This window comes from Camellia sinensis, chromosome 1 (assembly GCF_055761805.1).
Source record: "Camellia sinensis isolate YWXY chromosome 1, ASM5576180v1, whole genome shotgun sequence".
Lineage (NCBI taxonomy): Eukaryota > Viridiplantae > Streptophyta > Magnoliopsida > Ericales > Theaceae > Camellia > Camellia sinensis.
In genome coordinates, this window is record NC_138961.1 from 56,656,094 (window position 1) to 56,800,272 (window position 144,179).

The 144,179-nt window shown below is 38.5% G+C and overlaps 7 protein-coding genes and 2 long non-coding RNA genes across 11 annotated transcripts; 5 read left to right on the top strand and 4 right to left on the bottom strand.

Annotated features, from left to right (window-relative positions):
* Positions 1-33,144: 33,144 nt before the first annotated feature.
* LOC114303445 (uncharacterized) lies at positions 33,145-35,482 on the bottom strand. The gene is made up of 5 exons (XM_082884327.1): positions 35,256-35,482; positions 34,381-34,958; positions 34,063-34,282; positions 33,563-33,788; positions 33,145-33,429 (listed from the first exon to the last, which is right to left on the bottom strand). The coding sequence occupies exons 1-5, from the start codon at positions 35,480-35,482 to the stop codon at positions 33,145-33,147; spliced, it is 1,536 nt and encodes a 511-aa protein (XP_082740453.1).
* Positions 35,483-36,337: 855 nt separating this feature from the next.
* Positions 36,338-54,164, top strand: LOC114266238 (serine/threonine-protein kinase AtPK2/AtPK19). 2 transcript variants are annotated; one of them, XM_028207119.2, is made up of 7 exons: positions 36,338-36,596; positions 48,937-49,894; positions 50,067-50,149; positions 50,229-50,349; positions 50,831-51,004; positions 52,287-52,394; positions 53,686-54,164. In XM_028207119.2, exons 2-7 carry the CDS (start codon positions 49,214-49,216, stop codon positions 53,986-53,988), a joined length of 1,470 nt encoding a protein of 489 aa, XP_028062920.2. In that variant the 5' UTR covers positions 36,338-36,596; positions 48,937-49,213; the 3' UTR covers positions 53,989-54,164. The 2 variants fall into 2 exon arrangements, with proteins under 2 accessions (XP_028062920.2, XP_028062924.2); XM_028207123.2 differs by lacking the exon at positions 50,067-50,149 and having other exon boundaries at positions 50,176-50,349.
* On the top strand, positions 44,268-47,401 carry LOC145795044 (uncharacterized). Its single transcript, XM_082877776.1, has one exon. The coding sequence runs from the start codon at positions 44,701-44,703 to the stop codon at positions 45,934-45,936; it is 1,236 nt and encodes a 411-aa protein (XP_082733902.1). The 5' UTR covers positions 44,268-44,700; the 3' UTR covers positions 45,937-47,401.
* Positions 54,165-54,388: 224 nt separating the features above from the next.
* Positions 54,389-57,445, bottom strand: LOC114266237 (low affinity inorganic phosphate transporter 8-like). Its single transcript, XM_028207118.2, has one exon. The coding sequence runs from the start codon at positions 56,639-56,641 to the stop codon at positions 54,971-54,973; it is 1,671 nt and encodes a 556-aa protein (XP_028062919.1). The 5' UTR covers positions 56,642-57,445; the 3' UTR covers positions 54,389-54,970.
* Positions 57,446-59,469: 2,024 nt separating this feature from the next.
* LOC145795046 (uncharacterized) lies at positions 59,470-60,066 on the top strand. Its single transcript, XR_014335215.1, has 2 exons — positions 59,470-59,805; positions 59,912-60,066. It is a non-coding gene; the product is annotated as an uncharacterized LOC145795046 (long non-coding RNA).
* A 10,420-nt stretch (positions 60,067-70,486) lies between these two features.
* On the top strand, positions 70,487-75,946 carry LOC145795050 (serine/threonine-protein kinase AtPK2/AtPK19-like). Of its 2 annotated transcripts, XM_082877789.1 has the most exons (6): positions 70,487-71,676; positions 71,849-71,931; positions 72,011-72,131; positions 72,613-72,786; positions 74,069-74,176; positions 75,468-75,946. In XM_082877789.1, the coding sequence occupies exons 1-6, from the start codon at positions 70,996-70,998 to the stop codon at positions 75,768-75,770; spliced, it is 1,470 nt and encodes a 489-aa protein (XP_082733915.1). In that variant the 5' UTR covers positions 70,487-70,995; the 3' UTR covers positions 75,771-75,946. The 2 variants fall into 2 exon arrangements, with proteins under 2 accessions (XP_082733915.1, XP_082733920.1); XM_082877794.1 differs by lacking the exon at positions 71,849-71,931 and having other exon boundaries at positions 70,502-71,676; positions 71,958-72,131.
* A 224-nt stretch (positions 75,947-76,170) lies between these two features.
* LOC145795048 (low affinity inorganic phosphate transporter 8-like) lies at positions 76,171-79,227 on the bottom strand. The gene has a single exon (XM_082877784.1). It carries the CDS (start codon positions 78,421-78,423, stop codon positions 76,753-76,755), a length of 1,671 nt encoding a protein of 556 aa, XP_082733910.1. The 5' UTR covers positions 78,424-79,227; the 3' UTR covers positions 76,171-76,752.
* A 2,023-nt stretch (positions 79,228-81,250) lies between these two features.
* LOC145795066 (uncharacterized) lies at positions 81,251-81,847 on the top strand. The gene is made up of 2 exons (XR_014335243.1): positions 81,251-81,586; positions 81,693-81,847. It is a non-coding gene; the product is annotated as an uncharacterized LOC145795066 (long non-coding RNA).
* Positions 81,848-112,741: 30,894 nt separating this feature from the next.
* Positions 112,742-128,190, bottom strand: LOC114266239 (thioredoxin H9-like). The gene is made up of 5 exons (XM_082877802.1): positions 127,942-128,190; positions 115,874-115,938; positions 114,872-115,003; positions 113,844-113,966; positions 112,742-113,105 (listed from the first exon to the last, which is right to left on the bottom strand). The coding sequence occupies exons 2-5, from the start codon at positions 115,892-115,894 to the stop codon at positions 112,956-112,958; spliced, it is 426 nt and encodes a 141-aa protein (XP_082733928.1). The 5' UTR covers positions 115,895-115,938; positions 127,942-128,190; the 3' UTR covers positions 112,742-112,955.
* Positions 128,191-144,179: the final 15,989 nt, after the last annotated feature.

Here is a 144,179-nt window from a genome sequence, read left to right on the forward strand (position 1 = left end):
CGGCAGGTCGTTGATGTTCAGCTTTGACCTGTTGGCAATGAAGACATTTGGATACAAAATCAGCAATTTCTTTCTTCATTCCCGGCCACCAGAAATTCTGTTTCAGATCTTGGTACATTTTCGTATTCCCCGGGTGGATAGACAATTTCGAATTGTGGCCTTCTTGCAGGACTCTTCTTTTCAGTTCAGTATCATTTGGTACACACAGTCTTTCTTGTAATTTCAGTACATTGTTCTCGAATTTGAATCCCGGTCTCGATTTAGATTCTCTTTCCTCGATGATCTTCTTCAAGAAATCATCCAGTTGCTGTTTCTCTTTAATCTCTTCAATCAGTGCTGGTTGAGCAGAAATAGCAGCTAAGGTTCCACCTCGTTCTCTCAAAACAATTTCTATTTCAGATTTTTCAAGGTCACAAAGCAACTCTTTCTGTCCGGTAAGCAAACATGCTAAGTTTCCGATCGATTTCCGGCTCAATGCATCGGCAACGGTATTGGCTTTTCCCGGATGATACAGTATCTGTAGGTCATAATCTTTAATCAGTTCCAGCCATCTCCGCTGTCTCATGTTCAGTTCTTTCTGTGTGAAGAAATACTTTAAGCTCTTGTGGTCGGTGTACACTTCACATGTCACCCCATACAGATAGTGACGCCAGATTTTCAGTGCAAATACTACTGCAGCAAGTTCCAGATCATGGGTTGGGTAGTTCTTTTCATGTGGTCTCAGTTGTCGGGAAGCATAAGCAATAACTTTCCCATTCTGCATTAAAACACACCCCAGACCCTTATGAGAAGCATCACTAAATACAGTATAACCATCCGTACCTGAAGGTAAGGTAAGAACTGGTGCGGTCACTAATCGAGTTTTCAACTCCTGGAAGGCAGATTTCCTTTGGTCAGTCCAGTCAAATGATGTCCCCTTTTGTGTTAACTGTGTCAGTGGTAGGGCAATTTTGGAGAAATCTTTGACAAATCTTCTGTAATATCCAGCCAATCCCAAAAAGCTTCGGACTTCAGTCACATTTGTTGGTCTAGGCCAGTTCACTACAGCTTCAATTTTCTGTGGATCAACAGAAATTCCATCTTTGGTAACAACATGCCCCAAAAACATAACATGGTCAAGCCAAAATTCACATTTAGACAGTTTAGCATACAGTTTCTGTTCTCTTAAGGTTTGCAGGGCAAGTCTCAGATGATGTTCATGTTGTTCTACACTTTTGGAGTAAATCAATATGTCATCGATAAATACAACGATAAAGTCATCAAGGTATGGTTTAAAAATTCTGTTCATAAGGTCCATAAAGGCAGCAGGGGCATTCGTGACTCCAAAAGGCATAACCAAAAATTCGTAGTGTCCATACCTTGTTCTAAAAGCAGTTTTATCAATGTCTTCCGGTTTAACCTTCAACTGATGGTATCCGGATCTGAGATCAATCTTGGAAAATACTTTAGCACCCTGTAACTGATCAAACAGGTCATCAATACGCGGTAATGGGTATTTGTTCTTTACAGTTACCTTATTCAGTTCACGGTAGTCAATGCACAGTCTCAGTGAGCCATCTTTCTTCTTTACAAACAAAACTGGTGCACCCCATGGTGAGGTACTGGGTCTGATGAACTTTTTATCTAACAGTTCTTGCAGTTGCACTTTCAACTCCTTCAGTTCAGTTGGAGCCATTCGGTAAGGAGCTTTCGAAGCTGGCTGTGTTCCCGGAATCACATCAACGGTAAATTCAATTTCCCTGTCAATCAAATCCCCTGGCAGATCATCTGGAAATACATCTGGGAATTCCCTGACTATAGGAATACAATTCACATCAGTTTTATCACTATTATCAGTAGACACAGTCAGTACAGAACACAGATATCCTTTACATCCCTTTCTAATTAGTTTAACAGCCTTCACAGATGAAATCAAATACGGAGGAGGTACTACTCCATTCCCATTAAACACAAATTCAGGCAAACCAGGTGGACGGAAAACAACTTGCTTGGTCACACAGTCAATGGTGGCATGATATTTTTGTAACCAATCCATCCCCAATATTACGTCAAAATGATCAATGTTCAATGGCAGTAAATCAATAAACAGATGCATATCCCCAACAATGATTTCACATGCAGGGTACATATAAGCACATGTCATGGACCCTCCTACGGGTGATGATACGGCTAGCAGATAGTTCATAGGTTCTAAGGGTCTATTCAATTTCCGTGAGAAAGCATGCGATACATAAGAATGTGTAGACCCCGAATCAATCAGTACATATGCATTTTGAGTACAGATAGAGAGAATACCTGACACAACGGTCTCGGTATTCTGCACATCTCCCGGTACTAGTGCGAACACTCGGCCTTGCCTCACAGGCTCTTTCCCGACAGCTTTAGGGTTAGGCTTTGGTGGAGCATTTGATGCTGCGCCGCTGGCTGCAGCTTTGCTATTGCCTTGAGGAGTAGAGGGGCAGTCTTTAACCATGTGGCCCACCTTGCCACACCTGTAACAGGCTCCAGATATTCTATAGCAGACCCCCTTGTTCTTCTTGCCACACTCAGGACAGGGTGGTATGAATCCACTCCCTTGACTGGGGCTAGTTGTTGTCCCCGTATTCTGTTTCTTGTTGGCTGGGTTGTGCTTGCCTTTCTTGAATTTGAAACCCTGCCTTTTTCCATGCCGTTCAGTTGTTGGTGTTTCAGATTGTTTCACCGCTGCAATGTTCGACTCGGCCATCAATGCCCGGTCGAGAACACCCACAAAAGTCGGTAACTTCAAAACATTTATCCGGTCAAGTATTGCCACATTAAGGCCACCTTCAAATTTTCTGGCCTTCTTATACTCAGTATCCACCATATGCGGTGCATAACGGGCAAGTTCAGTAAATTTGGTTTCATATTCTGCAACGGACATTGTGCCCTGCTTCAACTGTTCAAATTCAGTCACTTTCCTATCCCTAACACACTGAGGGAAATACTTTTCAAAGAAGGACTCCTTGAACTGAGCCCATGTCATAACAGTATTTGAGTCACGGATCAACATCCACCACCTTCTAGCCTCTTCTTGTAGGGTGAAGGTAGCTAACAATACTTTATTTGCTTCTGAGCACGGAAACACTTCAAATAGTTTTTCTGTTTCAAGCACCCAAGCTTCAGCCTTTAACGGTTCGAGGCCTCCCTGAAAGGATGGCGGTTTCATCTTGCTGAATTTATGGGTGAGAGCAATAATATCCCCATCATCCACATTCGCATTAGGTTCCGGCCGAACCGGAGGAGGAGGTGGGGGCGGTTGGTTCTGTTGTTGTTCAAGTCTAGCAGTTATCAGTTCCATCATTCTTTCCATTCTTTCCATTCTTGCCTCAGTAGATGAGGACTCAGGTTCATTTGCATTGTCCATTTCACTATAAGCAGTTATAACAGTTTTAAACATAAGCAGTCATTTGTTTACCAGTTTAACACATTAGCAGATCTTCAGTCATAACATAACCACACACTTTTCAAGTTCATGAGATGCCCTAATAACTTTTCTAGGACACCCTATAGCTCATTTGGACACGTGTGTGCGGTATAACTCGTGATAAGTATCGCTCTGATACCACTCTGTCACGACCCAAACCCGGCCCTATGGGTTTAGCACCGTAACCGGCCAGTAATCCGAGATTACCGAAGGCCTGCTTAACAGTAATACAGTAAAACAGAGTACAGGGCCTGGCGGAAGCCAATACAGTAATTAAACAATGTCCAATGAGCTGTGACAGTCTGTATGCAAAAGATTTTCCATGCATTTATACATAAACAGTACAGAACAGTATGTACAATATTGACATTCATTCAATCTAGGGACTCAACCCTAGATAGCAGTACAGAAAACATTCCGTCTGTACAAAACAGTACGGTCTATACAAAGTTTACAGTCACACAGTACAGGGACCTAATCCCTTGGTAACAGTACGGTAAACAGTCAGTCTATACAGAGCAGTTAGACAGTACAGAAGACAGGCGGGGGAAAACAAACAAAACACCCCCATGCCATAGCATGGCAACTCGGAACCTCGCAGTGAGGCACAAAGGCTGGCTTGACAAAACTGGAGTTACCCTGACGCTCCTAGCTCCGTTCTGGTGCCTGTACACCTACATATATATATGAGCAGTGAGCTAAAGCCCAGTGAATAACATAAAGCGTAAAGGGGTTTAGAATGAATGTCCTTACAGTAATGAAAACAGTTCAATTCAATCAGTATTTCAGTTGTTCAGTACAGTAAACAGTCATATGTGGTACATCCATTAGCATAACAGTAACAGTAGGTCTTAAAAGACCGAACAGTAATGATGGCCATCAGTCAGTAAACAGTAGTGGTTCCACGAGGGAACCGACAGAGATCTCTGTAACAGTAACAGTAACAATAAACCGTAGGTACTAAGGATGCCACAGTACAGTTCAGAAATAAAGGACATACATTCATTCAGTAATACCAGTTCAGTAAACAGTTCAGTTCAGTATTCAAAAGATATCAGTTGAACATATCTTTACACAATCGTTACTCACAGAGTTCTGGGCTACAGTATGCTAGAGCGTGTCTCCCCAGTTGCCAACCCTACACAGTTCACAGGTTGAACACACACTAAGCTATACAGTTGGGAAATATAATAACTTAATCCCTAATTCCTCGGTGTGTTCTACATCTATATCCTCAACAAGATGCCTTAAACTAGGCCTAAGAATGCCTAGAATGGGATGAGGATGCACAGATGTACATTTAAAAGCATGTTCAGGATTTTCAGAAAAACAGAGTCCCGCTCGAGCTCAGGTTTCCCCGCTCGAGCGTACAGGCAAACAAAGGTACACGCTCGAGCGCAAACTTTCCCGCTCGAGCGTACTGTAAAAGTACTGGATGGGTGAAATCTCCGCTCGACGCCCGCTCGAGCTTGAGACATAACTCCGCTCGAGCGCCCAATACTCCGCTCGAGCGGACTGCAAAACAGTGCAGAGAGATGCTGGTTGCTCGGATTCCACGCTCGAGCGTAAATTTCCCCGCTCGAGCGGAAGTGCGAAATCTGGAAAACCCAGATTGCACCTCCAAGCTCAAACTCAAGTTCAAAAGCATCAAAACTCGACCTCTTGGGCTAAATTTCCAGAAAACATCTATAAACGTATAGAATAACATGTTTTAAAGCCCAATTTGAGAAATCAAAGCCCAAGGGTGTTTAATTCAAACCCAATTTCAAACCAATTTCAAATCATTTTCCAAGAACAATCTTCAAACATGACATGCATGATCTTAAATCATTTTCAAAGCTTTAATGCTGTTTCAAGAGAGCTCAAGCCTTCAAAAACAAGATGAACTCATGGAGTATGACCAAAAGATGGACATGCATGTGAGGTATGATGAACCACAACCTCAAAACTTCAATATATGTACATGCATGCAACACTTAAGCTTCAATTCACCATTAATGACCCAAATCATGACTTAGCTCTACAATCTAACATGGACCATGCAACAATCAACTCAAAACATGGACAAGAAGACAATGGAGCTACCTTTAGTCTTGTAGTTCAAGAAGGGAGCTCAAATATGCAAATACACTTCAATTCCAAGCAAGATCAAGCAAATCTCTCAAGAACAACTCAACTCTCTCTCACTCTCTAGCTTGGGTCGGTTGAGGCAAGAAGAGGAGAAGAAATGTTTAGTTTGATCACATATGTGGAGTGTAAAAGGCTCAAGTGTGTGTATATGAGATAGTGGCAAAATGGTAAATATGGCAAACTCTTTAATTGGCTTATTTTAATCTAATTTAATCATACCCAATCAATTTTCAGATAATTATACTATAAAATCACCTTAATTCTAAGGATCATAGAACACTAATCGGTTTCGGATTCGGCCGTCGGTAAGGCCTTCAATTAGCAGTTTAAACATATAAACATGAACAGATAATCAGACAATTAAACAGATAGAATGCAATTAACTAACATATACTCAGTCAATTCAGTTTCAATTTCAGTCAGTTATCAGTTCCATTTCGCAGTAATCAATGATTAACGGTAATCATTCAGTCATTAATCAGTAAACAGTATGAGGGTTGTTACAACTTCTTTTCTAAAAATCTGTTTTCCAAAACGATTTGCCGGATTTGGACTCTTTGGTTTAGATTAAGAACCGTGACAATCTGAGAGTCCTGAACTGTAGTGAACCCATTATGAACAGAACGGGACTCATCCTCCCGGGGCGTTCAGGCGCGTCTACATGTAACACTTGTCATTTTATGCCATATTGTATCATTTTCCATGCTTTGGTGGAGTGGCATTTGATGCCTTAGGATCTATCTCTTGCATCGTGCAAGTTTGTATGTGTTTCGGTTGTCTCATTTCCATCATATGGCCACTGATGTGAGTGTGGCTGATGTCCACTCATGTTGGTGTAAGTCCATCGTGCATTGTGTATGCCATTTTTAGTCCATAGCATCGTGTATGCTAGGTCACATGTTAGTCGCATTGTGTATGCCATCTCATTTGCATTGTGTTTAGGGTAGGAGTTAGCCCAAACATGGGAAACGAGGCATGTTTTGAACTCACAGTGACAAAACGTGTCTCAATTCCCGGTCGCCGAGACTCCGGATTATCCATGATGGAGTTTAGGCCTTGTTGTATTCATATGTGTATTCATTTCACATCGAGTCGTGCAATTTGATTCCTCGGCCATCATGCATCGAGATGCGTAATTGGTGGCACGAGGATCGAGGACTACACTCCCTAGAGCTTGTGCAATGACGGGGAGAGTGGTCGTGCACACATGTGTTACAAATACCTTGCTTTCGCTTTCTCTTGCCTTTGTTGCAGAAAAACTAGAAACTGGAGGCAGGAACTGGTCGGCCGACCAGCTTTTCTGGCAAGCCGACCACCCATTTTGGTTTTTCCCACATAAACTGGTCAGTGGGTGATCTCCAAGCAAAATAGCTGGTCGGTAGCCCTCCCACAGCTTCCCAGAGTGGAGTTTCAGCCTCTCGGAGCTTTGTGCAAGTTTCTAGATTCAATTGCAAACAAAGGCGAGTCAAGGCATCGCGATGGAATTTCCCGACGAGGCGACTCGAGCATGCATCTTTCATCATTCGGAATAGAGCTGAGGCGGTCCATGAATTTGCATGCTAGTTTATTTGCTTTCCTAATTAATTTGTTAATTAATTAGGGTTTTGTAATATTTAATCATTCATTCGGACTGTAATTATTTATTCGGACTGTATTATTTATTCGGACCCTTCGAGCGAGGGCAATGTTGTAATAAGTGTGCGTGAGTGTGATGTATGTCTTCCAACCCCACTTCTTTCTCCCTTTTATTTACCAGCTTATGATGGTTAGATTAGGGCATGTTTTAATTAGTATACTTATGCTCGCATGTTACATCCATTCATCTGTCTTGCATGCACCGGGCTCGGCGCATCATACTAACTGCATTTGTATTTCAATTCCAAATTGAATACGTGTTAGTTATAGTATCATCATATGCCATTTTAGAATAGCCGAGCCTGTTTGTAGTTGCATTTTGCATGTGTTGCATTAGGCATTTCTGTATAGTTAGGATCATGCATGGATTTCTAATCAGGTTTTGTTTTGGCTTGGAGTACTCGGTAAGTTTTATGCTTTAGCATCCTTGCATGCGTGTGAGTGACTGCCATGATAGCATGCTTACCATGATGCTAACTGCTTATGTGATATATCTGTCTGAATGCCTGTGGGTGAAGGTTAGATTACCTGAATTGGAATAATGCATCGACTGTGAGTTTTAAAGCCCACTAGATAGTGGCAAAACCATGTTTCCTAAGCCCACCCGAGGGTGGCAAAATCTGCATTTTTAGCCTACTTGCGAGTAGCAAACCGCTTTAAAAAACAAACATAAAATGTTTTGTTCCAATTCGGGCGATCCAGTCTATACTTGTATGTTGTGCGCATCACATAGTAAATCTAGGCTAATAACCGGAATAAGAACGCATAATGTTTTCAAAACTAGATATCATGGTTAGTAGAGGCCGATCTTTGATCAGGCGAGCGGGGGTGCTCACGAAGTGACCTTCTCCAATCGTACCCAAGTTCCCGAGCCGAGGCAACTTTGGTGATGACGGACACGTAGCCTTAGGAAAACGAGTCAGGATTTCCTAAATTCCCCAAAATAAAATATTTAGGTGGCGACTCTGTATCTGGCAAAGCAGCCCATGTTTGGCACTTCTTTCAAAAAAATCTATTTTCAAAAACGATTTGTCGGATTTGGACTCTTTGATGATTCATCGGTCTTGCATTGCACTCTGTGAGATTGGATACAGGACCGTGACATTTGAGTCCTGAACTGTAGTAAGCCCAAATGAACAAAACGGGATTCATCCTCCCGGTGCGTTCAGGGACGTCTACATGCACTGGCGACTCCGCTAGGGAGTTAGAGAACTTGACTCGAGCTCATGATATCTTGTTTTGATTACACTTATGTGTTTCTTTGCATTGCATTTGTATTGGTGCGCCTAGGACACCGTGTTTGCCGTATGCTATTCCTGAATAGGTTACCGGAGGCTCGCTTCGAGAAACGTGCCATAAGGTTGACCGGTTGCAGGCTCTGCCACGACGGGAACACAAACCCCGGTTTTACCAGGGCACCCTTTTTGACCATTCGACCTAGTGCATATTCAGAACCCATAGTGACCATTCCAAGCTAGGATAGGTTATTTACCCGATCATAGGTTGTTTGAAACCGCTGCGTGCATAGTAAAACCCTAGCTCCTGACAAAATAAGACAGGGAAACCCTACCCCAACATAGGGGTGTTTTGGTTCTCGCTTGCTTGCTATGTGCTTTTAGAGTGTGCCTCTACAGGAATGCATGCATCAGCTTGCAAGTCTGGGTATTAGGCCTACGGGCATCAATATTTGGGAATCAGTTTTACCTGAGGGTATCAGTTTACAGGCAGACTTTTAGGCAGAATTTGGTAGAGAGCACGGCCATTCAGCTACGCTCATATCTATTTTGGTAAAAATGGGCTGAGATGCCGCCTGTTTTCTCTTTTGCTAGGTAGTCTTGGAACCGTAGCTTCAGAAGGCTCCAGTATCCCCCGAGATTCATCGGACTTGTGCTGATAGACTTTGTCAGGTTAGAGATTCAGTTCAAGGGAAATCAGTGTTCCTTTGCTAGAGGGAGGGTAAAAAGGCCAGTCAGGCACAGATCATCAGTGCAACAGTCTTCGGATCAGCAGTCATTATCCATCTCACGTATGCGTAGTTGGGTTGAGATATCTGTTTTTACCATAGAGACAGATATACCGATATATCAGATGAATCAGGGTAGTATGTCAGGGGGCAATATGTCAGGGATGGAAGACATGGTGCGTCAGCTCCAGGAGAGCATGAAAACCATGAAGGAGGACGCTGTTCGTCAAGTAGAATTTGCCAAACAGCAGGTCGTTGTCATGGCCCAACAGGCAGAGCTAATTACCTGGCTACAACAGCAAACTGGAGCATCTGCTTCGCACCAAGCTCCTCCCCCACAGGAGTTCCAGCACCCGAAGAGGCACCAAATGTCTAGGAAGGTACAGACATTCCGACGGGGCCGGCTCCGCCCCCAATCCTACCCCAATTATCCAAAACACCCACCAACCTGCCGGATTCTCCTTTTGAGTTCGAGGTGGACCCCACAGCATTAAAGGTGAGCAAGCTTGAAAAGTTGTTCAAGAAATCTCAAGGCGTCAAGTCCATCCCGGACATTGAGGATGGGTATACCGATGCGGCTGTGACGCTGCCAAACCACTTTAAAATGCCACATATTGACCGCTTTGACGGGTTCGAGGATCCCATGGTGCACTTACGGCTGTTTTCAGACATATTAAGGCCGATGGGCTTCACCAGACTACAGAAGCTTTCTTTATTCGGTCGGACCCTGTCGGGTGTGGCAGCTATCTGGTACACAAAATTAGAAGACGATGTTAAGAGGAATTGGGATGAGATGGCCGAGGCTTTTAACGCTCAATACTCCTATAATACACAGATCGAGGTCACAACCCGTGATTTCAAGACGACTAGGCAGGAGCCTAAGGAGAGTTTTTTTGACTTCGTAACTCGGTGGAGGGCCAAGGCCTCAATGATGACCACTAGGCCCACTGACAAAGATTAGATTCAGATGATTGTGCGCAATCTCCTGCCCAAGCTCATGCAGAAAATGATTGTTCTCCCCTTCCCCACCTTTTCAGATTTACATGAGATTGGGGTACAAATTGAGGATGCTATGAAGCAGGGCCTCGTTGACAAGGAGAAGGAGCAGCCCAGGAGGACGTTTTCCCGCAGTTCAAATGCGACCACCAATGGTGATGCAACTGCAAGATCTTCTGAAGTGGGCATGGTTACCACCACCGCATCAAAAACAGCTACCCCGTTCACCGGTGCATCCGGAAATAGCTCGCAAAAAACCAAATATCCACCTCGAGTCAAGAGGGTTTTTACCCCACTTTATATGCCTTTGTCAAAGGCTCTAGAGGCCTTACTCCGGAAGAGATATCTGAAACCATTGGAACAACGGCCTCTATTCGATCCTATCCCTCCAAAGCATGACCACACTAAATACTGTGCATACCATCAACAAACAGGTCATAACACTGACAGTTGCTTTCGTCTTCGCCATGATGTACAAGATCTGTTTGACAACAAGGTCATTGTCGCACCAGCTCAGTCAAGTCTATCGGCACTTGATCAGTGAACTTGTGGGGGATAATGTGATGTGATCAAGGGGTGAACCACCTGCGGGCGGTGCTCAGTTTACTCTAGATGCGGCGTATGGCACGCACTGTTTTGAGCATTTATGAATGCTAGTTTTTGTAGCTTCTGACTTGGGTGTTGAGTCGGTCCTGTGGTTTTGCTTTGAGTCTGCTCTTTGTTTTGAGTCAGTCTTTTTGATTAAGGATCTGTCTTGTTGTATCGAGTTAGTCCTGTTTTGTTAGAGTCAGGTGATTTCGGGGGTGTTACCTCGGACATCACTTGTTTGTTTTGTGTTTGTCTTTTTGGTTTGTTTTGAGTCTGTTTCTGCCTTGGGGTCAGTAATGCCAACAGATTTTGAATGAAACAACAGTGATTTTCACACTCTTGTGTTTGCTTCTGCCTCGCGCCAGTTGTGCCAGAAAGTTTGAATGAAGCGGCAGTACTTTTCACCTGCTCTTTTGTGCCTTGAAATTGTTACATTGACCTAAGTTTTTCAAAACTTTTTGAACATTGTGATGAAAACAAAGAGGAAAGAATTCCTCGGGATTTGCAAAATTTTTTTGATCTATTGAGAGAAAGAGAGGCATGCTAAGCCCTTAATGATTGAGATCATGTTTGTTAATGAGAGTACTGAGAAGGACCCTGGCTTGATCCAGATTGGTTCTACACTGTCTTCAGCGCGAGCAATTTGTCGCTTTCTTAAAAAAAAAATTCAAAAAATATTTTGCGCGATCCTGCGAAGACCTGTGTGGAATCGCTCTTGAGATTGTGCAGCTTAGGATCGCTCTCAGTCTCGAGACTCAACCCCTTTGCTTTCAAACCTTGAACTTGGATTCAGAATGTTCAACGGTCAATTAAAAATGAGGCATGTGTGGCCAGATTTGAAGCACCCCTTAAACTAGGGGCACAAAATTTCAGATGCGCTCGAAGAGTCAAAGATGAGTCTTTTCTGCAAACCAGGGAAGACTGGCAAGAATGCCAAATCCCAGAAGGGAGAAAGGAGAAAGTATTGCTGAAGGACAACCGAGTTCCTATCCACAACACTAGAGGCAAATTCACCCTCCATTGGATGGACTTCTACATCATCAGCAAACAACAGCTATTCTCCTGGATTCAGATGACTTCAAGACCTCAAACCATTCAACATGGACAAAGCTTCACTTTTACCCTTGAGAGGCTCGCTGGGTCGAAAACCCGGAAGGGCGACCCAGATAAAAGTTAGAGCAAGAAAAAGAAAAAAAGAACAAAGAAAAAGAAAAGAAAAGAAAAGAAGAAAAAAAATGAAGAAAATGAAAAGAAAAGAAAAGAACAAAAAGAATTGAAAAGAAGAAAAACAGAGCTCGCAAGGTTGAAAACCCGGAAGGGCGACCTTGGCAAAAGTTAGAGCGTAAAAGGAGAGGTTAATACCCGAGTGTACCTTAACCCCGGAACTACGCAAGGCTTGATTCCCATGTTTGGGACACGTAGGCAATTTCAGTCTGAAGTCCAGCCGTAAAACACTTCAAATTTGGCTGTGTCCATGTGATGGTTCTGGTCATCTTTGTCTTCTCTGTATCCGAGAATTTGGTTGTAATTGTCATTGTGAGGACTGGTTGCCACATGCTGTGGCGCTATTCAGACTAGCGGCAACTTTCCGTTGCCGTCCAGTGTGTTGTGGTACTATTCAAACAAGGGGCAACTTTTCGTTGCCGTTCAGAGTGCTGCGGTGCTATTCAACAAGGGGCAACTTTCCGTTGCCATGTAGTGTCCTTCAGACAATGGGCAATTTTCCATTTGTTTTGGATCTGAGGTTGTGCATCTCAAGAGTAGGTTCTGTGCTCGTTGAGCAGTGGCCGTCTGCAAAAACAATTTTTGAGAATTTTTTACTAAGGTTGACTTTTTTTCTCAAAAAGTAATCCATTTTCCAAAACTGGACCGTTTCTTGGACCCAAAAAGGAAAATTTTCAGTGCTCATAACCTAACTGGCATGATTTCAAATCAGAAAATCGAACAAGTATGTTAATCTAACTCTCATATCGGTCAAAATTGTTTTAGTAGAAAACTAAAACAAAAAAATTGGTCAAAATGATGAACTGGGGGCACAGTTGAGTCAGGCTTCCTGTCTTTTCCCCGTTGCCAATGCATTTTCCAGAAAGGGCACCATACTTGCCAAGAAGGGCACTCTCCCTGCCAGAAAAGGGCACAGCTGAAACTGTCAACAAAGGAGCTGAAAGCTCTCTCATCCTCCAAGCAATGAGGTATCAAGCCAAGTGCGAAGCACGAACTGGAATGGATCAAGATATCACACTCCCTCATCTGGACAGATCTAACCACGTCCAAACTCCCCGACAGAGCATCGACAGCCGATGTCAGCTGCAGATTCGCTACACGCTTAGTTGCAGCGCAACCCCTCTGTGGGAGGAATTCACTAGCTGCGCGCAGAAAAAGAAGAATCTAGCTGAGTGCTAGGGGCAAGAGCCCACAACTTTTTGTTTATCCATCAACCACCCTGGGGAGGGATGAAAAATGAGAGATTAAAGAATAGAGAGATATGCGTTGAGAGGAAAAGCGAGGAAAGGGTTTTAAGAAAAAAATTGAGCTTGAACGCCGAGTGATGTGAGAATCACAAATGAGAAAAGGTGGGAAACAATACCTAGAAAAACAGGCTCCCTGTGCACATCTGAGCGTCGTGTCTTTTTGTTTTATCTTGATTCTTGTTTTGAGTCATTTCGAGTGTTACTCGATGTGTTTAGGTTGTTTACCTTTTGTTTTCCGTTGTTGAGTCGTAATGCACTGTGTTCAGTCGTAGGCTCAATACCCCGGTCAAGAACTCATCTCTCAATTTCAAAAATAAAATCGTTTTGTGCTCCGAGTGCCGTGCTGTTCTCCACATCTGTGCAAAACAAGATTCGTTCTTTCGTAAAACTGTAGGGTTCAACCCAGGTCATGTCAGAACAGTAAAACCAAGACCTATTTGAAGCTATATGGGTTCCAGACTACAAAGCAAAAGAAAAGAGGAAAAATGTCGGGTATCTGAGTTTGTTTCAATTTCAGTAAGTTCCGAGACTACATTTCGTGTGTACCTCTTCAGGTCTTGCCAATGCTCCGAAGTATGAGTGTGCCTCTACCTCAAGCTCAAGATCAAGTCTGCTTCAAGCTAGAATGGCGATCAGAAGTGCTCTCCCTGAGTACCATTCCCTGCCAGAGGCATCATGGCCATGTTTGCAATGAGTTCCTAGGAGACCAACTGCGACGGTGGAAACTAGAGTTCGAATGGCTGATGCCTAGAACGTAAAGGTTCGGGATTTCCAGGACTAAAGTTTGGTTTAAATACCTAGAGGTGTATCCCCGGCTTGAAATCTGTATGGAAGCCCCATAGGTTGAGATAGCGTGTATGCACCTCAATTCTGGATACTGAACCAACCGAGTCTGTTACCCCGTTGGAGAATAGGGAAAGTTGTGAATATGATCAGGAAGAAAGGCAGCGTCCAAAGTGTTCTACGTGAAGAACCCTTGTCAATATTTCAGAGCCTTTGTACTGTAATTTGAAGGTAAGTGTTCGAAGAGCACAAGGGAAGATCCCCATCGGAGAAGAGCAGTTCACCGCCACTCACCTCATGAGGTGCTTTCTAAAGCGCTGCTTTGTCCATTTATTGCTTTCCTTAAGCATCATGCATTGTATTGCATTATACTTATCAAGTTTCTTTCTCATTCGTGCACGATATTGTATGTACGGTTCATTCAAAGAAGTTCTGTTTAAAATCATTCACTTAGTGTATCAATCACATTTCATTTATTTAGTGTATCAATCACACTCTCTTCACTTATTGTATCAATCACACATTCTCATTTTGTGTATCTATCACACACATTCTCATTTTCTGTATCTATCACACATATTCTCATTTTCTGTATCTATCACGCACATTCTCGTTTTGTGTATCAATCACACTTCATTCATTTAGTATATCAATCATACTCTGTTCACATAGTGCATCTATCACACTTTGTGTTCACATTTAGTATATCTATCATACTCTGTTCACTTAGTGCATCTATCACACTTCGTGTTTACTTTTAGTATATCTATCATACTCTGTTCACTTAGTGCATCTATCACACTTCGTGTTCACTTTTAGTATATCTATCATACTCTGTTCACATAGTGCATCTATCACACTTTGTGTTCACTTTTAGTATATCTATCATACCTGTTCACTTAGTGCCATCTATCACACTTTGTGTTCACCTTTAGTGTATCTATCATACTCTGTTTACATAGTGCATTTGTCACACTTTGTGTTCACCTTCAGTATATCTATCATACTTGTTCACTTAGTGCATCTATCACACTTTGTGTTCACTTTTAGTGTATCCATCACAACTGTTCACTTAGTGCATCTATCACACTTTGTGTTCATTTTTAGTGTATCCATCACACTTGTTCACTTAGTGCATCTATCACACTTTGTGTTCACCTTTAGGGTATCTATCATACTCTGTTCACTTAGTGTCATCTATCACACTTTGTGTTCACCTTCAGTATATCTATCATACTTTGTTCACATAGTGCATCTATCACACTTTGTGATCACCTTTAGTGTATCCATCACACCTGTTCACATAGTGCATCTATCACACTTTGTGTTCACCTTTAGTGTATCTATCATACTTTGTTCACATAATGCATTTATCACACTTTGTGTTCATCTTTTGCGTATCTATCATACTCTGTTCACTAAGTGCATCTATCACACTTTGTGTTTACCTTTTGTGTATCCATCACACTTTGTTCACTAAGTGCATCTATTACACTTTGTGTTCACCCTTTGTGTATCTATCACACACTCACATTGTGTATCCATCACACGTTTACTTTGTGTATCTATCACACTTCGTTTGTTTCGTGTATCCATCACACGTTCACTTTAGTGTATCTATTGCACATACTTACTCACTCTGTGTATCTATCACACTTCGTTCACCTTTATGTATCTATCGCACATGTTCGTGAGAATTGCATAATTTTCTTACATCCTTTTTGCATGTAATGTAGTTTGGTTTGAATTCGTCTGCTTAAACTGTTGTGTGTTCGCTTCATTACAGTTTGCTGCTTTGCATGATCATGAGTTACGTTCGGCTTGGTGCATATCATTCTGCATGTTGCCCCTGCCTGCGGGCGCATCTTTGTTTATCTCGCCTGTTTGTCTAAGTCTTCGACCTTGTCAAAAATGGGTCGTCTTTGGGCTTTGACATTCACTCCCGTCAATTACGACTTTCGAGTTCTATCAAAAAGGGGCAACTATAGACACCCCATTTTTGACCGACTTTAAGACTCAGATGTCACCGATTGAGCGCTCGGTGATGATGCATATTGTGCTCGTTCTGAGGTTTCAGAATCTCGGCTGCGAGCCTTGCCTCCGGACTTCGGGGCTCTTTTGTGCTTTGCCTCGGTTTGCGAACTAAGTCTTGTTTTCTCTATTTTCTCTTTCCGAAGGGAGGGAGAGGTCTCGTAGACCATCTCTCAGTGGCTGTAAGCTATGTTTCGTGGCCATAGGCCATTTTTCCCGTTTGGAGACCAGTTTTCGATTTTCAAAGCCGTCGGCCGTGTGCCTCAGTTCGGGACCGCTTAACTACCTCCGTTTGCTCCGATTTTTGGCACACACCTTGTTTCCTCTCTTTTGAGGGACACTGTGGCCCGAGAGACCACTTTCGTGGTCGCACACCACTTCCGGTACCTAATAGCCAGTTTTCGAGGCCCCAGGCTGCGCGTTTTGGCCCCCGAACCCTCGTTTTGCATCGGTTAGGGTTCATTTTTGGTATGGATCTTATTTTCATTGTTAGGAAGGTGGTAGGATGGTGGGAGACCAGCAATTCTTTTGAAAATTATTTTCTCTCTCCGCCAGCCGGTTTTCTTGACAGAAAGCTGGTTTTTCTCACTTTTGGACCTTAATTTCTGGTCTTCCATACCACCATTATATTGTACTCATCTGGGAGGCCACCAATATGGGTAGGCCGACCAACTTTTCTTCCTGACCCTTTTGAACCTTGTTAGAAAGTTGGTTTTTCTCACTCTTGGGCCACATTTTCTGGTCTCCCACCATACAGCTGTATTCTACTTATTTGGGAGACCACCTTTCTGGTATGGCCGACCAGCATTTTTTCTTGACCTTTTTGAACCTTGGTCAGCCGGCCAAGGAAAGTGGTCGGCCGACTACTTTAATTGGTCGGCCTACCTTCTGCTTTTTGGCCTTCCTGAGTTGCACATAGCTGTGCCAGCTGTGTAGCATTTGACCCACTGTCCGAGATTTTGACCCTCTTTTTGGTCTTCTTAAGGGGGTTTTGACCCTCTTGCTTAGCTTCTTAGAGAAGCTTGACTCTTTTGTCAAGCTTCTTGAGGAAGCTTGACCCTTTTGGTCTAGCTTCCTTAAGAAGCTTGACCCTTTTGGTTAAGCTTCTTTGAGAAGCTTTGACCCCCTCTTGATGCTTCTCCAAGAAGCCTTATCTTTCTCCCTCTATAAAACCAACACTCTCCCTCCATTTTCAAGGGTTAGAAAAACCAGCCAAGGCATACACACTCCACCCTCCATATCTCTCTCATCCAAGCTCAAATGGCCCATTGTTCTTGGCCATTACACCACACCTCATAGCCTACCACCTCCACCATCCATTCAATCATCTTGGAGCTATTTTTCAAAGGTTGAAGACTCACCTTCTTGGTCCAGAACTTGCTGCATTGCTCTGCTACAAGGGTAAGTCCTCATTTCCCCCATTTTTTTGCATTATTTTGCTTCATAACTTAGCCCTATTTGAAAGCATTTATGGGTTTTGTTATAAACTGAAAAGTGTCTTATTTTGAGCTCCTCTTGAAGTTTGATTAAGGACACTTTTTTGTTTGAGGTCATATACCTCCTTGTATGCTCTATCCCTCTTTGTAGGCTTATTTTGCTTCATATCTTAGCCTTACTTATGAGCATTTTTTAGATTTGTCATAAACTAAAAAAAGTCTTGTTTTGAGCCCCTCTTCAAGTTTTTTCAAGATCATTTTTCTGTTCGGGGTCACCTTCCTCCTTGCATGCTTCATTTTCTCATGTTTAAGGCTATGCATTAGAGCATTTGTGTTGGCCTTGGTTTGGCTTTTTAGCTACTGAAATCTAGTGGCTTAGATGTGTTTTTGAGCCCTAAAATCAAAGAGGGGTGACCCTCTCACCCCTTGTTCTCTTTACTAGCTTTGTTGGCCTTTCAAAGGGGCTCCTACTTGCATGTTGTGAAGTCACATTTCAGGCCCTATTTGGTAAGTTTTAAGGTCTGCCTTGACTCTGTCCAGAGCCCATTTTGCCATATTTTGTGTCTTTGATGCATGTGTAGAACAATCCCATTCAAGGCCTTTCAAAGGGGCCTTTATTTTCATGTTTCCTAGGCCCATTTCAGGCTCCTTTTAATGAGTTTTAGGACCCCTAGAACCTCTGTCTAGAGTTGGTTTTGCCATTGTGTGTGTCCATCATGCATGTGTAGAACAACCCCCTTATTGGCCTTCCAAAGGAGCCCATCATTCTTATATGCATTGACTGAGTTTCAGTGGTTATTTGGGCATATTTTGGCATGGCATACTTCTGTTTTTGGCTGGTTTGGTGAGCCTTGATATGCTCCATATAGTTGTAGTGTAACTCATGGTTCACTAGCTTTCTTTGCATGCTTTGTTGACCCTTGATTTTAACACTTTTTGGCATGCCTTAAACTGATATTGTGCTTATTTTGGACTGCCCTAGCTCTGTTTTTGGGTCTTGTGGTTGAATGATATTTGTTTTGCATGTTTGTAGTTTAATAACCATGCTTAATTTTGAGTTTTGAGGCTCATTACATGCATACACTGAGGTGTGTTCATGTTTTGGGTCCATTATATATCATATTTCAGAGCTTGTACCAATGCCATATTGCCATGTTTTGTACTCTTTAAATGTGTTTGAGAGTCGGACTTGTATGCCTTGTTTTCGGACCATTGAATGAGCTCTATTTCGCTGCATTCCGAGCCATCATTTTAGGCCATTTCCCCACTGTTTCAGACCTGCCTAGGGTCTGTTTGGGGTTAGTTTTGCCTTTGGTGCATTGCTTTGGGTACCTTTAGTATAACGCACTTCACTAGTTTCGGTACCCGGGCCCCCTCTAGCTTGCATTGTGTGCCATATTTGTATGTTTTGGAACCATATTTTATGCCATTTCAGAGATGTAACGTGTCATTTTATGCCATATTGCATCATTTTCCATGCTTTGGTAGAGTGGCATTTGATGCCTTAGGATCGATCCATTGCATCGTGCATGTTTGTATGTGTTTCGGTTGTCTCATTTCCATCATATGGCCACTGATGTGAGTGTGGCCGAGGTCCACTCATGTTGGTGTAAGTCTATCGTGCATTGTGTATGCCATTTTTAGTCCATAGCATCGTGTATTCTAGGTTACATGTTAGTCGCATTGTGTATGCCATCTCATTTGCATTGTGTTTGGGGTAGGAGTTAGCCCAAACACGGGAAACGAGGCACGTTTCGTACTCAAAGTGACGAAACGTGTCTCAATTCCTGGTCGCCAACACTCCGGATTATCCATGATGGAGTTTAGGCCTTGTTGCGTTCATATGTGCATTCATTTCACATCGAGTCGTGCAAGTCGATTCCTCGGCCATCATGCATTGAGATGCGTGATTGGTGATACGAGGATCGAGGACTACACTCCCTAGAGCTTGTGCAATGACGAGGAGAGTGGTAACACACATGTGTTGCAAATACCTTGCTTTCGTTTTCTCTTTCTCTTGCCTTTACTGTAGAAAAACCAGAAACTGGAGGCAGGAACTGGTCGACCGACCAGCTTTTCTGGCAGGCCGACCACCCCTTTTGGTTTTTCCCACATAAACTGGTCGGTAGGTGGTCTCCAAGCAAAATAGCTGGTCGGTGGCCCTCCCACAGCTTCCCAGAGTGGAGTTTCAACCTCTCGGAGCTTTGTGCAAGTTTCTGGATTCAATTACAAACAAAGGCGAGTCAAGGCATCACGATGGAATTTCCTGGCGAGGCGACTTGAGCATGCATCTTTCTTCATTCGGAACAGAGCTGAGGCGGTCCATGAATTTGCATGCTAGTTTATTTGCTTTCATAGTTAATTTGTTAATTAATTAGGGTTTTGTAATATTTAATCATTCATTCGGACTGTAATTATTTATTCGGACTGTATTATTTATTCGGACCCTCCGAGCGAGGGCAATGTTGTAATAAGTGTGCGTGAGTGTGATGTATGTCTTCCAACCCCACTTCTTTCTCCCTTTTATTTATCAGCTTATGATGGTTAGATTAGGGCATGTTTCAATTAGCATACTTATGCTCGCATGTTTGCATCCATTCATCTGCCATGCATGCACCGGGCTCGGCGCATCATACTAACTGCATTTGTATTTCAATTCCAAATTGAATACATGTTAGCTGTAGCATCATCATATGCCATTTTAGAATAGCCGAGCCTGTCTGTAGTTGCATTTTGCATGTGTTGCATTAGGCATTTCTGTATAGTTAGGATCATGCATGGATTTCTAATTAGCTTCTGTTTTTGCTTGGAGTACTCGGTAAGTTTTATGCTTTAGCATCCTTGCATGCGTGTGAGTGACTGCCATGATAGCATGCTTACCATGATGCTAACTGCTTATGTGATATATCTGTCTGAATGCCTGTGGGTGAAGGTTGGATTACCTGAATTGGAATAATGCATCGACTGTGAGTTTTAAAGCCCACTAGATAGTGGCAAAACTATGTTTCCTAAGCCCACCCGAGGGTGGCAAAATCTGTATTTTTAGCCTACTTGCGAGTAGCAAACCGCATTAAAAAACAAACATAAAATGTTTTGTTCCAATTCGGGCGATCCAGTCTATACTTGTATACTGTACGCATCACATAGTAAATCTAGGCTAATAACCGGAATAAGAACGCATAATGTTTTCAAAACTAGATATCATGGTTAGTAGAGGCCGATCTTTGATCGAGCGAGCAGGGGTGCTCACGAAGTGACCTTCTCCAATCATACCTAAGTTCCCGAACCGAGGCAACTTTGGTGATGACAGACACGTGGCTTTAGGCAAATGAGTCAGGGTTTTCTAAATTTCCTAAAATAAAATATTTAGGTGGCGACTCTATATCTGGAAAAGCAGTCCATGTTTGACACTTCTTTCAAAAAAATCTATTTTCAAAAACGATTTGTCGGATTTGGACTCTTTGATGATTCATCGGTCTTGCATTGCACTTTGCGAGATTGGATACAGGACCGTGACATTTTAGTCATGAACTGTTGTAAGCCCAAATGAACAAAACGGGATTCATCCTCCCGGGGCGTTCAGGGACGTCTACATGCACTCAGTACCGCTCTGCTTCTTCCAGGCGATCTGGAGTGAAACGCCCAGTACAGTGAGTATAAGAACTACACTCGAATGCTTCAGCACTCCATTCAGGTAAATGTCTTCTATTTGGTAATTTTCTTCTTTCTTTCTCTTTATTTCATTCTTTGAATGTTTTCTGATATCTCTGTTTTCCTTCAGGCCATCCAGCATGCCCACTCTTTCTCAATGCAATCTTTTGAGAACCGAGAGAGGCTTGCCGAGATGAAAAGGGAGGTCTCCAGCCTTTAAAAAACCAACAAAGGCCTTCAATCAAAAATGAAAAAGCTGGAGGACCAGGCCGAGGCTGTCATTAAAGCCCAAACTGACGCGGAAGAGAAGGCCGAATCTGCTGAAGCCATCAGAAAGGTGGCTGAGTCCCAGAAGAGGGAGGACGAGGAAAAAATGGCCCAGGCCGAAAAGGAGCTTCAAGAAGCCTTGGCCACCAAAGGGGCTGAAATCAGAGATGTTGATGAGAAGGCATACGCTCAGGGTATGGCCGATGTCACGGAGGCCTATGAGATTCAAGTGAAGCAGGCATGCAACAAGGGTTTCACCCTTGGTTGGATGTCTCTTCTGAAGAAGCTCAATGTCCCCGAGGACTCGCCATTGAGAAAAGCTGATGCCATTCCTCTTCCATTCCCTCCAACTCAACCTCCAAATGAAGATGTCGGCGAATCCGAATCTGAGGATAATGATGAGGATGAGGATGAGGCCTTGGTGAGAAAATTCAAGGAGGCTGCTAATGAGGCTAAGTCCCATCTTCAGAATGAGAAAATCCTAAACTTGACTCAGGATGAAGAAGGTGATGAGGTTCCCAAAGGCGCTGCTTCTGAGGATGCACCAGCCGATGTCTCGTTCGCCGACAAGAGTATCGATGAAACTTTGCAAGAAATTGATGCTGAGCTTGCGGCAGAGAAGGTGGCCGAGGTGGTTTCTCATCAATCGTCTGATCTTCAAATTCAATCAACTGTTACTGAGGAGGAGTCTTAACTTTATGTTTTCCATTTTTTGTACCTTGTACTTTGTACTTTTGCTCCTTCTTTATCTTTTTGAAACAATGTAAGCTTTTTGTATGGCCGATGTGCCTCTTTTTTGTTGAATACTAATACAACTTTCTTTTACTGATTGCTTGTACTTTTGTCTTTTCTTGACTCCTCTGGCGTGATTCTATACTTAGAATATTCTGCATGTCTTTCACATACTCTTCCTTCTTTGTACAATTTTCTCGGGGTGGCAAACCTCGGATAGACAAACTCCTTGGTTTTAATCTTAACTTGTAAACTTTTAACAAGTGCTGAACATCATGTTGGTTTAACTCAACTTGTAAATTGTCCACAAATTTCAACAAGTGTTAAATAATGACTTCGGCTTAACTTCAACTTGCAAATTGTCCACAAATTTTAACAAGTGTTAAGCAATAATTTCAGTTTAACTTAACTTGTAAATTGTTCACAAATTTCAACAAGTGTTAAACAATGATTTTGGCTTAACTTCAACTTGTAAATTGTCCACAAATTTCAACAAGTGTTAAGCAATAATTTCGATTTAACTTAACTTGTAAATTGTCCACAAATTTCAACAAGTGTTAAACAATGATTTCGGCTTAACTTCAACTTGTAAATTGTCCACAAATTTCAACAAGTGTTAAGCAATAATTTCGGTTTAACTTAACTTATAAATTGTCCACAAATTTCAACAAGTGTTAAACAATGATTTCAGCTTAACTTCAACTTGTAAATTGTCCAGTTCATACAGGACGTTTGTTTTGACTTTAAATGAGGTCTTCACAAGTGGATTGTATGATTGGTTTCTCAAAATTAGTTGATGTATGTGTAAATTGACAGGAACACCCCGTTATAAAAAAAAAAAAAAATATGACCCTCTCCGTCTTAAAATATTAGTCATTTTTTAAGAATCTATTTTTTTTTTTAGTAATACAATTATTACACTTAAAAAATATTAATTTTTCAAAATTACCCTTTGGTAGTACAATTATTACCATTCAAATGTAAGGTTAATGAATTTAAAATGAGGGCAAAATAAGAAATTTATGTTATTTTAATTTTTAATTTTTTAAAATAGATTAATATTTTAAAACAATAAAAAATAAAATAAGGGTACTAAAGTGAGTTTGGTTTGAATTTTCTGGATTAAGTTTTTTGAAAACTGAGTTTTTTGTTTTTTGTTTTTTGTTTTTCGTATTTTTTTATTTTTAGTGAATATTTTTAAAATTTTAAACATTTTTTTTAGTTTTTTAGATGCGCCTTACTTAGATGTATCTAAAAAGTAAAAAATTTGTGAAAAAATATTTTAAAAAATTATTAAATACATAAAAATACAAAAAATGTATTGAATTCTTGTATTTTTTTTTTGTTTGTTTTTGGTATTTAGTGAATTTTTAAAAGGTTTTTTTCACAATTTTTTACTTTTAGGTATATTTATGTTAGGTATATCTAAAAATTAAAAAAATTGCTTAAAATATTAAAAAAATTCATTAAAAACAAAAAAATACAAAAAATAAGAAAGTAGAATTTTCTGAAAACTGTTTTCAAAAAAACGAAACAAAACAAGCTGGAGGTAGGTATAATCAGTGAAAAGAGCTCTGAACGTGCCATACCAAAAACGTTTTCTTTTATTTGAGATACAAGTGCGTTGGGAAATTAGCTAAAAATTAATTTTTTGTTTTTTGTTTTGGTTTTTTTAGAAAATAAAAAACATAAGAGGTGATGTGACTCAAAATAAGTTAAAAGTTAATTTTTAACCAACTTGCCAAATGAGTCCATAAAAATAAGTAATAATTTTTATATGTGGCTGGGATATATGTTATGTGATATGTTTTATTATGGGAAATTGACTGGTAAATCCCCTTTTTTGAACTTATGGTCTGGATGGTCTCAAATGTTTTCTTATGTACCACTAAGTCCTCATGTACATTGAATGACTGTCACGACCCAAACCCGTCCCTATGAGTTTAGCACTGTAACCGGCCAGTAATCCAAGATTACCGAAGGCCTGCTTAACAGTAATACAGTAAAACAGAGTACAGGGGCATGGCGGAAGCCAAAACAGTAAATAAACAATGTCCAATGAGCTGTGATAGTCTGTATGCCAAAAAGACTTTTCATACACATATACATGAACAGTACAAAACAGTATATACACATATACAATCATTCAGTTCAGGGACCTAATCCCTATTAAACAGTACCGTAACAGTCTACACAGTTATACAAAACAGATACAGAGACAGACGGGGAAATTAAAAACACCCCTAAGTCATAACTTGACAAACTTGGAACCTCGCAGTGAGGCACATAGGTTGGCTTGACAAAACTGGAGTTTACCCCGACGCTTTTAGCCACGGTCTAGTGCCTGTACACCTACATATATATATGAGCAGTGAGCTAAAGCCCAGTGAATAACGTAATGCGTAAAGAGGTTAAGAATGAATGTCCTTACAGTAATGAAATTCAGTATATCGGTCATTCAGTCATATGTGATACATCCATTAGCATAACAATACAGTAAACAGTAGGTCTTGAAAGACCGAACAGTAAATGATGGCCATCAATCAGTAAACAGTAGTGGTTCCAACAAGGGAACTAACAGAGATCTCTGTAACAGTAACAGTAAACAGTAGTTGCTAAGGATGCCACAGTACAGTTCAGAATATAGGACATACATTCATTCAATTAACAGTATCAGTTCAGAAAGCAGTACAGTTCAATTGTTCAGAAGATAATCACTTTGAACATATCTTCACACAGTTGTTACTCACAGAGTTCTGGGCTACAGTAAAGCTAGAGCGCGTCTCCAGTCGCCAACCCTACACAGTTACAGATTGAACACACACTAAGCTACACAGTCGGGAAAGATAATAACTTAATCCCTAATTTGCCTCGGTGTGTTCTACATCTATATCCTCATTAAGATGTCTTAAACTAGGCCTAAGAATGCCTAGGGTGGGATGAGGATGCAAAGATGCATTCAGAAAATATTTTCAGAATTTTCAAAAAACAAGGGTCACGCTCGAGCATAGGTTACTCCGCTCGAGCGGACATGCAGACAAAAGTTTCCGCTCGAGCGTAGAATTACCCGCTCGAGCGTTCTGCAAAACAGTCAAAAGTGCTGGATAGGTGAAAATCACGCTCGATTGGGCGCTCGACACCCGCTCGAGCATGAGACACAATGTCCCGCTCGAGCGTCAATTATTCCGCTCAAGCGGACATCAAAATAGTGCAAAGTACTGGGAGCACGAATTTCACGCTCGAGCGCCAGTAACCTCGCTCGAGCATGAGTCCAAATTCTGGAAATTCCAGATTTGAACCTCAAGCTCAAAACCAAGTTTTAAAACATAAATTTCGATCCTCTTGGGCCAATTTTTTCAGAAAACATCCCAAAACTATAGTTTAACATGATTCCAAAGCTCAATTGTAAAATCAAAGCCCAAGGGTGTTTCAAACAACTCAATTTCAAACCAATTTTCAAGAATATGAAAAACATGCAACATGCATGAATTTAAACCATTTCAAAGCTTCAATTTCATGCTCTAATGAGCCAATTCTTCCAAGGACAAGATGAAATCATGGACTTAAACACAATATGAACATGCATATAACATTTTACCATGAAATCAACTCACAACTCAACAATTCAAACATGCATGCATGGAATGAGCTCCAATTCAACATTATTGAACCAATTCTTGACTTAACTCTTTAAACTACCATGATCCATGCTAGAAAGAACTTAAATACACAATAAGGAGGATGAAATTCATACCTAGGTTCCTCAATTACAAGTCTAGAGGCTCAATATACGAGAATCCTTCAATCTCTACAAGACTCTAAGCCAAATTGTGAAGAACTCAAGCTTTCTCTACCTCTCACTCTCTCAAGTCGGCAAGAACAAGAGAAATGGCTGATGAAATGTTTTGTTTACATGTAACAAGGCTCAAGTATGTTGGCTAAGTGGCCCACTCAATGGTGGCAAGAAGGTAATTAAAGCCAATATATGTAATTTATCAATATTCAACCTAATTTAATCATACCAAATCACATTGTAGATAAATACACCAAAAAACTCATACTAATTCCAATGAACACAAATCATCAATCAATTTCAGATTCGGCCGCTGATAAGGCCTTCAATTCGCAATTTAAACACAAAGGCATGAACAGATAATCAAACAGTCAACAAATAGACATACAATTAAACAGATATACTTAATCAATTCAATTCCAGATTTCAGTTAATCAGTTCAGTACTTCAATCAATTCAGTTACCAATCATAATCTGTCTCAGTTTAGCAGTAATCAGTGATTAATCGGTAAACAGTGACGAGAGTTGTTACAATGACTATAATGCCATTGAGTGTAAACCGGGTGAGGGTTTGAGTAATGTGACGCATGAATGTGGTTGGGTGTTACGTTGATAGACTTTGCAATATGGGTTCGAGACACAAGGCGCTCCGATCCGTTAACGTTTGATATTCCCAAATTGGAAACACTACGTAATTGGTATGTAAATGAATGTTGCCCTAAAATTAAGAGGTGAAAAGCGGTGGTTCAAAATTCAAATTCATTCAATCATTCCCACGGTGTAGATTTGGTGTGGCTTCACACAGATTTGGTGATCTGAAACATTGCGTCTGGATTTGCTTTGGTGTGTCTGCGATTTTGTGTGTGGGATAAACCCTAACGAGTGGTGCGACGTGACGACCGTGCGACGTTTACGAGAAGAATACGGCGGAGGGATATCTTATTCACAAACGTGAACGATGACTAGTAAACTTAATTAACTGGTTTTGTTTACAGTTTTTATGATCCAATTAGTTTTTACAAAACTTTTTCAGTCATCGATGATGCATGGATTCCACCATTATGGCTGGTGATATTGGTTTCGTATGACATGTTTAAGGGCGTATTATGTTGGGCGAAATCAGTAGGTTGTTCATGCGTAGTTGTTTCGATGGGTTGGTGTGTGGTGTCGCTATCATAAAGAGCAACTAATTTTTCTATTAAAACGCTGAAAGTGCTGGGGTGTGTTGATAATGTAGTGTGTGTGTGTTTGTGGGGCATCCTTGTTACTTGTCTTTGAGATGTATATGGGTCAATAATCTAAGGCTTTTTGTGGATGTCAATGTTACTTTGTGTGGAACGGATCCGGTATGTCGTCACGCATTTAAATCTGTGGTGACGTGAGGGGAAGATTTGTGTGGGGTTCCAACGTTGTTTGAATGTGGGCAATTTTTAAATGACGATGTGTGACGTTAGGTGGGTGTAGGTATGTCCATTTCGATATAACTGTGTGAAATGTATTTTCCGTATATTATAAAGTCAAACTTTAATATAAAATGGTATGTGAAAATGTAGTAATGTTGTTACTGTTTCTGGTGGGACGTGGTTAATCAAACGTTGTGTTTTAATAAGTATGTGCGACTATGAAGAGTGTTGTTGTTGTAAATTGTGTGTGTGTGGTTTTGATGTTTTATAATATTGTAATGTAGTTACGAACCTTTTCTGTTTGGTAAGTAACGCTAAGCAAACTAATATTTGATTTGTTGTTTGAAATGCAGGGGTTAGAAGGACAAAGAGTCCATGGACGCGTTTTTGTGAGCGTAAACGTCAAGACGCAGCAGACAAAACAATGACAACCGAACTTGGCGTACGTAAACAATGACGGATCTTGTTCAAACAGACTAAAATTGTTAATCGTCCAAGTGTCACACCGAAGCTTAATCGTGCGAGGCTCAATTTCCGGTCGAACATTGCAGGCATTGTGAAGTTGGTGTATGTGCTGAATCTGCAAGATGAGCACCTTGTTCACCTTAAAAAAACACCGTTCTGGCTGATGTTTGAGGCAATTTTGGTAAATTAACTTGACCACGCAGAGTTTCGCAAAGGGGACGACTTGGTGGTAAATATCATCCGGGCGTACAATGCACGAGACGGGACGTTTCGCATTGGAGGACGAAGTGTGTGTGTAAGCGATGATGACATCAAATTAATTTTTGGGATCCAATGTGGGTTTGGGTGGCTTGACTTGACTCCCAGACCGAAGGCACCGTTAGATTTCGTACAACGTAGGTGTCTTAACACTAGTCGCATAACATCGAAATTGATACGGACGTTACTAGTCGAAGCTGCGGAGGGCAGCACTGTTCGTGATGTGGAAGACACTGTGAAGTTGCTATGCTTATATGCCTGTGGGAAATTATTCTTTTCAAATTACGGGGAAACAATCAGCTGGGCTCTAATTCGGTATGTGGATAATTTGGATGCAATGAAAACCTATGATTGGACGGGGGCAATCCGTAGCTCGTTGATGAGTTCGGTTAGGGACTTTTATCGAACACCTGAAAAAGTCACCGGATGTGTCGTCACATTGATGGTACGTGTGCTTGTAATTTATTTCTTAGCTGTCCTATTAATTGCAAGCGATTTGTTATATGTTGTACGTGGTGTAGTCATGTAACTAATTTGTACCTTGTTAATTGTGCTGTTTGATGTGGGGTACAGTATTGGCTTTGTGAGCATTCAACGATCATATTGCCCAAATCTGCAGTTGCATTTCCCAGGTTCATGAAATGGGATGTTGCCACATTAGTAACGGCTGCACATGGGGTCAATCTATCAGGGCGTGTCGGTTTCGAGGTAATAATAACTGGTAATGATGATTATGTTATACGGGACATCGTTTCAAAATTGTTCATGACTTTGTTATGTTGTGTTTACAGGTAACATCTGGACGTTTGATTATGAAAGAGTATGAGGCTAATATTTTTGAGGTGAATGGGGTAAGCTGCGCTAGGCCTACTGGAAATGCCGTTGAAGATTTTAGTGGTAGTGTGGATGAGGATGATTTTGTGGATGAAGATGATTTTGTGAATATGGGAATGGATGCGAATGTAATGAGTGGGGACGTACGAATTTATGGTAGAAATGTGGAACAGGGTTCGTCTTCAGTTCATTTTCAAACACCAATCAGTAATGTTCCACGAAACGCAGGGAAGGACGTAGTGGATGTTGGGATACACGTTTGTTATGCTACGGAGAAAATTGCGGAACTGGAAATACAAATCACCGAGAAAGACAAAGTGATTTCAGATCTACGTGCAGAAGTGGACAAACTGAGGCAGGCGAATGAGGTGCAAAAGTTGCATCTTGTTGGAGGTTTTGGTTGCTTGATGCAAAATAAGGACAATGAGGTAAAGAAACTCACAACTGAAAACGCTGAATTGCAAAGGGCAATCAATGTTTTAGAGGAGCAGCTTGCTAAGCGCGAAATGCATAACGTGACTCAAGCGTTTTGTGCAGTAGACGTGAATATAGAGGGTGTGAACTATGGTTTGATGGGAAACGAACAAGTTACAGACCTAGCAAACAATACGACCCCAAACAGAGTGTTTGCAGTGATTGGGGATGCAGTTCCAGTGTGAGATGTCACGCCAGTAAGGGAACAGACCAACAGTGTTAGTGAAATGCAGCATGGCGCAATAGCTGGAATAGAGGTGGTGGTTATTAGTCCAAACATGGCTGAAGGTGGTAGGTTGAATGTTTGGAAAAAATTCATTTGTATGGGATGTCAAACGCAAAGATAAAAAGGGGTTAACAGTGACAGGGGTTGAGTGCTTGGGTGTAAGTGGGCCGATGAGCAATTCAAACGTGGTGCATGTTCCTTTATCTACAAATAATGTAGTATGCAATGCTAGAAACAGTGGTAGCACAGATGTAATTGATGTAGATGTGGACGTACATCGAAAGAAGAAATCAGGATTTAACATTAACAACAGACACGCGGTGTGGAAAATGATGACAGCTGAGGAGAAGAAAAAGATAACCGATGCATATAACAGGGATGGTGATAGGTATGTACATGTAAAGTGTTTTGGTTATGCGTTGCTAGCCTAATATGTTTTGTAGTGGATGACATGTGTTTTGTGTTTTGTGCAGTGCTGTGATGTGGGACGGGCAGGGTCACGGTGTTGCTATGTATTTCACCAGTGTGAAATCTCTTGTGTACCAATCTGAGATATGGGGGAATGTAAGTCGCGTAGAAAGGTATTTATGCAATGTGTTTTGTTTTTTTTCATATATTTTTTTTACCAACCATGCAATAATCGAACATGTGAAAATGTCATAGGTGATCGATGCATATGCTGTGCTATTAAGTGTTGAGCAGGAGAGGATAAATGAGGGCGTTGATGCTGCAGACAAATCTTATTTCTTCAGTAGTATATGTATAGTAAGTTTGTGGTTGTAGATGATATGTTTGGTTATGGGATGTCATAATGTGTAACATGTTTGCATGGTGATACAGGATATGATGAAGAACAACAACGTACGCTCAAGGAATAGGTATGTGCTGGACAACCTGCATGCAGCTAAGCTCTTCCATTACTTACATTTCCCGATTTGCAAAGACTCACACTGGATGCTGGTCGTGTATGACACTGAGGATGAGAGTTGGAAGCATTTTAATTCGATGAGGACAAGGAGCAAAATTATGGACGTACACTACATGGAGGTGCTTTCCCTGGTAAACATTTGTAAATGTCAATATTTGTGGGTCTGTGTGTGAACATGTAAACTGTGTTGGCTGACGTATGTATGTGGTGGTGTAGAAAAACATTGTGTCAGAGGTGCAGAGGCAAACCATTGGAAATGACTCGGATGATACTCAGGAGTATGACCCACCGTTAGAAGTAGTGGCGGACTGTCCCCAACAGCGTGCCGAATCCTAAGCACATTTTAATTTTCCCCCCGACTTGACCTGGTACAATACATGAATTGTCTTAATTTATACCTGCGACATTAGTAACATGCGATGTGATATATTTGGACAGGCTTGACTGTGCTATCATTGTCTTTGCAGTGATGCGCTAGTACGTGCGCCATATAGAAGTTAGAAGATCGTTGTATGGGGGCAACTGCAGTGTGTTGCAGGCGATCATGGTAAAGTCTTTCGTGAATGATCCAGTGCGTGGATTGAAGAGCGATCTCGACTGATTGAGGGTGTGTAGGGATGCATATACTAGTATATAGTTATAATATTAGCTAGTTCGAATATGGGGTTTTAAGATTGCGTACGCTACAATGCGCAAATAATTATCTTTTTGGTTATGCACATTATGGCCTCGTTTGGAAAGTGGCTATTTTAGTAGGCTATTTGGCTTTTTGGCTATTTTAGTAGGCTATTTTAGTTTTGTGTTTGGGAAGATGAGATGATTTTTTAGTTGAGTTTTTGTATTAAAAAGTGTGTTGAAATGATGTTTAAATTTAAAATGACAAATTTATCCCTAATTTTTTATTTTTAAAATTAATATAAAGGGACAAAATGGTAATTTAGCCATGATGTAACAAATGTCCGGCTGTGACAGTGTAGGCTGTGCCTACACTGTCCGGCAGCAGCCTATATATATATATATATATTTTTTTTTGAAAAAGTTTTCAACAGTGACGCTTTTTGGCTATTTTTTGAAAATAGGCTATAATAGCCTCGTCCGAGGCTTCCCAAACAGCGCCTATATTATTAGCACAGGTTATGGTTTGTTCATATTGTTAGGTTAGTGTGTTGGATGTTTTGTCTTGAATTAACATGTGACGGGCGTGTACAACACTATGACTTCAATTAGCTGGCACATTTTTTGGAAAATATTATGATATATTTTGGTTGGAATTCTGTGGAATGTATGCGTAATGTGATGACTGATGTGGTTGTTCGCAACTTGTGTTGTATAGATTTTTCCTCTGAGTTATGCACTAGGACATCCAGTCATGTATAATGTTGCTGGTTGATGGATAATGTCTGAATCAAATCAGGCTGACATTGATTTACAAGTTAAGTGATGCACATGTTCCAGTCCTTCAAGGTGCATTGAACGTCAGCTGGATGTGAATGTGTGAAAGGGGTGGACAATATGCACGACATTGATTTGTTTTGACGTGGGATGCTGTTGTTTGAGTTAATGTGTATGTAATACGACGTTGAGTAGTAGTTTTTGGCGTGTACTTCATTCTGGCTGTAGTTAGGTGGCATATTTTTGGAAAATATTATGTTATGTTTTGGTTGTAACTTTGTGAAATGTGTGCGTATTTTGATTTATGATGTGGTTGCTCACAAAGTATGTTGTCTGCTTTTTTTCTCTGAGTTATGCACTGGGACATTCAGTCAGGTATAATGTGACTGGTTGATGGATAACGTGTCAACCCATTCAGACTGACATTGGTTTATTAGTTATATAAGGCACACGTTCCAGTCCATTGTGGTGCATTAACATAATTTAGGTGTGATTGTGTGAAAGGGGTTGACAATATGCACGACATTGATTTGTTTTGACGTGGGATGCTGTTGTTTGAGTTAATGTGTATGTAATACGACGTTGAGTAGTAGTTTTTGGCGTGTACTTCATTCTGGCTGTAGTTAGGTGGCATAGTTTTGGAAAATATTATGTTATGTTTTGGTTGTAATTTTGTGTAATGTGTGCGTATTTTGATGAATGATGTGGTTATTCGCAAAGTATGTTGTCTGTTTTTTTTCTCTGAGTTATGCACTGGGACATTCAGTCAGGTATAATGTGACTGGTTGATGGATAATGTGTCAACCCATTCAGACTGACATTGGTTTACTAGTTATATAAGGCGCACGTTCCAGTCCATTGTGGTGCATTAACATAATTTAGGTGTGATTGTGTGAAAGGGGTTGACAATATGCGTAACAGTGTGTTAGTGAGATGTGCGCGAACAGGTACGCATAGTACATGTAGGCACGGTTTGCAGTCTTGTGTTCAAACACAAAAACTATGACAACAGTAATATACGGCTTCAGCGAAGGTAGGCAAAGTATATTTGCCTGAAGGTTAGAACGTTACAACAATTGTAATCAAATGGAACTTGTAGGCGAACAAAAAAATTCATATAATAAATTGTTTAAATACTGAATTGTATGTGAGTATCACATTCTCATTTAATGGTATGCACGATGTACGCAATCATTTAAATCGTACTAATATAAATTGGCTTGTCAACGTTTTGGGATTACGTCTAAATGGGTTCTTTGCAAGTCTTCCTGTTGCAGTTTTCCATACGACTACACCTTCCACACCATATTTGTTGCACATTCTCACATTTAGACGGTATTCTCTTCTTTTTCGGCCTCCCAGGCGGATGTTTGACATTTGGTGGGTAAATGATGTAGTTGGTGGGGCTGAATGGTGGTTTTTCCACAGTTGGTATTGGGTAGATGGTGGGCGCATACGTCAGACGGTATTTGGACACATGGTACCAAGGTACAACTATGTCATCAAGGTTTTTTTCCATTTTTTCGCACTGCAACAATAGCATGCGCACATGGAAACTCGTTTATTTGCCACTGGAAACACGAACATGTACGTCTGCCGATGTCCACCATAACAAAAGGGAATGAATGGACCTCGTACACGTCGTTATTCGCTTGACTCACTTTCCTCGCCCGACTTTTGTTGTAATCTTTTTCCAGCTGGGATTCCATCTTAGGACAAATTGCGCCAATCCATGTGTGGGCTGATACCATCCGCTTCGACATTTGTCGCATAATCTGACCCCTGATGCTGTCAACCATTCTGGTGATTGGTAAATACCGTGCTTCTCGAATCCAAGAACTGAATGGCTCGGCGGCGTTAGAGCTTATTTCGCCGTATCTTCTACCTCTACAAATGCCAAGGGCAAAAAGAAGTTAACAAGTAAGCATGATCGTTTGTTGTTGGGTATGTTCATGTTTCCGTTGCGTAACAGGAATATACGTACTTGAAAAACGCGTTCGCCCAGTGTTGTGGATGTGCATCCGCAAGGAATTTCGTAGCAATGGTTTTTCCAGATTTTTGAAATTCGTCGGCCTTTTGGTTAAATGTTGTTATGGTGGGTGCGTATGCGCACTTACAGAATTTGCTGACCAGTCCAATCCGATGCATGCTGTTTACATACCGTAGTCTATCCCACAGATTTCTTTGTAAATGTTGGAGGCAGAATGCGTGGTGAGATGTAGGGAAAAATATAGGAATTGCTTCTATGAGTCCCATGTTTTGGTCAGACACGAAAGTGATTGTCCTCTCACTGGGTACCACGTTGGCAAGATGTTGTAAGAACCATCCCCAATTCGCATTGTTTTCAGAGTCCACAATGGTATAAGCAAGTGGGAACAAACCTATTACAAAAAGTGATGAGAATATGATTAGCGTGTACAATATTTCGAACCATAAAAATACAATGTTTTAAAAGTGAAATGAGGCACACCTTGCTTACCGTCCTTCGCGGTGGCAGTTAGCAGAAACCCTTTGAACCTGCCTTTCAAGAAGGTTCCGTCAAGGAAAAGTAATGGACGACAATGAAGGAAACCATCAATGTATGCTTTAAATGATATAAAAAAACGGAGGAAACGGTAGTTGTGTTCATCGTAATCGAAGTCAACATAACTCCCAGGATTGTATTGCATGACGGCTTCACGATGCCAACGCAGTTGGTCGAATGATACAGAATGCGCGCCAAACAATTTCCCCCTTGCCTTCTCAACCCCTAACCACGCAACTCGGTAGTTGACGTCCAATCCGTAATCGTCTTTCAAATCTAAGACAACATCAGTTGGACGTGTGAGTGGTCTGTCCCGAACACGAGCTGCGATAATGTCAGCAACTATATCAGATCCAACCCTTGGATGATTTGATGTCCGGACGGATACACCGCAACTATGCACACTGTTCCATTTCTGAATGTAGAAAAATTGATTCACTTTCAACACCCGAGCATGTACAGACCACGTGCATCCCTTTTCCTCCAACATGGAGCAGACTGCTATTACTCGTACGGAATCGTTCTTAACATATCTGAAATTGAACCCAAACTCCACAACATACTTGCACAAAACCGTACGAAATTTGTGTGCACCCCCCTCAAAGCATTGCCCGACGTGGGTTAACCCCCGCGCCTATGATTCAGTCAGTAATACTTTATTTTTGTGCGGCCAGAAATCAGGCAACAAATCAACCTCGTCATCACTTTCTCCTTGGTCATTAACAATTATTCCGGCCACAGGGTTGGGTTGCATATTCTGTTGTTCGGTGTACGCACTTACGCTATCCAACCTTCCGTGCTATTCAACCAACACACAAATGTGTTGTAACCCGAACGATTGGGTAAGAGTAACAAGGTTTCCCAAATCCACATCATCTTGTAAAGTAAGACTCTTTAAACTTGGAATGTTGTACGACAATCCCACATTACGGGGACCTATCCCGCTGAACTTCGAACACAGGAAATCGCCTAAGTCGGCAAACGTGCCATGATCCCGGAGATTGTAGGCTGCGTTAATGTTCCGATAAGAACACAACAACATCAAACTCTCTTCCATACCTACGATCATAGACACTGACATGTGTCAAACACATGTTATATATGTAAAAAAACATAAAAAGTACCAAAACAAAATCAATACAGTAATGAACTGAATAAAAACTGGATCGTCTCACCCCCCGCACGGACGGTGTGGGAAGGGTAAAAATCAGAGGCAGATACTTCGCGATAAAAACATAAGTAGAACAATTGTGGACAATGTGAAGGACGTACAAATGTGGTAATGAACACACGTCATCTGCAGGGCAAATGGCGTGTTAGATATGAAAAAGATATACACGTAATATGTACCTGCAATGATAGCGAACGTTGACGACTGTAGCAGCTCTCACTACCAGCAAAAAACAATGAAACCCTATTTTGCTAACTCACAATAAGCCTTCAGCCCGACCCACGAAAATGCCACACCCATAAACATAGGATCCAACTTGCCAAATGTGACAGAGCAACATATCCCACAAAATATGCACTGAATCCCTTCATACACGTACATGCCAATAACAAAAAAGGGCAAATCAGTCTAGTCACACCTCACATAATTTGAAATGGGACTTGCTTGTCTAACAAACGTGCAAAATAGGACTTGCCAATCCAAAAGATTCAATTTAGGACCATAAAGAGTAACAGTTTGGTATATAAGACTTTCTGATAATTTTTCATTTTATTATTATGATTGATTTTGATAATAAAATTCACTATATTTATATTAAAAATTTAAAAAATAATAAAAATAATGTCACTTAATACCAATTAAGATACAAAAATTTATCAAAAAATGAATAATTTCAAAAAAAAACTTTAAATTTTTTTTTAACCTTTTAACACACTTTCTAAAATAGGCTAAAGAACCGCCAACCCAAAGTTGCAAGCCAAGTTTGACTCAATTATTATTAGCTGGACGTTTATTCCCGCCCACCCAATCAATCAAAAATCGCCACGTCTGATGAACATTTGAGTGACGGCACCGATATCCCCGGGAAGTTTATGAGTTAGTTACAAACGCAACGAAGCGATCGCTATTAACACCAAAAATAGAAAAATAAAAAGAAATCTCTCAAGTTGCTTTCCTTCGTTGCCACCCCCTCTGCTCTGCCTCTGCAATCTCTCCATAGGTAAAGTCTCAGAAACTCCATTCCTTTTCCTTCCTAATCGCACGCTTCTATATTTAATTGTGTATATGAATACACAGATGTGTTCTAGCTTTGCTGGGCAATCTTGATTTGAGGTTCTGTTTCTGTGAATCCAAAACTGCAATTACTTTTGCTAGGGTTTCCTTTTATTTATTTTTTCTTAATTGCATTTTATGAAAGATTTTAGGTAGTTTTATTATGATTTGTCATACTAATTTGTATTTGCATTGCAGGATATAGGGTTAAGATCTAGGGTTTCAGTTTTCTTTTTAATGTGTTTTGTTTCTGGTTTGCATTGTTTGTGCAAGGCAAAGTAATCTTCCATAAGTTTGTATTAAATCTACTAGTGGGCGGTGCATGCGATGCGTGTGCAATTCAAATAACTAATAATAAAAATAAATAATAAAGAATTTAATATCATAATATGTATGTTGCTTAAGTGATAAGTATGTTGTTAATGAAACCCAAGGTATTGGGTTCAAAATTTGCTTACGTTGTGTATAATAATTTTTTTATTTTAGCATATATAAAGTTGCCACATGGCATGAGGAGAATAAGGCTTCACTAAACTAATTTAGGCCTTCGCTTAATAATAGTATTCACTTAATAATAGTATAGATAGATATGAAATACTGTGGTAAATACAAAAACACTAGAAAATTTGGATGATGGCTCAAGTTAGGGAACACAAATCAAAGAAATTAAGGTACATATGTCAAGCATAATGTGGCCTAAGGTCTATGTCTACCAAGAGAATCTTAAAAAACAAAAAAAAAAAAACAAAAAAAAAAAAAACCTTACCACAAAGACTTCATTTTGATGTTTAGTGAGGTATCAAAAAACCTTGGGCCAATAAACATTAAGGATTATTTATCGAAGCAACACATAAAAATATATATATATATATAAAACAATTTGAGGGATTCACATTCCCGAAAGTTTTCCATTGTTTGCCAAGCATTTACAACTTTCTATGGAGTCTAGAGTTTCCAGAACATTTGCAAATGTTTTCCCTTAAATTTTTTTGGGAATTTCTCTCTCTCTCTCTCTCTCTAATTTTTTTATTTATATATTCAAATCATACACTTCCCAACATTGTCACATACCTAATCAAATATGAAAATTATTTTCCACTGATTAAGTTTTTTATTTTTTTTATTTTTTATTTATCAGAATGGTATGCAAACTAAACATTGATTAAGAAAATAGGACAAGATAAATTATTAAACAAAATATTGGAATCATCACAATATTACCCTTTCTACCTTGATGCCTGATCAAACATTTGATATTGCTTGATGCATGTATAAACACTAAGACAAAGGCATTTATAACTTCAAATAATCTGATCCAAGTACCAAATTGGGTTAGGTAAGTCTCTATTTGTGGTGAAGTTAATAATAGAATGAGCTACAGAGTATCACTTCAATATTGGACTGTCTTGTCCAGCATGAAATGCAACTAAGGCCTCGTTTGGGAAGTGGCTATTTTAGTAGACTAAAATTTTTGTGTTTGGGAAGATGATTGGATTTTTTTGTGGTTGGATGTGATGTTTGTGAGAGAAAAAGTGAAATGATTATGGGTTTGATGTGATATTTTGTCTTATTAGCTATTTTAGCCTATTTTGTCTTTTTGTGATTTTTAGCCTAAACTAGGCTATTTTTTTTCTTCCCAAACACCCCCTAAGTGATACTAATAGTGAACAATTTTGATATGTTATTGCGGATGGTGTATGGTGAGGTGGTTGGGGAATAGCTTTTCAGGAAAATGGTAGACACCATAGTTGTCAAATCGGGATTCGTATCGTGAATCGAAATGGTTTCGTACCGAATCGTGAATCGAATCGAATCGTGAATCGTAAAGATTTGGTCACTTCTTCTAAATTATTTAAAAACATATATTTACACATTTAGATGTTAAATATATCTTATGAATATAAAATATTTAGACTTAAGTTAATAAAAATGTTATTTTGAATGATAATCACGTAGTTTAATAAGTAAGAAGTTAACAAACGTTCCTATGTAAGATTACCATCTTACCTTTTTTTTCTTTTTTAGATATTTCTTATCAACTATTCTTAATAAAAATAATAACCAAATAGACAAATTATCAATTTCTAAAGTGGCAATAATTAACAACGATATTGATATTTGGATAATAAGCATACATACTTTTCTAAGTAACAGTAAGCAAATAATAAGAAAGAATCATTTAGAATCTTTTTTTTTTAAAGCCTAAAATATTTTAATAAGTATAACTGACCTCATACATATAATATTTAATTTAATAAAATAGCAATAGATAATTCATAGTATAATTTTAATCTTAAACATCTTTAGAAGGTGTATTACGATTTTTTAAAGGAAAAAAAAAATGAGAAGAAAGGTTAAAAATATGTTAGGTCTGACTAAATCTAATTGGATTCTATTAAAAACTTCATGATCACTAAAATAACAACAAATCATGTATATATGCTGGTTATTTTGATATTAAATGCTATTAGAAGTTGGATTATGTCATTTTTACTAAAAAGATGGAGGAAAAATAGAGTCGAAAATATGTCGGACACAATAATTTTAAAAATTGCATGAATCGTAAAAAGTTAATCGAATCGTGAATCGATTGTGAATCGTGTGATTCACTAGAGATTCACTTCCAAAATAGATTCACCCTTAGATTCGTATCGATTTTGCAAAAATTGCGAATTGAATCGTGAATCGAATTGCGAATCGTAAGATTCTGATAACAGAGGTAGACACTGAGATGGCACCGGATCATTGGAAGTAAAGGAAGTGAGAGCCCAGACAACCTTAGATTAGAGAAAGAGTATGTCAATGAATATCTTGCTCTTGCTGGAGAAACTGAAGGATGGTTTAGAATGTCTCAACGTATGCATGGAGATCCTAATGCAGGGGAATTGAACCATGATGGACATCTCAGTCATGGGCAGGTGGCTCAACCCTTCTATGTTTGGCAATCTGGAGGTATCTTACCTATTTTTTATGCCCATGGCAGATCATGGGGTTTGCACTGTAGCATTTCAGTGATTGCCTGTAGGTATGACACTATTTGGAGAGTCATATGTTTTGGTCTAAACCTCTCCCTATAAGATTGCTCAAGTTGCAGCCCCCGTCTTTGAGGAAGGAAGTGTTAAGGCACCTTGATGGAACTTTAACTGTGAGTGATCCAAAACGGAGTTTCTGGGCCTTGCTCCTGGCCTAGGCAATCAGAAGGGGGTGAGGAGATGGCTTCAATATACAAAAGAGAAACCATTGAGGAGAGGAATGAAGCATAATGGGTCATACCCTGATGGAGAATCACCTGGCTGTCACGGGTTGCCTTGCAAGGTCAACTCCGTGACGTTTCGCATGTGGTGGTGTGACTATTTTAGTGCTCAAGAGTGGCCCTTGGAAGTGCTTAGGTGATGGGCATCGAGATTCCAAGTTGGTGGTTCGGTGCCTCAACGTGGCCCCAAGGTTGGCCCCAAACAGCCCAAGGTGAACATGCCATTATGCAGCCGGCAGCATGCCCAAGTAGTGTGGCCATAGCCCAGCCGCCAGCCCAAGACAGACCAGGTCGTGGCTCAGGCCGCGTGCAGGCCGTGCCCGCCCACCCACCCACCTTGCCAGCCTTGCTGCCCGCAGCCCAGGCCGCAACTCAGCAGCAGGACCAGCGCCAGCAGCCAACTTGGCAGATTGTTTGGGGCTTTGTTTGAGGGTCCAAATGAAGGAGTTTTGGGCTGAAATTTTAACTGGAAAGAGGTCTTGGGAGAATTGTTTTCCTGACCAAGTTTTGTGATTTTTCTCCACTTGTGGAATTCTTGAAAAATCATTATGACTCTTCAAGCATAAGGCATGTTTCCTCTTTGCTAGTTTGTTAAGGGCTTAAGAAGTGTGTGCTACCTACCTGCCTCCTTGCCCAAACCGGGCTTGAAGCGAGCAACCTTGGGGCAACGCAAGGGTGGGCTTTAGGCAACCAAAGAGATGTCTAGAGTCTCCATTTGTGTTTGAGAGCCCCATGGATGGTGCAAAAATGTAAGCACTGCGCGTGCCTCCCAGGCGCGAGGCTTGGGATGTTGCTTCCATTATGCCACATGTTATGGCATCTTGGGGATTGTTCTAGACCAAATGGGCTATCAAGGCACCACTAAAGGCCTCGTGTGCCAACTCATGTGCATGGTTTGGGTTCAACCTTGTATGTGGGGATTCCGTGGCTTAAGCTAAGCGGTTGGAAGACAACGCCGCATATGTGGGCTATTGAATGAAGGCATCAAGCTATATATTTAATAAATCCGTTGATGGATGACAGTATGCTATAAGCGAGCTATGGATTGACATGTTGCCTTACTTGAGCGACACATTGGTGCAACTCTAAGGTGCGTAATGGCCTTAGGCAGAATCTAACACATGTGTAATGGCAGAGCCAGAAATTTAATATAAAAAGAAGGGGGGGGGGGGGCACCAATTAATTATAATCTCAAAATTTTTCTCCCCCAATTAATAACAATTACATAATAATAATTTTTCGAGTTAATATTAAACACAAAAATTAATATTAGCACAAACTAATATTTTTAATTTTAGCCCAAATCAAATCCCTAATTTTAACACAAACAACAACAAACCAAAATTCCTAATTTTAATATAAATCACCACCAATCAAGATTTATAATTTTAACTATCAAAATCTCTTATTTTAAATAATAACAAATAATTTTTTTTTACAAATCAAAACTTAACAAATAACTATAAATTAATACTCATAATTTTTATTTAAAAATAAAAAATAATAAATAAAGTTACTTGTAAACAATGAAGAGAAGACACTAAGGTTGTAGTGTGGTCCCAAATTTGTGTTGTGTGATTCCAATCTGGTGCATCACGAGTTGGTAAATTGCAAAGCAACAAAGGGAAACAAAGAAAATATAGAGACACTTAACAAGTACTGTGATTAAATAAAAAAAAATAACGAACTTCATACACTTTTAGAGTTTTAGAGATCTTGTCCGTTGCCGCTGAAAGCCTTGCCCAACAATTTTTTTTTTATTAGATTGACCCTTGCCTAGCAGTTAATAATTAAAAAAAAAAAATTGGGACTTTGGAAATTGGAGGGAGGGAGAGGGGGAAGGGGCTGTATCAGTGTTTGTGTGTGTTAGTGTTTAGTTAGGAGTCTAGGACCTAAAAAAAAAAAAAAAATTAGAATATCAGTGTTTGTGTGTTAGTGTTTAGCTAGGAGTCTAGGACCCAAAAAAAAAAAAAAAAAAATTTTGAAAAGTCAAGACAATGTTTGGTTTGGGGCTGTGTGTCAGTGTTTTGCTAAGACCAAAAAATAAATAAATAAATAAAATTTTGACATGTCAGGGGGCACATGACCCCCCTGGTCCGTTAGTGCCTCCGCCATTGCACACGTGTAGGCACGAGGACTATGCTGTGGGCAAGTTATTGACTCTCGGTGTCTTATGGGCTTTGCGTGACAATGTGGCTACCCGGTATGCATCAATTGAGGCATGCTTGACCCTATGACACTTTGAGATGCTGTCAAAGACCCAACATGCAATGTTTGCTTGTCGGCTAAGTCGAGAGCCTTTGCTAGCACATTGTTGTGTGGCTAGGCACCTTGATGACATGAACGTAAGTTGGGTGAGCTCCTTGCTTAAGATAAGCTTGGCGCTTGTTGGCACATAAATTTCAACCAAATTTATGTTCAAATTTCAAATATGGTCAATCAGCTAATGACACACATAGAACTTATGGTAGGATTGTTGTAGGTAATCACTTCCTAAAATGATCAACTTGATTCGTTAAAGTGCATAAATAAAACAACATCGTATCTCAGCGATGTTATTTAAGATACTCAAATGACACGTGGAGCCAACGAAAGATGACACCTGTAGAGCTTAGAGTAAGGACACCACATGGGATGAAATCCAAAGGATTAATCAGATATGATTACGCCTAAATTCAAATAAACAAATACCCCATGTGTTCATAAAATTAGATAGATGGTTAATCAGATATGATTATTCAAACGGCGCTGTCAATAAAAATTCAAATGGCGTTATTGTTGAATTTGAAATTCAAATTGAGGATGAGACCCTCTTACTACTTGGATAACCCTCTATAACTATGAGGGATCATCACACAAAAAGGGGGTGAAAAAATCAAAAGTCAGAAGATCAGAGAGAGAGAGAGAAAGAAATTAAGAGCTAATTACACTACACTGCAAGCATCTGATACGATGGCAAGCGTTAGGTAAAGGGTTTCAAACCCAACTATTGTATTTTGTATCTAAGGGTTCTAAATCTCTACAATTTCAATAAAATATTTCTTTTCCTTAATTTGTCTTTTGTTAATTTTTTTTAGTTCTTCATTAATCGGAGGTTTCATTTAAATAAAATGTGTAATTAACGATCTGAAATGTAGATCGAAAATAGGAACTTGCTATTCAAATAATCAATATTGTTTAGTCCAAAAACTAAATAGTGGACATTTGTGACATGAATTTTGAAATGTGTTGAAACACTTCACGTTTCAAAATTTGTGTCTACAGTGCTATGAAGCGAAGCGACTTGTGCCGTGCTTGGTGCACTTGAGGTGTTAGGCCTACTTGTGGCATCCGGGTGAAGACAAAGCTTCCTTTGGGAGTCGTTCCACTCGACAAAGCATTGGGGCCTAATGTTCCAAATGGGTGAGATCATCAACACTTGATTTGTCAATGAACTATGGTGGGCTTAAACTTGGTGGAGTTTAAGCGCCACACGGGCAAAAAATTGTTCTGTTGTGCCTCTAAAGAAGTCGGCCTGTGACATTGAGCCAAGGAGATGCCATGCCATAGCGGGGTTGTGGGTGAGCGGAGAATCATCGGCCTAGTTGAGAGGTGCTTTGGCCATACCTTGGAGTTGGAGATACCTTGGGATGCCCCACGCTGTGTCCATGTGGAGATAAAATAGAGACTTGAGATGCTATGGGCTCTTTTCTTGGCTCCATGGTTTGATACTAAGATGCTAAGTGTGTTAGCTGACCAAGCTCTTGGTGGTTTATGTGCCCCTGATTAAGCCCAATAACCAATCTGGACATGACGTAGCGCCAAGCTGGCTCACCACTTCGAAATCCTTACCACATGGTGGTGATTATACAGATACCAACAATTATAACCAAGGTTCTGAAAAGTGGTTGCAGTCGCCGTAACGGTGGCGGTGACGCGGTTGCGGTTGCAGGGTGTAAAGGCCGTAATGCAACGGTTGTGGTAACCGAAACCATGAATTTTTTTATTTTTTGCACAATTTGAAAAAAACTTACTGATACGCATATTTTTTTTTCCATGATCATATTTATTGGGTTAAAAATAAATATTGATAAATTTTTGTAAATTTTTAAGTATGATTCAATATATTTCATATTTTTAAATCACTATAAACTGAGTTTTTTACATTTTATTTTAATAATTAATGACTTTATATTATACAAAAAATCAATCATTAACTATTATATGTTAAAATCCACCTACTCTCCACCTACTTCACCCACTTAAACCTACTCCACTAAACCTAACCCACTACACCACTCACCTACTACCTCCACTATCTTTCTCCACACCTACCACCTCCACTATACCACTCACCTACTACCTCCACTATTTTTCTCCACACCTACCACCTCCACTATCACACACTCCACTACCATCTTCTCCTCTATATATAGGAGTTGTAATATACAGAATAGATCAATCTTGTAACACATCAATCAAAACATCAATCAATAATACAACCATTTCTCTTTATACATTAAATTTCTACATGGTATCAGAGCTATAGGTTAAGCTCTTGGTGCTCTTCGCCTTCTGGCGGGCGGCAACTTTGCCTTAACCGCCCGCCAGACCTCAACCAATTGAAACCTCCAACACATACCTTCTCTCCAATCACCGCCAATAACCACTGCAGCAACTCAAACCACTGCTAGCTCGAATTGACGCCAACTCTTCTCGCAACCAGTGTTTCATTTCGGCCTACTGCAGATACAGATTGCATCTTCGTCAACCAAGCGCCCCTGAGTTCGGTATCATTTTTATTATATCCATTGGAATAATGTTAACAGTTGCGAAGGAAACTGAATTTGAATTTTGGGGATTCATTTTTGTTATGCCTGCTGCTGTTATGTCTGGATTTCGTTGGACCATGACTCAGATTCTTCTTCAGAAAGAAGTATATGGTCTGAAAAATCCACTTACCCTGATGAGCTATGTAACTCCAGTGATGGCAGTGGCAACTGCTATGCTCTCTCTGATAATGGATCCTTGGGATGAATTCAGAACAAGCAATTACTTCAATAGTTCATGGCATATCACTCGGAGTTGCCTTCTCATGTTTCTTGGTGGAACTCTCGCCTTTTTTATGGTATTGACAAAATACATTCTTGTTTCAGTAACTAGTGCAGTAACTGTGACAATAGCAGGAGTTGTCAAGGAGGCTGTCACCATCTTGGTTGCTGTCTTTTACTTCCATGATCAGTTTACTTGGTTGAAAGGGGCTGGCCTTATTACAATCCTGTTTGGCGTGAGCTTATTCAATTGGTACAAATACCAAAAGCTACAAAAGGGTGAAATAGGTGAAGAGAATGTGGCAAGGTCATCGACAACCAATCCAGCTGCAAAATATGTTATTCTTGAGGAGATGGATGATCAAGATGATGGCCACCAATCTCTCTCTCTCTCTCTGCACCTGGGCTCTCTCTTCTCGGTGGTGCATGAAAACAAACAAGGCAGCATGTTTGGTTTTTTCAGAGAGAAACACAGGGCTTTCACAAGAACATGCTTTTTTTCTCTCTCCCACTTTTCTTTTTCCACCACCCACACCACACCATCCCTTTCTTTTCTTTTCTTTATTCTCCACTCACAAAACATTATCATCACCTTTTGCACCTCACCCGTTGCTCCACTTTCTTTCTTTTCTTTTATTTTCTTTATTTATTTATTTATTTTATTATTTAAAAAAAAAAAAAAAAAAAAAAAAAAAAAAAAAAAAACACGGAGGAAGAAGACGAACTGCAAACTCATTTTATTCATATCGGGCCTCACCCCGATCACCATTTTACACAAAAAAAAAAAAAAAAAAAAAAAAAAAAAAAAAAATACAAACAAAACAACCACACCCACAGTGGGATTTTTCTTTTCCTTCTCTATTCTACTGCAGGTCTCTTCTTCTTACTTTTATCTTGGGCGTCCCGTGCCAGTCCGGTCTCCGTGTTTCCTTGTCCACCGAGCACGTTCATGCCCCCATACTCCTCCACTGCAGCATATGGAGGACCTCCAAATCGGAACATAACGGTGGCCTTCCGCTTCAGCTCCTTGTTTTCTGCCCTTAGCACGCTTATCTCTGCTCGCGCATCCTTATACATGCGTTGGAGCAGAGCCAGCTGGGAGTTTAACTGCTGCACCTCATTTGCCCTACTCTGCAGCCGGTTCGACAAGTTTGTGACCGCCGTCATGCTTTCCACACATGCCTTCAACGTATACTGATTGGCCTCCACATCCGACAGCACTGCCATTCTTTGCTCCACAGACCGCATCGGAAAGTTCAACGGAGCAAACTCCGGGGCACTTGGTTGAGGTTCCAGTGCCACCGCTCCAGTAATCTCTCTTGTTGACTCGTTGAGGTCGGGAAAGAGGGTGAGCAGACCGCGGGAAGACGAAGCCATTTTCTGGGCAACCAAGTGTTACAGACTATTTTCTGGGCAACAGAGTATTACAGACTATCTCTCCCCGCAAACGGAACTATCTTTCTCAGCAACACGAAGGATTTTTCAGAGGTTTCTCTCAGTTTTTCTCAGCCTCAGCCTCTGCCTTCGTCTTGGTTAAATAGCCGAGGCAGCCACGCGCATCGCGCGCCTCTTGACGCCCGACAAACTGGCACGCCTTTTCATGGCACATCCTTTGATAAAGTGGGCGCGCCTTTTGAGGGCGCGACTTTTGAGGGCTCACTATATATATCCATATATATCTATATTTGGGCAGCCTATATACACCATCATACAGTGTATTTTTTATGGGTCCGACAAGACTCTGTAAACTGTCCCGACATTGATTCCGGTTAGCTCCTTTATGGGTCCGACAAGACTCTGTAAACTGTCCCGACATTGATTCCGGTTAGCTCCTTTATGGGTCCGACAAGACTCTGTAAACTGTCCCGACATTGATTCCGGTTAGCTCCTTTATGGGTCCGACAAGACTCTGTAAACTGTCCCGACATAGATTCCGGTTAGTTTCTACAAGGGTCCGACAAGACTCCGTAAACTGTCTTCTACAACGGTCCGACATGACCCCATAAACTGTCTTCTACAACGGTCCGACATGACCCCATAAACTGTCTTCTACAACGGTCCGACATGACCCCATAAACTGTCTTCTACAACGGTCCGACATGACCCCATAAACTGTCTTCTACATCGGTCTGACACCGTCATCCAGTGTCCTCTACACCGTTATGACACCACCATACAGTGTCCTCTACATGGTTATGACACCCCCATAAAGTGTCCTCTACAACGTTATGACACCACCATCCAGTGTCTTCACCAATGGTCTGACACGACCATACAGTGTCTCTTATCCTCTTTTATTTTTATGTATTTTCTTGTTTTGTTACTCTCTCCAAACTCAAGTTGGTTAGTTCCTATCCCCCTTGAGTTTGCGGGGGGCTGTTAAAATCCACCTACTCTCCACCTACTTCACCCACTTAAACCTACTCCACTAAACCTAACCCACTACACCACTCACCTACTACCTCCACTATCTTTCTCCACACCTACCACCTCCACTATACCACTCACCTACTACCTCCACTATTTTTCTCCACACCTACCACCTCCACTATCACACACTCCACTACCATCTTCTCCTCTATATATAGGAGTTGTAATATACAGAATAGATCAATCTTGTAACACATCAATCAAAACATCAATCAATAATACAACCATTTCTCTTTATACATTAAATTTCTACATTATATATAAGATAAACAATGATAAAAGTAAGAGAATAAATAAGAGGCTAAATATATATATATATATATATATACATATTTTAACCAAGCCAAATAGATAATGACCATATTATTATTATTATTTTCAAACAATATATAGTTAGACACACACAAACAAAATGGTTTAGTGATAGCAGCTGAATAGAATAACATAGGTCTTACAGTTTCAACAAATCAATAACATGTTCTTCATCTTCCCTCTCTCTATCTCTTGCTCCTCCATTTTTTCTCTTTATCTTCCCTCTTCTTTCGATCTCTCTTCCCCCATTTTCAGTTTTTTTGTGTGTGTTTTTTAGAAAGAAACAATTTGGAACCGTTACGTAACGGTGCGTAACAGGCCGTTACGGCTGTTATAGCACCGTTATGGCTGACATACCTGTGAATCTCAATCACACTGCAAAAGCGGCCGTAACGGGTGGCGATAACCGCCAAAACTGTTACGTAACGGCGTTACGTAACGGTTGCGGCCGCTTTTTAAAACCTTGGTTATAACTCAGTTCAATCAATCCACATGTATGATGAGTTGGGTTTGTTAGTAGTTACCAATGAAGTATAGGAATGAGTCAGTAGCTCTGTTTAATTTAGTGACTGGCATGCTGCATTTGCAACAAGACAACCTGCCTGTATGTATCTGACTTGTGATTCCGTTGGTGGGGGAATCCATCATTCTTGGGTATGTGCAAAACAGCTATTCCAGTGCTAGGTCAAACTATGTGTGTTGTGAGATAAAGTTTTAAGTGTAGATTATAGGGGCATCCTTACATAGAAGCCTTTTCTACTCTTGCTACATGTTCTGCATCTGAAATTAGATGTGTTTCTCATGTGTCCAAGCAATAGACTTATACATCCCATAAATATTCGAATTGTGTCTGATTTTACGAAAATTAATAATAATAATAATAATAATAATAATAATAATAATAATAGGACAGATGAGTGCTGGTTTCAGCCTTGGACACAACACCCTAAGATGTGTTTCTGTGCTTCCTATGGTTTATTTTGTGGCTTTTTTTCTTTTCTTTCTTATTTTGTTACCTATTTAAAAAAGGATTTTTTTTTTTTTTTTTTTTTTTTTTTTTTTTTTTTTTTTTTTTTTTTTTTTAAAGCATGCTCTTTGGTTCTTTGAGTGTGAAGTTTTTCCCATTTATTGTCCCCTCCAACCGTAAGTTTCTCTTATTCTTAGTATATGTATTTCTCAACATTTTACAGATTTCACTGTAGGACATATTTTGACTTTGCATGTTTGATATGAACTAAGGGTGTTTCTGTCCTGAACTACAGCTCTGACTGTCTGATCTTCATGAATTCAAGAAGCACCATTGCATCCACCGTTTCCTGTGAAGCGGGAAACAAGAACAACTTCCTTTTCTGGATTTTGGTTTGCTTATTTCCAAGGTTTCTTGGAACTCCTATTATTTACGTGAATTTCCTGTTGTTCAAGGCCGTTGTCAGGTGTCCTTCATCAGTTTGTATCCTGGAGCTTTTAGGGTATATTCATCCATAGAAGTGGCAATTTTAACATCCATTTGCTGTTCTCCCATCTCATTTGACATTTAACATGGTCTCCTCTCAGTTCTCAAATTTTAAGGGGAGTGCCATGCGAGAGCCGTTCCAGAACCAGGTGCTTCTTCCAATGGGACCCCCTGACATTCTTTCAACGGATCAGCTTGAGTTAGAATTTTCTGATATATTTGGTCCTACACCAGGTCAAGTACCTGTAGATTTCAGCAGTGAAAAATCCAGAAATTTGGTTGCTCCAACTGATATAGATGAATTCATCTATGATGATCCAGCAGTAATTTACAGCCTCTCCCATTCTCTGGTGGGCCCCACAACTTTTGTTAGTCAATCAGTGAAGCTTAGCAAGCTTACCTTACGTGAGACAGAGGATTCACTGGAACTAGTGGAGGCAGACAGCGGAGAGGAACTAGAAAAACTTCTGGATGTATCTCTTGATAGTCCTGCTTTGGGGATATCTATTGGTCACGTTGATTATAATCTTCCCAAGAATAAGAGTGTAGGATTAGAAGATTTTGAAATTTTGAAGGTTGTTGGTCAAGGAGCATTTGGAAGAGTGTATCAGGTGAGAAAGCGCGGTTCTTCGGAAATATTTGCAATGAAGGTTATGCGCAAGGATAAGATCATGGAGAAAAATCATGCTGAATATATGAAAACTGAGAGGGATATATTAACAAAAGTTGATCACCCCTTCATTGTGCAGCTCAGATACTCATTCCAGGTAATGACTTGCACAGTTGCCCTCACCATAAAGATATGTTTGATCCTTTTAGATTTCTTATGTTCAAAATTTACCAATGTTTAAGTTGAGAATACAAAATAATGCCTATTGATCTTGCCTTAGAGTTTGACCAATAAATCAATGTTATGATTGACTTGTGTCTGTTATGCAGACCAAATATAGATTGTACCTCGTGCTTGACTTTGTTAATGGGGGTCACCTTTTCTTTCAACTTTATCACCAAGGTTTATTCAGGTGCATGGTGTTTCTTTTCTTTACAGTTTTCAGAATGCCTGCTGCGCAAAGCTGTTAAAACAATTTTCATTTGTTTCAGAGAGGATTTGGCACGTCTATATGCTGCTGAGATTGTTTCTGCTGTTTCTCATCTCCATGCAAATGGTGTAATGCACAGAGATCTTAAACCTGAAAATATTCTTTTGGATGCAGATGGGCATGTAAGACCTCATTCACTCTGTGTGTGTGTGTGTGTGTGCGCGTGCTTGGGTGTGGGTGGATGGCAAACTTTGAAGGGTGTGCTTGTGTGTTACTCTTTTTAGTTCAATTCAACAAAGCCTTAACCCCAACTAAAACTCCACTAACAAAATTCATGAAACATCAATCCCATCTATTACTACATTATATTATATCTATATTAGTATTCCCCATCTAGGCAATTGTATCTTCTCTCACTGGCTCGGCCCATTTCTTTTTGGTGTTATTTGTCCTTCCAGTACCTTTAATTTGAAGTGGATCAGTCCTCCGTGCTAGAAGCACTGGGGTATTCTCTGCACATCTACACCTAACCATTTTAGATGACTTCTTGTATTGTCTTGCTACATATCCACATAATAAACTTGTTTTTGTATGTATATGTATCTTATGACAAATATCATAACTGCCCCTTATTCCACTTCATGATGATATGGTTCATTCCAGGTAATGTTGACTGATTTTGGACTGGCAAAGCGATTCAACGAGAATACAAGGTCGAACTCTATGTGTGGAACACTAGAATACATGGCACCTGAAATTATTCTTGGGAAAGGCCATGATAAGGCTGCAGACTGGTGGAGTGTGGGAATTCTCCTGTTTGAGATGCTTACTGGGAAGGTTAGTATCTCTCTATTATTGACCCATTTGAATTGATTTTCTTATGCAAGTTTTTCTTTTTTGGGTTCTTACTCTTTTGATCATTGAGTATGCCTTGGCAAGGATTTGAGTTTGTTTTATATGGAGGAACTAAAAAACTGTGATAATTAGTATTTTTAATCTGAAGTTACTGACTGACTTATGAACTAACTTGGCCATCTTATTGGATGCCAAGGGTGGAAAAATCTTGTATGCGGGAGAATTAAGGGAAGTGTAGTTGAGTGGCTCTTTCAATGTTTGTTACATTATGAAACCCTGGCAATTGGCAATGGTGAACCATGATATATATGCACCTGCTTTCATGTTTTATGAATTATGATATCTTCTGTGTGTTTGTAGGCACTTGTAATTGAGCTTTCCCTTTCTTAATTTACTTTCAGATGTACTGAAGTATGTGAAAGGTTATAACAAATAAACTTTTCTTTGATGCTGTAAATGTTTGTGCCTGTTGCATGAACCTTGAGGATTTTCTTAAACATACTTCTGTCTTTTTTGCTTCCTTGATTTCTGAGGACATGTGAAATGAAGTGAGATTGAATTTCGAGTAAAGAGATAATAAAACTTAGCTTCAAACAAGATTTGTACAGTAACTAGTAACCAGAATTACAAAATAACAATAATGAACTAGTAACTGTGTTTACACTCAAGCTCAACAATAGTGCTGGAGAAAACAGTACATTTTTTTCCTTCCAGAAAGCTTTTGCTATGGTGCAGAACATCATGTAGCTTGGAAACTATATTTGAACCGATGTTCAGTTGCAATGAGGCAGACTCATATCATAATGTTTGAAGGTGTTACCAATTGAAACATAATTTTTCTCGGAGGAAATACCTATAATTTGAATGAAAGGACCTCTATGGATGATAGCCGAGTTGCTAAGTAGCTCGTGTCAAGAAGCATATGCAGAATAACAAGCCTCTTTAAGTAGCACTAGAAGATGGTCATTGAAAATTAATTAAACAAACAATCTGATTTCAAAGAATCATTCAAGGTTCAGTTAGTTGCATAATCTAAATATAACTTTTACCTATGATTGATTGGATGAAATGATGATGGAGATCTTTGAACTCATGAAGAGTTTTCTGTCAATAATCTGATAAATCAGTATACCTTGCTTCTCTCTCTTCTTATTTATTTATTTATTTATTTATTTTATTTTTAGTTTAAGCATTTTAGATGTCTTTCAATAGTCACTTTCAAAGCACAATGTTTAATATTTTCTTTTGATTACTGCCTCTGCAGCCACCTTTCACGGGTGGAAATCGACAGAAGATCCAGCAGAAAATAATAAAGGATAAGATGAAGCTACCAGCATTTTTGTCTAGTGAGGCACATTCATTGTTGAGAGGGGTAATCTACTTCGCTTGTATCTGTATATCTTTATTTTCTCAGTGAGCATAACTATTAGTATTGAGATTTAATTGATGATAGTTACTCAGACCATACACATTTGGGATCCCCATCTAAATATATTCAAGATTCAGCTGGCTGGTTGCAAGTTGCCAAGGCCAGATAGATGATATCAATTCAGAAACAGTGTACTCTTGAATTTAAACCATTGGTTGTTTTTAAAGTAGGATTGTAGTTTTTTTCAAAAGAATGCATCAATTGTGTAAGTTGCAACTTTAATTCTCATTTGTAGGTTGCTTATAAAATTAAAAAAAAAGGGTCTCATTTGTAGGCTATGGCATTTTACTGTTAGCTACACCCATATAATTTTTTTTTTATATAAGCGTATGTGCCTTTCATAGTCTACCAAAGGTGGATGGCATGTGCCATACATCATAAAGTATTGTAATTTTCTTTCTTCTTTCTTTGCTTTGGTTGTTATTCATGGTGCAAATGAGAATAAGGCGTTGTTTGGATTGATGAATTTCAAATGAAGATTTGAAAAATAATTTCATAAAAATATAATGGACTAAGCTCTTATGGAAGTATTGAGAAATTAAAGGGGAAGAAATTAGAGACAGAAAACTATGCTTGGTTATCATTTTTCAAAAACACTTTTCAGAAAATTCTACTTTCTTATTTTTCGTGTTTCTTTGTTTTTACTGAATTTTTTTAATATTTTGAGCAATTTTTTTTTTAATTTTTAGACATACCTAACATAAATATACCTAAAAAGTAAAAAAAAAAAAATTGAAAAAAAACTTTTAAAAATTCACTAAATACCAAAAATACAAAAAAAATACGAGAATTCAGTATATTTTTTGTATTTTTATGTATTTATTAATTTTTAAAAATATTTTTTCACAAAGTTTTTTACTTTTTAGATACATCCAAGTAAGGTGCATCTAAAAAAGTAAAAAAAATGTTTAAAATTTTAAAAATATTCACTAAAAACAAAAAAACACAAAAACCAAATAACTCAATTTTCAAAAAACTTAATTAAAAAAACTCAAACCAAACACACTGACTCAGTGGTATTTTCAAAAGATTAGCATGAAGGATTCCAAATGACTACGGTTACATTGTTATTTCAAATTAGACATGACAAAAGTCTCGAATTCAATCTTCAAATCTATATATAAACTATCAAATCTAAATTTGAGTTATTCTTCTTGGACAAATAGTGCCAAATCATTTCATTGGAAATTCATAAATCCAAACACAACCTAAGGGAATATATTTTGTTCTTCAGCTGCTGCAGAAAGAAACAAGTAAGCGTATTGGCAGCGGACCGGGTGGCAGTGAAGAGATAAAAAGCCACAAGTGGTTCAAGTCAATCAACTGGAAGAAATTGGATGCTCGGCAGATTCAGCCAAGCTTTCTCCCAGAAGTTGCTGGAAAGCACTGCGTTGCCAATTTCGAGGAGCGTTGGACCAAAATGCCAGTATTGGATTCTCCCGCTGCTAGTCCAAAAAGTAGTGACAATCCCTTCAAAGGGTTCACTTATGTGAGACCGGCATCTCCTTTACTCCACAGGAATGATTCATTCTGTTAAATTATGTGTTAAACTATGGATTGCAAGGTTGAGATATCTAGGTTGCTTGCTTTTTTTTTAGCCTAACTGAACATTATGAGGGGTTGGTCAATTCAGCTTACGTTTCTATATATTCCACACAGTGGATAAAGGATGCATACTGATTGATTTCTCTACAATCAAGAAACCATTTGAATGACGGAGTTGTATCTCAAATATTAACAATTCAGTATCTTTTGTTATCTGTACCTTACTGTTAGCTTACGAACATACTATGCGAAATGTTAGGTCTATATCCTATTTACCCCTCCCAAAACCCTTTATTTTGGGGGGGACCAACGCTGGTCAATAGTTTACTATAATCTTATGATAGTTTATTCTTATTCTTCTATGTCTGTTTGAGTGTGTTTCCTCGCTTTTTTTTATTTTATTTTTTGTGAGGGGGTCTCACAAATTATAAAGCTGCAGATTGTTCACAAGGTCCACAAAGCCTAGTCATACATTTTTCTCCTTACAATTGTTTGGGAAATGAATACGAGTTTGTAGGACTCGACCGTGCAAGGAAAGCCTATTACAAGGCATAATGGGTTCACCTACCAACAATTTGTCTACATATGATTCCATTTTAAATACTCCCCGCTGTGCTTGTGTTGCAGAACACGATCTTTACTTGGACACAGGTTCTGTTTCATTGACGTGAGTTTTCTGCTTCTCAAATCTTGCCTTTGGTGGTGAAATGTGTTGAATATTTTGAGATTGTGAATTGCTGTCTATCTCTTAGAATTTTAGTATATCTTTTTATTTATATATTAGGAAAGAAATGTCTCAATTTCAGTATGAAAATGAGGAATTCCCTCAGACAGAAATTTGAAATGGGAACACAAATCACATCCATTGAAGTACTTATTTCCATAGAGATTGTTACTTTATATCTTTTATTTGCAATCCCTTACGAGTATGAATACTGTAGAACTAAACCATGACAGCATTTGAAGCGTTCGAACTAAACCATGACAGCATTTGAAGCGTTCTTAATATCCTTGTTCTCTGCCTTCTCCTCTCCATCATGTCCATTAGCTTCAGTTGCACCACCACCACCACCAAGATACCTGTCTTCTCCAGAGATTTCCTCGAGTGACCTGCCCATCGTCTCCGGCACCAAGAAAGAGAAGAAGAATCCAAGCAAATTCACCACAGCAAGTGCTATAATAGCCCGCCTGATACCGCTTACCTTTTGAGTATGCTGCTGCACCACGAACGCACCGATGATTGCTCCAGCTTTTCCGGCCGCTGCCGAAATCCCGTGACAAGTTGACCGGAACCTTGCCGGGAAAAGCTCGGCCGGAACTATAAAAGTCGTGCTGTTTGGTCCAAAATTCGTGAAGAAGAAGGTCAGCCCGTAGAACACTGCAAATAGTATCGGCTTACCTCCACAGTAATCTTTCTTTGGGTCTGTTGTACACTTGTAACCTCTAAATTCTTCATATTTAATTCCCAATATCGCCATGAAAATGGACATGAATAGGAATCCACCAAGCTGGATTATGAACCGGCCAATTCTATCGATGAGGAAGACAGTAAACCAGTACCCGGGCACTGTTGCAACCAGTGCAACTAAGAACATCGCTTTTGAGAGCAAGAACACCTCTTCTATTGCATTCATTTTCGAGGCCTTTGGTACAAGCCCTATTGCCGGGTAAATGTCTTTTTGAGTCAGTTGTAGACTATAGAAGGCAATGTCGAGCAAGAACCATGTGCTAGTAGTCCCGAGAAGGTGCATCCCATGTCGTTTCATAAACTCGTTGGAGAAGAGGCCGTAGTTAGACTTGGAGCTAACCAGACACCTTGACTTCGGTACTGCGACAGTCATGTCCGTTTCGAGGACTTTTGCCATATCCAAAGCCGCCTTGGAGTGGTTGCCTTCGACTAAGGCGGTGTACCTAGCAGTTTCCGGCATTTGCAATCGCCAATAGTAGGTGAGAGCGGCTGGAACTGCACCGAACATTAGCACAATTCGCCAGACAAAATCGCCCTGTAGCTGAGTTGATAGCACATGGCTGTCAGGAGGGTTGGCACCAAACTGAGGAGCAGGAAAAGCACTCATGAAGGCCTTGGAAACAATCATAGACACCAACCCTGCCACCAGAATCCCCATTCCTTGCATCGCAAACACTGCTGCAATAAATGCTCCTCGGGTTTTTTGGTTGGCGTATTCTGACATAATCACGGCAGAGAGTGGATAGTCACCTCCAATGCCAAACCCTAGCCAGAACCGGAAGAAGCATAGGCTAGTGACCACGCTTTGAGCAGTGGAGCCAAAGGAAAGGCCCGAAGCCATTGCACATCCTACCATGGTGACAAGAGTGATCCCGTAAACCTTCTTCCTCCCAAGTTTGTCCCCGAGCCAGCCAAAGAAGAGTTGCCCTGCCAGGGTCCCACACAAAGCGACTCCAGTTATGGCATCGGTGACATGTGGTGGGAGAGTTCCGGGGCCTGGACTTTTAGGGTCATAGTAGTATAGCCGGCCTATCAGTTTAGTCACTGCACTGATGCAAAAGAGATCGTAGGCGTCAGTGAAAAAACCCATCCCGGCAATGACAATCGCCTTGAAATGGTAGAGTTGAGTCTTGGCATTGTCTAGAGCTGAGAAGACAGCTCGGGTTTGATCAGCCATGGCTAGAAAACTGTGGTATGTGAGATTAGGAGATTATGAATGAAAGTGGGTTGATATATATAGGCTGCTTATGAGCCAGCATGGTGGTTGTTTTGTGCTTTGGTACACAAGAAATTCCCTTTGCGACTAACGACCAATTTCGAAAGGTCGTTAACACCAAGGATTTGAAAATTACTGTGAGATATAAGTTTATGATTAGGCAAGAACAAGACAGTCTTGGCCCAGCTTGTCCTTGGATAATTTAGAATCTACTGGCATCGTTCCTTTGGCCATAAATCTATACGTTGGATTTTCCGTTCGAATGCTCTTCTGTGTTTTTGGGCTGTTTAGGTTTTTCTTGGAAAAGTTTTCTTTGGGCTTTCTTGGAAATTGGTATGTAGTGGAAATCAATGAACTACATAGTTTTCTTCACATATTAGTCTCTTTTATATTTGAGTTTCTGAAGAGATTTTAGGGTTAGTTTACTATGAAAAATTTATCAGCAAAATTATTTTAACTGATTTTTTTTTTTAAGTTAAAGAGTTGCATTTTGCTGGGAGAAGGAGAAATCCAGAACTTCTGGAGGAAGAATTTGGTTTCTCTGCAGCGGTCTTGGAACGGTTTTTGCACTTTGTTGCAGTGCCAATGCAGCTCTCTCTCTCTCTCTCTCTCTCTCTCTCCCCTTATGTCAAATTAATTTTTTTTTTAATTTTTAAATTTTTTTGTTGAGAAGACTGATTATTTATGTTATATATTGTTGGAATATTTGTTTTTGGAATCAAGGAAGTCACAGACCCCACAGGAAATGTGAATTTGAGCCCATTTGCCCAATGAAGAACTGCCTATGAGTGTTTGTTAAATGTAATAGTCTATAACTCTTCACTCGTTTTTTAATTTTTGTTTTAGAGGAATGATAGATAGCTGTGATCATATATCATGTATGCTAGATCACAATTATCACTTTTGCAATAATGTTCTTCGTATAATGAATCTCCTTGCTGATGGCAACAGCTAAAAAAATCACTTTTTTTTTATTTATTTTATTTTAAAATTTTTTTTGTTGTCTTTTGTAATTTTTAAAAAAATTTGTGTCAAATATTTGTATAAGAATTTTATTTTAAAATTTTTTTTGTTGTAATTTTTAAAAAATTTGTGTCAAATATTTGTATTTTTCAGGTTTGTCTAGTTTAGAAAATCTGAAAAGTAAAAAGTTTTTGGAAAAATTTAAAAGTTCAATTAAAAAAAAAAATCCAAAAAAATCAACTTTTTTTTAGCTTCATTGTTGTTCTTTTTATGATGGATTTTTTTTTAAATTTTTTTATTATTTATTTATACTTTTCATGTCCGTCTAACCTTGTAGGACGTAAAAGTGAATATTTTAAATTTTTTTTTTACCAATTGTTCTGCTTTTCTTTCTTTCTTGGTTGCCTTGTCTGATGGATGGCACCTAGAAGCCTTTTTTTGGTAAGTCAGCTGCTGGTTGTTTGGGTTTGGTCTTAAGTCTAGTTTATTAATTATATATTTTAGTTAAAAAATTATTATAAATTATTATATCAATCTCTTTATTTTTTTATACGTCTTTTTATAAAAAGTTAAAAAACTATCAAAATAACCTGATGTAAAATGAGGTATTAGTGTTGTTTGGGTTTGGCCCTTTTGTTGTTTTTTCATTGGCCTCATGTCTAATATTCATTAAATATTATTTTTTTACCAATAAAAAAAATGTCCATCATACCTTAAGTAACCGCCTATATAAACCTATACCACCTATTATAATACCCAAAATTAAATTTATAAAATTATGTAGTTTTTACCACTTATCTTAAATATTAGCTAAAAATTAACATATATATCAATTGTTAGTTTTTACAACTTATCTTCTTTTCCTTTTTTTTTTTATCAGCAAAGAAAATTTTTATTGATGAAGAAGTCATACATTACATATAAGCTTACATCAATAAAGATGAGAAAGAAAAAAGAAAAAGAAAGGAAACCAAGCATAGTGTTGGTGAGAAACCAACACCAGCTCACAAGACCACTAACACGATGCCACCATCCATAAACTAGTTAACAAAGCTTATAACCCACTGAATGGAAACTTATCTAATGGAAAAGAACTATTAAAAGGGGAAGTAATTGGAAAAAAATAAATAATAAACATAAAACAAACCACATAAATGATAACATAATATACAAATAGAGTAACTTGAGTACAACGGTCATCTGATATGTATTTTTTTGTGGTCTGTTCAATGGTTGGTCCTATGTTTATAGAATTATTATACTAGATGAGCTTACAAGGTTAAAAGAATTGTCTGTTGAATTCCATCAACGACCAACTGGGTCCATGAGCTCCGAAAATTCTGCTCCGAGTGTTGCATTTGAATTTCCAATGCCACGAGCATAATATTGAACATCAATGGTCACAAACTCCTCACTTGCAATACACGTTTTTTCCGCTACTGTATTAGCTTCCTGTTGTTGCTGTGCTAATTCCAAGTACCACAACACATCGCCCATCGCGGGTCGTTCACATCCTCTACCTGCCAAACACTTCTTTGCTAATTCCACAAATGTCTTAAAACATTCTGGGTCAATCTTTTCCTTCAAAAACGGGTCTATAATATGATGAAGGGTCCCTAATTGATGACAATGTAAAGCCCACTCAGCCAAGTTGGCTTGTTCTAGCTTGTCTTCCTCTTCTTCCATCACCGTTGGTAAGACTGCCGGTCTGGCACACAATACTTCCATCAATACCACACCGAAAGAGTACACATCTGACTTTTCTGTCAACTTTTGACAACGGTAGTATTCTGGATCTATGTACCCGAAACTACCCTTCACTACAGTGCTAACATGAGTGCAAGACATGATTTTAGGCCCAAAAACTCAGTGTAATGTGAATGCAAGCTGAAAATTTGTAAAATTAGTCACATACAGAAGACCTAAACAGTTTTGTGTCACGGATTTTTTGTATCTTATGATAGACGTCGAGTACTGGGTGACAGAAGCCGGTTGGATCAATGTGACCCAAGCCGACGGGGAGGTTTACTGTACAGGAGGATGTTCAGAACATACACAGGCCGTGCTTAAGTGCATCCATCTAGTGAAACACGACTACGTGTTTGTCAACAAGGCCTCTGTGCAAGATCTGAATCAAACTATTACAAATGGATGTGATTATGGTATAATTGTCTCTTTTACTTGATCACAAAATGTTCAAATAGACATTGATGTGAATCTGTTTTACAAAACAAAAACATATTAATGTGTTTTCTGTTTTTTTTACAGGTTTTACTGGAGTAACTATGATATCGAGTGGCATGAAGATCTATGAAAGCAGATTTGCGCTTTTTTTCTCTGTACTAGCTGCTTTTAGTGACCTACTTCAACATGTAAATCGGTTAGAAAAAAAAAAAATACTAATAAAGCCATAATTGAGACTATTGTATTTGTAGACTATATGTGTTCAGTTGCTGCAGATTTTAAGATTGCAAGTAGGGACTAGAGTTTATTAATAAAAGCCACGAAAGTGAAAAATTCTTCAAATCTTCCTTTCTTTAACCTTCTACTGAAGAAAGAAATAAACAAAATGAGAAGTTTTTCAAACTAGTTTGTTTTGAACGGCCAATGCCCTTGATCGTGATGTATTATGTATCAAGATTTTTAAAAATTACAAAATAATGACATTGTAGGCATGGTCAAAAAATGACCATCAACACTACAAGACAGTTTGAAGGATGAATGCTGGAGGGACGTTGTTTAGAGCGCTTGCTCCAATGGCATACAAAATGTCACCCAAAAAAAAAAAAAAGTGATGATTTTTCATTTTTGTAATGGGCTTACTAAAAACTCGTAATAATTTAAAAATAAAAAAATAAAAAAGCAAGACAACTTAAAATATCTAGAGAAAATTAATCTAACATCCCTTTTTAACTTTGTGTAGTATTATTTTTTCTATTAGATAAGGTTCCTTACATTTTAAATTATATTTTATTCAAAAATATACTAACTTTACCTTCACTCTTATCTCTTCTCTCTCTACATATTTGGGTCTTTCGTCTCTCTCTTATTTGTCTCTCTGATCTCTCCTTCCTAAACCTTAAAACCTAAATCTACCATCTCTTCACTTTCTGACTTCGCTGCCGGTGATTTCCACTCTAACATTGTATAGATTAATTTGGATCTTTCCACCACCTCACAATCTTCTTTTCCCAACCCGTAGAACCCAAATCCACCATCTCTTCATTCTTCAACATTGCCACCTCTGCCTCTTTCCGCTCTAACGACTACTTTGTCACTGCTGGCCTTGTCCATGTCTTCGATGCTAAGTTTCAAACCCCCTCCGCCATGTTCGTAGCCACGTTCGCCCCGTTTACCTCGTCCACTACCATGAGAATGGGTCCTTGATCTATTTGCTGAAGAATAAGGAGGGGGTCCCTATTGGAGGCAATTAAACTAGTATCCTTCTATGCAAAATTTTTGAAAGACCTATGTACTCAAAAGCGTAAATCTAGGACACACGTGTCCCAAAAGGTCGTACTCACGGAGCAAGTAAGCTCCATTTTATTGAATGACACCCCCCAAGCTTAAAGACCCGGGTTTCCTAACCATTGCATGCATTATAGTGGATCATTTCATTAATAGGGCCTTATTAGATTTAGGGGCTAGTGTCAATTTGTTGCCGTACTTTGTGTACGAGGAATTCAATCTTGGCGAGTTGAGACCCACTACTGTCACACTCTAGTTGGCTGATCGGTCCCTCAAATTGCCACGTCGCATGATTGAGGATGTGCTAGTAAAGGTTGATAGGTTTTATTTTCCTGTTAATTTTGTGGTTTTAGATATAGAACCGGTAGCCAGCTCTAGAAAACAAATCCCGGTGATCTTAGGTCGACCTTTCTTGGCTACGGCTAATGCATGTATAAATTGTCGTACCGGGGTTATATATGTTTCATTTGGGAATATGCAAATGAAACTCAATGTTTTCCAAGCATCCCAACAACCCCCTAAAAGAGAGGAGTGCTTATTTGTGGATGTTTTGGGTGGGATAATAGAGGAGGCTTTACCCTTCATTCTCGTAGAGGACCCTTTAGAGGCTTGTTTAGCTCATTTTGGGTTTGAAGATTTTGGTATTGACAGGTCAGTAGGAAGTGAAGGCTTTACTTGATTCTTCTTCTACACTGGATTTTCCTTCGTGGAAAGCCCAGTCTGAGTCCCTTCCTCTTCTGTCTAGAGAACCTGCCATATCATCCTTAGTCACACCACCTACACTTGAGTTGAAACTACTTCTGGCCACACTCAAGTACGCATTTTTAGGGCCTTAGGATACTTTACCAGTCATCATTGCATCTAACTTAACTGCAGAGCAGGAGAGTTAATTAATGAGTGTTCTCGTGGCACATCGAAGTGCTATAGGGTGGTCGGTGGCCGGTTTGAGAGGGATATATCCCTCCGTGTGCATGCATTATGTACATTTAGAGGAGGACACCAAACTTTCTCGTGAAATGCAATGGAGGCTCAAATCCTAATATAAAAGAGGTAATGAAAAGTGTGATTTTGAAGTTGTTGGATGCGGGTATTAGATACTTTATCTCGGATAGCAAGTGGGTGAGTCTCACACAAGTGGTGCCCAAGAAATCGGGCATCACTGTTGTTGAGAATGAGCAAGGAGAGTTAGTCCCTACATGAACCACCACTGGGTGGCGAGTATGCATTAATTATAGGAGACTGAATTCCATAACTAGAAAGGACCATTTTCCATTGCCATTTATTTACCAAATCCTTGAGAGGTTAGTAGGGTAGGTTTCTAATGTTTTCTTGATGGTTACTCGGGGTATAATCAAGTTCTGGTGTACCCTGTTGACCGAGAAAAGACCACATTCACTTGCCCTTTTGGCACTTTTGGTTATAGGCGCATGCCCTTTAGGCTATGCAATGAATCGGCAACTTTTGAATGGTGTATGATGGCCATTTTCTCTAATATGGTGGAGAAATTTTTAGAGGTTTTCATGGATGATTTCTTAGTGTTTGGACCATCTTTTGAGGAATGCCTTAGAAATTTGACTAGAGTGTTGGAGCGATGTATTGAGACAAACTTGGTTTTGAGTTGGGAGCATAGCCATTTTACGGTTCGTGAGGGTATAGTGTTGGGACACATTGTGTCCCTTCGAGGTATAGAGGTAGACAAAGCTAAGGTTGACCTCATTGCAGGCCTTCCTCCACCCACTTTTGTGAGTCAAGTCCGTTCTTTTCTAGGGCATGCAAGTTTTTACCATTGGTTTATCAAAGACTTTAACAAAATATCCCGTCCTTTGAGTAGTTTACTTGCTAGGGACGCACCTTTTATCTTTGATGATGCATGTTTGAAAGCTTTCGAAACACTTCGAACAGCCCTTACTTTCGCCCCAATCATGAAATCACTGGATTGGTCACATCCTTTTGAAATCATATGTGATGCCTTGGACTATGCTGTCGGGGCAGTTTTGGGCCAAAGGGTAAATAGAACAACCTATGCTATTTATTATGCTAGTCGCATTCTCTCAAATGCGCAATTGAACTACACTACCACCGAGAAAGAGTTGTTAGCCTTGGTGTTTGCCTTAGATAAATTCCGGTCCTATTCCCTAGTTTCCAAGGTCATAGTCTTCATTGATCACGCTGCTTTGTGGTACTTATTATCAAAGAAAGAGACCAAACCAAGGTTGATTAGACAGATTTTATTGCTTCAAGAATTTGACCTAGAGATCTGAGACAAGAAGAGATCCGAGAATGTGGTGGCAGATCACCTTTCTCGAGTCCTTGTTAAGCACATCGGTGACCCTTTAACTTTGCATGATTCGTTCCCGAACGAACAACTTCTTGTGGTGTCACGAGCAAACCCCCCGTGATTTGCTCATATTGTGAATTACTTGGCCATTGGGCAAATTCCTAAAAATTGGTCTAAGCAAGACAAAGACTAATTCTTTTCACAAGTCAAGTATTATTTTTGGAAGGATCTGGAGTTGTTTAAATATTGTCCAGATCAAGTGATCCGATAGTGTGTGCCAGAGAGTGAGATGCATAACATTCTTACATTTTGTCATTCTTCTGCATATGGTGGTTATTTTAGTGGGTATAAAACCGCCGTCAAGGTTTTGCAAAGTGGGTTTTATTGGGCCATCATTTTTAAAAATGTCCATCAATTGGGTAGAACTTGTTGCTGTCAGCAAATGGGTTCAGTGTCTCGTCGTGATATGATGCCAATGTCCCCTATTCTAGTGGTAGAGATTTTTGATGTGTGGAGTATTGATTTCATAGGCCCTTTCCCGTCATCGTTCAGGTTTGAGTACATTTTCTTGGCAGTAGATTATGTTTCTAAATGAATGGAGGCTATAGCTACTTGAACAAACAATCATAAAGTAATGATAAAATTTTTGCATGAAAACATCTTTAGTTATTTTAGGTTTCCTAGGGCCTTAATAAGTGATCAGGGTACATACTTTTTGTAATCGATTCTTTGAGTCGGTAGTCAAAAAATAATCCACGACTCATAAAGTTAGCACTCCATACCACCCTCTAGGCCTGGCCTTGAGATTTCCGGGGCCCAAAGCAATAATCAACTACTAAACTTCTAGGGCCCATCACATTTTTTTTCATTGAATGAATTTTTTTTTTAAGGTAAACGAAAAAAGATTTAATTATGTGATGTGAACAAAACACAACACAAAACTTTTAAATTATGTGATGTGAACTATTAAACTTAAACAAATTCTTCTTGATAATGTAAATACTAATATTATAGTAGCAATTAATTGAGAAAAATACAAGATAAATATTTAATTAATTGAATAGGAAAAAAAAAAATTACCTATGCTTGCTGCTCCTCCCCTCCATGTGCTCTGCTCTGTTTATGTACTATTGCTCTGTTGCTTTGTTGGCTTGGGCTGCTGGTGTGCTGTTAAACAAACTGTAGGGAAAATTGGATTAAGAGAAGGTAGGCTTAGGAATTAGAAAAAATGGGCATTTCAAACTGCTGTTGGGCCTTAACTGTTGGCCCTTAACGGTTAGGAATTAGGAATTGGATTAACTGTTGGGCCTTTCAAACTACTACTTTGTTGGGCTGCAACTATCAAACTGTTGGACCTTTCAATTTTTTAATGGGTCAATTTATTTTAAGTTAGTTTGGGCCTTTTAAAAAAAGAATTTGGACTTAAAACATACCTAATATATTATACTAAATTATAATAGAGAGACCCCCTTTTTTGGGTCTATTTCAAGGTTCTTTAAGCCATGGCCTTGTGGACCTATGGCCAAGGTTGGGCCTGCACCCTCAAACTAGTGGCCAAGTAGAGGTATCCAATAGGAAGGTGAAACACATTATAGAGAAAATAGTTAGGCCAGATATAAAAGATTGGTCAAAACGTTTGATTGATGCTTTGTGGGCCTATCGCATTGCTTATAAGACACTCATTGGGATGTCACCATATAGGTTGGTGTTTGGCAAAGCTTGTCACCACCCGGTTGAACTTGAGCATCGAGCGTTGTGGGCCATAAAGAAGTTTAACTTCGATATGTTCGCAACTGGACTTAATCGGAAATTACAAGTCATTGAGTTAGAAGAGATTAAGAATGATGCATATGAGAGTTTGAAATTTTTTAAGGCTCGGACTAAGGAATTTCATGATAAGCACATCAATCGAAATTCATTTGAGCCCAGCCAAAAAGTTTGGCTTTTTAATTCAAAATTAAGACTCTTTAGGGTAAGTTTAAATCAAGATGGGATGGCCCCATTTTTGGTCGTCGAGGCATTTATTCATGGCGTCGTTGAGGTGCAAGATCCCTAGAATGGCCACACCTTCAAAGTAAATGGCGAAAGATTGAAACCGTATGTAGAGGGCATTGAGAATGGTAATATGATTGAGTCTATTACTTTAATGGACCCATTTTATTCTAATTGAGACACAGATTTCCTATTCTTTTTTTCGTTCCTTTCTATTCTAATTTTTATTCTTGCCATTCTATATTTGATGTCTAGAAGAATTTAAATCCTCTAAAGGTGTAATCCCTTTGGTGTTAGACGTGCCCAAACGACATCTGATGGTCTAGTATAGCTACCTAACTGTGTTTGTAATGAGTTCCTAGGAGACCAACTGAGACGGTGAAAACTAGAGTTCGAATGGAAAAAGCCTAGAACGCAAATGTTTGGAATTTTCGAAAGTCTGGTTTAAATACTCAGGGGTGTGGAGATTACTTCAAAATCACCTCGGCCAGAACTCTGTATGGCAGCCCCATAGGTCGAGTTAGCTTTAGGCGCCTCGATTCTGGATACCAAATCAACCTAGCTTTAGGCGCCCCATGGGTCGTTGAACACACCAAAATTAAATACTAAACTATACCAAATTCAATCAGAATAATGGCAAGTCCAGGTATCGATCCATAGGGACTATTGTGAAATTAAATTAATTCAATCGCAAAATTTCTAAATTAACTTTGATTAAAAAGATAAGATTGATTCTATACCTAAACAACAATTAAATAAAATTGAAGAATTATATTGACAATTAAAATCTAGGGTTTGAGATATTAATTTTCGGGAAAAAATCCTAGGGTAGAGAATTCACCACTAACCACATAAATGAGACTTAACATCAACCATCAATCGCAATTCGGTTTGAATTATCCAATATTTCACAACTACAAGTTTGAAATATTGATCAAGAGGGTTGCTGCATTCAATGTATAGGCACGAATCATCCCGAGTAGTACGAGTCGTTTGCTCTAAACTATGTTAGGAAAACGACCCGTCTCTCATAACATGACTCGTCTCGTACTTTGAATACAAACACAAAGAATACTAATGTATGGAAAACATTAAACAATCACAGAGAGTAAAATGCTTGAAGAGAAGAACGAAACAATTATTTATAAACTTCTAAAACATCCATACATTCATTCAAACCAAGTTACAATGAAAGCTTGTGAAAAATTCCATTACATGGCTAGGGTTTCATCAAAACCCTAGAAAAGACGACTAGCCACTCATGGAGGAGTGGAAAGAGGAAGAAGATGAAGAAGAAGCCTCCATGGAAGTGTTTTTTAAGCTGTGGTAGTGTCTCCCCCTTTGGAACCCTAGCCTCCCTCTTTTCTGTATTCAATTTTCGAACCCTAACTGTGACTGATTTTCTGTCTTTTATTCGGAGCAAAATAGACCAAAAAGTCCGTGCACACGTCCCTAGGTGGGCCACTCGTGCGGTGGTGTGGGCCGCACGTTGGTGAAACTTGGCTGCACGTGTGGTGGCCTGGTGGACTCGGATTTTTCACGTCTCGCTCGGAGAATCTGATTTCGCGCCCCCTTTTGGCGTGAGCTTATTCAATTGGTACAAATACCAAAAGCTACAAAAGGGTGAAATAGGTGAAGAGAATGTGGCAAGGTCATCGACAACCAATCCAGCTGCAAAATATGTTATTCTTGAGGAGATGGATGATCAAGATGATGGCCACCAATCTCTCTCTCTCTCTCTGCACCTGGGCTCTCTCTTCTCGGTGGTGCATGAAAACAAACAAGGCAGCATGTTTGGTTTTTTCAGAGAGAAACACAGGGCTTTCACAAGAACATGCTTTTTTTCTCTCTCCCACTTTTCTTTTTCCACCACCCACACCACACCATCCCTTTCTTTTCTTTTCTTTATTCTCCACTCACAAAACATTATCATCACCTTTTGCACCTCACCCGTTGCTCCACTTTCTTTCTTTTCTTTTATTTTCTTTATTTATTTATTTATTTTATTATTTAAAAAAAAAAAAAAAAAAAAAAAAAAAAAAAAAACACGGAGGAAGAAGACGAACTGCAAACTCATTTTATTCATATCGGGCCTCACCCCGATCACCATTTTACACAAAAAAAAAAAAAAAAAAAAAAAAAAAATACAAACAAAACAACCACACCCACAGTGGGATTTTTCTTTTCCTTCTCTATTCTACTGCAGGTCTCTTCTTCTTACTTTTATCTTGGGCGTCCCGTGCCAGTCCGGTCTCCGTGTTTCCTTGTCCACCGAGCACGTTCATGCCCCCATACTCCTCCACTGCAGCATATGGAGGACCTCCAAATCGGAACATAACGGTGGCCTTCCGCTTCAGCTCCTTGTTTTCTGCCCTTAGCACGCTTATCTCTGCTCGCGCATCCTTATACATGCGTTGGAGCAGAGCCAGCTGGGAGTTTAACTGCTGCACCTCATTTGCCCTACTCTGCAGCCGGTTCGACAAGTTTGTGACCGCCGTCATGCTTTCCACACATGCCTTCAACGTATACTGATTGGCCTCCACATCCGACAGCACTGCCATTCTTTGCTCCACAGACCGCATCGGAAAGTTCAACGGAGCAAACTCCGGGGCACTTGGTTGAGGTTCCAGTGCCACCGCTCCAGTAATCTCTCTTGTTGACTCGTTGAGGTCGGGAAAGAGGGTGAGCAGACCGCGGGAAGACGAAGCCATTTTCTGGGCAACCAAGTGTTACAGACTATTTTCTGGGCAACAGAGTATTACAGACTATCTCTCCCCGCAAACGGAACTATCTTTCTCAGCAACACGAAGGATTTTTCAGAGGTTTCTCTCAGTTTTTCTCAGCCTCAGCCTCTGCCTTCGTCTTGGTTAAATAGCCGAGGCAGCCACGCGCATCGCGCGCCTCTTGACGCCCGACAAACTGGCACGCCTTTTCATGGCACATCCTTTGATAAAGTGGGCGCGCCTTTTGAGGGCGCGACTTTTGAGGGCTCACTATATATATCCATATATATCTATATTTGGGCAGCCTATATACACCATCATACAGTGTATTTTTTATGGGTCCGACAAGACTCTGTAAACTGTCCCGACATTGATTCCGGTTAGCTCCTTTATGGGTCCGACAAGACTCTGTAAACTGTCCCGACATTGATTCCGGTTAGCTCCTTTATGGGTCCGACAAGACTCTGTAAACTGTCCCGACATTGATTCCGGTTAGCTCCTTTATGGGTCCGACAAGACTCTGTAAACTGTCCCGACATAGATTCCGGTTAGTTTCTACAAGGGTCCGACAAGACTCCGTAAACTGTCTTCTACAACGGTCCGACATGACCCCATAAACTGTCTTCTACAACGGTCCGACATGACCCCATAAACTGTCTTCTACAACGGTCCGACATGACCCCATAAACTGTCTTCTACAACGGTCCGACATGACCCCATAAACTGTCTTCTACATCGGTCTGACACCGTCATCCAGTGTCCTCTACACCGTTATGACACCACCATACAGTGTCCTCTACATGGTTATGACACCCCCATAAAGTGTCCTCTACAACGTTATGACACCACCATCCAGTGTCTTCACCAATGGTCTGACACGACCATACAGTGTCTCTTATCCTCTTTTATTTTTATGTATTTTCTTGTTTTGTTACTCTCTCCAAACTCAAGTTGGTTAGTTCCTATCCCCCTTGAGTTTGCGGGGGGCTGTTAAAATCCACCTACTCTCCACCTACTTCACCCACTTAAACCTACTCCACTAAACCTAACCCACTACACCACTCACCTACTACCTCCACTATCTTTCTCCACACCTACCACCTCCACTATACCACTCACCTACTACCTCCACTATTTTTCTCCACACCTACCACCTCCACTATCACACACTCCACTACCATCTTCTCCTCTATATATAGGAGTTGTAATATACAGAATAGATCAATCTTGTAACACATCAATCAAAACATCAATCAATAATACAACCATTTCTCTTTATACATTAAATTTCTACATTATATATAAGATAAACAATGATAAAAGTAAGAGAATAAATAAGAGGCTAAATATATATATATATATATATACATATTTTAACCAAGCCAAATAGATAATGACCATATTATTATTATTATTTTCAAACAATATATAGTTAGACACACACAAACAAAATGGTTTAGTGATAGCAGCTGAATAGAATAACATAGGTCTTACAGTTTCAACAAATCAATAACATGTTCTTCATCTTCCCTCTCTCTATCTCTTGCTCCTCCATTTTTTCTCTTTATCTTCCCTCTTCTTTCGATCTCTCTTCCCCCATTTTCAGTTTTTTTGTGTGTGTTTTTTAGAAAGAAACAATTTGGAACCGTTACGTAACGGTGCGTAACAGGCCGTTACGGCTGTTATAGCACCGTTATGGCTGACATACCTGTGAATCTCAATCACACTGCAAAAGCGGCCGTAACGGGTGGCGATAACCGCCAAAACTGTTACGTAACGGCGTTACGTAACGGTTGCGGCCGCTTTTTAAAACCTTGGTTATAACTCAGTTCAATCAATCCACATGTATGATGAGTTGGGTTTGTTAGTAGTTACCAATGAAGTATAGGAATGAGTCAGTAGCTCTGTTTAATTTAGTGACTGGCATGCTGCATTTGCAACAAGACAACCTGCCTGTATGTATCTGACTTGTGATTCCGTTGGTGGGGGAATCCATCATTCTTGGGTATGTGCAAAACAGCTATTCCAGTGCTAGGTCAAACTATGTGTGTTGTGAGATAAAGTTTTAAGTGTAGATTATAGGGGCATCCTTACATAGAAGCCTTTTCTACTCTTGCTACATGTTCTGCATCTGAAATTAGATGTGTTTCTCATGTGTCCAAGCAATAGACTTATACATCCCATAAATATTCGAATTGTGTCTGATTTTACGAAAATTAATAATAATAATAATAATAATAATAATAATAATAATAATAGGACAGATGAGTGCTGGTTTCAGCCTTGGACACAACACCCTAAGATGTGTTTCTGTGCTTCCTATGGTTTATTTTGTGGCTTTTTTTCTTTTCTTTCTTATTTTGTTACCTATTTAAAAAAGGATTTTTTTTTTTTTTTTTTTTTTTTTTTTTTTTTTTTTTTTTTTTTTTTTTTTTAAAGCATGCTCTTTGGTTCTTTGAGTGTGAAGTTTTTCCCATTTATTGTCCCCTCCAACCGTAAGTTTCTCTTATTCTTAGTATATGTATTTCTCAACATTTTACAGATTTCACTGTAGGACATATTTTGACTTTGCATGTTTGATATGAACTAAGGGTGTTTCTGTCCTGAACTACAGCTCTGACTGTCTGATCTTCATGAATTCAAGAAGCACCATTGCATCCACCGTTTCCTGTGAAGCGGGAAACAAGAACAACTTCCTTTTCTGGATTTTGGTTTGCTTATTTCCAAGGTTTCTTGGAACTCCTATTATTTACGTGAATTTCCTGTTGTTCAAGGCCGTTGTCAGGTGTCCTTCATCAGTTTGTATCCTGGAGCTTTTAGGGTATATTCATCCATAGAAGTGGCAATTTTAACATCCATTTGCTGTTCTCCCATCTCATTTGACATTTAACATGGTCTCCTCTCAGTTCTCAAATTTTAAGGGGAGTGCCATGCGAGAGCCGTTCCAGAACCAGGTGCTTCTTCCAATGGGACCCCCTGACATTCTTTCAACGGATCAGCTTGAGTTAGAATTTTCTGATATATTTGGTCCTACACCAGGTCAAGTACCTGTAGATTTCAGCAGTGAAAAATCCAGAAATTTGGTTGCTCCAACTGATATAGATGAATTCATCTATGATGATCCAGCAGTAATTTACAGCCTCTCCCATTCTCTGGTGGGCCCCACAACTTTTGTTAGTCAATCAGTGAAGCTTAGCAAGCTTACCTTACGTGAGACAGAGGATTCACTGGAACTAGTGGAGGCAGACAGCGGAGAGGAACTAGAAAAACTTCTGGATGTATCTCTTGATAGTCCTGCTTTGGGGATATCTATTGGTCACGTTGATTATAATCTTCCCAAGAATAAGAGTGTAGGATTAGAAGATTTTGAAATTTTGAAGGTTGTTGGTCAAGGAGCATTTGGAAGAGTGTATCAGGTGAGAAAGCGCGGTTCTTCGGAAATATTTGCAATGAAGGTTATGCGCAAGGATAAGATCATGGAGAAAAATCATGCTGAATATATGAAAACTGAGAGGGATATATTAACAAAAGTTGATCACCCCTTCATTGTGCAGCTCAGATACTCATTCCAGGTAATGACTTGCACAGTTGCCCTCACCATAAAGATATGTTTGATCCTTTTAGATTTCTTATGTTCAAAATTTACCAATGTTTAAGTTGAGAATACAAAATAATGCCTATTGATCTTGCCTTAGAGTTTGACCAATAAATCAATGTTATGATTGACTTGTGTCTGTTATGCAGACCAAATATAGATTGTACCTCGTGCTTGACTTTGTTAATGGGGGTCACCTTTTCTTTCAACTTTATCACCAAGGTTTATTCAGGTGCATGGTGTTTCTTTTCTTTACAGTTTTCAGAATGCCTGCTGCGCAAAGCTGTTAAAACAATTTTCATTTGTTTCAGAGAGGATTTGGCACGTCTATATGCTGCTGAGATTGTTTCTGCTGTTTCTCATCTCCATGCAAATGGTGTAATGCACAGAGATCTTAAACCTGAAAATATTCTTTTGGATGCAGATGGGCATGTAAGACCTCATTCACTCTGTGTGTGTGTGTGTGTGTGCGCGTGCTTGGGTGTGGGTGGATGGCAAACTTTGAAGGGTGTGCTTGTGTGTTACTCTTTTTAGTTCAATTCAACAAAGCCTTAACCCCAACTAAAACTCCACTAACAAAATTCATGAAACATCAATCCCATCTATTACTACATTATATTATATCTATATTAGTATTCCCCATCTAGGCAATTGTATCTTCTCTCACTGGCTCGGCCCATTTCTTTTTGGTGTTATTTGTCCTTCCAGTACCTTTAATTTGAAGTGGATCAGTCCTCCGTGCTAGAAGCACTGGGGTATTCTCTGCACATCTACACCTAACCATTTTAGATGACTTCTTGTATTGTCTTGCTACATATCCACATAATAAACTTGTTTTTGTATGTATATGTATCTTATGACAAATATCATAACTGCCCCTTATTCCACTTCATGATGATATGGTTCATTCCAGGTAATGTTGACTGATTTTGGACTGGCAAAGCGATTCAACGAGAATACAAGGTCGAACTCTATGTGTGGAACACTAGAATACATGGCACCTGAAATTATTCTTGGGAAAGGCCATGATAAGGCTGCAGACTGGTGGAGTGTGGGAATTCTCCTGTTTGAGATGCTTACTGGGAAGGTTAGTATCTCTCTATTATTGACCCATTTGAATTGATTTTCTTATGCAAGTTTTTCTTTTTTGGGTTCTTACTCTTTTGATCATTGAGTATGCCTTGGCAAGGATTTGAGTTTGTTTTATATGGAGGAACTAAAAAACTGTGATAATTAGTATTTTTAATCTGAAGTTACTGACTGACTTATGAACTAACTTGGCCATCTTATTGGATGCCAAGGGTGGAAAAATCTTGTATGCGGGAGAATTAAGGGAAGTGTAGTTGAGTGGCTCTTTCAATGTTTGTTACATTATGAAACCCTGGCAATTGGCAATGGTGAACCATGATATATATGCACCTGCTTTCATGTTTTATGAATTATGATATCTTCTGTGTGTTTGTAGGCACTTGTAATTGAGCTTTCCCTTTCTTAATTTACTTTCAGATGTACTGAAGTATGTGAAAGGTTATAACAAATAAACTTTTCTTTGATGCTGTAAATGTTTGTGCCTGTTGCATGAACCTTGAGGATTTTCTTAAACATACTTCTGTCTTTTTTGCTTCCTTGATTTCTGAGGACATGTGAAATGAAGTGAGATTGAATTTCGAGTAAAGAGATAATAAAACTTAGCTTCAAACAAGATTTGTACAGTAACTAGTAACCAGAATTACAAAATAACAATAATGAACTAGTAACTGTGTTTACACTCAAGCTCAACAATAGTGCTGGAGAAAACAGTACATTTTTTTCCTTCCAGAAAGCTTTTGCTATGGTGCAGAACATCATGTAGCTTGGAAACTATATTTGAACCGATGTTCAGTTGCAATGAGGCAGACTCATATCATAATGTTTGAAGGTGTTACCAATTGAAACATAATTTTTCTCGGAGGAAATACCTATAATTTGAATGAAAGGACCTCTATGGATGATAGCCGAGTTGCTAAGTAGCTCGTGTCAAGAAGCATATGCAGAATAACAAGCCTCTTTAAGTAGCACTAGAAGATGGTCATTGAAAATTAATTAAACAAACAATCTGATTTCAAAGAATCATTCAAGGTTCAGTTAGTTGCATAATCTAAATATAACTTTTACCTATGATTGATTGGATGAAATGATGATGGAGATCTTTGAACTCATGAAGAGTTTTCTGTCAATAATCTGATAAATCAGTATACCTTGCTTCTCTCTCTTCTTATTTATTTATTTATTTATTTATTTTATTTTTAGTTTAAGCATTTTAGATGTCTTTCAATAGTCACTTTCAAAGCACAATGTTTAATATTTTCTTTTGATTACTGCCTCTGCAGCCACCTTTCACGGGTGGAAATCGACAGAAGATCCAGCAGAAAATAATAAAGGATAAGATGAAGCTACCAGCATTTTTGTCTAGTGAGGCACATTCATTGTTGAGAGGGGTAATCTACTTCGCTTGTATCTGTATATCTTTATTTTCTCAGTGAGCATAACTATTAGTATTGAGATTTAATTGATGATAGTTACTCAGACCATACACATTTGGGATCCCCATCTAAATATATTCAAGATTCAGCTGGCTGGTTGCAAGTTGCCAAGGCCAGATAGATGATATCAATTCAGAAACAGTGTACTCTTGAATTTAAACCATTGGTTGTTTTTAAAGTAGGATTGTAGTTTTTTTCAAAAGAATGCATCAATTGTGTAAGTTGCAACTTTAATTCTCATTTGTAGGTTGCTTATAAAATTAAAAAAAAAGGGTCTCATTTGTAGGCTATGGCATTTTACTGTTAGCTACACCCATATAATTTTTTTTTTATATAAGCGTATGTGCCTTTCATAGTCTACCAAAGGTGGATGGCATGTGCCATACATCATAAAGTATTGTAATTTTCTTTCTTCTTTCTTTGCTTTGGTTGTTATTCATGGTGCAAATGAGAATAAGGCGTTGTTTGGATTGATGAATTTCAAATGAAGATTTGAAAAATAATTTCATAAAAATATAATGGACTAAGCTCTTATGGAAGTATTGAGAAATTAAAGGGGAAGAAATTAGAGACAGAAAACTATGCTTGGTTATCATTTTTCAAAAACACTTTTCAGAAAATTCTACTTTCTTATTTTTCGTGTTTCTTTGTTTTTACTGAATTTTTTTAATATTTTGAGCAATTTTTTTTTTAATTTTTAGACATACCTAACATAAATATACCTAAAAAGTAAAAAAAAAAAAATTGAAAAAAAACTTTTAAAAATTCACTAAATACCAAAAATACAAAAAAAATACGAGAATTCAGTATATTTTTTGTATTTTTATGTATTTATTAATTTTTAAAAATATTTTTTCACAAAGTTTTTTACTTTTTAGATACATCCAAGTAAGGTGCATCTAAAAAAGTAAAAAAAATGTTTAAAATTTTAAAAATATTCACTAAAAACAAAAAAACACAAAAACCAAATAACTCAATTTTCAAAAAACTTAATTAAAAAAACTCAAACCAAACACACTGACTCAGTGGTATTTTCAAAAGATTAGCATGAAGGATTCCAAATGACTACGGTTACATTGTTATTTCAAATTAGACATGACAAAAGTCTCGAATTCAATCTTCAAATCTATATATAAACTATCAAATCTAAATTTGAGTTATTCTTCTTGGACAAATAGTGCCAAATCATTTCATTGGAAATTCATAAATCCAAACACAACCTAAGGGAATATATTTTGTTCTTCAGCTGCTGCAGAAAGAAACAAGTAAGCGTATTGGCAGCGGACCGGGTGGCAGTGAAGAGATAAAAAGCCACAAGTGGTTCAAGTCAATCAACTGGAAGAAATTGGATGCTCGGCAGATTCAGCCAAGCTTTCTCCCAGAAGTTGCTGGAAAGCACTGCGTTGCCAATTTCGAGGAGCGTTGGACCAAAATGCCAGTATTGGATTCTCCCGCTGCTAGTCCAAAAAGTAGTGACAATCCCTTCAAAGGGTTCACTTATGTGAGACCGGCATCTCCTTTACTCCACAGGAATGATTCATTCTGTTAAATTATGTGTTAAACTATGGATTGCAAGGTTGAGATATCTAGGTTGCTTGCTTTTTTTTTAGCCTAACTGAACATTATGAGGGGTTGGTCAATTCAGCTTACGTTTCTATATATTCCACACAGTGGATAAAGGATGCATACTGATTGATTTCTCTACAATCAAGAAACCATTTGAATGACGGAGTTGTATCTCAAATATTAACAATTCAGTATCTTTTGTTATCTGTACCTTACTGTTAGCTTACGAACATACTATGCGAAATGTTAGGTCTATATCCTATTTACCCCTCCCAAAACCCTTTATTTTGGGGGGGACCAACGCTGGTCAATAGTTTACTATAATCTTATGATAGTTTATTCTTATTCTTCTATGTCTGTTTGAGTGTGTTTCCTCGCTTTTTTTTATTTTATTTTTTGTGAGGGGGTCTCACAAATTATAAAGCTGCAGATTGTTCACAAGGTCCACAAAGCCTAGTCATACATTTTTCTCCTTACAATTGTTTGGGAAATGAATACGAGTTTGTAGGACTCGACCGTGCAAGGAAAGCCTATTACAAGGCATAATGGGTTCACCTACCAACAATTTGTCTACATATGATTCCATTTTAAATACTCCCCGCTGTGCTTGTGTTGCAGAACACGATCTTTACTTGGACACAGGTTCTGTTTCATTGACGTGAGTTTTCTGCTTCTCAAATCTTGCCTTTGGTGGTGAAATGTGTTGAATATTTTGAGATTGTGAATTGCTGTCTATCTCTTAGAATTTTAGTATATCTTTTTATTTATATATTAGGAAAGAAATGTCTCAATTTCAGTATGAAAATGAGGAATTCCCTCAGACAGAAATTTGAAATGGGAACACAAATCACATCCATTGAAGTACTTATTTCCATAGAGATTGTTACTTTATATCTTTTATTTGCAATCCCTTACGAGTATGAATACTGTAGAACTAAACCATGACAGCATTTGAAGCGTTCGAACTAAACCATGACAGCATTTGAAGCGTTCTTAATATCCTTGTTCTCTGCCTTCTCCTCTCCATCATGTCCATTAGCTTCAGTTGCACCACCACCACCACCAAGATACCTGTCTTCTCCAGAGATTTCCTCGAGTGACCTGCCCATCGTCTCCGGCACCAAGAAAGAGAAGAAGAATCCAAGCAAATTCACCACAGCAAGTGCTATAATAGCCCGCCTGATACCGCTTACCTTTTGAGTATGCTGCTGCACCACGAACGCACCGATGATTGCTCCAGCTTTTCCGGCCGCTGCCGAAATCCCGTGACAAGTTGACCGGAACCTTGCCGGGAAAAGCTCGGCCGGAACTATAAAAGTCGTGCTGTTTGGTCCAAAATTCGTGAAGAAGAAGGTCAGCCCGTAGAACACTGCAAATAGTATCGGCTTACCTCCACAGTAATCTTTCTTTGGGTCTGTTGTACACTTGTAACCTCTAAATTCTTCATATTTAATTCCCAATATCGCCATGAAAATGGACATGAATAGGAATCCACCAAGCTGGATTATGAACCGGCCAATTCTATCGATGAGGAAGACAGTAAACCAGTACCCGGGCACTGTTGCAACCAGTGCAACTAAGAACATCGCTTTTGAGAGCAAGAACACCTCTTCTATTGCATTCATTTTCGAGGCCTTTGGTACAAGCCCTATTGCCGGGTAAATGTCTTTTTGAGTCAGTTGTAGACTATAGAAGGCAATGTCGAGCAAGAACCATGTGCTAGTAGTCCCGAGAAGGTGCATCCCATGTCGTTTCATAAACTCGTTGGAGAAGAGGCCGTAGTTAGACTTGGAGCTAACCAGACACCTTGACTTCGGTACTGCGACAGTCATGTCCGTTTCGAGGACTTTTGCCATATCCAAAGCCGCCTTGGAGTGGTTGCCTTCGACTAAGGCGGTGTACCTAGCAGTTTCCGGCATTTGCAATCGCCAATAGTAGGTGAGAGCGGCTGGAACTGCACCGAACATTAGCACAATTCGCCAGACAAAATCGCCCTGTAGCTGAGTTGATAGCACATGGCTGTCAGGAGGGTTGGCACCAAACTGAGGAGCAGGAAAAGCACTCATGAAGGCCTTGGAAACAATCATAGACACCAACCCTGCCACCAGAATCCCCATTCCTTGCATCGCAAACACTGCTGCAATAAATGCTCCTCGGGTTTTTTGGTTGGCGTATTCTGACATAATCACGGCAGAGAGTGGATAGTCACCTCCAATGCCAAACCCTAGCCAGAACCGGAAGAAGCATAGGCTAGTGACCACGCTTTGAGCAGTGGAGCCAAAGGAAAGGCCCGAAGCCATTGCACATCCTACCATGGTGACAAGAGTGATCCCGTAAACCTTCTTCCTCCCAAGTTTGTCCCCGAGCCAGCCAAAGAAGAGTTGCCCTGCCAGGGTCCCACACAAAGCGACTCCAGTTATGGCATCGGTGACATGTGGTGGGAGAGTTCCGGGGCCTGGACTTTTAGGGTCATAGTAGTATAGCCGGCCTATCAGTTTAGTCACTGCACTGATGCAAAAGAGATCGTAGGCGTCAGTGAAAAAACCCATCCCGGCAATGACAATCGCCTTGAAATGGTAGAGTTGAGTCTTGGCATTGTCTAGAGCTGAGAAGACAGCTCGGGTTTGATCAGCCATGGCTAGAAAACTGTGGTATGTGAGATTAGGAGATTATGAATGAAAGTGGGTTGATATATATAGGCTGCTTATGAGCCAGCATGGTGGTTGTTTTGTGCTTTGGTACACAAGAAATTCCCTTTGCGACTAACGACCAATTTCGAAAGGTCGTTAACACCAAGGATTTGAAAATTACTGTGAGATATAAGTTTATGATTAGGCAAGAACAAGACAGTCTTGGCCCAGCTTGTCCTTGGATAATTTAGAATCTACTGGCATCGTTCCTTTGGCCATAAATCTATACGTTGGATTTTCCGTTCGAATGCTCTTCTGTGTTTTTGGGCTGTTTAGGTTTTTCTTGGAAAAGTTTTCTTTGGGCTTTCTTGGAAATTGGTATGTAGTGGAAATCAATGAACTACATAGTTTTCTTCACATATTAGTCTCTTTTATATTTGAGTTTCTGAAGAGATTTTAGGGTTAGTTTACTATGAAAAATTTATCAGCAAAATTATTTTAACTGATTTTTTTTTTTAAGTTAAAGAGTTGCATTTTGCTGGGAGAAGGAGAAATCCAGAACTTCTGGAGGAAGAATTTGGTTTCTCTGCAGCGGTCTTGGAACGGTTTTTGCACTTTGTTGCAGTGCCAATGCAGCTCTCTCTCTCTCTCTCTCTCTCTCTCTCCCCTTATGTCAAATTAATTTTTTTTTTAATTTTTAAATTTTTTTGTTGAGAAGACTGATTATTTATGTTATATATTGTTGGAATATTTGTTTTTGGAATCAAGGAAGTCACAGACCCCACAGGAAATGTGAATTTGAGCCCATTTGCCCAATGAAGAACTGCCTATGAGTGTTTGTTAAATGTAATAGTCTATAACTCTTCACTCGTTTTTTAATTTTTGTTTTAGAGGAATGATAGATAGCTGTGATCATATATCATGTATGCTAGATCACAATTATCACTTTTGCAATAATGTTCTTCGTATAATGAATCTCCTTGCTGATGGCAACAGCTAAAAAAATCACTTTTTTTTTATTTATTTTATTTTAAAATTTTTTTTGTTGTCTTTTGTAATTTTTAAAAAAATTTGTGTCAAATATTTGTATAAGAATTTTATTTTAAAATTTTTTTTGTTGTAATTTTTAAAAAATTTGTGTCAAATATTTGTATTTTTCAGGTTTGTCTAGTTTAGAAAATCTGAAAAGTAAAAAGTTTTTGGAAAAATTTAAAAGTTCAATTAAAAAAAAAAATCCAAAAAAATCAACTTTTTTTTAGCTTCATTGTTGTTCTTTTTATGATGGATTTTTTTTTAAATTTTTTTATTATTTATTTATACTTTTCATGTCCGTCTAACCTTGTAGGACGTAAAAGTGAATATTTTAAATTTTTTTTTTACCAATTGTTCTGCTTTTCTTTCTTTCTTGGTTGCCTTGTCTGATGGATGGCACCTAGAAGCCTTTTTTTGGTAAGTCAGCTGCTGGTTGTTTGGGTTTGGTCTTAAGTCTAGTTTATTAATTATATATTTTAGTTAAAAAATTATTATAAATTATTATATCAATCTCTTTATTTTTTTATACGTCTTTTTATAAAAAGTTAAAAAACTATCAAAATAACCTGATGTAAAATGAGGTATTAGTGTTGTTTGGGTTTGGCCCTTTTGTTGTTTTTTCATTGGCCTCATGTCTAATATTCATTAAATATTATTTTTTTACCAATAAAAAAAATGTCCATCATACCTTAAGTAACCGCCTATATAAACCTATACCACCTATTATAATACCCAAAATTAAATTTATAAAATTATGTAGTTTTTACCACTTATCTTAAATATTAGCTAAAAATTAACATATATATCAATTGTTAGTTTTTACAACTTATCTTCTTTTCCTTTTTTTTTTATCAGCAAAGAAAATTTTTATTGATGAAGAAGTCATACATTACATATAAGCTTACATCAATAAAGATGAGAAAGAAAAAAGAAAAAGAAAGGAAACCAAGCATAGTGTTGGTGAGAAACCAACACCAGCTCACAAGACCACTAACACGATGCCACCATCCATAAACTAGTTAACAAAGCTTATAACCCACTGAATGGAAACTTATCTAATGGAAAAGAACTATTAAAAGGGGAAGTAATTGGAAAAAAATAAATAATAAACATAAAACAAACCACATAAATGATAACATAATATACAAATAGAGTAACTTGAGTACAACGGTCATCTGATATGTATTTTTTTGTGGTCTGTTCAATGGTTGGTCCTATGTTTATAGAATTATTATACTAGATGAGCTTACAAGGTTAAAAGAATTGTCTGTTGAATTCCATCAACGACCAACTGGGTCCATGAGCTCCGAAAATTCTGCTCCGAGTGTTGCATTTGAATTTCCAATGCCACGAGCATAATATTGAACATCAATGGTCACAAACTCCTCACTTGCAATACACGTTTTTTCCGCTACTGTATTAGCTTCCTGTTGTTGCTGTGCTAATTCCAAGTACCACAACACATCGCCCATCGCGGGTCGTTCACATCCTCTACCTGCCAAACACTTCTTTGCTAATTCCACAAATGTCTTAAAACATTCTGGGTCAATCTTTTCCTTCAAAAACGGGTCTATAATATGATGAAGGGTCCCTAATTGATGACAATGTAAAGCCCACTCAGCCAAGTTGGCTTGTTCTAGCTTGTCTTCCTCTTCTTCCATCACCGTTGGTAAGACTGCCGGTCTGGCACACAATACTTCCATCAATACCACACCGAAAGAGTACACATCTGACTTTTCTGTCAACTTTTGACAACGGTAGTATTCTGGATCTATGTACCCGAAACTACCCTTCACTACAGTGCTAACATGAGTGCAAGACATGATTTTAGGCCCAAAAACTCAGTGTAATGTGAATGCAAGCTGAAAATTTGTAAAATTAGTCACATACAGAAGACCTAAACAGTTTTGTGTCACGGATTTTTTGTATCTTATGATAGACGTCGAGTACTGGGTGACAGAAGCCGGTTGGATCAATGTGACCCAAGCCGACGGGGAGGTTTACTGTACAGGAGGATGTTCAGAACATACACAGGCCGTGCTTAAGTGCATCCATCTAGTGAAACACGACTACGTGTTTGTCAACAAGGCCTCTGTGCAAGATCTGAATCAAACTATTACAAATGGATGTGATTATGGTATAATTGTCTCTTTTACTTGATCACAAAATGTTCAAATAGACATTGATGTGAATCTGTTTTACAAAACAAAAACATATTAATGTGTTTTCTGTTTTTTTTACAGGTTTTACTGGAGTAACTATGATATCGAGTGGCATGAAGATCTATGAAAGCAGATTTGCGCTTTTTTTCTCTGTACTAGCTGCTTTTAGTGACCTACTTCAACATGTAAATCGGTTAGAAAAAAAAAAAATACTAATAAAGCCATAATTGAGACTATTGTATTTGTAGACTATATGTGTTCAGTTGCTGCAGATTTTAAGATTGCAAGTAGGGACTAGAGTTTATTAATAAAAGCCACGAAAGTGAAAAATTCTTCAAATCTTCCTTTCTTTAACCTTCTACTGAAGAAAGAAATAAACAAAATGAGAAGTTTTTCAAACTAGTTTGTTTTGAACGGCCAATGCCCTTGATCGTGATGTATTATGTATCAAGATTTTTAAAAATTACAAAATAATGACATTGTAGGCATGGTCAAAAAATGACCATCAACACTACAAGACAGTTTGAAGGATGAATGCTGGAGGGACGTTGTTTAGAGCGCTTGCTCCAATGGCATACAAAATGTCACCCAAAAAAAAAAAAAAGTGATGATTTTTCATTTTTGTAATGGGCTTACTAAAAACTCGTAATAATTTAAAAATAAAAAAATAAAAAAGCAAGACAACTTAAAATATCTAGAGAAAATTAATCTAACATCCCTTTTTAACTTTGTGTAGTATTATTTTTTCTATTAGATAAGGTTCCTTACATTTTAAATTATATTTTATTCAAAAATATACTAACTTTACCTTCACTCTTATCTCTTCTCTCTCTACATATTTGGGTCTTTCGTCTCTCTCTTATTTGTCTCTCTGATCTCTCCTTCCCAAACCTTAAAACCTAAATCTACCATCTCTTCACTTTCTGACTTCGCTGCCGGTGATTTCCACTCTAACATTGTATAGATTAATTTGGATCTTTCCACCACCTCACAATCTTCTTTTCCCAACCCGTAGAACCCAAATCCACCATCTCTTCATTCTTCAACATTGCCACCTCTGCCTCTTTCCGCTCTAACGACTACTTTGTCACTGCTGGCCTTGTCCATGTCTTCGATGCTAAGTTTCAAACCCCCTCCGCCATGTTCGTAGCCACGTTCGCCCCGTTTACCTCGTCCACTACCATGAGAATGGGTCCTTGATCTATTTGCTGAAGAATAAGGAGGGGGTCCCTATTGGAGGCAATTAAACTAGTATCCTTCTATGCAAAATTTTTGAAAGACCTATGTACTCAAAAGCGTAAATCTAGGACACACGTGTCCCAAAAGGTCGTACTCACGGAGCAAGTAAGCTCCATTTTATTGAATGACACCCCCCAAGCTTAAAGACCCGGGTTTCCTAACCATTGCATGCATTATAGTGGATCATTTCATTAATAGGGCCTTATTAGATTTAGGGGCTAGTGTCAATTTGTTGCCGTACTTTGTGTACGAGGAATTCAATCTTGGCGAGTTGAGACCCACTACTGTCACACTCTAGTTGGCTGATCGGTCCCTCAAATTGCCACGTCGCATGATTGAGGATGTGCTAGTAAAGGTTGATAGGTTTTATTTTCCTGTTAATTTTGTGGTTTTAGATATAGAACCGGTAGCCAGCTCTAGAAAACAAATCCCGGTGATCTTAGGTCGACCTTTCTTGGCTACGGCTAATGCATGTATAAATTGTCGTACCGGGGTTATATATGTTTCATTTGGGAATATGCAAATGAAACTCAATGTTTTCCAAGCATCCCAACAACCCCCTAAAAGAGAGGAGTGCTTATTTGTGGATGTTTTGGGTGGGATAATAGAGGAGGCTTTACCCTTCATTCTCGTAGAGGACCCTTTAGAGGCTTGTTTAGCTCATTTTGGGTTTGAAGATTTTGGTATTGACAGGTCAGTAGGAAGTGAAGGCTTTACTTGATTCTTCTTCTACACTGGATTTTCCTTCGTGGAAAGCCCAGTCTGAGTCCCTTCCTCTTCTGTCTAGAGAACCTGCCATATCATCCTTAGTCACACCACCTACACTTGAGTTGAAACTACTTCTGGCCACACTCAAGTACGCATTTTTAGGGCCTTAGGATACTTTACCAGTCATCATTGCATCTAACTTAACTGCAGAGCAGGAGAGTTAATTAATGAGTGTTCTCGTGGCACATCGAAGTGCTATAGGGTGGTCGGTGGCCGGTTTGAGAGGGATATATCCCTCCGTGTGCATGCATTATGTACATTTAGAGGAGGACACCAAACTTTCTCGTGAAATGCAATGGAGGCTCAAATCCTAATATAAAAGAGGTAATGAAAAGTGTGATTTTGAAGTTGTTGGATGCGGGTATTAGATACTTTATCTCGGATAGCAAGTGGGTGAGTCTCACACAAGTGGTGCCCAAGAAATCGGGCATCACTGTTGTTGAGAATGAGCAAGGAGAGTTAGTCCCTACATGAACCACCACTGGGTGGCGAGTATGCATTAATTATAGGAGACTGAATTCCATAACTAGAAAGGACCATTTTCCATTGCCATTTATTTACCAAATCCTTGAGAGGTTAGTAGGGTAGGTTTCTAATGTTTTCTTGATGGTTACTCGGGGTATAATCAAGTTCTGGTGTACCCTGTTGACCGAGAAAAGACCACATTCACTTGCCCTTTTGGCACTTTTGGTTATAGGCGCATGCCCTTTAGGCTATGCAATGAATCGGCAACTTTTGAATGGTGTATGATGGCCATTTTCTCTAATATGGTGGAGAAATTTTTAGAGGTTTTCATGGATGATTTCTTAGTGTTTGGACCATCTTTTGAGGAATGCCTTAGAAATTTGACTAGAGTGTTGGAGCGATGTATTGAGACAAACTTGGTTTTGAGTTGGGAGCATAGCCATTTTACGGTTCGTGAGGGTATAGTGTTGGGACACATTGTGTCCCTTCGAGGTATAGAGGTAGACAAAGCTAAGGTTGACCTCATTGCAGGCCTTCCTCCACCCACTTTTGTGAGTCAAGTCCGTTCTTTTCTAGGGCATGCAAGTTTTTACCATTGGTTTATCAAAGACTTTAACAAAATATCCCGTCCTTTGAGTAGTTTACTTGCTAGGGACGCACCTTTTATCTTTGATGATGCATGTTTGAAAGCTTTCGAAACACTTCGAACAGCCCTTACTTTCGCCCCAATCATGAAATCACTGGATTGGTCACATCCTTTTGAAATCATATGTGATGCCTTGGACTATGCTGTCGGGGCAGTTTTGGGCCAAAGGGTAAATAGAACAACCTATGCTATTTATTATGCTAGTCGCATTCTCTCAAATGCGCAATTGAACTACACTACCACCGAGAAAGAGTTGTTAGCCTTGGTGTTTGCCTTAGATAAATTCCGGTCCTATTCCCTAGTTTCCAAGGTCATAGTCTTCATTGATCACGCTGCTTTGTGGTACTTATTATCAAAGAAAGAGACCAAACCAAGGTTGATTAGACAGATTTTATTGCTTCAAGAATTTGACCTAGAGATCTGAGACAAGAAGAGATCCGAGAATGTGGTGGCAGATCACCTTTCTCGAGTCCTTGTTAAGCACATCGGTGACCCTTTAACTTTGCATGATTCGTTCCCGAACGAACAACTTCTTGTGGTGTCACGAGCAAACCCCCCGTGATTTGCTCATATTGTGAATTACTTGGCCATTGGGCAAATTCCTAAAAATTGGTCTAAGCAAGACAAAGACTAATTCTTTTCACAAGTCAAGTATTATTTTTGGAAGGATCTGGAGTTGTTTAAATATTGTCCAGATCAAGTGATCCGATAGTGTGTGCCAGAGAGTGAGATGCATAACATTCTTACATTTTGTCATTCTTCTGCATATGGTGGTTATTTTAGTGGGTATAAAACCGCCGTCAAGGTTTTGCAAAGTGGGTTTTATTGGGCCATCATTTTTAAAAATGTCCATCAATTGGGTAGAACTTGTTGCTGTCAGCAAATGGGTTCAGTGTCTCGTCGTGATATGATGCCAATGTCCCCTATTCTAGTGGTAGAGATTTTTGATGTGTGGAGTATTGATTTCATAGGCCCTTTCCCGTCATCGTTCAGGTTTGAGTACATTTTCTTGGCAGTAGATTATGTTTCTAAATGAATGGAGGCTATAGCTACTTGAACAAACAATCATAAAGTAATGATAAAATTTTTGCATGAAAACATCTTTAGTTATTTTAGGTTTCCTAGGGCCTTAATAAGTGATCAGGGTACATACTTTTTGTAATCGATTCTTTGAGTCGGTAGTCAAAAAATAATCCACGACTCATAAAGTTAGCACTCCATACCACCCTCTAGGCCTGGCCTTGAGATTTCCGGGGCCCAAAGCAATAATCAACTACTAAACTTCTAGGGCCCATCACATTTTTTTTCATTGAATGAATTTTTTTTTTAAGGTAAACGAAAAAAGATTTAATTATGTGATGTGAACAAAACACAACACAAAACTTTTAAATTATGTGATGTGAACTATTAAACTTAAACAAATTCTTCTTGATAATGTAAATACTAATATTATAGTAGCAATTAATTGAGAAAAATACAAGATAAATATTTAATTAATTGAATAGGAAAAAAAAAAATTACCTATGCTTGCTGCTCCTCCCCTCCATGTGCTCTGCTCTGTTTATGTACTATTGCTCTGTTGCTTTGTTGGCTTGGGCTGCTGGTGTGCTGTTAAACAAACTGTAGGGAAAATTGGATTAAGAGAAGGTAGGCTTAGGAATTAGAAAAAATGGGCATTTCAAACTGCTGTTGGGCCTTAACTGTTGGCCCTTAACGGTTAGGAATTAGGAATTGGATTAACTGTTGGGCCTTTCAAACTACTACTTTGTTGGGCTGCAACTATCAAACTGTTGGACCTTTCAATTTTTTAATGGGTCAATTTATTTTAAGTTAGTTTGGGCCTTTTAAAAAAAGAATTTGGACTTAAAACATACCTAATATATTATACTAAATTATAATAGAGAGACCCCCTTTTTTGGGTCTATTTCAAGGTTCTTTAAGCCATGGCCTTGTGGACCTATGGCCAAGGTTGGGCCTGCACCCTCAAACTAGTGGCCAAGTAGAGGTATCCAATAGGAAGGTGAAACACATTATAGAGAAAATAGTTAGGCCAGATATAAAAGATTGGTCAAAACGTTTGATTGATGCTTTGTGGGCCTATCGCATTGCTTATAAGACACTCATTGGGATGTCACCATATAGGTTGGTGTTTGGCAAAGCTTGTCACCACCCGGTTGAACTTGAGCATCGAGCGTTGTGGGCCATAAAGAAGTTTAACTTCGATATGTTCGCAACTGGACTTAATCGGAAATTACAAGTCATTGAGTTAGAAGAGATTAAGAATGATGCATATGAGAGTTTGAAATTTTTTAAGGCTCGGACTAAGGAATTTCATGATAAGCACATCAATCGAAATTCATTTGAGCCCAGCCAAAAAGTTTGGCTTTTTAATTCAAAATTAAGACTCTTTAGGGTAAGTTTAAATCAAGATGGGATGGCCCCATTTTTGGTCGTCGAGGCATTTATTCATGGCGTCGTTGAGGTGCAAGATCCCTAGAATGGCCACACCTTCAAAGTAAATGGCGAAAGATTGAAACCGTATGTAGAGGGCATTGAGAATGGTAATATGATTGAGTCTATTACTTTAATGGACCCATTTTATTCTAATTGAGACACAGATTTCCTATTCTTTTTTTCGTTCCTTTCTATTCTAATTTTTATTCTTGCCATTCTATATTTGATGTCTAGAAGAATTTAAATCCTCTAAAGGTGTAATCCCTTTGGTGTTAGACGTGCCCAAACGACATCTGATGGTCTAGTATAGCTACCTAACTGTGTTTGTAATGAGTTCCTAGGAGACCAACTGAGACGGTGAAAACTAGAGTTCGAATGGAAAAAGCCTAGAACGCAAATGTTTGGAATTTTCGAAAGTCTGGTTTAAATACTCAGGGGTGTGGAGATTACTTCAAAATCACCTCGGCCAGAACTCTGTATGGCAGCCCCATAGGTCGAGTTAGCTTTAGGCGCCTCGATTCTGGATACCAAATCAACCTAGCTTTAGGCGCCCCATGGGTCGTTGAACACACCAAAATTAAATACTAAACTATACCAAATTCAATCAGAATAATGGCAAGTCCAGGTATCGATCCATAGGGACTATTGTGAAATTAAATTAATTCAATCGCAAAATTTCTAAATTAACTTTGATTAAAAAGATAAGATTGATTCTATACCTAAACAACAATTAAATAAAATTGAAGAATTATATTGACAATTAAAATCTAGGGTTTGAGATATTAATTTTCGGGAAAAAATCCTAGGGTAGAGAATTCACCACTAACCACATAAATGAGACTTAACATCAACCATCAATCGCAATTCGGTTTGAATTATCCAATATTTCACAACTACAAGTTTGAAATATTGATCAAGAGGGTTGCTGCATTCAATGTATAGGCACGAATCATCCCGAGTAGTACGAGTCGTTTGCTCTAAACTATGTTAGGAAAACGACCCGTCTCTCATAACATGACTCGTCTCGTACTTTGAATACAAACACAAAGAATACTAATGTATGGAAAACATTAAACAATCACAGAGAGTAAAATGCTTGAAGAGAAGAACGAAACAATTATTTATAAACTTCTAAAACATCCATACATTCATTCAAACCAAGTTACAATGAAAGCTTGTGAAAAATTCCATTACATGGCTAGGGTTTCATCAAAACCCTAGAAAAGACGACTAGCCACTCATGGAGGAGTGGAAAGAGGAAGAAGATGAAGAAGAAGCCTCCATGGAAGTGTTTTTTAAGCTGTGGTAGTGTCTCCCCCTTTGGAACCCTAGCCTCCCTCTTTTCTGTATTCAATTTTCGAACCCTAACTGTGACTGATTTTCTGTCTTTTATTCGGAGCAAAATAGACCAAAAAGTCCGTGCACACGTCCCTAGGTGGGCCACTCGTGCGGTGGTGTGGGCCGCACGTTGGTGAAACTTGGCTGCACGTGTGGTGGCCTGGTGGACTCGGATTTTTCACGTCTCGCTCGGAGAATCTGATTTCGCGCCCCCTTTTGATTGAATTTTCATGTTTCCTGTCAAATCTGTACAAGTGCACGAAACACATCATCTCCACCAAATAAATAGAATTAAAAGACAAAAAATGTAACTTAAGTGGCCTCAATGTGGTACCTTTCGGCTTACATCACACCCCCAACTTACATTTTGCTAGTCCTCAAGCAAAACAAAAGTAATAAGAAAAGTAAAATACTCTCAGTCACTTTCGTAGGGAACACGATTGCATTTAGCATATGCAACAAGCCTTTAAACCACAAGGTTACCCCAAGTGGACGAGTATAGTCTCGTGAGGGTTTTCAGAAATGATACCCACAAACACCAACATATTCAAATCCGCTCAACAACAATTAACCACACTACTCCACACAACAACCAACTTATGTGCCACTACAGTGTGATATTAAAAACATGATGATTCATTAAAGGCATAGTGGACAAGTATGAAGGAATCTATTGAGCTTAAACCACAATTCAGTTAATACAAAAGTAGAGTCCCCTGTACTTGTGAATGCTAGTAAACACATCATTAGTACCTTCGGTGTCAAGTGCAATCACCATACTTGTTAACTGTCCACTATAATAGCCCAGTGTAGCTCATAATAACACTCAACATATACAGAAAAACTAAACTGTTGCAACCAAGCTTCTCAATTTTTTTTTTAATTTTTTTTTTTTATGAAAGACTGTGCAATGTCCTGATCCATTAAGCTTTCTATTCAGCCCATGTAACAAGCATTGGGCCAATGACTCCCAAACCAGACGGTTTTAGGGCACTAGGTGTAGAGGCACCCCTACGGGCTTAATAACTCGAGCTGAAAAGGTTACGAATCCGAACTAGTCATTCTCTTTATTTTTCCTTAACTGTGCAATGTCTAGATCCCTTAAGCTTTCTAATTAACCTATGTAGCAAGTATTGGGCCAATGACTCCCAAACCAGACGGTTTTAAGGCACTAGGTGTAGAGACACCCCTATGGGCTTAATAACTCAAGTTAAAGAGGCTACGAACCCAAAAAGTCAAGTTTTTTTTTTTTTTTTTTTTTAGAGAGAATCTTGGCTATTCATTTATTCTTTTATGCAACCTCAACCATTATCAATGATGTACACCAGGGATTATAATAAAGAGGTCACTGCTATGATAGTGTGTTCATGTGAATTAAGGCATACTCATAACAAGTGTACTAATACCACAAACACAAACAACTATCCTAGTGCAAACATCACATGCGAGTATTTACCCAATAAACCCTTTTCATACAAGCCCACTATGTTCCCCAATTAACATATGTTCATATCATTACCATACTGGCACAAAGTAAACATTAAGTGAAGTGGTGCAAATCAAGTGCAGCAAGTACAGACATGAATATTTATTACAAATACCCTCACCCCCCAACTAGAATATAACATTGTCCTCAATGTAAGCAAGTAGACATGAGATAGTAAAATGAGAGAGAGGATCTTACCAAACATCATGGGCGCATATCCAGCGAGGCAAGGACACCCAAACACAGTTTTTGAATTTTTTTTTTATTCTGGCATGGGCCGCACGTGCGTCGAGTGGGGGCCGCACATGCGGCGATGGTGTTCTTGCCTATATTCGCAATTTTATTTTATTTTTTTGATGAACAATAGATCTTAAAAAAAAAAAAAAAAAAACAACAACAGCAACAACAACAACATCAAAGACTCCACAATCTACACATAAAAGGAAAAAAAAAAATTACCTTGAAAAAGTGGAGAAAGAGAGAAAAAAAGTGGTGATTCGCCGGAAAAAATGGTGGTCGCCGGAGATTCGACGGACGGAGAGGGTTATAGGACGCCGGCGGTGAGATGGTTTTGGGGAGGAAGAAGAAAGAAGAAGAGAAGGGAAGAAGAAGGAAGAAGAAGATGGTGAAGATAGTGGGCTTGTGGGGTTTAGAGAGAGAGAGCGAGAGAGAGAGAGAGAGAGAGAGACAAATCTGAGAATGCGAGTGATTGGGATAGGAAGAGAGTGGGTTTGTGGAGTTTAGATAAGGTTTTTTTTTTTTTTCCGAAAATAGGAAATAAAAAAATAATAATAATAATAAAATACAATTTATTTATTATTATTATTATTATTTAATTATATATATAAATAAATAAATAATCAACAATTATTTTATTTTATTTTATTTTATTTTATTTATTTTTTATTTTTTATATGTAATTAAAAAAAATTGTATATTTATTTATTTATTTTTAAAATTTATTTATGTATTTATTTTTTTTTAAAAAAATGAATTGTTTGTATTTATGTATTTAATTATTTATGTATTATAAATTATAAACAAAACAAAACTTTTTTTCTTTTCTTTTTTTTTTTTTTTTTAAGAGTGGGCCGCTCGTGCAGCGAGATTGGGCCGCTCTAGCGGCCGTAGACAGTAGCCAAATTGGTATGGGTCGCTCGTGCGGCGAGCCCAACCGCTCGAGCGGTCTGGGCTGTTTTTTTTTTTTTTTGCTTGGCTTGGGCCTAGGCCGCTCGTGCGCCGAGTGGGCCGCTCCTACGGCGTATTTGGGCCGCTCCAGCGGCGCTAAGCAGTATGCATCTCGAGCTGGGCCGCTCCTGCGGCGAGTCCAACCGCCGAGCGGTCTGGGCTCCGTTTTTTTTTTTTTTTTTTTTAAACGAGTATAACACCCCATTATTATTATTATTATTATTATTATTATTATTATTATTATTATTATTTTATTAAATGAACAAGTATAACACCCCCCCTTTTTTATTTTTTATTTTTATTTAAACACAAAGAAATTAAACTAAGAAGCATGCTTTTTGACAAAAATCACAAAGTTCTAATCATCTAAAATTGCTCTTAAATATGACTGAGACCACAAAGAGCTAAGCATCTCAGAAATTAGTTAATAAGAGATGTGCCACAAACTAAAAATAAAAACACACATCAATGCCTTACGCAAGCTACGGAGGGTCCCTTCCACCCACACGCATGCAATGACCTTTTTCTACTACATTGCAACAGCATAGTTTAACAAAAACACGAAGCACTCGCAAGCGAACATGCTTCAAGAAAATGGAAAACTAACTCTCAACACCTAACAAAAGGCACCAAAGTTATGGCATAAAGTTGCCACTTCAGAATCCCCCAGGTAATAAAACCCAGCGTAGTTTATAGCCTTCGGGCTAGTACAACCCAAAGTTTACTTAACCATCTCTACCTTCAATTGACATCCGAAATAAATATAGCACATAAGAAAATAACAGAATGCCCACTAAAGGTATAATCTTCACGCGAAAACCACGGGTACTACTTTTCTCCCTAACTATGTTTGTAACTTTCCCTATTCTCCAACAGGGTGACAGACTAGGTTGATTCAGTATCCAGAATCAAGGCGCATAAAGCAACCTCAACCTATGGGGCTGCCATACAGAGTTCAAGCCGAGGTAGTTTTGAAGCAATCTCCACACCCCTAGGTATTTAAACCAGACTCTAGTCTAGGAAATCCCAAACCTTTGTGTTCTAGGCTTTGCCATTCGAATTCTAGTTTCCACCGTCTCAGTTGGTCTCCTAGGAACTCACTACAAACACGGTTAGGTGGCTATACCAGACCGTCAGATGCCGTTCGGGCACGGCAAACACCAAAGGAATTACACCTTTAGAGGATTTAAAGTCTCCTAGACGCAAATATAGCATGACGAGAACAAAGAAAACAAAATAGCAAAGAAGGGAAAGAAAAGAGAACAAGAAATTAATCTATTAATCGTAGTAAAATGGGTCCATCAAAGCAATGAACTCAATCATATCTCCATTCCCAATCCCCTTTATATATGGTTTCAATCTTTGGCCATTCACTTTGAAAGTGTGGCTAGTCTTTGGATCTCGTACCTCAACAGCGCCATGAATAAATGCCTCAACAACTACAAAGGGGCCATTCCATCTTGATCTTAACTTACCCGGAAAGAGTCTCAATTTTGAATTAAAAAGCCACACTTTTTGGTCGGGTTCAAAGGATTTCCTATTGATGTGCTTGCCATAGAATTCTTTAGTCCGAGCTTTAAAAACTTTCGAACTCTCATATGCATCATTCCGGATTTCCTTCAACTCATTGAGTTGCAATTTCCGGTTGAGCCCAGCCGCGGCCATATCGAAGTTAAACTTCTTTATGGCCCACAATGCTCGGTGCTCAAGTTCAACCGGGAGATGGCAAGCTTTGCCGAACACCACTCTATATGGTGACATCCCAATGGGTGTCTTATAAGCAGTACGGTAAGCCCATAATGCTTCAATTAACCGTTGTGACCAATTTTTCCTATCCGATCTCACAGTTTTCTCAATTATGTGCTTTACCTCCCTATTTGAGACTTCCACTTGGCCACTAGTTTGAGGGTGGTATGGAGTGCCAACTTTATGAGTGATAGAGTATTTTTTAATTACCGACTCAAAGAACCGGTTACAAAAATGTGTACCCTGATCACTTATTATGGCTCTAGGAAATCCAAAACGACTAAAGATGTTTTCATGACTCTATGATCGTTTGTTTAGGTAGCTATTGCCTCCACCCACTTAGACACATAATCTACTACCAAGAGAATGTACTCAAACCCGAATGACGACGGGAAAGGGCCCATAAAATCAATCCCCCCCCCAAACATCAAATATTTCTACCACAAGAATAGGGGACATTGGCATCATGTCACGCCGAGACATCGAACCCATTTGCTGACAGCGCAAACAAGTTCTACAAAATTGATGGGCATCTTTAAAAATTGTGGGCCAATAAAATCCACTCTGTAAAATCTTGGCGGCCGTTTTATGCCCACTAAATGACCGCCACATGCAGAAGAATGACAAAATGTAAGAATGATATGCACCTCACTCTTCGGCACACACCGTCGGATCACTTAGTCGGAGCAATATTTAAACAACTTTGGATCCTCCCAAAAGTAATACCTGACCTGCGAAAAGAATCTGTCTTTGTCTTGCTTAGATCAATTCTGTGGAATTTTCCCAATGGCCAAGTAATTCACAATATGTGCAAACCACGGGGGGCTCGCTTGTGACAGCTCAAAGAGTTGTTCGTCCAGAAATGAATCATGCAAAATAAGAGGGTCACTATTATACTCAACAAGGATTCGGGAGAGATGATCCGCCACCACATTCTCGGATCCTTTTTTATCACGGATCTCTAAGTCAAATTCTTGAAGCAACAAAATCCATCTAATCAATCTAGGTTTGGTCTCTTTCTTTGATAATAAATACCAAAAGCGTCGTGATCAATGAAGACTATGACCTTGGAACCTAAGAGATATGACCGGAACTTGTCTAAGGCGAAGACCACAACTAGCAACTCTTTCTCGGTGGTAGTGTAATTCAATTGTGCATCCGAGAGAGTGCGACTAGCATAGTATATAGCAAATGGTGCCTTATTGACCCTTTGGCCCAACATAGCCCCGACAGCATAATCAGAGGCATCACACATGATTTCAAAGGGAAGCGACCAATCTGGTGATTTCATGATTGGGGCGATGGTCAAGGCCATTCTTAGTGTTTCAAATGCCTTTAAGCATGCCTCATCAAAGATAAAAGGCGCGTCCTTAACCAGTAGATTACACAAAGGACGTGATATCTTACTTAAGTCTTTGATGAACCTACGGTAAAAACCTGCATGCCCTCAGAAAGACCTAATTTGACGCACGAAATTGGGTGGAGGAAGGCCTGCAATGAGGTCAACCTTAGCCTTGTCAACCTCTATACCTCGAGGGGACACAATGTGTCCCAACACTATACCCTCACGAACCATAAAATGGCTATTTTCCCAACTCAAGATTAAGTTTTCCTCAGTACATCATTCTAACACTCTAGTCAAGTTCCTAAGGCATTCCTCAAAAGACGGTCCAAACACCGAAAAGTCATCCATAAAAACCTCTAAGAATTTCTCCACCATGTCGGAGAAAATGGCCATCATACACCGTTGAAAGGTCGCCGGTGCATTACATAGCCCGAAGGGCATGCGCCTGTAAGCAAAAGTGCCAAAAGGGCATGTGAATGTGGTCTTTTCCTGGTCAGCGGGGTACACCGGGACTTGATTATACCCCGAGTAGCCATCAAGAAAACAATAGAACACCTGCCCCGCTAACCGCTCTAGGATTTGGTCAATGAAAGGTAAAGGAAAATGGTCCTTCCTAGTCGAGGAATTTAGTCTCCTATAATCAATGCACACTCGCCAGCCAGTAGTGGTTCGTGTGGGGACTAACTCTCCTCCCTCATTCTCAACAACAATGATGCCCGATTTCTTGGGCACCACTTGTGTGGGACTCACCCACTTGCTATCTGAGATGGGGTATATGATACCTATATCCAACAATTTCAAAATCTCCTTCTTCACCGCCTCTTTCATGTTAGGATTCAGTCTCCGTTGCATTTCGCGAGAAGGTTTGGTGTCCTCCTCTAGGTATATATAATGCATGCACACGGAGGGATCTATCCATTTTAAATCAGCCACTGACCACCCTATAGCACTTCGATGTGCCACGAGAACACTCATTAACTGACTCTCCTGCTTCGCAGTCAAGTCAGATGCAATGATAACTGGTAAAGTCTCCTGGGGCCCTAAAAATGCATACTTGAGTGTGGCTAGAAGTGGCTTTAACTCAAGTATAGGTGGTGTGACCAAATATGGTGCGGCAGGCTCTCTCAACAGAGGAGGAAGTGACTCAAACCGAGTTTTCCATGGAGGAAAATCCGGTGTAGAAGAATAATTAAACAAGACATTCACCTCCTCAACTGACCCATCTATATCAAAATTTTCAAACCCAAAATGAGCTAGACAAGCCTTTAAAGGGTCCTCTACAAGAATGAAGGGCAAAGCCTCCTCAACAATCTCATCCACAACATCCACTAATAAGCACTCCTCTCTCTCATGAGGTTGTTGTGATGCTTGGAAAACATTAAGTTTCACTTATATGTTACCAAATGAAACTTCCATAACCCCAGTCCGACAATTAATGCATGCATTGGCCGTAGCCAAGAAAGGTCGACCCAAAATCACCGGGATTTGTTTCCTCGAACTGGCTACCGGTTCCATATCTAAAACCAAAAAGTCAACAGGGAAGTAGAACCTATCAACCTTAACTAGCACATCCTCAATCATGCCTCGTGGCACTTTGAGGGACCGGTCAGCTAACTGAAGAGTAATAGTAGTGGGCTTTAACTCGCCAAGCCCAAATTCCTCGTACACAGAGTACGGCAACAAATTAACACTAGCCCCTAAATCCAATAAGGCCTTATCAATGAAGTGGTCCCTTATAATGCATGCAATGGTTGGGGCACCTGGGTCCTTAAGCTTAGGAGGTGTGTCATTCAACAAGATGGAGCTTACTTGCTCCGTGAGTAGGACCTTTTGGGACACATGTGTCCTAGATTTACGCTTTTGCGTACAAAGGTCCTTCAGAAATTTGGCATATGATGGTACTTGCTTAATCGCCTCCAACAGGGAGAGGTTGATTTTTACCTGTTTAAAGACCTCCATCATTGCCTTCATAGATGCCGCCTTCTTATTAAAAGGGGACGGTGTATCAAGGCACTGGGGAAAGGGTGCCTTAGGCACATATGGTGCCTTGGGCTCAAATGAAGTGCTAGGGACTAAGTCATCCCTCTTAAGTGTTTCCCCCTCACCCTTACTCTTACTTGGTGAACCACCGTGGTCACCCTTCCTAACTCTAGTTGCATCAGACGCAACTGACTGAGGCTTTAACTCTCTACCACTTTTCAAAGCAACCACCGCCTGCACTTGCTCATGTTGCTTACCATTCCCACCCGAACTCTCTGTCCCGTATTGTCCCTTAGGGTTGGCCACAGTTTGGCTTGGTAATTTTCCCTCTTCTCTCCGATTCATGTTGTTAGCCATTTGACCCAATTGGGTCTCTATCTTGGCAATAGAGTGAGTATGGGAGTGAACTATTGGTGCTAACCCCTTAAGTTCTGAGAGAACTTCCAACACTTGAGTCTCAAAGGCAGAGTTTCCCTGAGGAACAAGCGGGGGTTGTGGTTGTGGTTGCCGGTATGGTTGTGGGGGTCTATAAGGTTGCGGTGGTCGGTGAGATGATTGGTTGGCAAAATTATTGAAATTCTGCCTTGGTGGTGGAGGATTGTAAGAAGTGCCTTGTGAAGGGGGTCTCCATGAGAAATTAGGGTGATTCCTCCATCCCAGATTGTATGTGTTGGAGTATGGATCATTACCCGGGTTAGAGAATCCTTGAGCTGCATTTACATGCTCTTGGACTAACTCCGGAAATTGTGATGCCAAAGGGCACTCACTCAAGTCATGAGCAGGGCTCGCACAAATAACACATGCCTCATGAAATTAAGGCTGAACTTGTTGGGTAGGGACATGTCCCGTAGCTAATAATTGGTCCATCTTGCAGGACAGTGCCTTTACTTGTTGGGCTAACTCTAGGTTTTGCCCGACCTTATAAATGCCTCCTCTTTTCGGGGCTCCAACTATGGGTTGCCGGACTTGCCGGGCTGCGGAGGCATGGTGAAGGGAATTATCACTTAAGTTCTCAAACAATTGCCATGCCTCGGCATCATTTTTAGACATAAATGTCCCACCACAGGACGAATCCACCATTTGGCGGTGTGGCTCAGTTAAGCCATTATAAAATGTTTGAACAAGTTGCCAATCAGGCACTTGGTGGTGGGGACACTGTTGGAGAAGGTCTCTAAGTCTTTCCCACGTCTCATGGAATTGCTCGCCATCCATTTGAGCAAAGTTTGTGATGGCTTGCCTAAGTTGGTTGGTTTTACCTATGGGAAAGTACTTCTCCAAAAATCGTTGCTGTAATTGGTCCCAAGTTGTGATTGAATTAGCAGGTAAAGAATTTAGCCAGTGTTTGGCTTTATCCTTTAACGACAATGGAAACAATCGCAACATTAAGGCTTCATTTGTGAAATTCTGGATCCTCACTGTCGAGCAAATTTTCAGAAATTCATTCAAATGCTTATAAGGATCATCATGAGTTAGTCCATGGAATGATGGGAGCATTTGTATGGTGCTGGACTTAATCTCATAATGAGCAGCAGTGGTATTGGGTAATTGGATGCATGATGGTGATGTATATGCAGTGGGTGTAAAATAATCCTTAAGTGTTCGGTGGGGCAAATTCGGGACATTAGGATCTGTCATCTCTAATGGCTCAATGTATGAATATTCAAGCCTAGGAATACGGGCAGAGGTTCTAAGTCTCCTAAGGGTCCTTTCTAGTTCAAGGTCCAACCTCCACAATTCAGGGCGACAAGAACGATGCCCGTGCATACACTACGCAAACACACACACAAGTTCCGACTATGTGCACTAAGAATGAAAGCAAAATATCAAAAGAAGAAATACTCACAGCGGTTTAACGAAAACGCTTTACTCGTCTTGCGGATGCTTGACGTGTAGACGTTGTTTCCAACTTCTGTTTGAGCTTTAAATTTCGTTTTAACACTTTGGTGCTTTGCTTGTGAGTGTTTGCTTCTGGCTACTCACTTTAGTGCTGCGGTTTTTATTTAAGCTCGGCTGCGCTCCGCTTGCACTTCAATGATAGCTCCAATTTCAAACGCTCTGCACACTTAGCAACACCAAAAGCATAAAATCCTAAACTAAAAATTAAAGTAAGAATGTAACTTTAAATTAACTAATTTCGCCAGAAGTCCCCGGCAACGGCACGAAATTTTTGATGGGTCGTGGAACACACCAAAATTAAATACTAAACTATACCAAATTCAATCAGAATAATGGCAAGTCCAGGTATCGATCCATAAGGACTATTGTGAAATTAAATTAATTCAATCGCAAAATTCCTAAATTAATTTTGATTAAAAAGATAAGATTGATTCTATACCTAAACAGCAATTAAATAAAATTGAAGAATTATATTGACAATTAAAATCTAGGGTTTGAGATATTAATTTTCGAGAAAAAATCCTAGGGTAGAGAATTCACCACTAACCACATGAATGAGACTTAACATCAACCATTAATTGCAATTCGGTTTGAATTATCCAATATTTCACAACTACAAGTTTGAAATATTGATCAAGAGGGTTGTTGCATTCAATGTACAGGCACGAATCATCCCGAGTAGTACGAGTCGTTTGCTCTAAACTATGTTAGCAAAACGACCCGTCTCTCATAGCATGACTCGTCTCGTACTTTGAATACAAACACAAAGAATACTAATGTATGGAAAACATTAAACAATCACAGAGAGTAAAATGCTTGAAGAGAAGAACGAAACAATTATTTATAAACTTCTAAAACATCCATACATTCATTAAACCAAGTTACAATGAAAGCTTGTGAAAAATTCCATTACATGGCTAGGGTTTCATCAAAACCCTAGAAAAGATGACTAGCCACTCATGGAGGAGTGGAAAGAGGAAGAAGATGAAGAACAAGCCCCCATGGAAGTGTTTTCCAAGCTGTGGTAGTGTCTCCCCCTTTGGAACCCTAGCCTCCCTCTTTTCTGTATTCAATTTTCGAACCCTAACTGTGACTGATTTTCTGTCTTTTATTCGGAGCAAAATAGACCAAAAAGTCTGTGCACGTGTCCCTAGGTGGGCCGCTCGTGCGGTGGTGGGCCGCACGTGCGGTGAAACTTGGCCGCACGTGCGGTGGTCTGGTGGACTCGGATTTTTCACGTCTCGCTCGGAGAATCTGATTTCGCGCCCCCTTTTGATTGAATTTTCATGTTTCCTGTCAAATCTGTACAAGTGCACGAAACACATCATCTCCACCAAATAAATAGAATTAAAAGACAAAAAATGTAACTTAAGTGCCTCAATGTGGTACCTTTCGGCCTACATCAGTCACCCTATTAGAGAATAGGAAAAGTTACAAATATGGTTAGGGAGAAAAGTAGTGTCCATGGTTTTCGCGTGAAGATTATACCTCTGTTGAGCATTTAGATGTTTTCGAAATGCTATACTTATTTCAGATGTGAAATGAAGGTAGAAATGGTTTGAAATGTTTTTGGTTTGTACTTGGGTTAAGAAATGGTATAATCTCTTGAAAAAAAAAAAAAAAAAAAATTCCTGCACGTGCGACGCAACCCACTGCACATGCAGCACAAATTCAGGTCCCCTATTTAGCTATTACTTTTATTGCAGGTGCGAGAAACTGTGTGGCACAGTAGCTGCACGTGCGAACTGGGTCCCGCACATATGGTAGAATTTTTTAAAATGTTTGGGTACTGCTTTATATGCACAAGCAGAGGATGGTGTGCACATGTCGTCACACGTGTGGGGTGTTCTCCTGCACTTGTGGCACGTCGAAATTTCCCCCCTCCCAAAAAAAAAAATGATTTCTTTATCTACAACCCTAGACTCACTTTGACCATTACTCTCACAGATTCTTTCTCTCTCTACCTCTCATTTTCTCTCTCTCTCTCTACCTTATCATCTTCTTTCTCCTTCTCTCTCACTCAAACCCCACCATCACCAACCTTTCTTCCTTCAACCTTCACCCAACCTCTTCTCACCACTACCTTACCACTGGAGCCTCACCGCCAGAGCCTTACCTTCTCTTTGTCCGGCGACCACCATTTTCTTTCCCAACGGATCTCCATTCTTTCTCTCTCTTTCTTCACTTTTTCAAGGTAACCACCTTCTTTTTGTTTAGATTTTTCAATCCTCATTTGTAGTATAGTTCATTGGTAGTGTAATAGTATTTTTGATCATTGTTCATCATCATAAAAAAAAAAGAAAAGAACAGAGCTGTTGGGTTGCAAGAAATCGATCGGCGCACATACGACCATCTCCAGCACACTTGCGGCCCGCCAAAAAAAAAAAAAAAAAAACCCTTGTGGTTGCCTATTTTTTTAATGTAGTTGTTTAGTTTAGTGGTTTCTTATTTCTTTAACTTCCATTTAATTGTCTAGTTTAGTTGGTTAGTGGTTTAGTTTTTATTTTTTTTTTCTCTACTAACTTATTTATTTATTTCTTTTATTTCATATTTTTGTTTCTCTGTTTTTCTTTATTTAGTTATTTATTTATTTTATTTTATTTACTTTCTTTCTTTATTTTTGTTTCCTTTAATTCATTATGTTATTTCATCTAATTTAACTCATTTGTCTCATGCTAGTTTAGTCTAAACTAATTTAGGGTAGGAAAAAAAATGATGAGAATTGTATGTGGTGAAATAAGTGGCAGACTTGTGCTTTGATATTCAATTTTATTCTCATGCTGATTCCACGGGTATGTGTGTATATATTTTTGGTGTGTGCAAAACATGAGTAGATGGATATCCACCCAAGTCTCCAAAAAGGCTAGAGGTTCATCCTCCTCAGCACCATCACTGCCGTCGTCACCACTATCCTCGCCATCACCACCGGTTGAGTTGCCAAGACCGGAGTGGGCTTCTCGCCTGCTTTACAAGCTCACTCAGTTCAACATCCCGTATTTTCAGAATAACCCAGCCACCTCTTGGACCTTTCAGGAGCTTCAACTTCGACAATAGTTGAGCATTTGCACTATTACTGTACCAACCTATCCTCTTCTGGCCCGGCACTTCTATTAGAACATGTATGAGGAGCCCATGGTGTCATCTCCCCACCTTCTGTCCATTATAGATGGCCACATCATCAATATCACCAACCCATGATTGCCAGGGTGTTAGGTCTTTATAACGAGCGTGAATGCCATCCATTCCTTGAAGTTGCAGTTAATCAACCCATATCCCACATCATCCAAGAATTCTTTCCAGGGGCCTATGGTGATCCAAACTTCACGTGCTTGCACCAACACAAGTTGCCTACTTGCTTATTATTCCTTGACTAGATGTTATATAAGAATGCCCTTCTACTTGGGCACAAAGCTGAACGTGAAAAGGAGTTTGTACGGGTCCTACATTGTTACTAGCATGGTTACCTGGTAAACCTTTAACACGTGATTTGGGTGCACATGTAGAAATTTATGCGAGAATCCATTAAGCCTCAACCATTGCAGAACACAACTTGGCCCTTGCCCTTTGCCAACCTGCTCACATTCCTCTTCTAGTTGAACGACTTTCCGATTGATTCAGTTGAGGAGACCGACCCTGCCTACCCGACTTTTGGCTAACGTGAATGGCAACATAGCTTATCCATACCACTACAGGGTGGTGTCCCGGTTTCTGAGGTAGATGATCCCATGCATGGCGCACATTCTCTTGCCCCTCCCGTGCCTCCCTACGAGGAGCCCATGTACACGACTTGAGATGAGTACTTGTATCTTTAGCACTCTGTGGATCAAGTCCACAATACTCTTCAGGATCACCACCAACTTCTCATGAGATTACACGTGGATTATCAAGCGTATCGGGATCATTCGCATGCGGCATTCGACCAAATCAACGCCCGACAGCTCAACTATCAATAATTAGTTGCATCTATGCAAATTGAATTTTATGTGTATTGAGAGTCGAGCTAGCAACATTTTGACCAGCTCGGCGCTCAAGTTCATGATGAAGCGCTCAAGAATCGGACATTGATGCACGCCTTGTTTGAGCAGCATTTTCCACCATCGCCACCGCCATCACTAAATTCTCAGTAGTAACTGACTATCTTTTTCTTTGTTTTATTTATTTATTTTTATTTCTCTTTCTCTAAATTTTTTTTTTTAAAAAAAAAGAGACGTGTGTGTGTTGTGTTTGTATTTGGCTAGCTGGATGTGCACCTACAATGTCTGGTAATATTCTCTCTTTTTATTATTTACTTTGCATTTGTTTCCATTGATGACAATCTCATATTCAATTTGGTAGATGAGGGTATTTTCTTTTATGTACTTCTACTTGGTTCATAATTCATAATTCATGCTTATAATTGCTTCACTTGATTGCACTACTTCACTTGGTGTTGACTTGTTGCTAGTAAGGTGGTGATATAAGCATATGTTAATTGGGGAACATAGTAGATTTGTATGAAAATGGTTTATTGCGTAAATACTTGTATGTGATGTTTGTACTAGGATAGTTGTTTGTGTTTGTGGTATTAGTAGACTTGTCATGAGTATATCTTGATTCACATGAGCACACTATCGTAGCGGTGACCTCTCTATTATAATTTCTAGTGTACATCATTATCATAGCGGTGACCTCTCTATTATAATTCATGGTGTACATTATTAATAATTGCCAGTATTGCAGAAAAAGAATAAATGAGTAGCCTTGATTCTCACAAAAAAAAAAATCTTGACTTGTTTGGGTTCGTAGCCTTTTTAACTCGAGTTATTAAGCCTGTAGGGTTGTCTCTATACCTAGTGCCCTAAAACCGTCTAGTTTGGGAGTTATTGACCTAATACTTGCTACATGGGTTAATTAGAAAGTTTAAGGGATCTAGACATTGCACAGTTAAGGAAAAATAAGGAAAATGACTTGTTCGGATCTGTAGCTTTTTCAACTCGATTTATTAAGCCCGTAGGGATGTCTTTACACCTAGTGCCCTAAAATCATCTGGTTTGAGAGTCATTGGTCCAATGCTTGTTACATGCATGATTAAAAAGCTTAATGGATCAGGATATTGCATAGTCTTTCAAAAAAAATTTTTTTTGAGAATCTTGGTTGCAAAAGTTTAGGTAGCATTTGGTAGAGCTTTCTAAATATGATTTGAGAATAGGAGTTGTATTTTGAGTTTGTAAGTTTTGAAATTATGATTTGAGTGTGAAAAATTTGTTTGGTGAATGAGTTTTGAAAAGAGTTTTGAATTGAGTGGAGAATTTTTGATGTGACATATGATATTTGATACAAAAACTTACAACTCATAACCAAATACACAACTCAAAATTCTATTAAAGCTCATAAATTTTTTTGAATATATAAAAAATAACATGTGTCAATTGCAAAAAAAAAAAAAAAATTGCATTGTTTCGGTCAACTGATGGGATGACCGGTTAGGCCAAATTTAATTTAATTTTTTTTTTTTGAAAATCCCGCCTAACACAGACTTTTCTGTAGAGTTTTTTGTTTGTTGTGAAAATATAGTTTGAAAACCTTATCCCAACATGATATTAGAATGTGTGGGTAGAGTTATGATTTGAAAATCCTTCCAAACATAGCCTTAGTTTTTCTGTATATATTGGATATTATTGTGAGTTACACTGAGTTATTAAAGTAAACAGTTAACTAGTTATGGGAATTGCACTTTATACCGAGGGTATTGATGATGTGTTTTATTAACATTCACAAGTACAAGGAACTTAACTTTTGTAATATCGAATTGTGGTTTTTGCTCAATAGATTCCTTTATGCTTGTCCGTTGTGCCTTCAATGACTCATCATTTCTTAATATTGCACTGTACTGACACATAAGTTAATTCTTGAGTGGAGTAGTGTGGTTAATTGTTATTGGGCAGATGTGATTATGTTAATGTTTGTAGATATCATTTTTGGAAACCCTCACAAGACTATACTCGTCCACTTGTGCTAGCTTTGTGGTTTAAAGGTTTGTTGCATATGCTAAATGCAATCGTTCTTCCCATGAAAGAGGAGGTAGTTAGATTTTGTTTAATTTGTTTTTCTTTCTTTATTCCTTGCTTAAGCACTAGTAAGTTATAAGTTCGAAGATGTGATTAAGGCTGAATTGTACAACATTGAGGCGGATAACTATGATCTCTTAACCTTATTTGCCAGTCAAATTGTATATTTTATGTCTGATTAATGCCAATCAGGTTGGATGCACTAGGAGCATAAAATGAGCAAAAATCAATGCTTTTAGCAGAAAATGCTTCCCGTACGTGCAGAGGACCATTCTCGCATGTGCGGCCCACTTATCGTAGCCAAATAGGGGCCCAAGAAAATCACACGTGCGGAGGCCTATTCCTACACGTACGGAACCCTAGCTACAGGTGCGGTGGAATTTCCTACACGTGCAGCTGTACGTCGGCAAACATGCCCATTGTTTCAAATTTTTTGAGAGAGTTGGAGGTATAAAAAGAAAGAAAAAATGTTGGATTGGGGTTCCGAAATATTTCAAAAGAGAGGAGGGCTAGGGTTTGGAAATGAGGGTTCTCAAGCTTCAAGAACATCTTTCATGGGGTTTTTTTTTTTCTTTTATCTCTTCCCACTCCTCCATGAGTGGCTAGGCTTCTATTTCTAGGGTTTTAATGAAACCCTAGCTAAGTAAATAGGGTTTTCTTTTTTTATTTTTGATTATGTAATGGTATGAACAAGTTGTATGGTATTTAAGAAGTTTTTAAATATGTTTTCTATTATTTCTTTAAGTATCATTCTTTCTATGATTGTTGAATGGTTTCCATGCAATGGTTTTCTATTCTTTCATATTCAAGGTATGAAACGAGCCATACTACGAGGGATTAGTCGTTTTGCTACCCTAGTTTAGAGCGAACGACTCTTGCTACTTGAGATGGTTCGTGCCTATACATTGAACGTGATAATTCTCTTGATCAATACTTCGGACTTGTAGTTGCGAAATATTATTTGGTTCGAATCGTAACATAATTGATTCTCAAATTGAGACTTGATTTATGTAATTAGTGGTGAATTCATTACCCTAGGTTTTTCTCAAAATCAATAACTTCATCTTTACTTTTAATTGTTAGTTTAATCTCTTAGTTATTTTAATTATCATTTGTTTATGAACAATCATTTCTTTGATCAAAATTAATATAGGAATTTAACAATTAAATTAGTTTAAATTCATATTTGTCCATGTGGATCGATACATGGACTTACCATTATTCTAAGGAATTTGGTATAGTTTAGTGTTTATTTTTTGTGTGTAAAACGACCCATCTTTAATCCTCGCTTCAAATCTTTCTTCTTCTATTGTGGCAATAAGGATCTTTACGCTTCCAAGCTCATGGTCTCTTAACATTTCCAAAGAAGCTAATCTAAACCTAAGAAGGAAACAGTTCTGTCCAAATCATCATCTATCTATCTCTTTCTCTCTTCTTCATCTCTTCTCTTGTTGAGTTTGGTTTTGATTTTTGATATTCCTATACAAATTCTTAGATCTGTTCACTATGTAAATACATGCGAAAATGAAAAAAAAAAAAAAAAAATTGTTGTTATGAACAGATCTGTTCAAATTAGATCTGTTGTGTTTTGTGTTTTTTATCTATTTAAATTTTGAACAGATTCTTATATTTGTTATGTGTTTTGTGTTTTTTTATCTATTTTTTGGATTCTTCGATCAATTTTTTATCTGTTCAACAGCTAAAGAATTAACATATAGAGGTTTGGAAAATTTTAATTAGATATAGAACGAACCGATTGAATTCAGATAAAAAAAAAATTGAACATTTAATAAAATCTACACAAATATTTGAACAGATAATGGGAAAATTTTGAATAAATAGTTAAAAAAATTGAACATATAGTTAAAAAATTTGAACAGATAAATAAAAATTTGAATAAGTAGACAAAAAATTTGAATGGATAGAAAATAATTTGAACAGATAGATGAAAATTTTGAACAAATAGAAAATAATTTGAATAGATAGTCAAAAAAGTCAATAGATAAATTAAGAGGTAAAATTAGAAACAAAATGTCCTTTAAAGCAAATAAAAAGACCTCTCATCAAGCTATTTCACAAATTGTGGATCTTTCACTAATAAAAAAATTACATTGGACCCTTTTTTTTTTTTTTTTTTGAACGATAATACATTGGACCTAATGCCTTAGACACACTCTAAATTAAATTTATCACCAATTTTCTCGACGCTTAATTGCATTTAATTTGGTAAAACAAAATACGTTATAAATTTTTTTAAATTATTCCAATATCATATATCTCATAACAATAAAAATATAAAATGCTAATACAATACACATAATAAAATGAGATTTTTTTTTTTTTTTTAAATTTCTACCAAAAGCAAATAAAGATTCAATGTAGGCCCATTTTCTAGTTGATGCTGTGTTAAATTCGTTAGAAAAAGAATGGGGAAAAATCTTTTTAATTCAACCAACTAATCTATTATTCAACAACTCAAATAAGCCAAAAAAATAAAATAAAATATATTTTTTTTATTTTTTATAATGGAATAGACAAGTACAGAATTTTATAATAATGCATGTGATATATATATAAAGGAATCTTATAACAAAATAAAAATTGAAGAACAAATTGTTAGAGTTTTATTGAAAAAGATTAAAAAAAAAATGAACAACAAACAAATTTAGAGGTATATATATCATTTTACAGGGGGGCAAATTGAAAGACTTTTCAAAATTTTAGACTAAAACGTAGTTTTTGAAAAATTGAGTAAGGAAAATTTGTATTATTATATGTAATGTCTTGGTTTCTTCTTTGCTAATTGCAAAGATGGCCTTCCCTCTCAATTTTTTTATTTTTTCTATTTTTTAATTCTCACTACAATTAATTAAATTAAGAACGTTTGGTTAATAATTTATAATTGTGCTGGAGTATAATTGGTAGTGGTTGTTTTTATTTATAAATTTAGTGAGGTAAGATTATGATAAGGTGGTGATGTTTATGACGCAAATAAATCGTACAAATTCAATTTTCAAATATTTTATGGTTAGAATCGTTTCCTAAATTTTCTATGTTCAAAACCAAATTAACAATCATGTTTTTACAAGAAAAATGATATATTATCACAATTTTATTACTTTCAAAATAATATAACAGTGACAAAAATTATGTTTATATGTTGTGCGGAGAGTCTCGAAAAAACTCAACCACATCAAGATAGTTGATGGTTTTGAATATAGAGCAGAAGAACTATATAAATCCAAGAGAAAGAAACAATCACAAACTAATAAGACATCAAGATTTACGTGGTTTGGCCTAAACTTATGTCCATGGACAAATCACAAAGAGAAATATTACAGTAGTAGAGAAAACAATGCTATGAAGAGCTACAATGGTGACAAAGTATTCTCTCACAAATAACTAAGTTCATCAAGTCCAAAATACAAGTTCTCTCACTAAATCTAATTCCTCTCTACACAATTTCCACATGAGTGGTGATACATACCACTAAAAAGAGAGCACTAAGCCAGCTCTAATGAGCTGGCAGTGCAGGAAATAAAAATAAAAAAAATAAAAAAAAAAAACAATCAAAGAGCAAAACATTAAATAAATTAGAGCTATTAAAACTCATTCTTTTAGAGCTTTTAAACAATTTTCTTCTCACATAAAAGAAGTTTCAACCAAGACACGCCAAGTGACCAAAAGTCACACCAAAGACTTCAAGGCTTACCAATAAAAACCCCTCATGGGGTTCCAAGTAACTAAAAAGTCCAATTGAATAAATGAGATTCTCCACTTATCTATTTATAATCAAAGAATATTGGGAAATTTTCAGAAGTGTTTTAAAAAATATTAGTTTAATGTTTTAGTGTTTTTAAAACCTTTCTTTTTTTTTTTTTAAGAAAGCTAGAAACAAGTTTGGAGACTTGTCTCACATTGAAAAAAGAAAAAAACATGAAACACTTAATAAAGAGTTACATAAAATATTCCTTGGGCAAATTACATTAACAATCCCTAGTTAAGGATTTGTATCACTTTGGTTTCTGACTTTTCAATTGTAATACATTTGACAATTTTGAATCTTATTCCAAATTAGGATAATCAAAGATGTTTCCTTTGCAAACAGTCAATTTCAAGGGTAAAGTTGTCACTCAACTTATTTTGTGTTGATTAACTTGTATGTTATTTGAAATGTAATGGAATTTTTTTAAATGACTAGTGTTAAAACATTTTTGGTTATAAAGTTTAGTTTTGTTTGGTTTGGATGCCAAAATTTTTTTCTAAGAAACTAAAAATTAAATTATTGAAAAATAATTAAAAACACATCATTTTTATACAATTCTATCTTTTGAGAGGGTATTAATAATGTTTTTAAATAATTTTTTTGATATTTATTTTTTCAAAAATTAAACACGGCGACAATTTTGATATCATTATTAAACCAATCCATTAAATCAAAAAATCCAAAACTAAAAATGTTGCATCTATTAAATGCATCAATTACACATTAAAAGCTCAATAACCGTCTATTACATGATAACCATCCAAAAATATCAACAAAAACAACCACCCATTACATGATCATTATCCAAATACATACTAAAAAATAACTTGGTAAAAAAAATAAAAATTTAAAAGACTTATCATTTTTATATAATTTTATTTTTGGTGGGTAGAAATAATTTTTAAAAATTTAAAAATATTTTTTTGACATTTATTTTGTCAAACTAGTTTATATTTTATCAAATTGACAACTTTACCCTTGAAATGGAGTAACAGTATCTTCAATTGTCTTTATTTGGAACAAGATTCAAAATCTAAAGTCAAATGTATTACAATAAAGGTCAAGAACCAAAGTGATACAAACCCCAAACTACAGGGGCCATTAATGTAATTCGCCCATATTTCTTTGAATATGAAATTGTGAAATGGATGTTAGTATGCATGCACTCACACTACAAAGATGGTGTCGTGCACCATTCACACACGTGCGTGGCGTAGGTTGTGTGATGCTTTGATGGTGCACTTTGCATGAACGCATTAGTGCCATAAAGGCATTTTTCTATTTGTTTTAGACAAGTTGGGGTGATGATGTAGAACACAACTCTGCATGGTAGATCGATAATCCAACAGTCAGATCTGATCAGATGCGATCAAGGAACATGACCATCCGATCAGATGCATCGAGGCCTATAAATAGGTTGCGAATCCTACCATTTCCATCATCCAAAATTGAGAAGCATTCCTACTACTCACTCGCTCTCTCTGTTGATTTTGAGTTTTCAATCAAGAGTTTCTTAAGCAAAGTTTCTGCTTTCTATTACTGATATTCATTTTTTGCAAATTTGATTATCAATGTCTTGGTTCTCTTGATCATATCAAGAGTATTTTGATCTACTGTCGTCAGTATAGACACTAGTAGACTTGATCCTTAGATCAAGTTTCATTCTATCCTGGAGGCTAATTTGCTATAATCTCCTGCACACTTTTTGGTGGGTACAAATATTATATTTAGGAAAGTAACTAAGTAACGCAACTTGAAGCAACCAATTTTCTATTGACATAGACATTTTGATTGCTAATTTTCGAAGACCCGATGGCCAGCAAGTGAAGAATTCAAGAAGAATTTCTCCACAAAAAAAAAAAAAAAAAATCCTAAAACAGAATAGGTTTCCTTCCCGTCCAATCCAAAATCAATTCAGAAATACTCTAAATCCAAAACTTTAGAAAGTTTAAACCAAGTTAAATAAGTCTCTCACAAATCCAAACCAATATGGGAGAAAAAAAAACAACTCCAAGTTTGACTAATTAGGACTATCTACAAATCCTATTCCAATGGGAAAATATAATACCAAACCAAATTAATTTGACAATAGACATTGAGCCAATAATCTAATAAATCTTCACCTTGCCAAAATGTCCAGCTGCAACGAGCCAATTAACCAACATCGTATAACACTAGTTCTGTTTGTATAACACTACTCCTTCTGTATAATTTTTCTTTGTCTATTGCACTACATGTTGTATAATATGAGAAAAGTATGTATTATAAACACTACTCCTTCTGTATAATTTTTCTTTTTCTATTGCACTACATGTTGTATAATATGAGAAAAGTATCCATATAATACAGGTTTTCCTATGAGTGCACCCTTTTAGGGGTGCATATCATATGCACTCTTACCACAGAATATGTAATTTTACCACAAAATTTTGTAATATTAATCACGAAATCGTAACCTCGCCACAAATTGGCGTAATAAAATGTCTAAAATTTTGTGATTGATGTTGCAAAAATTTATGACTTAGTTAAGATATGTTATGTTATGTCAATTTGTGGTGATATTAAGTATTTTGTGATTGATATTACGAAATTTTGTGATAAAGTTCATATGGTATAAACTTCTAAAACAAGGGACACCATAGCATTTTTCATATAAGAGCTTGGTTAGAGTTTTTCAAAAACACTTTTCAGAAAATTATACTTTCTTATTTTCCGTGTTTTTTTATTTTTACTGAATTTTTTTAATATTTAAACAATTTTTTTAAAAATTTTAGACATACCTAACAAAAATATACTGAAAAATAAAAAATTTGTGAAAAAAACCTTTTAAAAATTCACTAAATACCAAAAATACAAAAAAATACGAGAATTCAGTACATTTTTTTATATTTTTATATATTTACTAATTTTTTAAAATATTTTTCACAATTTTTTTACTTTTTAGATACATCTAAGTAAGATGCATCTAAAAAAGTTTAAAAAAAAAATGTTTAAAATATTAAAAATATTCACTAAAAATAAAAAAACACAAAAACCAAAAAACTTAATTTTCAAAAAATTAAATCCAAAAAACTCAAACCAAACACACACATTTTTTTTTAACGCATATACATCCATTTAATATTCACTGAGAAATTTATTTGCAAATTTAATGATATTTTTTTTAAATTTTATAATTATAATAATATATCTTCTTGTATAATTTATGTATAATATTTTTGTTATAAATAAAATAATTACAATTTAGCTGTCAATTTTAAATAAATAATTTAATTGGCGGAGTGTTTGCTGGAGAGAGGACGAGAGGATGGAGTTTTCGCGGATGAAACCCACAAAAGAAATCAACAAAGTGGAGCATGATCATTTTGTCTCTAACAGAGATGAAGAAAGCAACGAGATTAATTGTAAGTAATGCCGAGATTTAACCCAAACTCTTTAGAATCTTCCACTATATGTTATGTTGGGAGAACATAAAAGAGTTTGAAAATTTCTAGTGAAATTTGAAAAGTTCTATATAGTATATAGAGTATTCAAAATTATTATGGACTAGAAAGACTAATTGTAGCCCTTGGATCTAATAGATCATAGTCATCTATTGAGGTAGATGATAACTATAAAATGGAGATGTTCATTCGTAGAGGATATAGTGTGTACGTAAAAAATAGAGAGGTGTTGTATTTGGTAGGGTTGTGATAAGAAAATCACCAACCCAATTCTGCTCTAGTGTCTAATGTAAGTACATGATGTTATAACTCTCATGTGGTGGTTGTGTTTGTGGGTTTATTACACATGTTTTTGATTGATACCATATACTATACTGAGTCCATAAGACCCTAATCTTGGAATGTCTATTGATTGTGATATCTTCCATCAGATCCACCATAAAGATTTGGCCTTTGCAAAAAAAAAAAAAAAATCATTATCGAATAATAGATTAATTTAATAGTTTGCTAATTTAATGTGCCAATTTTAGTTTGCAAAATCTTATTGTTTTAATATTTGTCTTTTGTAAGTGAATTTGTGAAGTTTTGACAGATATATAGAACTGTATCACATTCCTAAAGTTAGACTACCTTATGAGCCAATAGGACTGTACCGATGTATGTTGGACATTGAGGCTACAAAGGATGAATTTAGCCGCGTTGGTTGTGTGTTGAAATTCTTGTTCTAGTCATAAGTGAAGCGTTTTTTTTTTATTTTATTTTTTATTATTTATTTAGTTATTTTTTTGCAGCGATTTAGTTTACTAATCTTTGTGTGTTTTCAAATAACAAATCATAAACTGTCTTTAAGCATCACTTTTCTTCTTATTATGACCTACAAACAAAGCCTAAGTTGTATTTGATTGTGCATGCGACAATTATTTTGTCCTATTTTTTTTATGAAGAAACCTAGTCTTGCAAGGATGGATAGATACTCCAAAGCTCTTGGGATGCAAAAATACACAGCATCACCTACCCTGATAATTTTTATAATTTTTGTTGGCTATTGATATGGTAGTTAGACAGTTTTAGATTTCACTCAATTATGCCATCCAACCTTGTAGCATGAACTTGCATCTGCAATACGAAATGTTTGCCACAATAGAAGAGAGAGGAGTTGAATTGTGTGAGAAGACTGATTGTTTATGTTATTTGTTGAAAACATTTCTTTTGATGGAGTGATCATCGAAGTCTCAGACCACACAAGAACATACTCATGTTGCAATTTGATATATTATAGAGAGACAAATCTACCATAACTAGTCATACATTTAAAGCCAAGAAAATAAAATTTCCTTACAATCTTCCATTCATTAACCTTCTACTGAAGAAAGAACAAACAAAACAAGAAGCTTTTAAAACTTCTTTGTTTTGAACGGCCAATGCCCTTGATCTTGATGTCTTACATATCAAAATTTTCAAAAATTACAAAATAATTACATTGCTGGCATCGGTACAATTTCAGCTGTTTTGCCTGATTCGACACAACAACATAGAATTACTTGGTCTTGATTAAAGAATCAACAATGGCCGTAATCTTCTTCTGGAGGTCTTGCTTGTTGGCACCTACAAGCTTATCTATTTGTCGCCCATCTTTAAGCAAGAAGAAGGTTGGAGTAGCTTTAATATCCCATGAGGTACTAAACTCCTACACCATGCCACATAACAAACTCATTTATCAATAATATTAAAGACATTAAGGGCATACTAAATGTCCACCAAAATGGATGAATTACATGTCAGAATTTGAATGTACAAATTCATCAACTTACCTAGCATCACCATTTACAAAGAAAAAAAAAAAAAAAAATGAAGGTAGTTTGAAGTGTGAATGCTGGAGGACCACAAATGTCATGAAAAGGTGATGGTTCAAGTTTCCTAAATCATTCAGGATGTGGCTCCTATTTTCGTAATGGGCTCACTAATGATGAGAGATCTACCTAAATTCTTAACATGAAAACTAATTATAATTTAATAAATGACTAAACAAAAGAAACTATGGGACAGCTTAATTTCCATGCGTGGGGACACAAATGCTCTAAGCCTCTAACTCTTGTTGTTGAACAAACTAGAAAATCTGCACAATAATCCAATATTGTTAGGAGCACTAACAAACATAACTAGACACAATGATAGGTGGGCCCCATGTCAAATGGTGGAAGTCACATCCATGTCTTGTGTCTTAGTTGATATGTTTGTTGGTATATTAGTTAGTGTTTCTAGCATTATTGACAATAATCAGAAGTGCTTGTCATGTTGACAGAGTTCAACTATTAGGAACATCTCCCTTGAACTAGAATGAAGCAACTACAAGTTTTAGCCAAACTCCAGCAAATGTAGTTATTTTTTTAAGAGTAAATTAGAAGTATCATAGTATCATTCTTACAGGTAGCTCATCAACGTCCACAGTTAAGAATAAGATAGAGGAATGTTTATCAGCAAGCTCGCAATAGGCTGGTGCTATTGCCCTACAAGGACTACACCACGACGCACTGAAATTTGCCACAATCTGTTGGAGAGTAAGGAAAAAAATTGTAAGAGATTAGGATAGGGTAGGTTGGAATAGCATATCAATACTTCTGTATTCATTATCACCTGTGTGTCCCACTTCATAGATAAAGCAAAATTGAGAAATAAAAAATCAGTAACTAATGAAGTATGATTTGATGGACAAAAAAGTCATTTCAAAATTTGAACAATTTAACAATACAACCAAACACCCGTCAAATTGGTTGTGGGGTGTAGTTTGTTCAAAATAGTAAGAAAAATAACGGCTTGGTTTCCAACTGCTATATCCCAAAATGCTTAGGGATGTAATAATATTTCCCTAAAAATATTGCTTCCGAGACCTTCAATAAAATTTATGTTCCATCAATATTGGTGGCACTTTTGGACATGCCAAACATTCCTTATTTTGGTTTTACATGGTTTCTATGTATGTTTCTATTCGACTTTACCAATCATTCACCGAACTAGTCCCTGTCAAAATTTCTTCATGTTATTTTAAACTACTTTTCCATATTCTTTATTACCATTTTTACTATTTTAAATTTCAAAGAAGTAAGACTAACTCAGGCAACTAGCTTCTGTTAAATAGATAGTCTATCATTTTAAACTGATTAACTGCATGAGAAGGTAATCAAATATTGAGTTGTTGATAATTTTTAAGGAAAAAAATGGCATATTTCCCAACATAAATAAAGTAGTGTCACCGATCTGAAGGTGTCCCCACACATTCATAAATCAGTTTTGACAATTACAGACACAAATGTATCGCTACTTGGTTGTGTACAATTCATGATGCTACATGATGAATAAAAATCAAAGTATTGGAGCTCATCTTAAAGGGTCATTCATTCCTTGTGGAATTTTATTTTTTCCTTTTTTACAAGAAAAAAACAGTAAATAACTTACTATCTTGCCATTCCTGCTTGCTTCTGACAGCTTCTCTTCCCAACTCTGAATGGTAGTAATGTGGTGAACATTTCCACTGGCAAGCTCTGTTGTGCTACTCTGCTCTCTATTATCAGTTTCACTTCCGCATAACTGTAAAATTCATGTAATTTTTCATTGAATAGTAAAACTGAAAAGAAGTATAGTTTCTACACTAAGCATAACTATTGGTCAATAAAATCAAATAATCAGCAGACTCAGCACTGTACAAATAAAGTAGAACGGCTAGAAATGAAGTAGTAAGGCTAACTAACAAAAATAGTGGCATTCCTACTCCGTTAAATGTTGTTAATGGAGCATTCATGCCTATTGCAATGTCTTGGAGATAATAAAATGGGTTTTTGGCTTATTTCTGTGAGTATTTTCCATGGGACACTTGCACTTGGATCTTGGGGTTTTGGTGGGAAAAGAGTAAGGGAAAAGAAAGAAGAAACCAAGCCTTTGCATAATTTTTTTTCCCTCCAGAAATCTAAGATCCAAACACAACCTTAGGGACATGTGAAGAAAAAACTGGAAGCACAAAAAGTTGCAGCTGTTAAAATCAGAAAACCTCTTCAGGATGTTATTACGGGAGTTTCTTTTAATCCAGAGCAATGGAGTCTAGCGACAAAAAAAGCGAACAATCTCAATGTTGAGGCTGCATTGGAGGAAATGTTTCTACAATTTGTCCTATCTCAAAAAGTCCAGCTCGCCAGAGCTTTTTACTTGCCTAACAGTTGATGCACAGAACTCTCACTAGGGCTTGAAAAATGAGAAAGAAAATTAAAATTTTTGCAAGATGCAAATTCACTGTGTTAGTGCACCTCAAAAAGATCAACTACAAGATCAAGAAACAGTATGGAAGAAATTGCAGTAATAATAGCAAGTTAGTGAAGTAAAGCGAAGACCTCTTATATTAGAACCTGATAAAAAAGAAAGAGAACTATCATTGCTTTGCAATACAACTTGATTAGAAAGACTCACCTTAGTCCAGCACTGTCCCATTGAGTGTGGACAACAAAACCCTGATGATAAGTCAAAGCAGTACCCTAAAAGTAAACATCCATCAGATCAATTTCATAAATGCAAATGCATCTGAGTTACAGATATGTTCAAAAAGACAATTTACATTTGGGGACAAGAATTTAAACTCAATCACTATCTTTTATTCAATTGAAAATTCGAAAAAAAATCCCAAAACTAAATTGTTTTGTGTACAAGGCTTAGATTGTACAACAACTGAATTGAGCTAGGTTTTTTTGAGAAAACATTTCCTAAATATTAGCAAGATTTCTGATTCCTCTATTTTGGAAAGGCTAGACCTATGAACCACCGACACTTCAAAACAAGTGCCGTATCCTTGTCAGACACACGGATACTTCAGGGACATGTATGGGACAAACCATGGGTGTGTCCCTTATTTAATTAATTTATTTTCAGGGATACGCTGGGGACACTTTGGGGACATGCCAAGGACACTTGGAGGCCACACTAAGGATATGCTAAACTGTCTTTTCTCCTATTTTATTTAGTGCTTTTGATGAATGATGATTGTTGAATGTTTATTATTATTTTCTTAGATTTAAATCCTTAATAGATCATCCATAAAAAAAGATATAAACTGTAAGTGTTAATTTAAAAGTACTTTTTTTAATATAAAAAAAAATTGAATTAGAGTTAATTTTTGTTAATATTGATTGTTTGTGGACGTAATATTAATCTAGATAGCAAATAAAAATATTTAAAAACATATTTTATGTCCATATTCCCGCCGTGGCCGTGTCCCCATGGTTTTGAAATCACCGTGTCCCGTGTCAACATCAGTATCCTTGTCTGTGCTTCTTAGGGCTAGACTTAAGAAGTTCATTATATATATAAATATAGATACACTTTCTTTCCGTCTGAAAACACACCTAGCTTTATGAAATGGATGACTGCAAGTCACTGGAACTGAAATCCATTTCCTTACCAAAGAGAAAAAAAAATGGGGAAAAAAGAAAACACACAACAAAGAAATGTCCAAAAAAAAAAAAAAATCCATTTGCTTCAATGTCATTACAAAGTGAATACCTACAAGCTATACAGATTTAGGAAACTGGTCTAAATAGAATATATGACAAGCTATGTTACATGCTTTGAATTTTTCTTCTTGTGAAAATGGGTTCATTTTCAAGTTTCTTTGTTCCTTGCATTACAGATTATGTTATTTTTGAGCCAAAGCATCCACACCGTCCAAAAAAGGGCTTATGGTTGGTTATATTATTCTTGCTATGCCTAAGATTATTGTCCAGAGCATCTTTCCAATACTCCATTAGAACAACAAACATCCAGAACTTGTCTTAGTAATCATTATTCATAAGAAACATTATTTGGATAATCTCCGGCCTGTTCTTGCTCTGTGTTTCCATCTCAGGGCTTTCCCTTGGTCTAAGTCTATGCCTTAGTGCTGGGAATTTGTGTTAATGCATATAATAAGATAGTGACATGTATATAATATGATAGTGATGTTGGTGGTAGATAGTGGCATGTATAGAATATGATAGTGGTGTTGGTGGTAGATAGTGGCATGTATAGAATAGGATAGTGGTGTTGGTGGTAGATAGTGGCATGTATATAATATGATAGTGGTAGATAGTGGTAATATATAATATGTAAGTGGCATATAATGGGTTATAATGATGTTTGTAATATCTCCTATATAAGGAGTGTCATTTGGTCTTGTAAAATAAGAAGTTTTGAATATAACAGAAATATATTCCTTCTTCCTCATATTTTCGGAGTTCTTCTTCCTCATATTTTCTAAGTTGGTATCAGAGCAACAAAAAACACAGCAGCCCTAAAACCGTCATAGCCATGTCGGAAGTCACGTCCGAAACCACTTCAACCCCTGCCGCTGCCATTCCGGTGAAAACGTCCAACTCTCACTCTGTCCAAATCACTACCATCCGCCTAAATGGTGATAATTTTCTCCGCTGGTCACAATCTGTCCGGATGTATATCCGTGGGCAAGGAAAGATCGGTTACATCACTGGTGACAAGAAGGCTCCTGCTGTTAATGATCCGCTATTCGACAGTTGGGACGCTGAAAACTCCATGGTTATAACATGGTTGGTCAATTCCATGGAGGAGGATATAAGCTCTAATTACATGTGCTATCCTACTGCACAAGAATTGTGGGATAATGTTAGTCAGATGTATTCTGACCTAGGAAATCAATCTCAAGTTTTCGAATTAACTTTGAAGTTGGGAGAGATTCGTCAAGGAGATGATTCCGTCACCAAATATTTCAATTCGTTGAAAAGGTTGTGGCAGGATCTTGACATCTTCAACACATACGAATGGAAATCGGTTGACGACTGCAACCACCACAAGAAAACTGTGGAAGACAGCCGTATTTACAAGTTTCTTGCCGGCCTCAACATTGAGTTCGATGAAGTGCGAGGAAGAATTATTGGCAGACCTCTTCTCCCATCCATTGGCGAAGTATTTGCCGAAGTCAGAAGGGAAGAGAGCCGAAGGAGCGTCATGCTTAAGAAAAAAGGTACTGGTGAATCAATTGAAATTTCTGCTTTAATTAGCGATGCTGCGGCCAACAAGGCTGCAAATTACCAGCGCAGGTTTGATGATAAGCCACGGGTCTGGTGTGATTTTTGCAACAAGCCTCGCCATACACGCGAAACGTGTTGGAAGATCCATGGCAAACCTGTCAACTGGAAAAGCAGCAAACAAGGAGAGAAGAATCGTGGCTTTCCTACCACTAATGAAGCCGATTCAGGTCCCTTCAACAAAGAGCAGATTGATCAACTCTTAAAGCTGATAAAATCCAACTCCTCATCCGGTACTCCTAGTGTTTTGTTGGCACAAACAGGTAGAAATCCTAAAGCCTTCTCTTGCCTAAACTTCTCTCCGTAGATCATAGATTCCGGTGCCTCCGATCACATGACTAGTTTTTCCCATTTATTTAGTACCTATTTCCCTTGTTCTGGTTATGACAAAATCAGAATAGCCGATGGTAGTTTTTCACCTATTGCAGGAAAAGGATTTATTAAACTAACTGAGAAAATTAATCTCAATGCTGTTCTTCACGTCCCCAACATAGCCTGTAACCTTTTGTCTGTCAGTAAACTATTTAAGGATTCTAATTGTCGTGTTACATTTTTTGAATCCCATTGTGAATTTCAGGACCAGAACTCGGGGATGATGATTGGGCGTGCTAGGATGCTTGAAGGTCTTTACTACTTTGATGAAGTACCTGTTAGTAATAAAAAAGCTCAGAGCTTTAATAGTACTAGTTCAATCTCTGTTCGAGAAAAAATAATGGTATGGCACTATAGGCTAGGACATCCTAGTTTTCTTTATCTGAAACATTTATTTCCAGAATTATTTAAAGGGATTGATTGTTCTTCTTTTCATTGTGAAAGTTGCATTTTTGCAAAATTTCGTCGCTCTACTTATTTGCCAAAACCTTACCAGGCTTCCAAACCTTTTTATTTGATTCATAGTGATGTTTGGGGCCCTTCTAAAATCACTACTCTTTCTGGTAAAAGATGGTTTGTTACATTTATTGATGACCATACCCGCTTATGTTGGATTTATTTGATGAATAAAAAATCTGACGTGAAAAATTTATTCACAAATTTTTACAATATGATTGAAAACCAATTTCAAACCAAAATTGGTATTTTACATTCTGATAATGGAACAGAATATTTCAATGAGCAGTTGGGTGAGTTTTTGGAAAAAAAATGGGATTTTTCATCAATCTACATGTCGGGATACCCCTCAACAAAATGGCATTGCAGAACGAAAAAATAAACATCTACTTGAAGTAGCACGTGCTATAATGTTTTACATGCATGTTCCTAAATATTTATGGGGTGAAGCAATTTTAACAGCCTCTTATTTGATAAACAGGATGCCTACAAAGGTGTTAACATACAAAACACCTTTCGATTGTCTCAAAACTTTTTTTCCTGACACGAGGTTGTTTTCTGATTTACCCGCCAAAGTTTTTAGATGTACTGCCTATGTTCATGTTTCCAGTCAATTTCATTCAAAACTTGACCCCCGTGCTATAAAATGTGTTTTTTTGGGTTATTCCTCAAACAAAAAGGGGTATAAGTGTTTCGATCCTCAAATCAAGAAATTTCATGTGAGTATAGATGTGTCATTTGTGGAAACAAAATCCTATTTCCCCAACACTTCTCTTCAGGGGGAGACAAGTGGAGTAGAAGACCGTTTTTGGGATATTTCTATCCCGCTCCCCAATGTCATTTATCCTACACAAAAACCACATCTGTCTGATAATGATCACTTAGGAGAACCAAGTTCTATGGTGCCTAGTCAAGAAGATTCTTGTTTAGGGGGAGAAGTACTACAAAATGATCTAAATCCTGAGCTTCAGGTTTATACTAGGAAGCGATTTCATCTGAGGAATAATGACCCGAATGTCCATCCTAATGACCCGAATGTCCACCCGAGTTCTGGCATCGAAATTTTAGGTAATCCTATTCCTTCTATTTCCGACCTTGATGTTCCTATAGCAATTAGGAAAGGTGTCCGAAATTGCATTAAACATCCTATTGCAAATTACCTCTCCTATCAAAGACTGTCTAAAAACCATAGAGCTTTCACATCTAGGATTTCACACTTGTTTGTTCCAAGGAATATACAGGAAGCATTGAATGATCCGAATTGGAAATTAGCAGTCATGGAGGAGATGAATGCTTTAAGGAGAAGTGGTACTTGGGAGATAGTTGATCTACCCAAAGACAAGAAAACAGTTGGGTGTAAATGGGTGTTTACGATAAAATGTAACGCAGATGGAAGCGTTGAGAGATACAAGGCGAGACTGGTGGCTAAAGGCTTCACTCAAACTTATGGGATCGACTATCAGGAGACATTTGCTCCTGTTGCTAAAATAAATTCCATCAGAGTACTGTTATCTCTTGCAGTAAATTCAGATTGGCCTCTACATCAACTTGACATTAAAAATGCATTTCTCAATGGTGATCTTGAAGAGGAGGTGTTCATGAGCCTACCGCCGGGATTTGAGCAGAGACTTGGAAGCGACAGAGTATGCAGATTGAACAAGTCATTATACGGACTCAAACAATCACCAAGAGCGTGGTTTGAACGCTTTGGGAAGGCAGTTATCAGTTGTGGCTTCTCGCAGAGTCAAGCAGATCACACAATATTTTATAAACATTCAAAAAACAGTAAAATTGTAATTTTGATTGTTTATGTTGATGACATCATTTTAACTGGTAATGATGAAGCAGAGTTAGCAGCCCTCAAAGAGAAACTCGCAAAAGAATTTCACATTAAGGATCTGGGAGCCCTCAAGTATTTCCTCGGAATGGAATTTGCAAGATCCAAGGAAGGTATATTCGTTAATCAGAGAAAATATATTCTTGATCTCCTTGGAGAAACAGGTATGCTTGGTTGTAAGATGGTGGAGACTCCGATCGAGCCTAACTTGAAGTTACAAGCTGCTAAGGCTGAAGAAGTCAAAGAGAGGGAACAATATCAGCGACTTGTCGGGAAATTGATTTACTTGTCTCATACACGGCCTGATATTGCCTTTGCAGTCAGCATGGTAAGTCAGTTCATGCACTCACCAGGGGCAGAGCACTTTGAGGCCGTTTATAAGATCTTAAGATATTTGAAAGGAACTCCAGGGAGAGGCTTACTGTTCAAGAAACATGGACATCTTCAAATTGAAGTATACACAGATGCAGACTGGGCAGGAAGTGTTACAGACAGGAGATCAACATCCGGATACTGCTCCTTTGTAGGTGGGAACCTAGTTACATGGCGGAGTAAAAAACAGAATGTGGTAGCTAGAAGTAGTGCAGAAGCAGAGTTCAGAGCTGTTGCCCATGGAATCTGTGAAGTAATGTGGATTAAAAGAATTCTTGAAGAATTAAAGCTTTCTCACCCGACACCTATGAAGGTCTATTGTGACAACAAAGCAGCTATATCTATAGCTCATAATTCAGTTCTACATGATTGCACAAAACATATAGAAGTGGATAAACATTTCATCAAGGAGAAAATCAATGCTGGCATAATCTGTATGACCTACCTTCCAACAGGTGAACAATTAGCTGATGTGCTAACGAAGGGACTACACAAGAAGCAATTTGATAAGCTGACTAGCAAGCTGGCTATGGAAGATATCTTCAAACCAGCTTGAGGGGGAGTGCTGGAAATTTGTGTTAATGCATATAATAAGATAGTGGCATGTATATAATATGATAGTGGTGTTGGTGGTAGATAGTGGCATGTATAGAATATGATAGTGGTGTTGGTGGTAGATAGTGGCATGTATAGAATAGGATAGTGGTGTTGGTGGTAGATAGTGGCATGTATATAATATGATAGTGGTAGATAGTGGTAATATATAATATGTAAGTGGCATATAATGGGTTATAATGATATTTGTAATATCTCCTATATAAGGAGTGTCATTTGGTCTTGTAAAATAAGAAGTTTTGAATATAACAGAAATATATTCCTTCTTCCTCATATTTTCGGAGTTCTTCTTCCTCATATTTTCTAAGTCTTAGTATTAAACAACAATTGCCTAGACAGTTGCAGCAAATGGACTTCTGAATTAGCTGCCTTATGTGTGATATGTTTTCCCTTTCACATGCAGTTCTACTCCAAGTTAGCAGACGAACAATGTGACCCAAACCTTCATAAATATATATTTATGTTATTCCCATACAAGGTCGGCTCATGTATAAAGCAACCAAATTAGTGGCTTTAGGACCCATTTTCTAAAAATTCCCAAATCCCTAAGAATGAATATACTACATATTTTTATAATAACTCTATTTTTTATAAGGCCCGTATTAAACAACCTGCAAGAATTTGATATATTATTGATTGATATTTTGATATTTTACAATGATTCCTATATATAGAAGAGAGGATGTGGGAAGAGAATAGGTGAGTGTGTAGTAGGTATGGAGTAGGTGAGGAGTAGGTGGAGAGTAGGTGAAGTAGGTGAGTGTGTAGTAGGTGGTAGTGGTAGGTGTGTAGTAGGTGAATTTTAACAGCCCCCGCAAACTCAAGGGGGATAGGAACTAACCAATTTGAGTTTGGAGAGAGTAACAGAACAAGAAAATACAAAAAAAAAATAAAAGAGGATAGGAGACACTGTATGGTCGTTTCAGACCATTGGTGAAGACACTGGATGGTGGTGTCATAACGTTGTAGAGGACACTGTATGGTGGTGTCATAACGTTGTAGAGGACACTGTATGGGGGTGTCATAACGTTGTAGAGGACACTGTATGGTGGTGTCATAACGGTGTAGAAGACAGTTTATGGGGTCATGTCGGACCGTTGTAGCAGACAATGTTGTGACAGTTGTTGTGACAGTTTACAGAGTCTTGCCGACAGTTTACAGAGTCTTGTCGGACCCATGAAGGAGCTAACCGGAATCAACGTCAGGACAGTTTACAGAGTCTTGTCGGACCCATGTAGAAACTAACCGGAATCAATGTCGGGACAGTTTACAGAGTCTTGTCGGACCCCTAAAAAATCGCACCCTCAAAAGGTGTGCCTAATCTTTCAAAAGGCGTGCCATCAAAAGGCGTGCCCAATCCATAAAAAGGCGTGCCATCAAAAGACGTGCCATCAAAAGGCGTGCCCATGTTGTCGTCGAGCGCCGAGCGGCGCATGATGCGCGTGTCTGCCTCTTCGTCAGGGTCTTTATAAACTGAGGCGGAGGCTGTGCTTGAGGTAGAAGCGAAGACAAAAAAACCTAGGAAAAAACTTCTGAAAAACTCTTCATTTTCTGAGAGAGATATTCGTTTTCTGAGAGATTGCCTCTAAGAGCTGCAAATCTTGAAACACCCTGTAACCAACCCTTCCGAACATTATCAGTCTGAAATTGCTATTTCGCTGAAACACTCAGCAACCCAAAAAACATGGCCTCTTCTTCCCGTTCAGCTACCCAGAATATGGCCTCTTCATCCCGTGGTCTACTCACTCTCTTTCCCGACCTCAACGAGTTAACAAGAGAGATAACTGGTGCGGTGGCCCGTGAACCTCAACAAAACACCTCTGGTTTTGCTCCGTTGAACTTTCCGATGCGGTCGGTAGAGCAAAAAATGGCGGTGCAAACTGATATTGAGGCCAATCAATATACTTTGAAGTCATGTGTGGAAACCATGACTGCGGTCACAAACTTGTCGCACCGGCTGCAGAGCAGGACAAATGAGGTGCAGCAGTTAAATGCCCAACTGGCTCTGCTCCAGCGCATGTATAAGGATGCACGAGCAAAGATAAGTGTGCTAAAGGCGGAAAACAAGGAGCTGAAGCGGAAGGCCACCGTGATGTTCCGATTTGGAGATCCGGCATATGCTGCAGTGGAGGAGCAGCGGGGAGTGAACGTGCTCGGTGGCGTGGGAAACACGGAGGCAACACCGTCAAGGGCCGCGCAGGACGGAGGCAAGAAGAAGAGACCGACGGCAGAGTAGAGAAGAAAAATCCCGCCTGTGGATGAGGTTGTTTGTGTATTTTTTTTTTTATTTTTTTTTTTGGTGGAAAATGGCGATCGGGGTGAGTCCCGACATGAATAAAATGAGTTTGGTGTGCAGTGCTTCTACTTCTTTTTTTTTTTTTTTTTTGTGGAATGAAAATAAAAGAAAATTGATAAAAATCAGAAGTGGTTGGAATGTACAAATATATAGATATAGATAGAAAATAAAAGATAGTTGATGAGAATGATGGAACTCGGAGTAATAATAATAATAAAATGGATATCATGGAGGGATGATGCTCACCAACGGAGAGAAATAATAATGAAATTTGTTTTGTTTTGTTTTGTTTTTTTTTTTTTTTATTTATTTATTTTTTTATAAAAAAAAATAATAATAATAATAAATAAATAAATAAAATAAAATAAAAGAAAGAAAGTGGAGCAACGTGGGTTGATTAAAAAAAGGATTGTGGATTTGAAAGTGGAAAGATGAGAGAGAGAGAGTGGGGTACATGATGAGTATGTGATAAAATAAAATATAAAATCAGTGGGTTGGTTTGTACAAAAATAAGAATAAAAGGAATAAAAAAAGAAAAGGAAAATGTTTATGTATAATATATATAAAACTCACATGGTTTTGACTTCAATTGACAGCCTGCCCACCATTACAACAAACCAAGCCGACAAAATCCTTAGAAAATCCCGCAGCACGTGATGGACCACAGCCATACCTGCACTAGCCAGCTACCACACATGCCCACAAGCTACTGTCTGCAATTGTAGCTGGAACATCACCCCAAGAAAGCAGAAGGTGGAGGGCAAATATTTAGCACAAAGCATTCCAAAAAGCACACAACATCTCTCTCTCTCTCTCCACTACTTTCTCTCTCTGAATTCCCCTATTTTTCATTGTTGTATGATCTGGGTTCTACAGTCTTCTAGTTTCACTGATCGGAGCAATACCATGGAAGGGCCGAAAAGAAATTACAAGCCTCATCCCTACTGAAAAAATTGTGCTCCTCTATCTTCACAAACTGTGGTTGATACGCCTTCTGTGCATCCAACAGAATCGCTTTCGAGTCCGAAAATAGGTAGCAATTCACACCCGAACTTCAGTATCGCCGCCGCCGCCGCCGACGAGGAGCTCGGAGACACCATGAACTGGTGGTGGTGGTGGTGTATAAGATTGACAAGGTGTTGGAACCCAGTGAGTTGTTTAAGGCAGCGGCGCCGGGGCCGGATGCTCCAGCGGACACAGCGGCGGACCAAACCGCCAGTGATAGTGGGCGTGGGAGTGAAGGTATGTGTAGAAAATTCTAGCGGACTAGGTTGAGGTCCGGCGGGCGGCTAAGGTGAGGTTGCCGCCCGCCGAGGAAGCGAAAATACTATGTTCTAAACCTGCTCTGATACCATGCAAGAATTTGATATATTATTGATTGATATTTTGATATTTTACAATGATTCCTATATATAGAAGAGAGGATGTGGGAAGAGAATAGGTGAGTGTGTAGTAGGTATGGAGTAGGTGAGGAGTAGGTGGAGAGTAGGTGAAGTAGGTGAGTGTGTAGTAGGTGGTAGTGGTAGGTGTGTAGTAGGTGAATTTTAACACAACCCCCCCCTCCCCCCCAAAAAAAAAAAAAAAAAAAAAAAATTTCAAAACATGGGCATAATCTAATTCTTTTGTAATAGCACCTCGGTTTTTTAAGAAGATGGTGGTAATTGTTGGGGATGTTGTATTCTAAAATTCCAGTGTTAAGTCAAAAAAAGTTTTACTAATAAATTTTATTTAAATTGAGGTTGTGTACATCCTACTCTGCATGTCATGATTAATGTCTCACTTGAACTCTAGCACTACAATGCTTCTCATAATTTGATTCAACTCCGTGGTTACAATCTTCCAAGCATGTGGAGGATTGTAAGTAAATAAAACACAACATGGCTCTTCCACAATGCGGCAAGATATTATAAATTGTAATCCATTCTAGTCACACCAATTCAAATATTGACTCATGGTTAAAAAAGAGGTCAACCCAAAAAAGAATTGGACCAATGTAAGTGTGCTCATTAGTATGCTACCAAACCTTGTCCCAACATTGATCATGCATTCAACTTTTCTACTTCATACAAGCTCCCACATTTATCGACTTCTCTGATCAAAATTCATCACGAAACAATCTCATAGTTGTTGTAAACAGATGCTTATTGTGCGACGCCTCCTCAACTTGCACAGATAATAGGTCAAAGAGAATCAAACACCGCTTTCACTTCAAGACCTTATGGTTAGTAATCTACTGTGCATCTTCCATGTAACTGCATGTTTATGCTTTACACGGTAACAAGAGAACTACTAATATGATTTACACACTACTGCAAAGCACATTGTGGCCAAAAGTTGACTGGGATAAAGATTTAGATATTAAGGGTTCTCTTTTAGACAAATTGGTTTGCCTCCCATAAAACAGCTTGTGGGCATCTTTACTGAAGGGGCTGTAGGGACCTTGATTTCCCCCCTGCACGTGCAAAGCTCATGAGAGTTACAACAGACACCTTAATATACTCCTTCATATATTGTTGTTCCTTAATTCATTAGCCAGCAGTAGCAGACAGTCAGACTAATTAGTAAAATCATTGTCATGATAACATCTTTCTTGGTAGAAAATGGTACATTCAAAGCTGTCTTTCAATTTTCCATCGTGGTACATCCATTCGTTTTTTTCAATGCTTATGTGGTCTATTCACTTGCCTTTTTCGTTGTTCTAAGTCGCAATTATATTAAATTGCTTCCAAAGCATGCTCCTCATGAACCTATTCATAGACTCACCCATCTCAATTAAAGTACCTATAGTTTTGTAATAATATAACTTATGTGTAGGGGTGAATGGGAGGTTGCCACTTTACAATGGAAAACAAATGAGGTTTTTTAATAGTTCTATTTAACCAATGGGATAGTCCGTAGGCTAGAAACCCTGCATCGCAGTAGGAGGTCAAGGGTTCGAATTTTCTCACCTGCGTGTGGGTCTTTTTTTCCCTTGTATGTTTGGGTTTCTCAGTTCCATGTTGGGAATTTTTTTTATTTTATTTTTAAAGAGGATATTGTAATCTAATAAATAAATAAATAAATAATTTCTATTTGTAATTCTAATTAGTAAAGCAAAAACTTCTCTAATCATCTTCACATAGGGACTCAAGAGACCTCCCAATTTTCTTAAAAACCACTCCACTTTAGATTTCTTGGTGTTCATATTTTCTTTATGTTGGTCCTAATGAAAGAGGCATTAAAATTAATTAGGCTTTAACCTCCTAAAATTTCTATTGGAAATTCTTCAAATAAAATTCTATACGAAAAACATACAGTTTTTCGTTTTGGTTATACATACAAAAGATTCTAACAAAGAAAAAAGAGGGCCATCACCCATATTTCCTTTCCAGAAACATCATACATTCAACACATGATCTCTAAAAAAATAAATAAATAAATAAATAAAAACACAAAACACAAAACACAAAACAAAACAAAACAAACAGAAAAATAGAATGAGAAGGAAAGATATAATTACCTATGGATTGAAAGCATTAAAGAGAAAATCATGGTGATTCAACATTTTGGCAAACAAAAGAGCGTGCCAGAGGAGGAGATCACCATAACGTGCCCGAGGGATCTGGGAAGATGAAGAAAAGGCTGTTATTTGGAACGTTGATTAATTTGAAACAGAGGAGAAGAAGAAGAAGAGGCTGTTGAAGAGAGAGAAACCAAAGTGTCCCCTAATGCCAATTTTGGTGTTAACTAACTTGGGCAAATGCTGGGTGGCATAAACGAGCAGGGATCCCCTCCTTGCATCATTTCCTACTTGTAGGGTCATTGGGCCCACTTTTAGATCAAATTTTGATAATTGAAATCGTTTATGTTTTAAGATTTGTTCAGTATATCATACTTGTAAAAAATCAAGTTGATCGGATATCAGAAAGTATGTGTTCGGAAAAATCGAACTAAAAACTATTTTTTTTTTAAATTTAATAAATAATTTTTCGAATATATGTTTTCTAATATCCGATCAACTTGATTTTTTACAGATATGATATACTGAACAAATCTTAAAATATGAACGGGTTGAATTATCAAAATTGAGCCTAAAAATGAATCCAATGATCCTGAAAATAGAAAATGCAAGAAGAGAGTGCATGGAAGGGATCTTGACTCGGCTAAACTCCCCTTTGTCCTTCCCCGCCATTATCAATATAATAGGTAGAGCATGGTTTTTTGTTTACTCTTCACATTTGGTTGTCACTTGTATTTCGATATTTTACTTATGGTAATTTTAATTGCACGTCATATTTTATTGGATAAATTATATCGATAGTTTTTATATTTTGTTACTAGTATCATTTTAGTTATTATTGCTTCAATTAGTTCAATTTTAAATTTTATTTCAATTTAATCTAATTGATAATGTCATTAGAATTTTTGATAATTTTTTTTAATGAATTGGTTGAGATTAAGACACCAAATTAATCAAATTTATAATTTTTCTCTTAAAAATATGACACATGTAGCTCATGTCCACATTTGTCATAAAAAATCTAACAATTGGAAATAATTGAAAATAAAATTAGAAGTTCAGGGGTCAAAATTTATCCCATTAAAATTATAGAGACCAAAATGACATGAGTCAAAATACAGGACTAACAGTGTAATTTGCCCTATTTTATATTAGTACATATTATTTGTATTGTTCGGATATCAATTTTTTAATAAAATCAAAATATTCTAATATTAACTTCTGAACAAAAATTAATTATTCAAACAAAAATCATGTTTAATAGTTGATATACTGACAATTGTATTTTGTTTAGCATTAGATATCCAAACATGTGTGTTTTGTTCAGAGGTTGATATCCGGAAATCACAAATAGTGTGTATTAAGACAAAATGTGGTGTGCAAATAGAATGACACTTTGTCTTGGAACACACCATTTGTGTAGTTTTGATATCAACTTCTGAACAAAATACAAATGTTTAAACGAGATTTTTGTTTGAACAATTGATTTTTATTTACAAGTTGATATGTGAACATTTTATTTTTATTTGAAAATTAATATCCAAACAATATAAATGGTGCGTACTCAGGGGCGAAGGCAGCATGTGACCAGGGGGTCACGTGTCCCCCTGGATTTTGGATTTTTTTTTTTTTTTTTTTGCAAACATAAAAAAAAAATTTAATAAAAAATTACAAAAATATTATTAGAGTGAAATGTCAATGACATTTTAAAAATTATGAAAACAATAATAGTTGTTTTGATTGAAAATGAAGAGACTATTATAAATAAACTATATTAGTTATGAAATTTTTTGAATGTAACGACGATATCATTATTAGTGATATGTAAGTATAAGTAATCTCACTATAAAGATATGAAATTTATTAGATTGTTAGTTACATTTGACATGTGAGATTCATTTTTTATGCATTTATTTACCATTAGTGGGTGATATTACATACCAATGATGACATTGTATTACCATTATATTGAATTTTTAATCAAATTTTGTATCAAAAAATAATTTATCATTATATAATTTATTTTAAGGCTTACATCTATATTTTTTTTTTTTGTATTGTCCATGATACACTAGTTATAAATAATATTTTTTTTTTGATGCTTCCTGAAATCAATCGTAAAAAATTTACGTGAAATATTTTTTGTAAAAATTATTATAATTAATAAGTGCCCCCTCTAAATTAAATTTCTGACTCCGTCACTGTACTTACTAAAATAAATTATTATACGCGAATAGAATTATCCTTTACTTATTATTGCAAAGGTTAATTATACCAAAATTCCTTAGTTATTACTAAGTATCACTCACACCTTCATAAATCCATTCATACAAATTGATACACTTAACTGTAAAAATAATTCATATATACCCCTTTTGAAGTTTGTCTAAAAGAGGTGAAATATTTTCATAATTGAGTGGGTCAAAATATTTAAGTTCATAGATGAAGATGATAATTTAATAATCACTAATAGTTGAAGAGGCCTTGGTGTAATTAACCTTAATAATTTTTCTAGAACGTTTTTTAATATTGGAATTAAGATAAAAAAAATTAAAAATAAGTAAAAATATTAAAAAATATTAATTTTAGTAAAATGTGCATTGAATTCAATAAATAGTATCTTATGTTTTTACTTTTTTTTATCATTTTATTTTATTTTATATATTTACACTTGACTCACTTCTTACAACTTGGATGTGGAGTCATTGTAGTGCCTCTTACTGTTGTTGCCCTGCTATGACTCCCACTTTATATTTAGGATAAATTACAAATACGTCTTTCGAGGTTTATTTAAAGAATAAATTATCTCTTGTAATTTAAAAAATTACAAATGCTTCTTTGTTGGTATTTTTTATTTAACAGAATTAATTAAAAAAATGATATTCATAATTGTTCTCCTATACAATAATAAAATTACTTAAATTATTAATTGAAATATATTTTTAATATCATTAAAAACTGTTAATTGACTTAATGATTTATTAATAAAATGGGCGATTTGTTATGAAATTAGAAACTTCAGAGGGTAAAATGTAATTTCTAAAATCACAAGAGGCGATTCATATTTTAATCAAACCTTAAGGGGTGTATTTGTAATTTACCCTTTTATTTATTAATCTATTAAAATAAAGGAAAAATTAGTCTAAAGCCCCTCTCTCATTTTTGATAATGAAGAGATCCACAATATTATTGTTTGATGTCTAAGGTCCCTCACAAATAAATTTGATATCTTTCTTCTGCTACTCTTCTCTCTCTCTCTCTCTCTCTCTCATCGATCTCAACTACAAGTTCAAAACCCATTTTTTACTCGAACCTCGTCTTCTCTCCTCTCTCCATCCATGTTGTCCTGAGCTTGATCACTGCTGGCGCCAAATCCCCAACCCTTGACCAGTTGCTCTCCTTCCTCAACTCCAAATCCTCTGGCAAACTCAACTCTCTTGCTTCGCAGTTCGTCTCCCTCGTCTTCGCCGATGGTGGACCCACCTGTGGTCCGAGGTTGTCCTTCACCAACGGGGTGTCGGTAGACCAATCTCTCTCTCCCAAGCCTTCTTTCAAACACATTGTCGACACTCTCTACAAGGCCGCTTCCGATCATGTTGATTTTCAGACTAAGGTCACTTCTCTCTCTCTCTCTCTACTACAACATCATTATAATATATAGTATAGATTACCATAATGTTAACGGTAGAATTTTAGAATTGATTGGTAAATAAGCTATCTATCTAGAATTCTACCAGATTCTATGGTGAAATATGGAAGCCTAGACGTTTAATTAGATCAGTATCAGTGTCGATAAACCCGGATAAAGATTGGCACTTCGACTGTGTTCACCATGTGCAGGAGCATAGGGGGTAATTCCTACTTTGATCGCCTCTTTCTACTCAATGTGCATCATATGAGCATTTTCCTAATGATAAAAACAACTTAATTAAGTCTGGTAAAAACAAATTTTCACATGTGCCTCAAATTTTCTAAAAATCTCAAATTGTCAAAATGAACCCAGAGAAATTTGAATTTTCTCTGGGTTTGAGTGAAGAAGGGGAATTTGAAATGTAAATGTTGTGACTTCCCAGATAGTCAACTCATAAATTCCCAGAGAAAATCACAAAAACTCAGAGAAATTCACTGATAAATTCCTAGAAAAAATCACAAAAACTCAAAGAAATTCACTGATAAATTCTCAGAGAAAATCACAAAAACCTAAAGAAATTCAAAAAAAGATACTCAAAAAATGGACAAATTTAAGAAATATGTTCAGTAGATCCTCATGTTCTACGTCTTCATGTACTCCACTAACAAAAATGACCCCATCCACACTTGCTGCAGGAATTAAAACAATTAGTGGAAATCAAATTTCTTCAAATTGGTACAAAAGCATAAAGAGGATAAAATCTATTCATGATTTTGTACAATTATGAACTCACGAAAGATTAAACTTTGAATTATATAAAAGTAGCTTGTCATAACAAAAACTTGTATAAGATTTTCAGAATTTCTCTGGGTTGGAGAGAATTTCTCTGGACAGAATTTCTCTGGACCAAATTTCTCTTGATCAAATTGAGGGACCTTAAACATTATGAAAATATTAGATGTCCTTTATACTATAAAGTCTTAATACCAGGGACCCTAAAAAAAAAACCCCTAAAATAAACACAAAAGAATGTTTATATATAGGTGTACAAATAAATAAATTAATTTAAATTAAAACTCATTAATTGAAGTTATATTTTTATAGTATGATATAACTAAATTTGTTATTTTACATTATAAATGTGTAGGATAAGTTATAAATACAACTCTTAAGGTTTGTCAAAAATATAAAATTTTCATCATGTTTTGAAAATTATAATTACCCTCGTCATAAATATATATATATATATATATATATATATTTTTGGCAATTGGTCTTAAAAAAAAAAAAACAACAACAACAACCCAAATACCCTCTAATACCAAAATAAAATTATCATACTATCCTAATTTTTATCCACCCATTACCAAATTTCTCTCTCTACATCATAATATTTTTCAACTATGCTTGACTATGCGCTAGAGGTGTAAAAATGGCCCGCGGCTCGAGATGGACCAGCCCGTTTAAGCCCGCTTGGGCCCAGGCCCGAGCTCAGCCCGAGCCCATGGGCTAGGGCTTGGGCCATTGTTTTGAAGTCCGGCCCGACCCATAGGCTCAACCCATTAGCCCACTTAAGGCCCACTTAGGGCCCGGCCTGAAGCCTAGCCCACCCGGCCCAATGTGTTTTTTAATGAAAAATAATAAAATTTTGGTAGAAAAAAAAATTAAAAAAACAAAAAAATTGTTAGGCCTGCCCAAGCCCGAGGCCAGGCCCAAGCCATTGGGTCGGCCCAAGGCCCGGCCCACTAGCTCGCTAAGGCCCGAATACCCCTGGGCTTGAGCCTGGGCCTAGGCTTACTTTTTTGGCCCGTGGCCTGGCCCGGCTGGAATTTTGGCCGGAGCTTGCGAGGGCCGACATGGGCCGGGCCTGGCCCTGGCCGGGCTGAGCCGAGCCGAATGTAACAACCCTCGTTACTGTTTACCGAATAACCACTGATTACCGTTAAACTGAAACTGATTATGACTGATAAATGAACTGAATAAACTACTGAACTGACTGACTGAAATTGAAACTGAATTGACTGAGTATACCTGTTTAATTGTAATTCTATCTGTTTGGTTATTTGATTATCTGTTCGTGTCTTTGTGTTTAAACTGCTAATTGAGGGCTTTATCGGCGGCCGAACCGGAAACCGATTAGTGTTTTATGATCATCATGATTTATGTGATTTTATGGTGTAATTACCTGAAAACTGATTAGGTATGATTAAATTAGATTAAAATGAGTTAAATTGCATTGTTACACTTATTTACCATTTTGCCACACTTAGTGGTAGGGCTGGGCATAGGGTCATCCGACCCGCCCAAACCACCCTACCCGAACTGAACCGCACGCATGTGGGCGGTTTCGCAAACACATTAGGGTAAGGTACGGTTTGAATTTTATATAAATTTCGGGTTGCGGGCGGGTTGCGGGTTTGAACCGCACCCGCCCAACCCGCCCCGCTTTAAATAATTTTTTTTTTCCTCTTTCAAATCTAAACCGTCCATCTCTTCTCTCACTCACCTATACTATAACAAACAAAACAAAAGAAAAAAGAAGCCCTAAATCTAATCGGCTCCTCTCCTCCCTCGCTCTCTCTCAGTCTCATCTCACTGTCTCTCTTTCTCACTCTCTTCTTGTTTCTGCACACACCGATCACTCTCATCTCATCGCACCGATCATCATCGCACAGCACAGCCGATCTACAAGTTCACAGGTGAACTCTGTCTCTCTCTCTCTCACGATCGTTGATTTTTTGTAGATGAACAACAGAACTGATTTTTTTCATCGCTGATCTACTTCACAGGTGATCTCGCAGGTGATCTCTGATTTTTTTCATCATCGCACAGCTGATTTTTTTCATCACACAGCCAATCACTCTCTTTCTCATCTTATCGCACCGATCATCATCGCACAGCCGATCTGCTTCACAGGTGAACTCTCTCTCTCAATCTCTGTCTCTCTCTCTCCTGATCGTTGATTTTTTGTGGATGAACAGATCTGATTTTTTTCATCTCTGATTTTTTATTTTTGTTGTGGGATCTAATTTTTTGTTGTGGGATCTGATTTTTTGTTGTGGGATCTGATTTTTTGTGGACCAAAACAGATCTGATGGGATCTGATTTTTTGCAATACCTCTTGAACTTGTCACAGCTCTGATCATCATCTTGGTTGGATTCTCATCATTAAGAAACAATTTTGGTTTTGAGACTACCTTGAAATGCTAATCGATTCAGAAAAATTCAATAAATTGAGTGAATACATCTTTTATTCTTAATTATTTCTCTATCATATGATTAAAATCAAAGCAATTTGTTATATGGTGGAAATGTCATTTTAAATACGATAATAATTTTGTTTTCAATTGACAGAAAAGGAAAATGAAAATAAAAATGGTTTTATTTTTTTTACTGTGTTCAATTGTTGCAGGAACAAGAAAATATATGTTATGTCTACGGGAAAGAAATAAACCTTTTCGTATAATCCTGTTGATCAAGTCTGCGCTCCTCTAAACGTCGTCGCTCTATTCCCTGAAAACACAAACGTGAGCTAACGGGCGGGTGTGTGTCGGAAACCCCTCCGATGCCTAAGTCAGCAAAATAGACAAGTAGGCAAAAAGCTCTGTGTATCAAAGAACCAAAGTTGTGTTACCTCTCCATAGGTGATGTTTGTGAGCTTTTATAGGTTCCGTGTGGCACAATCCAAGTAGGACTCTTATTCCTCCATGTAGAGTCCTCCTAGGATTCATACTCCTGAAAGATAATGCTTATCCTTCAATACCCCCCTCACTGCTTAAACCAAGTGAGATGGTTTTACCATGGTTGGATTCCACTATGACCGAGGTAAGCATGACTTATGCTAAGCCGCAGACTAGACCAAGCTAACTTTAGTTCGGCTCTTCCATTCATGGCTCTTACCCAGGTTTCTCCTAGCGCCAACCATGGTGTGATCAGACCAAGCTATCAAACAGCAAGGTTTTGGCCGAGATAACCTCGATAAGCCAAGACCGGACTAACTTCGAGTACAGCAACCGGGCTATGTTCAAAGCTTCCTTTAGACCGGAGTAACCTTCAAGATTCTTTCGGACCGGAGTAACTTTATACCCCTCTTGGGTCGAAGTAACTTTACACCTCTGTTGGGCCGGAGTAACTTCATGGCCTTTTTACTCAGTCCTTCGCAACGTGGCCCATAACGGCCTATTACCCAGCTCGACCCAACTTATAAGTATAAATTACCCTCTCAATTGCCCCTTAATTCCATCTGCGTAGCATGATAGGGATTACCTGTCTATAAACCGGGCTAAAGTTTTATCTTTTCAGCCGAGCTAAAAAAACCCTTTAGCCTTTCCAGCCGAGCTAAAACTCTGAAGCCTTTAAAGCCGAGCTATATACTTTTAACCTTCCCAGCCGAGCTAAACTTAAGCCGAGTTGTGCTTGTCCGATCACAACGTCCCTTCAATTACAGAAACTGAATCGATTCTCATCCCTATAACACGTGGCATGCTGGTATTGGCTTACTGCAGCTGTCGCGCCGCCCTCGTACTCCGCAAAATTTGAACAGTTCCCGCCTTTTGCCCCTTCTCTTTCCACAAAAACAACCCTTTGTTTCTGAATCACTTTACACCATTCACTCTTTCTTCTCTCCTTTTGCCTCCATTGTTCTCCATCCTCTGCAACTGTGAAGCTCGTGCTTGCTGCCATTTTCTACTTCCATTTCCTTCTCTTCACCTGGTAAGTTTTTCAAACCTGTTTTGCTTTTGTGGTCTTTGCATTTGCTTTCTTTCATTCTTGGCACACTGTTTTTGTTTTTGCAAAACATATTTTCTTGCTCTACCTTACGTTTTCTAGGAAAAAAACTTCATAAGAACCCCATAAACTTCATGAAGTCGTCTGCAGAACACTTAGTTTGATCCACAATTACCATATAACCGAACTAGGAAACTGTTTGTAGTTTGATGCCAGTGAGACCAGACTATACAACCGAACTAACACTCGTACCAGTAGTTTCAATAAGTCAAACCTTTTGTTTTATCATAGCCGAGATAAGAAACCGAACTAATTCTGCAATCAGTGTACTGGGAAAACCTCAACTCCGATCGAACTACGGCTTCGGGGCTAAACCAACTTTCTAAGTTTTTAGACCGAACTCAGAAAGCTGCCCCTAGGAGCTCAACCGGTCTAACAGAACCTCCCCTCAACCGAGATATCAATCACCTTGTTGGAACCGAGATAGATCCTGTTACATCCTACATAGCCGAAGTAGGACTCCTATTCTTGCTTTTATTTTGTAGCACGGTCCAATGATCTGTACTTAACCCCCTTGTTTTCCACTTTGCAGACTTAGGTTGCCCAGGCACTCCACTGCGCGCTCAACCGAGCTACTGAGCACAATTTTGTGACCGAACTAAATTATCCATAACTTAAAAAATAAATGGGGAAGTATAGGTTTTTGGTAGAAACCCCTGGTGGCCTGGCCGAATTCCGAAGGGATTACAACATCCCTGACGACGTCCAACTTATTCTGGCCGAACAAGATACCCTTCTATGGGGAAAACAGGGCTATGTACCTTTCACCCTCCTATCAATAATAGAAACCGGACTAAGATTCCCCGTTCAACCCTTGATTTGTGAATTCCTAAGACAAACCAGAATATGCCCAACTCAGCTTTCCACCAATTCTTACCGTATAATAATGGGAATAGCCGAACTAAATCGCCGAACCGGTCTTAACCTCGGTCTAGCCGAAATACTCCACCAATACTCCATTGGCTCCAAAGATGACGGCTAGGTCTACTACCTTAGGATACGCCGTCGCAGAGAAAAAATAATAAAAGATACGCCGGATAAGGACTTAAATGATGATGACTTTTTCTAGGTGTCTGGCAATTTTGAAGACCAGCAAGCCCAGCTCCCTAGCCGAAGTATAAACTGGAATAAAGGAGAACCTGGTATAATTACTTCAGTTTTTGGCATGCTTTGCTTTATTTCGGTTACCTGCTCCTGAACCGAACTAACAGTTTGTCTTCTTTATGCAGATTCAGCCCATCTTCAATCTCTTTGCAGCTACCCCAATCTAGGCACTCTCCGCACCGCACTTCAATATCCAGAACGGAGTTGGGCCAAGCTGTTAGGTTTTGAACCGACATAAAGAAACAGCGGCCGCCGAAAAGCGAGAGTGACCGACTTTCTGCTAGAGGACGCCCCAGAACCGGACCCAACTTTGCCCAAAATTATCCTGGTCCCTCTCACAACCGAACAAGAAATGGCCAAGAGAAATAGAGTCAGGGCCCTCTTGACCGAAACCAACAGACCCGAAGTACCGCCACCAAGCCAAACGCAACCGGCCGTTGTGGCCCTTCCTTCTCAGCAGCCTTCTTCATCTCGGATGAACAAGCGTGCCCGGACTAGCCAAACCGAGTAGCGCCTTGTGGACGAAGATGAGACCATTCTTCCGCCACCAAGCCTTCCACCGAGCCCTCAGCCAGAGCGATCCGACCAATCTAGCTCTTCCAAGTGGGCACCCAAGCTCACTTTCCAGAACCGAGATATCCAGGACACCGACTCGGTGGTCGCAGAGAAGGATCATGTACTGGCCTTCAATCTGGCCAAGAGTGTGTGTCTTCCAAAAGACATGGAGCACCACCACAATCAACTGAATACCGAACTGAAGTCCATCCGGTCTTCAACGAAATCAATGATTCTGGTAAGTAGCTTTTTTCGATCTTTCTAATTCTTCCAAGTTTCAGTTCGGCTAAAAAAGAAACAATTCTTTTGCAGGCCATTCAGAAAAACAATATCACTCACAGGCGAGTGTTGGAGGCAAGCCATGGCGGAAGCCGAAGCCAAGACTGCCGAACTAAATCAATCCCAACAGAGGACGGCCGAGCTGGAGGCCGAGATAACTCGTCTAACCGGACTAGTTACCTCGGCTAATATCGACAAACAAAGAGCGCTAACCGAGATGAAAGACAAGTATTTGCGAGAACTGGCGAAACTCGAGGGTGTTAAGGACGCCGAAATAAACGTTTTGAAGAAGAAAGCTAAAAATGCCGAGCTGAAGGGCATCAAGGCAAGCGAAGCTGCATACATCCAGCAGTGTGAAGCTGCGAAGGACTTTTTCTTCAAGTGCGGCTGGAGGGGTACCGTGGAGCAGCTCGGTTGCGGTCCCGACACCGAGGTCTACAATACTCCTCAGTATTTTATTCCGGCCTCACTGGCGGAGTATGCAGCCGATCTTCAGAAGCAATTCCTTTAAGCGTCTGATGACAACGATGAAAAGAATGAGCCAACTGACACTCCGGTTGACAATGTTCTAGTTAACCAATCAGTTCGGGCGGAGCCTGTGGTAGAAGATCTGACCATTGAGCAACCAGCTGAAATCGAGCTCCAGGCCGAGACCGAGCTCCCAACTCAGATTGTAATTCCATCTGAAACCGAACTTCGGGTTGATGCCGAGCTGGATGCCGAACTAGATGACCTTTTTAACTGATTTTGTATTTTTTCTTTTTCTTCTTTTTGCTTCGACTTGTAACTGGGCTGGGAGCCCTTCCCTTGTAATTGCTCTGAACTTGATCAATGAAAATCATCTTTTTTGTTGCTCTGAACTTGATCAATGAAAATCATCTTTTCTGTTGCAACACTTTTTTCGGTTTGAACTGTATGCTTATACTTGTAATGACTTTTCCATGATCTTTTCACTTCTAACTGTTATCTCGGTTTAAATTCCTGTTTGAGCTTGCTTTCTAATAGTAGTGTGGCCGAGATACTTTATTCCGGTCTTAGCTGAGCAATCTGACTGAGCTTACTAGCCAACCACTCTTTAACCGATGTCCTCACTTCGGCTAAAGAGTACCAAGAGTTGGTTTAATCCAACCAACCACTCTTTAGCCGATGTCCTCACTTCAGCTAAAGAGTACCAAGAGTTGGTTTAATCCAGCCAACCACTTTTTAGCCGATGTCCTTACTTCGGCTAAAGAGTACTTAGAGTTGGTTTAATCCAGCCAACCACTCTTTAGCCGATGTCCTTACTTCGGCTAAAGAGTACTTAGAGTTGGTTTAATCCAGCCAACCATTCTTTAACCGATGTCCTTACTTTGACTAAAGAGTATTAAGAGTTGGTTCAGTCCAGCCAACCGCTCTTTAGCCGATGTCCTTACTTCGGCTAAAGAGTTCCAAGAGTTGGTTTAATCCAGCCAACCTCTAGATTGGTTTTTCCAACCAACCTAAAGTAAAGTGTTTGGTTATTTCGACCAAACGTCCTGCAGCCTGGATCCTTATCCTAGGTTTAGGAAGGGTGTTGGTTTAATCCAGCCAACCTTTAGATTGGTTTTTCCAGCCAACCTAAAGTAAAATGTTTGGTTATTCCGACCAAACGTCCTGCAGCCTGGATCCTTATCCTGAGCTTAGGAGGGGTGTTGGTTTTTCCAGCCAACCTTTAGATTGGTTTTTCTAGCCAACCTAAAGTAAAATGTTTGGTTATTCCGACCAAACGTCCTGCAGCCTGGATCCTTATCCTGGGCTTAGGAAAGGTGTTGGTTTAATCCAGCCAACCTCTAAGTAGGTTTTTCCAGCCAGCTTAGAATAAAGTGTTTGCAATGTTCCTAACTTCACTAAAACTAACTGTTACAGAAAACAACTATGCTGAAAAGAATCGACTTGTTTTATTGAGGAAAGAAAAAATTACACATGTTTGAAAGAGGAAAGCTAAAAATAAAATAACTTGAGATTGGCGGTGTTCCGTGGCCTAGGGATTGCTTTGTCGTCCTTGTCTTCTATGTGGTATGCCCCTTTGCCTGCTAACCCAACCACTTTGTAAGGACCTTCCCAATTAGGCCCTAGCTTGCCATCTCCTAGTACCAGGGTGTTTCCCATCACTTTGCGCAGTACCCAATCGCCGATCTTGAATTGCCTTGGATGCACTGTCTTGTTGTATTTCCTGGATAACTCTTGCTGATATGAGGCAATGTGAACTAGTGCTCTTTTTCTTCTTTCATCTGCAAGGTCGAGTTCCAATGTTATGGCTTCGCCGTTTAAGTCTGGATCAAAATTTTCGCTTCGAATTGTGGGGAGGCCAACTTCTAGTGGGATTACTGCTTCCATACCGTAGGCTAAGGAAAATGGTGTTTCTCCTGTTGACCGCCAAGGTGTGGTGCGGTAAGCCCATAAAACATGAGGAAGCTCTTCCGTCCATTTGCCTTTGGCTTTCTCCAACCTTTTCTTCAACCCATCCAAGACTACTTTGTTTGAAGCTTCTGCCTGTCCATTTGCTTGGGGATATGCCAGTGTAGAATTATAGAACTCTATCTTGTACTCTTCACAAAAGCCTCTAAAGATTCTGCCGTCGAACTGGGTGCCGTTGTTTGAGATTAGGGCTTTTGGTATGCCAAATTGAGTGATGATATACGAACTTCTTTACATCTTCTTCCTTGATTGATGCCAATGCTTCTGCTTCCACCCACTTTGTGAAGTAGTCTGTTGCTGCGAGAAAGAACTTCCTGTTGCCGGGTGCTGTTGGAAGTGGTCCTACTATGTCCAAGCCCCATATTGCGAAAGGTCATGGGCTAATCAATGGTAGGAGTTCTCTTGTTGGTTGATGTATTTGGTGTGCGAATTTTTGGCATTTCTCGCACTTCTTCACATATTTCTCTAAGTCTGCCTGCATGTATGGCCACCAGTATCCTTACGAAATGGCCCTGTAAGCTAGCGATCTTCCTCCTTGATGGCTTCCGCACACCCCTTCGTGTATCTCGTATAAGAATGCTTCCACTTTGCTGGGGTGGACACACTTTAGATAGGGTCCTGAGAACGACTTTTTGTACAATGCCATAGATGGGAGAGCCAAAATTGCTGCGACTTTGTTCTAATTTTGTTGGCTTCTTTCTTTTCTTCCGGTAAGACGCCATCTTTTAAGAACAGTATGATGGGATCCATCCATGAAGGGCCTAGCTCGGAGCAACATACCTCTTCTGCTTCGGGGTCTTCAATGCTTGGCCTTGGTAGGTAGTCGATTAGTAGTGGGTGAGGGATGAATGTATCTGCCATTGATGCAAAGCCTGCTAGTTCGTCTGCTCTGCTATTTTCCTCCCTGCCAATCTGTTCTATCCTTACTACTTCAAATTTCTTGATCTCTGTTCTGACCAATTCTTGGTACTTGGCCATCCTGTCATCCTTTGCTTCATAGTCGCCAGAAATTTGGTTTACCACCAGCTGTAAGTCACTGTAGACCATTAATTCGGTGGCCTTCATGTAGAACGCTGATTTGAGTCCCACAAGAAGTGCTTCGTACTCCGCTTCGTTGTTTGATGCTAGGAAGCCAAGGTTGATTGCTTGCTCCACAACCAGGCCGTCTGGTGAGATGAGGACTATGCCAAGTCCTACACCATGTCGGTTGGATGCTCCATCCACAAAGAGCTTCCACATCTTACCAACGAACAACTTCCAGCAAGTGGAGGGGTCAGATGATGTCGTGGGGTCAAGAATGTTGCTGGTGTTTTCTTCAAAGTCCATGCTTGCTGTCTGCCCCTCGCTATCTGATTGTACCAAGTCTTTATTTGTTGGTGAGTCTTGGCTTGGTGTAGCATGGTTTGCTTCTTCCTTGCTGTCTTTACTCTGGTCTGCCATGGGGTCTGACTGAATATTCTGCATCAGGAGTTGCGCTATTCCGGCGCCAATTTCTATTCCTGGTTTGGTTGTATCAGTCAGGTCGACTGGGTAGATATGATGACTTCCTGGGGTGAATTCTGCGACAAAGTCTGCCAAGGCTTGGGCCTTTATCGCGGTCCTGGGTTGGAACTTGATGTCGAATTGTCCCAACTCAACTGCCCATTTCAAGATTCGCCCAGAAAAAGTTTGCCTTCTCAAACAAAGCTTTTAATGGGAAAGCTGTGAGGACAACTATGGTGTGGGCGTGAAAGTAGTGCGACAACTTCCTTGAGGCCATCATCAAGGCCAATGCCAGTTTTTCCAGTGGTAAATACCTTTTTTCGGCTCCCAGCAATGTCTTGCTGACATAATAGATGGGCAGATGTTGAATTCCTTCCGCACGAACCAACACTGCGCTAATTGCGTGCTGAGAGACTGCCAGGTACAGGAAGAGTTCTTCTCCAGGTATTGGGGTGACCAGCAATGGTGGAGAAGACGTGTATTCTTTCAGGCTTTCCAGAGCTTGGTCGCATTCTTCGTCCCATTCGAACTTGGCTTTTAGTGCATGGAAGAATGGTCGTAGTCTGTCCGATGACCGACTTATGAACCGATTGAGCGCAGCTGCCATGCCGGTGAGATGCTGCACTTCTTTTACTAAGTTTGGTCTCTTCAAATCCTGGATTGCTTTGATCTGAAAGGGGTCTACTTCTATACCCCGGTTGGTCACAAGGAATCCCAAGAATTTGCCAGATCTTACTCCGAATGCACACTTGGATGCATTGAGGCGCAACTTGTGCTTCTTCAGGATCTCAAACATCTCTCCTAGGTCCTTGAGATGGTCATTCTCATCCTTGCTCTTGACCACCATGTCGTCGATGTAAGCTTCCATTGTTCTGCCTAACAATGGTTCAAACATCTTGGTGACCATCCGTTGGAATGTCGCCCCTGCGTTCTTTAGGCCAAAGGGCATGACCTTGTAACAGTACATCTGACCTCCTGGTCTGGTTCATGCATGGCGATTTGGTGGTAGCCTCTGTATGCATCCAGAAAGCTAAGTTGGTTGTGCCCCGCCGTTAGGTCTACCAGTTGGTCTATCCGTGGTAGAGGAAAGCTGTCTTTTGGGCACGCCTTGTTGACTGTTTTATAGTCAACGCAGACACGCCACTTGCCATTCTTCTTTGGTACTACGACTGTGTTGGAGATCCATCTTAGATAGTGCACTTCTCTAATTGCTCCTGCCTCCAGCAGGTTACCTACTTCTTCCGCCACTATCTCGGCATGGTGGAGTGCCGATCTGCGTGTGCGTTGGATGATTGGTCTGGCGGATGGGTGGACATTGAGTTGGTGACAGATAAAGTTGGGATCAATACCTGGCATGTCGTATGGTGTCCAAGCGAACACTTCGATGTTAGAGGTCAAAAATTCCAACACCTCTAATCTCTCAGTGCTGGACAACGATGAACCGAGCAAAAAGAACTTATCCGGGTTCTTTTCATCTATTCTTACCTCTACCAAGTCCTTCACTGCTTTCTGATCAGCCGCTTTGTCGACATCTGCAAATAGCTCATTGCTCTCAGGTTCTTCCACCAAATGAACGTATCCTTTGGCAGCGTGGCTGCCATTCACCGTGACAAAGCATTGCTTGGACATAATCTGATCTCCAAAGACCTCTTCAATTACTCCAGTTCCGTTGGGGAACCGCATTACTTGATGGTAGGATGATGCTACTGATTTCATGGCATGAAGCCATGTTCTTCCCAAGATGATGTTGTAAGTGGAGGGGACCTTAAATACCCAGAACTCCACTTGTTTCGTCACGCTTCCTGCCCTGACTGGAAGAATTATTTTGCCAACGGGCCATTCTGGCATGGAGTTGAATCCAATTAGGGGGGATACGGCAGGCGCCAAGTCTTTGTCTTGTAGCTTCAATTGCTTAAACGTTTCGTAGTACATGATTTCACATGAACTACCCTGGTCAATCAGA

Bases quoted from the DNA above. Each gene is read 5' to 3' on its own strand.
- LOC145795050 (XM_082877789.1), top strand. From the start codon at position 70,996: ATGGTCTCCTCTCAGTTCTCAAATTTTAAGGGGAGTGCCATGCGAGAG. The intron at 71,932-72,010 runs GTGCATGGTGTT...CATTTGTTTCAG, and splicing joins TATCACCAAGGTTTATTCAG to AGAGGATTTGGCACGTCTAT. The intron at 74,177-75,467 runs GTAATCTACTTC...TTTGTTCTTCAG, and splicing joins CACATTCATTGTTGAGAGGG to CTGCTGCAGAAAGAAACAAG.
- LOC145795048 (XM_082877784.1), bottom strand. From the start codon at position 78,423: ATGGCTGATCAAACCCGAGCTGTCTTCTCAGCTCTAGACAATGCCAAG.
- LOC114266238 (XM_028207119.2), top strand. From the start codon at position 49,214: ATGGTCTCCTCTCAGTTCTCAAATTTTAAGGGGAGTGCCATGCGAGAG. The intron at 49,895-50,066 runs GTAATGACTTGC...TCTGTTATGCAG, and splicing joins AGCTCAGATACTCATTCCAG to ACCAAATATAGATTGTACCT. The intron at 51,005-52,286 runs GTTAGTATCTCT...CTGCCTCTGCAG, and splicing joins TTGAGATGCTTACTGGGAAG to CCACCTTTCACGGGTGGAAA.
- LOC114266239 (XM_082877802.1), bottom strand. From the start codon at position 115,894: ATGGGACAGTGCTGGACTAAG. The intron at 115,004-115,873 runs GTGAGTCTTTCT...TGAATTTTACAG, and splicing joins TGGGACAGTGCTGGACTAAG to TTATGCGGAAGTGAAACTGA. The intron at 113,967-114,871 runs GTAAGTTATTTA...ACTCTCCAACAG, and splicing joins CAAGCAGGAATGGCAAGATA to ATTGTGGCAAATTTCAGTGC.
- LOC114266237 (XM_028207118.2), bottom strand. From the start codon at position 56,641: ATGGCTGATCAAACCCGAGCTGTCTTCTCAGCTCTAGACAATGCCAAG.
- LOC145795044 (XM_082877776.1), top strand. From the start codon at position 44,701: ATGTTAACAGTTGCGAAGGAAACTGAATTTGAATTTTGGGGATTCATT.
- LOC114303445 (XM_082884327.1), bottom strand. From the start codon at position 35,482: ATGGAAGAGAGTTTGATGTTGTTGTGTTCTTATCGGAACATTAACGCA. The intron at 34,283-34,380 runs GTAAGCAAGGTG...TTTTTGTAATAG, and splicing joins AACTGCCACCGCGAAGGACG to GTTTGTTCCCACTTGCTTAT. The intron at 33,430-33,562 runs GTGAGTCAAGCG...CTATTGTTGCAG, and splicing joins ACAAAAGTCGGGCGAGGAAA to TGCGAAAAAATGGAAAAAAA.